The following is a 132,161-nucleotide window of genomic DNA, read 5'->3' as shown; positions in this document are numbered from 1 at the left end:
TACATCAGAACTAAAGAATGCATTAGAAAAAAAAATCCAAAAGCACCAACAACAATAAAATAAATAACCAAAACAACATTTTATTCCAGATAATTTTCTTCTATAGTAGGAAGAAAACACCATAAAAAAATAAAAATTCCCATTAGAGAATAACAACTAGAAAAATTGTAAAATATTTCTCAGAGATAGTTTCATTTTAATTCAAAATTTAGAAAACCTGACCAAAATTTCACTGTTGCAAGGCCCAAATGAACAAAAGAGAACATCTGGGTCCAAACACTTCTTTTAGACAATTGTTTTTTGTTTCTTATGATTTATTTTTCATCTCTACGAATTGTTGAAAAAGTTTAAAATGTTAAATGTCTTAGCTTTCTAAATTGAAGAATTTTGAATGATTATAATTTAAAATATATTCTAAATTATATAATTCATAACACATTTTTTAATATGTAAATGTATTGTAATCCAAAAATTATTATAAACTAAAATAAATTTTTAGATTATGTAATAAAAGATATATTTTTAAATTTAAAAATATATTATGAATTGTACCATCTAAATTTATTTTTATATTGTGCTATTTAAAATACGTCTTTAAAATTCAAATGTTACAATCTAAAATAGATTTTCAAATTATATACTATAATATTTTCGATTTATGAACAATTTAGACATTTTTTATTTGATATATGTAGATAAATGAAACCATACTCAATATATTTCGTTATCCCTATTGTTACAATTGGACCATTCTATTTCTTGTAAATTGATGTTCTGTTTTGTGCCATCTAATTATAGCATGTTCTTTAGATGCCTCCATGTTTATGTTTTGATTATGAAAACTTGTTCAACAAAAGATGTTTCGTTGCAGTAACCTGCACTGCAAAATATTAGGATAACAGATATAAAAACTATATTCAGTGAAAGGAATTCATAAAATGATATCCGAGTTTAGAGGAAAACCAAATACTTTCTTAGAGGATTTCCATCCATATTTGGTATTCACTTTCAATTTTAAACCCTTTGTGATGAACTAATTTGATATTCAAAGTTTAACCTTAAATATTTTACTTTCAAGACTGAAATTGTTATTTATTATCATCTAGATCTGAGGTATTTGTGAGCTTCACTTTTATTAATCAGATGAGTCTCCTGTGGCAACAAGATTTGTAAATATTATATTCTCAACTATTGTTAGTCCTTTGAATGTTTATCTATAAATCAAATATTTTTTTTATATAAAAATGTTTTTATGTTAGGCATTATTATTCAACTTGACATCTTAGTTAGGCTGACACCTCAAGAAACAAAAATCATCTGCCATCATATGAAAAAAGTATTATTAAAAAAAAGATAAAAAATACAAAAATATGGGGAGACTAGGTCAAAACACATATGTTAACAAAAAAGATACATAGGTAGACTATATCTATTTATAAAGAATTTAACAGACTAGATGAAAGCTTATTATACCAATAAAATGATTCTCTATGAATAAATCCTAAATTAGCCAACTTATCAGCACACACATTCCCTTCACGAAAAATATGAGTAACCTTAAACCTGATTTTCCCACAGTAATTAACACAAGTATTTCATCTATTATGAAGCATTCCACGGAATATTGGTCCTAGCAATAAACGCTGCACAAACCAAGACAAAATCACATTCGACCCAGACATTAGTAAGCCCCACCTTTTGAGCTTCCTCCATGGCATGTATAACTCCATAAAACTCAACAATCATAATAGTCTGCACTTCAAGAAACGCAAAGAAAACACCAATAAATTACCACATACTTGTTGGGTATGAAGCCAGGACCAATTGGGTTGGGCTGACTAGACACATGTTTAGTGAGTGGGCATAATTATTGTGTCCCTTTATTATCTCTATTTAAAGACATCATTGTGCTTGTAATTTTGTACGCAACAGGAAAGAAATAAAACCTAATAGTTGCTCATGTGGATGTAGGTTGCAGTTGGCGACCGAATCACGTTAAATCTTGTGTTGTTTATTTTCTGCAGTTGATTCGTGATTGTGTGTGTTGTTTCCGCGTGCGTTTTTACTATCAAGTGGTATCAAGAGCTTTGGTTCGTTCACATACTAGAGATCCGATCAGCAGAAATTAATCGACGAGACGTGAAAATTGCGACTGCAGTAGTGTTCCAAAGCTAGGGTTTCGCAGAGGCGGCATCAACATCCCAAAGCTAGGGTTTTGCAGGGGTTGCAGCAGTATCCCAAGGCTTAGGGGTTTCACAACGGTGCAAGGAGAGGCTCCCAGATCTGCTTCACAACAGCGGTGACCAGCGACGGTGGTGGTGCGGAGCGCCAGTGCAGTGGGGACTGCGACCAGGTCTGTTGGTGAGTGATTTTGGGTGGTGCAATTTTTGTGTTTTTGATTTAAAAAAAAAAAAAGATTGCCAAGATCTGAAATCAGTTGTACCGAGTATCTCGTCTAGTCATTTGAGATGACAGAAGAAGGGAGGTTCCGAATTGAAAAATTCGATGGTATAGATTTCAGTTGGTGGAAAATGCAAATTGAGGATTTGCTAGTTCAAAAAGATTTGGACGTGGCTTTGGATGACAAGCCAGAAAAGATGTCTGATGCAGAATGGGCAGGTTTGGATCGGAAAGCTATGTCTATTATCCGACTCTCTTTGAGCAAGAATGTTGCGTTCAACATTTTGAAGGAGAAGACAGCGAAAGGTATCATGGAAGCATTGTCTAACATGTACGAGAAGCCATCTGCTGCAAACAAGGTGTTTATGATGAGAGAATTGGTAAACACAAGGATGAAGGAAGACAGTTCAGTTACTGAGCACATCAATAAAACGAATTCGATCTTAGCCAGACTTATGTCAGTGGGCATTAAGTTCGATGATGAAGTTCAAGCTTTACTACTGTTATCGTCTTTGCCTGACAGTTGGTCCGGAACGGTTACAGCAGTTACCAGTTCAGCGGGATCCGATGGATTCATTTTTGAGAAGATTCGTGATCTCATTCTTGGCGAGGATGTCCGAAGAAGGATTTCTGGGGAATTATCTAGTGAATCGCTATATGTCATGAGAGGTAAGAGAAATATCAGAGATAGTAGGAGCAAGAACAAAGGAAGGAGTCAGTCAAAGACTTGAGATTGCTCAAGTGTAACATGTTGGAACTGCAAGGAGGTGGGGCATTTCAGGAATCAATGCCCAAATGATAAACGAGTCAGCATTGCAGAAGAATCCGCGGACGAGGACCTCTTAGTCTGTTGCGTGGAGAGCAGTGTGGATTCTTGGGTCATGGATTCTGGTGCTTCATTTCATGCTACCCACAACAGTGAAGCATTGCAGAATCTAGTTATTGAGAACTTTGGAAAGGTAAGACTAGCGGACAATAGAACTCTTAAGGTAACAGGCATGGGTGACATAGTGTTGAAGACACCAGTTGGTTTTTGGACTTTGAAAAATGTCAGAGTTGTTCCAAGCTTAACGAAAAGTGTGATTTCTGTTAGGCAGTTGGATGAACAGGGACATGAAGTGAAGTTCGAAAATCAGCAGTGGAAGGTTGTCAAGGGAAATCTTGTCATGGCCTGCGAAAGAAAGAAAGGTTTGTTGTATATGGTCGGATTACCGTCTAAGGGAGTGACCATCCCAGTTCAAAAGATAAACAAAGTCCGGTTCACAAAATCTCGTTGGCAGAAGAAGGTTGTCTTTACAAGAGAGAAACCCAGAGCCACAGGTCGGATTTAGGATGAACGAGCATGGAAAGGTTCAGGTAGACCAGTCAGAGGTACTTGTGGCAGTGGGAGCACGGGTCGTGCTTCAGCTAAAGTTCCTAGACGACAGTGGGTTAGGAGAACCAGTATTCCAGCGGTTGAAACTTCTCCAGAAAATTTCTTGTTGAATATGGAAAGTGTTTGTTCTCAGGTTGTTCCAGGATCTGACAGTTCCTGTAAGTGGGAGTCAGTAGGAACAGAGAATGAGAATATGAAAAGTGTTTGTTCTCAGGTTGTTCCAGGATCCGGCAGTTCCTGTAAGTGGGAGTCGGTAGGAACAGAGAACAGGTCAGTGACTGACGTGTTGAAACTCAGGGGAGTTTTAACGAAGTCTTCAAAATGATTAAGAAGGCTGGTGGCAACTAGAGGTAGAACATTGAGTTTTGTCAACAAATTACAGAAGTACATGTACACAGTTGAAGCGTAGGTGAACATTGTTCCGTGACTTCAAGTGGGGGATTGTTGGGTATGAAGCCAGGACCAATTGGGTTGGGCTGACTACACACATGTTTAGTGAGTGGGCTTAATTATTGTATCCCTTTATTATCTCTATTTAAAGACATCATTGTGCTTGTAATTTTGTACGCAACAGGAAAGAAATAAAACCTAATAGTTGCTCATGTGGATGTAGGTTCCAGTTGGCGACCGAACCACGTTAAATCTTGTGTTGTTTATTTCCTGCAGTTGATTCGTGATTGTGTGTGTTGTTTCCGCATGCGTTTTTACTATCAATACTCCCACGAAAAATACCTCCGCAAGTAGCAAGACCAAGATACCCCTAGGAACCCCATCAGTGTTAATTTTAACTTAGCCTGGTGAAGGAAACTCACATCTAACAGGAGAGGACGAAGAATTTTACCACTATGAATATTAATACCAAAAAACTTAATCACGTTGAAATCCAACATATCATTCTTCATTAAAGCTTTAGACGATTTTCCCACTAGACATGTTAAATCTTTAATTACCGAAATAGCCTTAGAAACCTCAATCTTATCGTGAAATCTAACATAATTCTTCATACGCCATATGATTTAAATAGAAAAAGTTACCACAACAAGTTTAATCAATTTAACCAAAGGACTACCATCACTCTTAATAAAAGAAAGAAGATCATAACTTTCAAAAATTTATTTTAAAAACTCAGCAAAATAACCTTGGATAATAAGTATTTTAACAACTAATCTTGGATAATAAGTATTTCAACAGTATTTGTATATTTTTTATGATTAATGGTAATTGGTTTATATATTTCCTAGTTTTTTTGTTACGAGCTCAAACTTAAAAAAACCTTAAAAAAACCTGACTTATTTTGTTTTACCTTTTGATGTACGTATATTTAATGTGCAATTTTATTTTAAGTTATAATTGTTAATATTTAATTCTCATAATTTTGAAATATTTTAAATTAAGGCCTTTATTTTAAAATGTATCTAATAATTATTTCACTGTGAAAGTGAGATGTAATAAAGTTAATTTGTCATTACAATATGTTCTTGTAATCTTTAGTTAAGAACACGTGGCTTTGAAGCTTACATATGATAGATAATACAATTATTTAGGATATATAAAAGCAGTGATAAACACCAGTTGTTGCTGAGTTTGGTAATAGTGGCTAGTGACCCAAGTTGGGGCAGTAAAGTGGTGGAAGAAGCAATATTGGAGTAAGAAGAAAATAATGTCTTATTTAGTGTTTCTTCTCCTTAGATATAATAGGCATAAGTGTGGTTGAATTGTGATTCCTTGCTAAGACTGTTGACGACGACCATTAAGCTAGTGCCGAAGAGCAGTGTATACAGTGGAAGAGAGAAGTTAGAGATGATGAAAAATGAGGTTGAAGGTTATTTCAAACGGTAAGTCATTTTACAAAAATTTTGAAAATAATGGATTTTACGGATGTTCTTAAACCCATGGTATTTAATAGGGGTTCTGAAAGACTTTTCCTAAGGTTTAGAAAAAAACCCAAGGAACACGCTCCCCATAGATGGTTTACCGAAAGAAATTACAACCGTAGATAAATAACCTTGGGTAAATAACTTAATGGAGGTTTTAAACCTGGATAATATAAAATAAATCTCGTTAAAACCGTTTTTTTATTGTAGTTCATCTAGCACCCTAAAAGGTTTATGCCTCAAATCTACGTGTGTAGTTTGTAGAAGCGAACCACAATGATATGATACACTATATCTAATGTTAGTTGTTTACTATTAGGTCATTGTTTTATCCAACAAGGGAAACTACTATCCTATCTATCCTACTTTTTGATGAATAATTGTCTCTATACCAAGTGAATTTTCTTTCAATCAAAGGTATGTCAAACAACTCTACATTTTCCAAAAATTTAAAATTCAACTATTTCTTTTAGTTTCACTTACTGTTGGCTCTTACCCTTTTTCTCTGCTAGTTTTCTTATAATATTAAAACCTCCTTTACCGGTTCCTCCCATAGTAATTTCTTTTCAAAAAAAATTCATGGGGGATTACATGCTGACTATAGATATTAGCATTTTTTTTCACTGCATTGCTCTTTTAACTACATATATCCTTTCCCATATTTAGTTTGTGAACGTTGAAACATTTTTTTCTACCATATGTTTAGACTTTCCCTTACCCATCTATTGCAAGGTTATGTATCCATTTGAAATCCAGGTCTCCTCATATGTTTAAACATAATTGATTAGTTATTGTATTTGTTTCTTAGAACACTAGACGTTTTAGTCTCTGCTAGACAATCTAATACTCGCTAGATAGTCTCATGATAAGATAGTCTATGAATTTTGATGATAAAAAATATTATAAGATATATTAAAGATATAACAAAGGTAATTGATGAGCAGGTAGTAGTTTAACCTACTAGACAATCTACAATAGTAACATGTTAGACAGTCTCACATTGTTAAACCTATTAGACAGTCTTATAGCACAACATGATGGACGTTCTCACGAAGTTAAACTTGTTAAACGTTACAGGTGGGTTGAGACATTCTAGAAACTTCAAATGTGTTAAACGATATGATCATCTTCATCATGTTAGACAATGCAGAGAGTTTTTGAACTCAATGCTAAACAATCTATCACGTCAGAGAGTTTTTGAACTCAATGCTTATGTTCTTAAACTATTTTCTAATCATATTTAAATGTTTTCAAACCTTTTCTTGATAGTATTTAACCATTCGAATAAAAGATTTCACCTAAACATGTCAACTAGATTGATATGAAAAGTTTTCACATCATAAACGTAAAATAGAGCATTTCAAAAATTTCATATCTTAATTCTCTTGATGATACTTGAATGAAATATATCCTCTAAGAGAAATATAATTTATTTTGCATACTGATATGCTTCAACAAACAAAAGTTACACGGGTATTGAAAAGTTTTCAAAATAGAGTAGTTAACGAGACAATTTAAAAAAACAAAGACATAATTGATTATAGATTTAATCTAATTTTGAAATTAAATCTTGATGCATTAAAATTGAGTTAAAGTTTGATTCACTTCAATGTTTATAATTTATACCTACTTGAATAATTTTTTAATTTAAATTACAAGTAAGGCCTTTTGGTATAAAAGGTATTTTGAAATGAGATTTTAAAATTAAATGAATATATTCAGTGTTACCAATTTGATTTAATGATAATTATTACTGATTATGAATTTTAAATTGTTTCCAGACAAAATGTCTACACTAAAGACACACATTAACATCAAATTAGTCTAATGCAAAAACGAAGGTGCTATAATACAAGAACGGAACATTAGAAGAATCAAGCTTCAACGTATAAGATATATAGAATGACTTCGAAGATCAACATCAACAGATAAATACTCAAACTACAATGTTCAAATAATATAAAATACTTCAAATAATAACAATCTTTTATTTTTGGAAATAATGTTTAACTTTGTAAATTAAAAGAATTTTAATTAAATTTAAAAAATCCAGTTTTAATTTATTTTTTATTTAAAAGTTTTAATTTATTTTTTGCAGTGTAAATTATTTATATAATATGTACACATGTAAAAAAAATAGTATTCACAATATTTTTCTAATAAATACTAATGATATTTTATTGTATTTATTATTTTTTAGTGTATCATTGCGAGATTGAGACTATCATAAATTAATCTATCTTCATTTCAATCCCTAATATCTTGGTACTAGTCACCATTACAAATAATTAACTATTTTCATTATTTCAAAATTTTGAAATGTTATCAATTATTTAGTGAAAAAAGAGAAAAAAATGCAGTAAAATTTGGAGAACAACAAAGCATAAGAGAAATATAAATTTTTCTTTCCATTCATGAAAAACATAATAAATAAAAGAAGATTGACTCCGACATTGATAACTGAGATAAAAAAAATGAAAAAACAGCAACAATTTATGGTATATAGTAATTAAAGTGTAAGTTAATTATTTTACGAATTCTTATTATAATCCAAAAAAGATTTAAAGATGTTTGTGATAAGGAGTTCAGACCTAGAAAATTATTAAAGGGCTTCGTCTTCTTTCTTCTTTCACGCAGATTGTTGGAGTTTTGTTGTGATCCTTCTCGCCTCGATGTTACTCCCTCGGGCCTCGGTCTCTCAGTCTCATGTAGGTGCCGGATGGGAGGTTACATACATAAGGCACTCTGACGCTCAAGTCAGCAAAAAGAATATTCGGCACTCGAGATGTACAGTGATACTGACGTACTTTTCTTCTTAAAATGTGTACTATTTATATTATTTTAATGAACTTATCTTATTAGACCAGATTAGTGGAGTGTATCTATTTCTTAATAGTGGTTTAACTTTATTCACCTTTTAATGAATTAAATGTATCGATCGATCTGCATATTCATGCAAGTCTCGGTCAACTCAAACAGAAGTAATTACAGGTCGGAGGAAAGAAAAATTAGAAAGAAAAATCACCTTAAATCTGTGTAAAACTGGATTAAAACTAGATAACACTAGTCCTCTTCATCATTTTGTGATAAGATAACAATAAATTACCCACACACTCATGTGTTAGAACACAGAATCTGAGAATGAAAAGTTTTGCAGAAAAAGCTGCAACAGTGGAAGCAGAAATAGAGTTATTGGTTGAGAATGTTACCATTTTCTAGGTGCTGCAACTATAATAAATAATAAGCAAAGTCTCTCTCATGTGTTTGAATTTTGGATTTATCCAGAAAAAAAGATGAGAAGGATAAGGTGGATCTACGCAAGCAATTGCACCGACCGATGCATCCAACTCATATCTACGTGGAGAGTTTAACGTTACAAACTTTACAAGTTTTCTCTTTTAGGTCCAACATTAATTTTATTTATTTCACACTAAATAATATTATAATATAATATTTTATTTTAAAAAATAGTTTTTTATTAATGTATCAATCAAAGAAACTTTATTCTATTTTTTTTAGCAACGGTTGTGATTAGTGTTACTAACTCGAGTTACAAACTTTATTCTATATTTTTAGCAACGGTTGTAAAAGTTATATTACTCATAATTGTAATTTTAGATTTGTCTTGACTAACTAAATTTTTGTTAAACATTTTAGTACTTTTATTTTATTAAACCAATATAAAATCATAAAATTAGCACTATTAGAAAATCTTGAAATAGAAACTAATTTGTAGAGACCAAAATAATTAGTTACAATAGTAATTAAATTAGAAATCATTTTAAAAACTAAAACAAAATTTGATTTCTAAATTAGTTTGTATTATTGTTAAATAGTTTCTAAATTGGTATCTAATTAGCGACCAATATTTTTGCTACTACCAAATTTAAAACCTTCGTTGTTAATTAGATACCAATTTAGAAACTATTTAACAATAATAGAAACTAATTTAGAAACTAAATTTTGTTTTAGTTTCTAAAATAGTCTCTAATTTAATTACTATTGCAACTAATTATTTTGGTATCTAAAAATTGGTTTCGATTTCATGATTTTCTTGTAGTGTAGGATATGTTATTCAAATATTTTATTTATTTATTTATTAGAAATTTAATTTTTTTCATTTCTTAATTTAAATTACTCTTATATTGAATTTATTTTTTATAATTTTGATTGCGTGTCATCTTCACATGGCATGGCGTAAGGAAACATATATTACTTGAATTTTTACCCTGTAAAAATTATAAAGTAACCCATAAAAATCCTAAAAATAGTGCAATAATTAATTGCTGATAAAAAAAAAGTGCAATAATTAATTCTATCCACAAGATTGAAATATGTAATAATAGATACAACATAATTAAGAATATAAGAAGAAGAAAATAAATGAAAATATAAAAGATACTAATAAAAAACATTATAAGTTCATAGCTAAAAGTAGCTTTAAGTAACTTCACTTATCATTTAGAAACGTTTAAAACAGCATTTTAAAGTGCTTGCCAAATACGTTAATAAACAATAATTAACACACTAATGAATCAAAACTTTATATTACCCTTGATTTTTTTTAATTACAGGAATTGAATTATTATAGCAAGGAGAAAACAATTAATTATATTTATATTTCCCATGATTAAGATAAATTTACTTATATTATTAGATTGAAATTGTTGTTTTAAATTTAATTATTGACAAGAAATAAAGTGTGTATAAAATATGTTGTATTGGTCCCATTCCACATATGCAACTTGAAGGCATTACAGTGAATGAGGTTGGAAGAATTAGAGAGAAAAAATTAGAAAGGTTTGATTAATAAAAATAAAAAATAACCTAAGTTGACTTCTCTAAACTTATTTCACACGCTTCTACCATGCAACTTACCCAACTAGGCATTGAAGTGTTGTATTTTCCTTTCTTAACTCCACCCATTTTCTCACCATTTTGCCTATAAAACACACCTGAGAGCAACAAGAACCAGAGACAAAACACAACACAACACAACACAACACCTTAATCTCTTCAAAAAACAACATCATTGTAAAAATGGCTACCCGCGTGATTCCTCCCAGGATTCTCAAGAAATTCCGCTACAACACCGCCACGAAGCCCCTCAACGCGGTGCATCCCTCCCTCACGCCGGCCATCGCGCCGCCGGCGTTCTTCGAGAAGCCGCCAAGCGTGGCGGCTGAGGTGGCGCTGGGGATGGACGACGCGGAGCGGCTTTTCGCGTCGGTGTCCACCGGGCGGCTGCTCCGATCGGCCTCCGTGCTGCATGCGACGGCGGTGGGGCCCATGGTGGACCTGGGAATGTGGGTCATGAAGTCGCCGCTGCTCCAGAGTGGGCTGCCGCGGGATCTCGTCATGTCCGTCACGCGCGAGACGTTCTTCTCGCACTTCTGCGCCGGCGAGGACGCCGCCGGCGCCAGCAAGAGCATAGGGGTGCTGAACGACGCCGGCTTGCGCAGCATGCTCGTGTACGGCGTGGAGGATGCGCACGATAACGAGGGGTGTGACCAGAACCTCAATGGGTTCCTTCACACTGTTACTGTCAGCAAATCGCTTCCACCATCTTCTGTAAGTGCTTCTTCTTTCTCTTTGGTTTTTCGTTTTTTGCTCTCACATGCACATCGGAGAAAGCCACTGATAGTCGGTGAAGTGGGTCCCACTTCAATTCAGTGTCTTTTTTTCCTCTCCTATAAATTAGTTATTTTTAATTGATAATAAAAGAAAAAAAATAGTTAGTAAAAAAATGGGTGCATGAAGTTTCGATGGTGAAAATTTTACTCGAACTGAAAACCTCAGTTGATAATTTTTTTTTTTTACCCTTTTCTGATATCGATTTGGTGGAATCGTGTGCCTTTTTGTTTTCCCAGAGAAAAAAAAAATTATTTTGAAATGTTTTAATTTTGTAACTCTTAAATTAAAAAAAGAATAAATGTGCATGGAAAGATTTTGTTCCTTGTAATTTACTGTGATTTAATTTGAGACTTTTGTTCAGATAAAACCGGGTGTCATTCTTTTTCTTTAATTATGCGTATTGATTATATTTTTCAGAAGTTATGATGTTTCAATGCTCTTTATTTGTCTCATTTATTTGGTACAGTAACCAAAGAAAAAAAAGTGCGTGACCACTTGTTGTGAATCGCTCTTTTTTTTTTTATTACCAGTTAATTTTGCATATTAAAAAATACTGATTCTGACAGAAGAGAATGAGTGAAAATAGAACAACTTTTTGATCAATTCTTTTTTAATTAAATTAAAAATTCCTTTTCTTGAATCAGATGATTTAAAGATTCCTACTGGTGTTAGTATTTTGTATAATTGTGTGGAACCTTGAAATGGAACACGTACTGTGCAGCGTGTTTGATTTTTGTGTGATTGAATCTTCAAGTGGGTACCATGCACGAATCATTGTCAGAAAATCAACGTTTTGATGTGGGATGTGTTGTTTTGGTCCCTCTCAGAAAGAGGACAATGGGGTTGGCAATTTGGTATTGCTTCTGCACACATGAGCTGTGATTCACTCTCATGCCATGAAAAAATTGCAGAGTGTACGAATTGAGATAAATAGTTCATGACAGACACGGAACTTACATCAATTTCTAGCAAAGTTTTCAATGATTTCACTGTCAATTTTCTTGCATTGTGTTTGGTAGGCCATGGGGTTGACGTGTTTGTTGTATTGCTCATCTGTTTTTCTGTGTTTTCTGGTGTTAACTCGTGCAACCTTTTGATGTGACAGGTGAGCTTTGTCATTGTGAAAATCACTGCAATATGCCCCATGGCATTGCTTGAAAGACTCAGTGACCTTCTAAGATGGCAACAGAAAGACCCTTCATTTGTTTTGCCATGGAAGCAAGATTCCCTCCCAATTTTCGCAGAAACTAGCCCTTTGTACCACACACAGAAGAGACCAGAGCCTCTAACCCCAGAAGAAGAGAGCGATCTGCAACTTGCCAACCAGAGACTCCTTCAACTTTGCCAAAAGTGTGAGGAGGCCAATATTCCTTTGTTGGTTGATGCTGAACACACCACTGTTCAGCCAGCTATTGATTACTTCACATACGCTGCTTCCATCAAGCACAACAAAGCTAGCAACCCCATTGTGTTTGGGACCATCCAAACTTACCTGAAAGATGCCAAGGACAGGTTATTGCTCACAACAAATGCAGCAGAGAAAATGGGAGTTCCAATGGGGTTCAAATTGGTGAGGGGTGCTTACATGTCCACAGAGAGAAAATTGGCTCAGTCTTTTGGACATGCATCCCCAATTCACAATACCATTCAGGACACACACAATTGCTTCAATGACTGTGCATCATTTATGCTGGAGAAGGTTGCCAATGGACCTGATTCAGTTGTTCTTGCAACTCACAATATTGAATCAGGTACAATTAGTGTTTAATTTCTAACATTTACAATGTTGGTGCATGTACTATTTCCATGTTATGATATAAGAAGACTCAGCATCCCAATTTAAAGTGTTTGTTATGGTGTGAATGTTGTGTAGGGAAATTGGCTGTGGCAAAAGCTCATGAACTGGGAGTTGGAAAGGTGAAGCAGAAGCTAGAATTTGCACAGCTATATGGAATGTCAGAGGCACTTTCCTATGGATTAAGCAATGCAGGGTTTCAGGTTAGCAAGTATATGCCATTTGGACCTGTAGAAATGGTCATGCCTTACCTCTTAAGAAGGGCTGAAGAGAATAGAGGGCTCTTGGCTGCTTCAGGCTTTGATAGGCAACTGATGAGGTATGCTAAATTAAATTTCTTGTTCATTATAGGAAATACTTGTTTTGATGCTAACAGCATGATCATTTTTCTCTGAACAGAAAGGAGTTGGGAAGGAGACTTAAAGCTGCAGTCTTCTAATTAGCTAGGAAGCATGGTTTCATTCACTTTTGTAAATGTAGAGAGTTCTGTGATCAGATGGAATTGTGCTTTAAATAAAATGAAAATCTGCTTTATTTTGGTGCTTCTGTTGGAAATGCAAGTGCAATGAGGATAAAATGGAATGTGTTCAAGTCAAGTTGGTTCCTTTCATTTAACCATCATACAAACTTCCCATTCTTAAAAGACTTCAAATTGATTAGTAATGTTATGTGCAATGGATGCAAGTGGGTTTGTCACTAACAAGTTCTTGCACACTACAAAGTTTCTTTGTTATTAAAAATTACAATATTACTATTATAGTAATTACAGTGAGAGGCATTATTGATAATGCTTTCCTACAATATTTTGTTATTTCTATCATTTCTTAAATAATGTTGACATTCCTCTAATGTTCTAAAATACTTGTTGACATTTCTCTAATGTTAAAGGTTTAATTTCTCAAACACTTCTAATATTTGGATAAACTTCTTTATAAAACTTTAAAAGAGAAAAAAAAATGGTAAGTTAAAATTAATTTACACAAACTAAAATACAAAAAGTTCTAAAAATCATGAGAGATTTCTGCAATTTATTGATGTATAAACTAAATTTGTAAAAAAGACTACATTAATTGTGTAGTTTATTTCAATTTAAAGAAAGCTTTGACTGGCTCAAAGTTTTAAAAGTTATTGAACTCGTCACATTTTAATTTAAACTTGAGTTATACTTCATATTGTTTTGACTGGATTTAGTATTTTATATATATTTTTTTTCATTTTGTGTAAAAAAATGATAAAACGGATAGAACCTCACAGAATAACAATATATATCCTATATTTTTTTTAAAAAATTTATAGCTTTAACAATATATTGATACAAGACATTTTTAGTTAATTAATGTTGTATCTCCATATCATGATATTATTTGTTTTAAAATATATACAGTGAAATATACTTTAATTTTAGATTAATATTTCTATAAATCTATATAGTTTATATATGGATAGTTTTGATTGTGGAATTTGAAAAATATTGTGAATCACCAATTAGCCATTGATCATGCTCTTAGTGATAACAACACATTGAAATGAAAAGGGATTAATTAATATTAACATCTAAATCATGATATCACGATCTCTAATTTGCATGAACTTATTTTGATCTGAATAATATATTTTTTCATAAATTTAATGATCATGAGCTTTCTCCCTTAACAAAAAATATAGGTTTTTAACCATGGTCGGTGTGAAAAAACGAATCTCAATCCAAATGCTTGTAGATTCCATTGAAAGGTTGGGTTTGAAAAGAATGAGTTTTGAATAATCAATGATTATGCAAGCTTATCTTGGAAGAACTTTGAACATTTTTTTCCATAAAAAAGATAAGAATTGATTCAATATGATAAGAATTGATTCAACATATCATGATCATTACAATTATAATACAGCATCACGTAATCACTTATAATAAGTGATTGTGTAATATTTTATCGTTACTTTATACTTAATTCAAAAATTCTCAATCATTTATGATATACAAGAATTATATGACATAAGACTTGCGTTGTGTTCATCTATTATTTTTTGCCTTTCCTTTGTTTGATTCCATGGAAGAACTTTCACGTCAATCTCATCGATTTCACTTTCATGGTTTTATTTTCTACGTTTCTACTATTTGGTTGATAGATGGGGAGCATGAAAGTTAACTTTTTCAGAGATATTATTGTTTCCCACTTGAATGCATGAACCAATAAGAACACTTCTAAGGAAATAGAGAAAATATACTTATAGATATAACTTTTTGGTATAATAAGTAAGATGAAACGAAAGATAATTATATGTACACTATCAAAAAAATCATGATAATTAATTTTATGATAATTAGTTAAATATTAATTTAAAAATTATTTTGATATTAATTATTATTTTAGTCTTTATTATATATATATATATAATTTAATCAATATAATATTAATTATTATTTTTTCTCTAAAATTAATTTCTATATAATAGAAAGATATCCACATGATAAAAGTTAATATTGTAAAAAATATTATCAAAATTTATTATGTAATTAATATAATTAAAAATAATTAATGTTACTCAAATTAGTCCTTCGAAGTGTAAGAAAAATAGAAATACAAAAATTTAATGTTTATATTATTGTGGATATAAATTTCTTTTATATCCTCTTACCAAGAAATTCACCATTTTATATATGGTTTTTTGGAGAATCATTATAAAAAAAATGTTAATTCTAATATACATAATTTATATTAAATCAATTAAACTTAAAATAATTATAATAATACTTTATTTTTTCCAACACATACCCCAATATTTAATATTGAAGATAAGAGGGGAAGAGGAGGTGATGCCTCACCAATCAGTTTAGTTGCTGTGCTTAGTGAGTGGCTCCATTATGCAAAATATCACTTCTTTATTATTTATATTTATTTGTCTCCTTTTAATTATTACTTTTTATTTTATTTTAAGTATATACCACATCTTGCACCACGAAAACCTTATCTATTTAATTTATGATTAGAATGAATTTAAGTTAAACTGATTATACATTAGTTTTTTTTTAAATTATGATTATACTAAAACATTTTAAAATAATAATATTTTAATAAAATATATACACACGTTATAATTTATATATCAAATTACTATGTTTAAAAAATGAAATTAATTTTATCAATCTGACTTAAATTTAAAAAAAAAAATACTTTTTACACTTTTGATTCAACTTTTTAAAACAAATCAAAACGAACAATTAGTTGGATATAAATCTAAAATTACAATTAATTTTAAAATGTTAACCAGCTTCGTTCTTTACATATGGATTGCTTAACCTATCTGATAGAATAAAGTTTATATATATATATATATATATATATATATATATCAATTTTAACTTATCATATATCTCCAGTATTATACTATTAAAAGTATATTCTAACTTTACTATTTTTAATATTTAATTATTTACACGTATGGATGGAATGTGTCCTTAACATCTCATATTAATGAATTCAATAACTTATTAAAGAAATGAATCAATTCCTAACTCTTATAGTTAAAAACTTAAATAAGATTATTTATTTGTAAGTAGATCAGAAAATAAAGTGAATATCATGCATCATACCACTAATTTTAAAACCTAATTGAAAACACGATTACTTTATAACTTCATACACATAGAAACTTGTTGACTATCAATAATATAAATAAGTGAAATTTTCAAAATATTAATTGTTTATTATTATATATTTATTATGGAGCTAAGTTTAATGTGGGAATATCTTTATATACATCATTCTCTTTCTAGATGATAAATAATATATTTAAATAAATAATAATAATATAGAAATTAGACACTTCAAACACTTTATTGTAGAATTCATCTCAACCTTTTATAAGAATATTTGTTAATAAAACCTCAATTAAAAAAATTATTTCTTTAATTAGGTGTTCCGTACAATGGCTATAATAGTTTTTTTGGGGTAAAATAGAAGTGTTTTGAATCATGATCACGAATCTTCAATCTTGGTTATAGAAGACAAAATCAACCCAAAGTGTGTATCAAAATTATTATTATTTTTTTCACAAAAACGATGGTTTGATTTGAAAGAAAGTATATTTTCTGAAGTATATATTCACGAAATTTCGTCAAAATTAATAGTAAACTTTCAAAACAGAATATCAACGAAGAACGTTAACTCTTAAGCATCCAACTTTGAATAAAGAAATATTCCTTTCGAAAATTAAGCACTAAATTTTCAGGATGTAATAATCTAAAATAATAATTTAATAATAGTGGAATTGGTCGTAATTGAGTTTATATTTTTTAATACTAAGTAATATCTTAAGAAATAAAATTAAGAATAATTAGGATGAAGAAATTAGAAAATATAAAAGTGACCAAATTATTACACAATGAAAATGAATAATTATTGAAGAGATAATATCGAGTATTTAGATTTAAATATGTACTTTATTCTTCTTAAAAGTATCTTTAAAGTTAAAGTAAAAATAAAAAATTGAAAAAGACATATTGAATTGGTTTTTTTATACCAATTTTGGACTTTTCGATTTGTTCTTTATTAATTTCATGTTTATTTTAAAAAGTTATTTGATCTGTCCCATGATTCGACCTAATTTTAAAACAATAAATATATTATACAGTGATCGAATTTTCATTTTATATATCACTATTTATTAGTCACTCTTTCTTAAATTGTTGCTTAAAAATCATGAATAGTGATTAAATAACATTTATCTGGAGTTTTAATATAAATAAAAAATGCTGGGTAATATCATCTATTATTTATTATTTTTATGTGTATTTTTCTTCTAACTTTGTACTTTCTAAAGATAATTGCGTCATCAATTAATACATTTTATTTCTGTATATATTGTTTTCCTCCGACATATACAGAAATAATATTGTCTTTTTTAAATTTAAATTTTTATTATATATAGCTTTAATTATAGGAGGATAATATACCCTTTTACCATTTAATTGAAATTATATATTTATATTATTAAGATAATTATTTTATAATCAAAGTTGGTGAAGTGATTTTTTTCTTTGCAAATTTTCCATAGCTGGATAACTGAAAAGTAAATAAATCACAGCCTCAAGGAATTGGATTCCATAGTTCAAATTCAAAGGACAAAATTTGAAGTCCAAGTTGCAGATTCCATCGCCCACCATTGCTGAATTGGATTTCCTAGATTCCATTATTTCATGCAGAAAAAAAAAAAAAAAAAAATCTCCACTACTAATTAACAACTGTAACATGTGGTGTTTTTCCATGATAATCCAACATGTTTGGAAGATCTTCATCGGTGTCAGAGCATTCAGAATATCTTAATTCAACGGTCAAAATCTACTCAATGTTTTTATTTAATTTTCATATGGAAATGGAAATGGAACTAAATAAATAAATGGCTGATATCTTATATTTTTTATATATAATATTGTATGATTTGGTTATTAGAATTATTATGTGATATACAATAATGAGTTGTTTGTAAAATAAGGATGAAAAAGCTGTCCATGTTGGAAGAGATAATATAAACAAATATGGAAAACATAAAATATATTATCTTATTTTGCGCGACAAGAAGGTCCAAAGGCACATGCATTTCCAGATCCAATTTTTTGGCATCACATTAAAAGTGGAGACAACTGCCATTGATTATGGTTGAATATATGTAACTGTGTATATTACTTATGAGATAAATCTTTTAATATTTTGCCATGCTTTTATTTATTTTTTCTAACAAGGTTTACACATTTTTCCTTTAAAAATAATCTATTATAAAAAAATACACACTAATATAAAAATATTTTTATATATCTCCTTTTACAATCCTTAATTAGGTCTTAGTTTTAGAATCATAAAGAACTTCATCTATAGTTTTTTAATTATAATTTTTAATTATAGAAAATATCAACATTCATAGTTTATTTATATTATTATAGACACATGCACACGTTAATGCACACGCGCACACACATATAGAGATTAAACTTATAATATTCATCTATGTTATAAAACGAAATGAATTATGTGGCAAGACATTCTTCACATATTCCATTTATTTCGAATTTAGTGGTTGATCATCCATAAAATACTACGACACAGAATAAGTAAAAATTAGTGTTTAAAGTACACATAGTTTATCATAAACAATAATACATAATAGTCACACTAATACCCTCCTAATTGTTTATTACACTACAATTCAATATTAATGAAAAGTTAATATTAATATTTTGAACAAACAAGAAGGACAAAAAGACAGAAAATTAATTAATGAAAATTACAAACATTTAGGTTCAACCATATGATCTTTTGGGACCTTGCACTTGGCCCACCTTTAAATATGTTATATCTAGTGTATGAGCTAATTAATAAAAAAACTTATTTGAAGACTTTTAAGTAATATACATAGGTAAGTTGATAATGTAATTACTTGTCCACTAGTTGCTTGAGATATCAGTGACTTCTTGTGCAATGAACAGAATCACACAACCGTTATCAATTACGGATATTAAAAGTAATTGTCAGTGATGCATGCATCATCCATGAAAATAATTAGTAAAACTTTAAAGGATGAAATACTAATAATTAATGACTTAAAAACTATACTTATTCATTAATATAAGGGACAAAATATTTATGTTTCCCCTGTAACCAAACAGTTCGTGATGGCTTACATCATCCAAAACTAAATGACGAATCTATTCAGGTACTCGTTATCAGTTGCAACCTCTAACACATCAGACATGTGTATGTATAAAGAGATTTTACCGTTTCTTCCAAAATCAGTACCATCCCCAGAACCTCCGTTAGGTTTGTACCAATAGCCACAACAATCTATAATAATGCAGCTATAGGATCGTCAATGGAAATTAGTTGCTTCTTCCTTTGCAGTCTTGGTTTTCAATGCAGTTGCTACAAAATAAAGAATATTTTCATTAAATTAAATATAATATAAATATAAATTAATAATTACAAATTAATTTCTTACTGGGGTTTAGTAATAAGTCGGAACGAGGTGTTTATTCCAGGCTATGAATGTCTGAAATGCCTTAACCACATTAGTTACCTCATTTGAAGGCAGATGAATAGGAGCATCAACAACTTGTACGTTCTCCAGTTCTCCATCTTGACCTTTACTACACCAGGGGGAGAGCCACATTATGTAAGGTAGTGGCCCCTTCAAAGACTTTCCCTCTAACCACCATCCGATGAGTGAAATCATCCTTTACAAGTAACTCACATTGACTTATCTCGCCAATGCATCCCCTATTCAGCAGGAGCTACACAACTCCCTTTTGAGCCCTTGAGAGTGGGAGTCACATGCTGTTGGAATGGAGTTGTGATATACATAAGATATGGAGTTGTTCCTGAAACTCATGTCTCATTTGTAGAGTAACTTGATGAGTTACCATCTGAATAACCTTGTCGGTAACATTCTCTATCACTTGTTCGGTGATATGCTACTATAATTGATTCATCACTTCTTGACTAATAACCATAATCTATATGGAACACATAGCTATAGGCGATGGTTGCCTAATAAACTGTAGTCTATAATGTCCATCATAAGCAACAATTTCTCACCAAACCATAGTCTAGAAAATAGATTATAATTAGAACCGTCGCCTATATGTTTTTCTTATTTACAAAATTGTCACCGTATTTTTTTAAACGATGTTATCACTTAAATCGTTGTCTATAGACGTTGTCAAACTCTCTTTTTCCACTGGTGCTAGTTCATAGCTACTAGCTATAAGAATCCATGACTCATCATTAAAATTCAAAAGCACCTAATATTATAATAAATTGAAAATGAAACATTGAGAGCTTCATTAAGTCCTATCCCTCGAACAAAATTATGGCGAATATTAAATCCTCTACACATAACACAGTAATATAATAGAAAAAATTTAAACAAAATGCTAAACAATAAAAAGAGTATATCTAAAAGAAAAGTGATAAACAATTTTTAACAACATACTCTGCAACTTCTATTTTAGCAAAAACTCAACGTAATCACATTAACAATAAATGTTATGAAACTTTAACTCCAATTGCAATTTAAAATTTGAAGACAAGGGAACTCCTCTACCATGTTAGAAAATGAGAAGGTGCCCAAAATTCCTTTTCCACACAAACATAAGGTCCAATTTAGATATGAGTGCAAAGCTGTACTTTTATTATAGTCTTCGTGAATCTCATTAGCTCATGCCTCCTTTTGAAAAAATGAATTTAGTTTCATGTAAAAACCAAAACAATGGTGATTTGAGTGAGGGATCTGTGGTTTTCTCTGTTAGCAAAACATGATGTGTTGATTTGATAATGTCTACACCTTTTGTTGACGTTCCTATCTCTATTGATTATCTTAATATGATAAAAACGTAAAACATGAATCAATCTCTAAGATGATCTTGAGAAAATTTACTTTGAAAAACTTATTATTTATCTTTCTAAACATAATAATCAATTATGTTAAGTTCATAATATAAAGTAATAAGCGATTATCCTTATCAAAATTAGTTTTTATATGTTTAAGAAATAATTGATTATTTTAGGCAATAATTAATTATGGTAAGCAATTTTAAAAACCTTACATTAGTAAATAATTATTTATGATTAAAAATAATAAATTATGTTGAGACAAAATTGTTTTTGAATTACGTGAATAACATAATAATCGATTATATCAGTTAGTAACCATATAACTCTTTGAAACTACTTTAAAAAGAAAAAACCTTGAAGTTTTCTTAGAAGAATACCTTTCAATATTTTCAAAAAGAACTCAATTGTTTTCTAAACATGGGTTTTCTTTCAGTATTATGCATTACATCTTGTTTGAAAAAGAAGAGGTTGAGATTCATAATAAATAATGATCATGTTATATATTTTTCGTTTTAAACCTGTCATATTTTAGGTGATATATATTTTGCCTTTTCTTTTATATCTTGTATTGGTAATTTTGCACACTACAAGAAAATCATGAAATAAAAACCAATTTTTAGAGACCAAAATAATTAGTTGCAATAGTAATTAAATTAGAAACCATTTTAGAAACTAAATAAAAAATTGATTTCTAAATTAGTTTCTATTATTGTTAAATAGTTTCTAAATTGGTATCTAATTAGCAACCAAGGTTTTAACTACCAATTAAATTTGGTCTCTAAAACCTTGGTTGCTAATTAGATATCAATTTAGAAACTATTTAACAATAATAGAAACTAATTTAGAAACCAATTTTTTATTTAGTTTCTAAAATGGTTTCTAATTTAGTTACTATTGCAACTAATTAATTGGTAGTTAAAACCTTGGTTGCTAATTAAATATCAATTTAGAAACTATTTAACAATAATAGAAACTAATTTAGAAACCAATTTTTTATTTAGTTTCTAAAATGGTTTCTAATTTAGTTACTATTGCAACTAATTATTTTGGTCTCTAAAAATTAGTTTCTATTTTATGATTTTATTGCAGTGGCACAAATGTTTGGTGTCTTGTAGGTAATTAAGTATTTTTGTTAATTTTTCAAAGGATGTTTAAAGGAGTAATTTGTATTTTTTTTGTTCTATTTACATAAAAGTTCTTGTAACTAGATAATTGAAGATTTTTAAGTGTAAGATTGACCTTGTTTGAATTAACTAGATAATTCAGAAAGAATTTGAATATAAAATATTGTGTGCCTTTTGTTCATATTGTTTTAAATATTTTTAGTTATTGGTAATCATTAATTACTACATTGAATTACCCTCTTTAATATAGTTTTAAGAATATTTTCTTTTGAAAAAAATGAAGAGATTTTTTAAAAATCGAATCTCCACTCTTGATTATTGGTCATGATTTTTACTTATTGTTTTTTTTTTATATTTTCTCTTGCGCGAATTCGAGATTTCAGTTTTACTAAGGCTCGTGCAATAAGAATTAAGAAACAGAGAGCGCAATATGCAAAGGACAAACCTTAATCGTGATGAGAGAGAAGAACAGAGAAAATAGAGGGTGCGAAGGGTAAAAGGGCGCAAAAGAAAGAAGCTCTTTGTAAGCGTAAAAGTATATTGGGTATTAGAAAGTAAAAGGCAGGAGTGTACATATAAGAAAAGCAATGCCTAAACATGTGGCAAAGACAGAAAATAAAATGGGCCCAATAAAAGGCCATAAACTAATAAAGTTATCTTTAACACCCCTCAAGCGGGGAGTAGATGTTGCGCATGACCAACTTGGGACTGTTTCTTCCTGCACCTCTATACCTTCTTCTCTCACCTCCATAAATTTTGAATTTCTAAATATGCCCCTCTATAATATTCCAGATTACATAATTCGGAAGTCATTTTTTAAATTTGTAATTAGCTTTCGGATTACATAATCCATAAGTCTTTTTTCAGATGCATGATTACTTTTCATATTACATAATCTGGAAGTCTTATTTAGCTTTCAGATTATGTATTCCGGAAGTCTTTTTTCAAATGAGTTTCTGGATTACATAATCCAGAAACTACTCTATGGGGGTGACACAAAAATGATAAAAATGTATTTTCATGTTGTGTATGGAGGTGGCTGAAGAAGATATGAAGGTGCAGGAAGAAACAGTCCCAACTTGGATTTAAGAATGTTGAATTGTGGAGGAGCAAGCTACTTTGTGAGGATGTCTGCAATTTTCATGACAGACGTGATTGGTAGTAATTTAAGGAGGACAACATTTAATTTTTCATTAACTAAATGACAATCTATTTCGATATGTTTGGTGCGTTCGTGAAAGGCTTGGTTTGACACAATCTAGATGAAAAACAAGTTGTCACGGTATAGAGTCCTAGGTTTGATGAAGGTAATATAGAGTTTGTTAAGGTGGTAAGTTAATAATTGCAATTCACAAAGTGAAGTTGTGGTGGACACTACTCTATATTTGGCTTGAAAAGGAGTTTTGGAAGACAATTTTTTGGTTTCTTTGACTTTCAAGAAATAAGGGAGTTTCATATTGTTTCACTCACTCAATTAAATTACATGCTGTTAAATTAAACCACTAAAATTTGCAATGGAACATCGAATAGTTGCATAGGACAAAATAGGAGGGAGATGAAAAAATTAGGGACAAATGAAATGAAAATAAAAATAATAGACAATATGAGTTGAAAATTTTGAGTTTAATTATTAAAATATATTGTTTTATAAATTTAAATATAATCTTATTTTAATTTATTTTATTTTACAGAAATTAGTAATAAAATTTTAAAAATAAAATATAAAAAACTAGAAAAGTATAAAAGATTAAAACTATTACAATATCAATACTTAAGTAATTTTATATAATAGCATAATTCATTAATTAACATTAAATGCTTAAATTACGTATAAGTACGTGAAAATTAAATATGATAGAATTTAATATAGATCATAATTTTTTATTTTAAAAACAAATTAAAATATATAAAGATTATAAAAAGTAAGAAAAATAAGAATTAATTATATAAATTTTAAACTTTATCTTATTTATAAATACACACATTGATATGAATCCAATAGCAAAGAAGAGATGATTCTTTGACATTCTATAAACTCAACTTGAGTTGGAAATAGCTTAGGCACTTATAATATAATTGGATCAAGGTTCTATGTTTCAAGAACTCACCAAGACTTGCACCAAACACCAAACTCATATGGAGGAGCCATCTATTGTCAATTGAACCGAACAAATTGTGTAAAAATGCAATTGCACCGATTGAAACTCTTAAGAAAGCATAAGAACCGAACAAAATATGAATTGGAACTATAGAACCGAATCAAAACATAAACAAATGCAAACAGCCGAACATAAGTGCAAGAGAAGGAAGATGAACCGAACAAAGAAGCTAAGACATGTTTATGCTTTGTATGATAATGGAGATGAAAGGAAAGAAGAACTTATGGAGATGGATGCTTTGGTTTGATGATCACGCCACTTAGAGGATGGTGACTCCAAGATGAGTGTGCAAGCCGCCACTTGAGGTAACCTTAGAACTCTCAAGATAAGACTAAGTGAGGAAGGCACAAAGCTCTTCCATTCTCTCAAAAATTGAGTATAGTTTCTCTAATCAAAATTCATATCTGAAAAATACAAAGGCAGCACCTTAATTTATAGCCTAGAGGTGCTGAAATGCAAAGCTAATTAAATTCAAAATTTCCCCCAAATACAAATGAAAGTGGCGCCAACTATAGTCATGAGGAAGGTGTGACTTTCTCTCTTACTTTGGCACCTCCCTATTATGTCTACACCACTCTACTAAGCTCACACCCCCTAAGCTTCCTATTATTTTCCTAAACTAAAGACCTAAAGATGCTTTCACAAAAGAGGTATCTTATGTTTCTCTCTAAGCACCTTTCTAAACAATATTCTTTATTATTTAAAACTTGGCCTTGCCCTTCATGGGATGGACTTGGGCTCTTTGGGCTTTGGCCTTCTTGGGCTTGGGCGTGGGCTTTGGGCTTGGGCCTCATCTTTATTTTATGTCTTCTTTTAATTTTGAGAAGACTAGAAGGAAGAACTTTAGATGTGAAGGCGAATGACCTCTTCCTTCATCAATAAAAGCCTCCTTTACTTGATTCTCATCACACATTCTATATTCCAATTTGTCCTTAAACTTTACCTTTTTGAAAAATACACACCTAAACTTTTATTTATGTGATTAAGCTTATTAATTTTTTATAAGATATTTTTTCTATAATTTTCAACTTAAATATTTTCACTAAATATTAACATGGAAGTTGTTAATAAGTTTATTACATAAGTTACATAATTAATACGTTAATATTTATTCATTAAAGAATCATTCATTAATATATTATTAATTAAATAATTTATATAAATATTTATTAATTGAATAGTTAATAGATTAATAGTTATTAATTTAGTAACTATTAGATTATTATCCATTCATTAAATAATTAACATATTATTAATTAAATAATATATATTAGATATCTTTATTTAAATAAGTATCACATTGATAATTATTAATTAAAAAAGTAGATTATTATTTATTAATTAAGTAATAAATAGGTTAGAATTTATTAATTAAATAATTAATAGATTATTATTATAAAATCAATACATTATTATTTATTCGTTAAATAATTTATATATTAATATATTATTAATTAAATAATTTATATTAATATTTTTAACTAAATAATTGCAAGTACCTAGTTAATTGTTTAAAAGTAGAAGTGGTATAAACGATATAAAATATGAATATTTTATTATTTAAGTATAAAGTTTATAAATAAAAAAATATTAGTTATTCAAATTTCATTTTAGAAAAATCACGTCTATAAAAAATTTTAATGAAAAATAAAAGAAATCTCTTCAATCTAGTTTACACATACAACATTTAATCACTACACCAACAAAATTTTGTAATATATTATAATTATTATTATTTTTGTAATGATTATAATTATCATTAATATGTTTATTAATTATTATTATTATAAATATTATTATTATTATTATTAATAGTAATAATAATATTAACAATAACATGAATACCAATATTATCATTCGTATTATATATTACTACTAATGATAACATTTATAATATCATTAGTATTAATAATATTAATAACATTAATAATATTTTAATAATAATAATAATAATATTATTATTATTATTATTATATTGGTTTAATTACTTTTTTGTCCATATATTTATAGCCAATAGTCAATTTGGTATAGTGGTTTTTAAAAAATTCAATTTGGTCCCTAAGTTTTTTAAAATGTATTCAAAATGGTCCTTTCTGTTAAATATCACCAAACGACGTTAAGTGATGCTTATGTGGCAGACACGTGTAAGTTACGTGGATTAACATTACTTTGGTGAATACTGAATTAGGATTTAGGTTATTCAAATTGGGGATTTCGAATTTCTGATTTAGGGTTTCTGATACAAGGATTGCTCCCCTGGTTGGATTCTGTGGTGCGCTTCCCTGCTTCGATTCCATTCGGAGGTGTGCTCCCCTCATTCGATTCTGTGGTGCGATCGTGAGTTACGATGGTGAGTTGCCATGGTCGATTTGGAGGAGCGATTATGTGGTGCGGTTCAGAGGTGGTGAAGGGGCAGCGATTGCGATCCAGACCGTGGTGTCGTTTTGTGGTTGCTCCTTTTAGTAATTTTTGACTTAGTTTCAGAGTGGTTATGTGTTTTTATTACTTTTAGATAACATATACAGAAATTCGAAATCCCCAATTTGAATAACCTAAACCCTAATTCAGTATTCACTAAAGTAATGTAAGCATCATCCACTTAACTTACACGTGTCTACCACATAAGCACCACTTAACGCCGTTTGGTTATATTTAACAGAAAAGACAATTTTGAATACATTTTAAAAAACTTATGGACCAAATTGAATTTTTTAAAAACCACTAGACCAAATTGACTATTGACTATAAATATAGGGACGAAAAAGGTAATTAAACCTATTATATTATTTGTATTACTTCAATCTGTTAATCTGTTAAAATTATGTACGGATTTTATTTACGATTCTTTTGTCAAATTACTTCATTGTTATATAAGAAAAAATTTATCGCAAAAATCTGTAGTTAACTCGATTTTACATACAAATAATGATATGTATTAACGTCCTATTTTATCCTATTTTGTGTATTTGTGAAGTAGATGATGTTGAGCAAAGCTATGCTGAGGAAATAGAAAAAGATTTTATGTGTATGCTTTGTATATTTTTTTTAATATATATATATATATATAGTTTATTTTGAAAAATTTAATAAAAATAAAATATATACGTATGTATGCCATACTAAAAAATAATTAAATTAAAAATTATTTACATCTAAATTAGTTTTTCTTCACAAAAAATTATTTAAACTTAAAAAAAATCATTTTATATTTATATTCCAAACTTTCAAGTGATATCTTTTGTGCCTCCCATATCTTAATTTGAATTTTCTTCTATTCTTCTTTGTTTAAGTTTCATTTTTTAATTCTAAAAGAATTATTATGTTAATTGTTATTTTTTCATATGACAAACTATAATCATAGATTGTTTTGTTATGGTCTAATCCTATACATGATGAAGACTTTTAGTTCTTGTATACAAATTGGAATATTCCTAGAATATCCATTTTTTATTTTTATTTATTTATTTTTGATAAAAAACTATAATCATAAAGGTGAAAAAAATAATTAATGTATTAAATACAATGTTTAATTTAAAACACTCATAGACTGAAATGAATGTCAAAAAAACATTAAGATTTTGATATTAACCAATAATTAATTGCTTTCAAATATTCCTTTTACAACAGATTTTTTTTCCAACTAAAACTTCCTTTAATATTAATATTTCAGGTGTTCAATTCTTGGTTTAATAATTTTTTTCTATATTAAATTTTATTTTTTACTATTTACATTTTAAAAATATTTATTTTCAGTTTTTTTTCAAAGTAACCTTTCCTTCTTAATTTAATATACTTATATTACTCTATTAATATTAAAAATATATGGTCAGTTCACATTTATTAATTAATTTGTTTCTTTTATTTTTTTCTATATTAATTTTTTAATCTCAATTTTGTCTATTTATATTTAAAAACATTTGTTTTCAGTTTTCTCTGATTGCGTTTTTCTTCTTAGATTTAAGATATTTATAATACTCTATTAATATTAAACCATATTCAGTCAATATATCAATTAATTTTTTATTTAATTATAATTATAGCTGTTATATTTTATTTCCATTCAAAGTAAACTTTCTATATAAAATTGAGTCGATAAGAATAGAATGAAAATATAAAATAGTTAATATGAATAATGAAAATTTTAAAACTGTACAACATTATTATTTTTTTCATCTTCGTTTATGAGATTTCATATTTATCTTGGTCTCAATACCTAAAGAGGTATTGAATTTTTATCATCTTCATCCCCATCGAATACGTATATATCTCTTACTATTTAAAATATTAACTAAATAAATTTAAAAAAATAAAAATTACAAAAAATAAAATATGATATTATTAAAGATTTAATAACAAAATGATGTACATTTCTTTTATGTAATATTAAATATAAAAAAATTATAATTACATAAACCTTAAATCAAAGTATAAATAACAAAACATAAAGTTGAAATAATTATAAAAAAGAGTAAAAATAATTAAGTGAATGTTCTATAAATAGGTTAGGAAATTAAGAAAAAAAAATCAATATAAATTTTAAAGACTACCTAACAAACTAAAGATGTTTTAATAATTTATTACTCCATTTTTATACTAAATTTAAAAATAAAACAAGTATTATCTATACAAATTTGTATCTATTCTACAAGAATTTCTTATCAAAATTATCCAATTTTGACAATATTTACAAAACGGATTCATTTGTCCTCATTATCATGAGTGAGTTTTGTATTTGATATTCCCTATATATATGCCTATATTTTAACTTTTGTAGAAGAAAAACTTGAATCTGCTATGTCCCATACCATGAAGCAGTGTCTACACCTTAGAAATGCTCATGTAATTCTTTTTCTCTTTACATTTTCTCACTCACAACACATATTTTGTCGTGAATAACCATCAAATTGAGTTTTTGGGATGCAATTATATATGCACTTCCATTTGGATTTTGATAATTTTCATAGCAAACTTTTGATTTTGTCGTGAATAACTGTCAAATTGAGTGTTTGGGATGCAATTATCCACTTCCACTTGGATTTTGATAGTTTTCATAGCAAACTTTTGATAGTTTTTATGTATTCTTCTTCATGCTTATTTTTAGGCAATCTGAGATCAAATTCACACTTAAAACCCTAATATCTGTTGATATATTTTTCAGACGTATTGTTCATACAGATAGATGCTTATGAAGACAAAAAAGATGTCTTTTGAAGTGATTATTTTTTTCATATGGGTCTGAGGCTGATGAGTTTGGTGTTGTATGTGTAGGTACTTGGTGTGATCTCTTTGATTATAATATTGGGATCACTAAATGTGAAGGTAGCAGAGTCTAGGGTTTATAGTTCATTGGCCAACATTGAATATCCTGCAATCAATTGCAGAAAGCACAGTGCAAGTTTGACAGATTTTGGTGGAGTTGGTGATGGGAAAACATCCAACACAAAGGCCTTTCAATCTGCCATAACCAAACTCAGCCAACATGCTTCTGATGGAGGTGCAACCCTTATTGTGCCACCTGGGAAATGGCTAACAGGACCCTTCAATCTCACCAGCCATTTCACTCTTTTTCTTCAAAAGGGTGCTGTTATTCTTGCTTCTCAGGTACACCCTATACCCTCTATTTTCACCCTTCTTTTGCAATGAAATTTTCAGAGTCTATAGAAAAATCAAATACAATCCTATATTATAACAACAATACATACTAGACAATGAAGCATTCACTTAATTACACATTTTTTTTCAATATTTGTATATAATATTTGATCTTCTTAATTGTCTAAATCTCTTTTAATCACCTCTTATTTATTTATTTCAATACCATATATACTTCTCTAAATTATTTCATGTTATCTAATTCAAATTGTCATAGTTTTTGTTTTATTACTTAAATTATATACAATGTTTTATTACTTAAATTATATACAACATCTTTTGCTTGTGCTGTTTTGAATTTTGAATGTTCTTTTTATTTATGTTGTGATCTTTTTGTATAAGAGTTGAGACACTTCTCAACTCTCTGAAGTGTCTCGCTTAATTTAAATTTATTTTTTATTGACAAAAAAGATATACAAAATCTTTTATATTTGATAATAATAATAATTAAATTACATTCTTAAAATATATTTATATATTTTGAATTGATTATATGCAAAATAGTTGTCCAATTTTATGCATTCACTGTTACATAGACTTAAATAGTCATTATGTAAATATGACTTTCCTCTATATATATTATTTTTATTTTTATACTGAATATTATTTTTCCTTTTATTTATTTTTTGTTAATTTCCTTTTCAATATAGATAAGGGTAATCCATAGTTCAACAAACAACACACATGATATCTACATTTTCTTATATTTTTGTTTTTGCTAAAGTATGATTAGCAAAATGTTCACTTACATTTATCACATTAACAGAATGAATTAGAATGGCCTCATCTTGCTATACTACCTTCTTATGGAAGAGGAAGAGATGCTCCTGGTGGAAGGTTTAGCAGTCTAATTTTTGGGACTAATCTCACTGATGTTGTAATTACTGGTAATTATTTAACACAAACAAACAGTATTCTATTATTAAAGATGGTTAAGTTATTTTTATAGTGGCTAAGTCATTTTGAATTGGATTTGCTTAAACTTGGTGATTAGGTCAAAATGGTACAATTGATGGACAAGGATCTTATTGGTGGGACAAGTTCCACAAGAAACAATTGACTCTCACTAGGCCCTACATGATTGAGATCATGTACTCAGATCAAATCCAAATATCAAATCTCACTTTGGTCAATTCCCCAACTTGGTTTGTCCATCCAATTTACAGCAGGTCTGATAAGATTTTCTTTTTCTCTAATCAAATTTCTTAAAACTGCATACTCTTTTTCCTTGATGTATAGTGTGCTTCATTATTCTGATCAACCTTTACATCTTCAGTAACATAATTGTAAGTGGCCTTACCATTCTTGCCCCAGTAGACTCTCCTAATACAGATGGTGTAAACCCAGGTAAAAAATTGTTTGTTTTCTGTTATATACTTATTTTCACTTACATATTTGACATTTATGCAGTAAAAAATAAGAGCATTCATATTGAGAAGTTTTTATTACTTGAATTGGCTAGATTATGTAACAACCATTGTCTAATTGTTCCAAACTTTTGTCTTCTCCATAGATTCATGTACAAACATTAGGATTGAAGACTGCTTCATTGTTTCTGGGGATGATTGCATTGCAGTAAAAAGTGGTTGGGATGAGTATGGAATTAAATTTGGAAGGCCAACCCAACACTTAGTGATTAGAAGGGTGACTTGCATCTCCCCAGACAGTGCCATGGTTGCATTAGGCAGTGAAATGTCTGGTGGAATTGAAGATGTTAGGGTTGATGATCTCACTGCTATCAACACTGAATCAGCTATTAGAATCAAAACAGCAGTTGGTAGAGGTGGATTTGTGAAGAACATATTTGTTAGAGGATTGAATCTGAACACCATGAAATATGTGTTTTGGATGACTGGCTCTTATGGAGAACACCCTGACCCTAACTTTGATCCCAAAGCACTTCCTACTATTACTGGAATAAATTATAAAGATATTGTTGCCAAGAACGTTACGTATTCTGCAAAACTTGAAGGAATCTCAAATGACCCTTTCACTGGAATCTGCATTTCTAATGTGTCAGTCCAAGTGAGTGCACAACAAAAGAAGCTTCAGTGGAATTGCACTAATGTTGCTGGAGTTACCAATAATGTCACTCCTACCCCTTGTGCATTGCTGCCACAAAAAGAGAAAACTGATTGTGCTTTTCCAACTGACAAACTACCCATTGAAAATGTTCAATTCAAGACATGTTCCTTATGAAACAGTCTTGTCGAGTGTATTTGAATCTTGGACTTATATATAGTAGAAATAAAGATCTTGTTTAAGGGACAGTATTCCTTTTAATGTAACACATACCATTAATATATCTTTAATAAAAAGTTTCTAGTGGTTTTTTTTATCAACAACGAATTAAATGGGTATCTCAACTCTTAAATAAAACTAAACAATTAAGATACAAACCAAAGGATAAACAGGCCAAGCCATCGTTGGTTCAAACATACACATACCGTTTGTATCTTCAACTAAGAGTTACTCCTACAAAAGATAAGAATCTGCACCATATGCAACCAAAGCAAACCCAGACAGCCACTGTACCAAACCCTCTGCTCCACAAAGATAGCTCAGTTAAAGCATGCAGCTGCAGCCTAAAAGCACCATTCTAGCATCACAGTCCACTATGGCTACGACAGGCATTCTCCTGATCAACGCGCAAATTCGTCCTTGCACACCATATCAGTACTAAACCAGCATTATTACCTCTAACAACAGACCATGGCTGCAGCAAAAACAAATAATTCCAGCACTTGACTAAGAATACAAAATTCTTGGTTGTGGGATATGACTCACTTTTGCCGTTTTCTTGACATAATGAATGAGCATATCCAAAGAAATCAAAAAGAGGTTATTACCGTTCACAATTAATTGTAATCAAAGACAGATTACTTAGAGTTCACAATTAATTGTTATCAAATGAAAGTTACTTACTATTCTCAAGTAATTGTTTTTTATTATTGTTGTCTTCTATAACCATTATTTATAGTAACTTTCTTCAAGCAATGTAACACAACAAAAACAACAACATACACTTGTTTCCTCTCTCCTTTCATATACTTTCTATCTCTTTGGGTGCACGTGTTTAATCCATATAGTTTAGTTTGTTTTGAGACTATTTATCTATTAACCTGAGAGGAATTCATTGTATTCTCAGTACTATTGTAGTGAAAGTTTTGACTTTCTCGCCGGTGATTTTTTACCTCTATTTAAAGGAATTTTTCACTTAAAATTTCTAATACCATTCTATTTTTTCTTATTAATTATTTTAATTTTTCATAATCTTTAGTTGAAATTATGCCCCAAAATTAAAATGTAACAACAACATAATACCAGCATTTCATTGGCTGGAGAGCCCTCCAAATCCTGCACTTTCTGCAAAAGCAAACCAAAACAAAACTCCTATAAAACACACGACTGCCTGCTGTGCCTAGGAATACAAGTCCAGAACATACATTTCCTTTGGTTTACAACAAAGCTTAGTTCCATATGATTGCATCCATAAAGTGCTAAAGATGCATAGAATCTGATATGGCACAACTATGTAGCATAAGAGTCACTACTTCCACAGCCCCGCACACAAGCTCTTTACCAGCACCACTACTCAGCTTTAGACTCATCACCTCCACTCAAACACCACCCAACTTACAGCTTCACACAAACTTCCCATTCTACATCCCTTTTGCCTTGCACCCCACTCTGGATATCCCTGTTAAATACCTTCAGGCACCTTATGGCATAGATGTCCACCCATCACTGTTGCCTCCACCTATTACATCTGATCTCCACCTCATACACCTTGACAGCCCCCGTGCCACACCCATCCATAGATTTTTTTTTTTTTTTTTTTTTTTTTTATCGGCAAAAAATAAAATAAATTAAAGAGATACTTTAGGGGTATCCCAACCCGTATACAAGAAAAATCACTTTTGAACTTAGAACAAATCACAAGCATTCTAAAACCCCTCCAACCAGTTTAAGCTTTACATAGTAATTCCCTTAAACCACAAAGAGAAGACCAAAAAAGTGAAGGAACACTTAAATCCAAACTCCACTTCATAAAAAGCTTCCCCGTACCTCCACCTGCACACTTATCCTACAAGAATTCAGCACATCCCTAAGATATCTTTCTAAACGAGATTAAAACCCCTTGAACTAGTATCCACTGTACCACACCACATTGAGAATTTTCATTCCAACACCATTGGGAGATGAATTTGAGTGTGGTGCAGACCTCAACAATCCAGCAGCTTATGCTCCCTGCAGTCTCAGCAGCTTGACAATGATATTGAGTGAAGCTTGAACTAGAAAGCTTTGTGTAATGTGCTTTCCTAGCCACAACTTCATGAGGATTTGGCACTGCAGTCCCATTCTCCGCCCTCACAAAACTGCACCCAAGGATGCACTCTTGAAAGAACCAACACCACCTATACCAGCACCTACATGGTTCTACTGTACTGTTCCCATGTTCACATCTTCAACTTGGTTGTCTTTCAATGCTTCACCCTTCACTTGCTCTTCTAGTGCACTGGAGTGGCAATTACTACCACCTAGAGAGGCGTTTACTGCTAACAAAATCCACCAAAGTCCATAATTGGCACAACATTTACAGCACCGCTAAGCCCTTAGATGTGCAAGGAGACTTGTTGATGCTCCTTCTTTGTAGCTCCATAACACAGACCATTCCATATTTCAACCCATTTCAAGGCAAGATTACCAAGTTGTTACCTTCTGCTGTTTCCTGCTTAAGACCAGAAAAAAGCCACTAGCAGGTTCACCTTGAGCAGCCGTAAGGTTTGCTTCAGAGTCCTCTCTCAATTGACTCCAGATAACATAATTGGCAAGAAAACCAATACTCCTACACCCTTTCTAATAAGACAAATATGCTCTACTAAGAATTCCTTCAGAGTTCCTGCCACACCAGCACACGTGTTCCTGCCACACCAGCACACCAGACACGGAGAAAGAGAATTCATCTGCAGACCAAACCTCCCCTATACTTAGGTTCTCAAGAACATCCGAATCAGTATACTTCATTGATCCAACACCCCTGTCACCCTCTCTTGATAAAAGCAGTCCACCCCTCAACCTTTGCTGATAGCAGAGCACCCCTGTACTCATTCTTTGTACATACTACACCTTCCTTTGCTTCTATTAAGCCTTGCAACATCATAACGTCTCCCCCTACTGAAGCTTAATCCCAACTCAGAATTTGGTGCTCAGATTAAAGATTGAATGCAGTTGAGAGGATATAACACCCAATCAGAGAAAGAAAAATCAAAGCTTTTTATTTTTCTCCTCATCCAAGTCCATGCTTGAAGTTGTGCCAAACTAAAGATTTCCTCAGCATCCACCTTTCTTTCTTTAAAAACCACACCATTTCGATGATTCCAAATGCTCCATAAGACCGCAATCCACATCCCTTTCCAGACCCTATTCCTTTTCGCGTTGAACTGACACAAAGTAAAATGCAACAGGTGCTGCTTCAAGTCTTTATGGTATACTGTCTTCAGCCCTACCCAAGTAGAAATCATCGACCAAACCTTGAAGGCAATCATACATTCCCCAAAGAGATGAGTGACCGATTCCTCAGATTGGTTGCATAACGGGCATAAAAGGGAAGGTAAAATGATCCCTCTTCTATGGAGATTGACTCGTGTTGGCATTTTACCTTTCACTATCCTCCATGCCAACATTAAAGCATTGGGAGTAACCTTGATATCCCATAGTAACTCTGTTGCCTGACATCTTTCAGAGGGTGCTAAAGAAACCAAGGCACAGTACGCTGATTTAACAGAAAACACACCTCCTTCTTCACCATTCCAAACAACCCTATCTTGACCTCCTTGCTGCAAAACTCCTTCAGACAGGTCTGTTTCCAGCTGTAGAAGTTGATCTTTTTCCCATTCAAAAAAAACTCTCCTCCACCTTAAATTCCATTTCCATGTGGAATCTTCCTACAACCCTACCTGGTGGATTCTTTTCTCTTTATCTTCTGATATGAGGTGTAGCCTAGGATATTTCTGTTTCAGAGAAACTCCTCCTAACCAAGGATCATCCCAGAAACGAACATCTTTCCCATTCCCCACCTTCCAAGATACCTGTTTGTTGAACCAACTTCTGTTTGACCTTCTTCACATATAATACATAGATCACGCCACCACCATGATTGACACCTTCTCTGACCATACTCTATATATTTGGACACGACTACCTCTCTCCATTTACCTGCAGACTCCACTTTCCCTTTCCACATTCATTTCGCAATCAAGGCTTTGTTAAAGCTGCTAACATCCTTGATGCCCAAGCCTCCTTCCTTCTTCGATTTACAACAAGTTTCCCATTTTATCCAAGCAATTTTTCTTCCTTCACTCCCCCAACCCCAAAGAAACCTTCTTTGTAGACTAGTAATTTCTTTGCACACTGATACCGGGGCCCGAAAAATTGAGAAATAGTACAGGGGAATTGCAGTAAAAACTGCTTTAATCAAACAAACTCTTCCTGCTAAGGTAAGTTTTTTCCCTTTCCAAGTGGAAAGTTTCCTCTTAACTTTATCAATAACCTCCTTCCAAAACTCTACCTTCCTTAGATTTCCCCCAACTAGCACCCCTAGGTATTTGAATGGGATCGACATTTGAGCACAATTAAGCATCTTAGCATAAACCAGGATTTGCTGGGCTTGAACTCCAATTGCTCCTATCTTAGTCTTGTGGAAATTCACCCTTAATCCTGCTGCTAATTCAAAGCATCTGAGAATCGTCTTCACTGTGAACACATTTTGGATTGTGTCCTGACATACCACTAAGGTATCGTCTGCAAACTGTAGCAAAGAAACTTCTATCTGATTAACACCCACTGTTACTCCTTCCAACTTCTTTAGTCTCACAGCTTTTCTAACCAAACCTGCCAAACCCTCCACTACTACCAAGAAAAGAAAAGGGGCGATCGGATCCCCTTGTCTGAGTCCCCTAGATGGAGTAAATTCCCTAGATGGGCTACCATTGACCAAAAAAGACACCGAAGAAGATTCCAAGCACCCTTTAATCCAACTCACCCATTTCTCACCAAATCCAAGTCTGCTTAGCATATAGTACAGGAACTCCCAACGCACAGAATCGTAAGCCTTTTCATAGTCAACCTTTATAACAATTCCAGACTTCTTCCCCTTCCTAAGATCCTCCACCACTTCATTAGCTAGTACAATACTTTCTAACAAACCCCTATCCTTGAGAAAAGCAGATTGGGAGCTATCAATAATCCTATGAAGGACACTCTTCATTCTGTTAGCTAAAACTTTAGAGATAATCTTGTAAATTGCGCCAACAAGAGAGATAGGCCTGTATTCTTCCAAACTCATTGGGTCCTTAACCTTTGGCACTAGAATGATGAAAGAGCAATTACAACCCCTTGGGATATTCCCCGAATCCATAGATAACTCCTACTGCTCTTATAAATTCTTTTGACAGCAACATCCCGTTAGGATTTACAATGACAGTGCACCCACCTACTTCTCAGCACGATAGAAGTAAAGGGCTTACAAACCTTGCTTAATCCTCTTCCAGATAGTACAATGTTTCCCTTCACATACTCTCTTCCTCCCCTTCTATGCAGGTATCCAAACTTCTAAGCCTGTCGTACAGTTCTGCAGAATTGATAAGTTAGCATTTTATACATTGAATTGAACTGGGTTTAAGTGCCACTTCAGAGAGTAGTTAAAGGACCGGAGTCTATGTTTCATCCACAATCAAGTTTTGATTTGGGCCAAATGGAAGATTTCATCATCATCCACTACCACTGTTTGAAGATTATAAGATTCCTTTGCTCCCATATACACCTTACAACTGTCACGCACATACCTTTCCACACCATATCTTGTTTATGGTTGAAAAGGGAAGAGTAGAATTGCACTAAGTGACATTTCAATTCCCTATGGACAAAAAAACTATTCTGACCCATCTAAAACATCGATTCCATACACGACTATACATTCCAAAAATAGGTGTTGTGTTGTTTCATTCACACTGCCGCACAACGCACATGAAGGGTAATTAATCACCATCCCTTTTCTCATTAAGTTTTTTTTATTTAGTAGTCTATCTAGAAGGACCCTCCATTGTTATCAACACAATAGGGAAAGCTTTTACCTGCCAATGTTGCTTAAATACACTATTTGGAGAGCCTCTGGCATAGTTAGAAAGACACTCATACGCTGCTTTCACCGAAAACACACCAGACATATTCCCTTCCTAAATCTGAGTATCCTTGACATCCCTACTCAATTTGATCCTGGCTATCATTCTTAGCAGCTCATATATTAGTTCGGAGTCCCACTTGAACCTGGGCCTTCTCCATCCCAACATCCAAGTCCATCCAATATCCTCCCCAATGCCTACCTCGGCCACCTTTAAACCCTTGTTCAGTGATAACGAAAACAACCTAGGATAAATATCTCGTAGTGGACTACTACCAGCCCATGCATCCTCCCAAAATCTCACCTTATCCCCACTTCCCACCTTCCATCCGATTGCACTATGAAACTAACTTACTTCTTCTCCCTCACCACAACTCTTACATAGATCTCTCCACCACCAAGAGAGGACTTCTTCTCATTGCTTTGATTTTGGTATAAGTCCATACCATACTTAGATAACATAACATCTTTCCACAATCCCTTTTCTTCACTCAAAAGCCTTCACTTTCATTTCGCTAGAATAGCACAATTGAAGTTCCTGACATCTTTAATTCCCAACCCTCCCTCCTCTAAAGATATCGACTTGTTCTCCCTTCCCCAACCCCACAAAAATCTTCTTTGAATATTGATAATTCTATCGCATACCGTTTTAGGTGCCATAAAGAAAGAGAGATAATATAACGAAAGAGATGTGAATACCAATTTAACTAAGCATATTCTGCCGGCCATAGACAATAAACTCCCCTTTCAAGCATTAAGTTTTGCGTTCAGCTTCTCTATAATCGGTATCCAACACATTTTCTTCCTGGGATTTCCTCCTACTTCCAGTCCCAAGTATTTAAAAGGTACCCTCATTAATGTACAATGTTGGCTCTTTGCATAAACATCAAAGGCCTTTTTTCCGACATTGATTCCTGCAAGCTTTGACTTATGGAAATTGATCTTTATCCTGAAGCCAATTCATAACACCTGAGTATTGATTTTATAGTGAAGACATTAGAGTATTCCTATGTATCTCACTCTAATCTTATTCATCTTCACGCAGTTGACTAAAGTTAAGGGGACATATGGCCTACCACACTACTTTCCATCCATGGAAGAACAAGATGCTTGGTCTCGACAATGGGACCTTTCTATTTCTCTTGTGAAGATCTCCTCACTAAATATGCAAAGGACTACTACCATTTACTTGCCCTCCGATCCTCGACCCCTTTCTTTATCCTCCATACCTCCTTACTCTTATACTTGAATGATCATAACCTTGCTGTTTTTTTGCCTCTAACAACCTCCCTCGTGTTCGTACTCAAGTCTTCTATATCTTGAAATGTTAACGAAAAGTTTCATGTTGCCAATATAGATATGGTCCAACTCCTTATCCAATCTATTCACATTATCTACCTCAAAAAACTTCACAAATCCAAATCTTCTTCCCCACCTGTTGAGTTTACGCGAAATGAACACCTCTTTCACCCTTACCTACCACTAAAAGATCTTGATCATATCATTCCCCATAACTTGCTAGAAAGTTTGAATTTTTTTTTTATAAAATTGCATGAAAATTGTTGAGACTTACGTTCCTCGTTTCCTCGAGCGCTCTTCGAGGGCTCCTTCTTCATTCTTCATGAGTGGGGTTCCAACATCTTACATACATACATATATTTAAACAATAATTTTTTTTTATAAAAAGCTTTCATGTTATGCATAATAATTTTGTTTGTTTTAATATTGTATGTCTTTATCTTGTTATATCCACACTCTTTTATTTTTTTCTATCACATCCACCATCTTTTATTTTTTTTTCCATGCAGACCAATAAGCATTAGTCATACCCACTTCATAAAAATAATATTATTTTTACGTCGATCAAACCTTCATCATAATATTATGAATTTACATTAAAATATATTTTATATCATCTTTTACGTCCGTCAAACCTATGTTCAAATTACTTTTTTTTTCATCTTATAAATTTAGTATCACATTTCGTGTTATTTTAATTCTTATAAATAAATTATTAATACTTTCTTATTTTTTAAAATTATTGGCTTAAGCTTTTTCTTTGCTTGGGAGACGCTATATTTTTTATTTATCTTCTTATCCAGTTTGCGTAGACTTGCCCACAAAAATAATGTTCAAATTCATGACCCACAGATACTCACGAGCACTAACTTAATATTCTTGTAATGTTTATATAATACATATGTTTATTCATGATATGAAATTAATTTTGAAATAAAAATTATGTGAAAAAAAATCACGTGTAATGATAAAAGAGGTCATTGTATAAGTATAGCGATATGAAAAAAAATTAAAGGAAAAAGATTAAAAAAAGCTTAACAATCCATTAAATGTTTAAGTCTCAATTCCTCGTAGACCAAAAAATAAGTCGTACCACTTTTATTCTTAATTCGAAGCAAAAAAATAATTTGTATAAAACTAAGATTTTGTCCAATAATTTTAATATGTTTCATTAAAATAAAAATATTAGATCTTATATCCTAAATCTAGACTCAGGATAATTCTCAAACAAAATTAAAGGTCAAACATTCAGAAGTTCATTAAAACCTAAACTGAAGGGATAAAACAGATCAAAATCATTGTAAATTAAATTATTTAATTAATCTAGTTAATGTTTGGAAAATATATTTTTCCTTTTTCTCTAAATTTTATTATTTTTTCTTTAATTAAGTTAAAATACTATTTAATTATCGTGATTGTAATAGTTTACTTTTCTTTTCTCTTAATTCACCATTTATCATTTTTGTTTTAATAGTTTAAAATAGAAACGAGTACCACGAAAATGAGTATTGAACAAGGACAAACCAAATATGTACGTAGTCATCTTAATTCTCATATCTAATTTTAAAAATTTGCTATTATCCATAAAATACTCATACTCATCCAAATGTGACGAGTCTCCATCAAAATCGAGATAAATATTAACAATATTTGTGGGGTGAATTCATTTATTATCCCTTTCTATCACTATATATGCCTATGTTTGTGTCTTTTGTACAAGAAAAGTGAAAAAAGTAAAACTTGAATGTTCCATGTCTCGTACCATGAAGCAGTGTCTACACCTTGGAAATACCAATGTAATTCTCTTTAGATTTTCTTACTCATTACACATATTTTGACATGAATAACCATCAAATTGAGTTTTTGGGAAGCAATTATGCAGTTCCATTTGGATTTTGATAATTTTCATAGCAAGTTTTTGGTTAGTAAACTGCTGGTATATTTTTCAGACGTATTGTTCATGTAGATGCTTTATGAAGACAACAAAACATGTCTTTGGAAACTGCTTATTTTTTTCATATGGGTCTGAGGCTGATGAGTTTGGTGCTGTATGTGTAGGTACTTGGTGTGATCTCTTTAATTATAACATTGGGATCACTAAATGTGAAAGTAGCAGAATGTAGGGCCATTGGATTGGGCAACAGTGAATATTCTGCAATCAATTGTCGAAAGCACAGTGCAACTTTGACAGATTTTGGTGGAGTTGGTGATGGGAAAACATCCAACACAAAGATCTTTGCAACTGCCATAGCCAACCTCACCCAACATGCTTCTGATGGAGGTGCAACTCTTATTGTGCCATCTGGGAAATGGCTAACTGGACCCTTTAATCTCACCAGCCATTTCACTCTTTTTCTTCAAAAGGATGCTGTTATTCTTGCTTCCCAGGTATACCCTAGACCCACTATTTTTTCCCTTCTTTTAGAGTCTATAGAAAAATCCAATATAATCCTATATTATAACCACAATATACATATTAGTGTTCTTGACCTTCATCTTACCAGAAACAAAACAATTTATGATAGACATAATACTACTTTTCCATCCAGTTTTCGCCTTATACTGCACTACTTCATAGACTTAAATAGTCATTATATAAGTATGATTTTCCTCTATGTTATTTTTATTCTGAATATTGTTTCCTTTTATTTCTTTATTCTTAATTTCCTGTTATATCTACATTTTCTTATCTGTTGTTTATGATAAAGTATAATTAGCAAAAAAAATGGTGACTTACATTTATCACATTAACAGGATGAAAAAGAATGGCCTAGTGTTGCTCTACTACCTTCTTATGGAAAAGGAAGAGATGCTCCTGATGGAAGGTTTAGCAGTCTAATTTTTGGTTATAATCTCACTGATGTTGTAATTACTGGTAATTATTTAACACAAACAGTGTTCTATTATTAAAGATTGTTAAGTTATTTTGTTAGTGACTAAGCCATTTTGAATTGGATTTTCTTAAACTTGGTGATTAGGTCAAAATGGTACACTTGATGGACAAGGATCTTACTGGTGGGTCAAGTTCAAAAAGAAGGAATTTACTCTCACTAGGCCCTACATGATTGAGATCATGTTCTCAGATCAAATCCAAATATCAAATATCACTTTGATCAATTCCCCAAGTTGGTTTGTCCATCCAATTTACAGCAGGTTTGATAAGATTTTCTTTTTTCTCTAATCAAATTTCTTAAAACTGCATACTCTTTTATGTATAGTGTGCTTCATTATTCTGATCAACCTTTACATCTTCAGTAACATAATTGTAAGTGGCCTTACCATTCTTGCCCCAATAGACTCTCCTAATACAGATGGCGTAAACCCAGGTAAAAAATTGTTTGTTTTCTGTTATATACTTATTTTCACTTGGATTTTTGAAATTTATGCAGTAAAAAATAAGGGCATTCATATGAATAAGTTTTTATTACTTGAATTGGCTAGGTTAGGTAACAAGAACCATTGTCTAATTATTCCAAACTTTTGTCTTCTCCATAGATTCATGTACAAACACTAGGATTGAAGACTGCTACATTGTTTCTGGTGATGATTGCATTTCACCAAAAAGTGGTTGGGATAATTATGGAGTTAAATTTGGAAAGCCAACAAAAAACATAATCATTAGAAGGATCACTTGTATATCCCCAGACAGTGCCATGGTTGCATTAGGCAGTGAAATGTCTGGTGGAATTGAAGATATTAGGGTTGAAGATCTCACTGCCATTGACACTCAATCAGCTGTTAGAATCAAAACAGCAGTTGGTAGAGGTGCATATGTGAAGAACATATATGTTAGAAATTTGAATCTGAACACCATGAAATATGTGTTTTGGATGACTGGCTCTTATGGATCACACCCTGACCCTGAATTTGATCCCAAAGCACTTCCTGTTATTTCTGGAATAAATTATAAAGATATTGTTGCCAAGAACGTTACATATGCTGCAAGACTTGAAGGAATCCCTAATGACCCTTTCACTGGAATCTGCATTTCTAATGTCACAATGGAACTGAGTAAAGAACAACACAAGCTTCAATGGAATTGCACTGATATTTCTGGAGTTTCCAATAATGTCACTCCTACCCCTTGTGAAGAGCTGCAACAAAAAGGTAAATCTGATTGTGTTTTTCCAACTGACAAACTACCCATTGAAGATGTTCAATTGAAGTCATGTTCCTTGTAGAACAGTCTTCACAAGTGTATTTGAATGTTGGACTTACCTATAGTAGAAATAATAGAAAATAATGTGCTAGAAGGGAAAAGGTTTAGTTCATTAAAAGAAATATTAAGTAAAAATTATTTTTTAGACCAAAATAATTAATTACTAATTAACTAAATTAGAAATTATTTTATAAATTAAAATTATTATTGATATTTAAAGTAATTTTTATTATTAATAGAAATTTATAAAGTAATTTCTGAATTGGTATCTAACCATTATTGACCAAAATTCTAGTTACTAACTACTTTATATTCTAAACTAGTTTTTTAAAAGACTAATTTAGAATCTAAAATATTAGTAGTTAAAATCTTGGTAACCAATTTACATATCAATGTAGAAACTATTTTATAATTTTTTATTAATAATAAAAATCATTTTAAATATTAATAATTATTTAGTCTTTAAAATAATATCTAAGTGACTAATTATTTTTTGTCTTTAAATTTAATTGTTATTTAATATTTTTTTAAGTAGTTTTTATGAACTAAAGATCACTCTTTTTGTTTAAGGGACATTGTTCCTTTTTAATGTATATATTTAATACACATCCTTAATAAAAAGTTATTTAGTGGTGATATAGAGGAGAACAACATAACTCATATTTGTGAGTAAAAGTGGTTATAAATTAAAATACATAATTAAATTAAATGAATATATCCTTTTATTTAGTAAGACGAGATAGTGCATAATAAAATATATAAGTACTTGCATTTTGATCTTATTTAAATACTTAGTTATATATAAAATAAATCATTTTATTCTTTAAATATAAAATTATTTGTTTCAATATAAATATATATGTAACAATACTTTTAACATACATATGCTTTCAAATAATTATTTTCCTATTTTATTTTTTTCAAAAATTTTATATATTAGCAAATATATAATCATACTCACTTAATTGAAATCATACATAAGTAGTTACAAGAATTATTTATACTTATTCAACCCTAATACAATTTCTACCTTTTGGGTAATTTCAATTGTTAATATATGAAACATGAGAGTAATTTTAATTTTTAATCAACCTTGTGTTCAATTAAAAAGGGATTTAAATCGATCTCGAAGAAACATTAAAGTTGATGACGGAATTTTATGATGCAAAACAATCCTTTTAATTTGTGGTGAATTATGTGACAATTATAAAAAATACGTGATAGACATTCATTCAAACTACTTTTGTGATGTGTAATTTATAATCCGTAATAAAGAAGTAACATGCTTTTTATTGATAAATTTTGCAATGGAAATATTTTGTTGTTAATTGTACCGATTAATTACATATAGTGTTACAATTAATATGAAATATTTCGCGATGTATTTTTCTATGGATTTTATTTGGTCGCATAGATTCCATCAACAAATCTATTAGAAAAAAAAATATTTAAGTGATGTCTTTTCTGAAATTTTTATTTAATTTTATGACTATATATATATATATAAACATTTTATTATTATGTATAATATTATTTCTTTTATATTATGTTATTTATCTATCTATAATGAACACAAAACCTACATTCAAGGTAATTTCTTACACGTTAACACAACAATTTTTCATACAAAATAATTTAAAAACATTTTAATCAAAAGTAGAAAAAAAGGCAACGTGGCTCATCCTATGGTGGACACGTGGAACGTTTTATGGCGGACACGTGGTACGTTTTATTTCTCACACACTGAAGCACTTTTCATTTCTCTCACACGGTCACATACTTCTCTCTCACCCTCACTCTCTGTCTTTGTCTTTCGCTCTTTTCGAATTTTTCTCTCAAAGCCAGAAATCTTTTAGGTTTTATCTTATAATTTATGCTAATGTTTTTTCTACAAATGTTTTTAGGTTTTATCTTATAATTTATGTTAATGTTTTTTCTACAAATGTCTCCACGATATCTTCAACCACGTCAAGGAAAAATCTTGCTTTGGAAAAGTAACATTGCATCTTTTGAGGCGTCTTTTATAGAAAGTGTTATTATATAGTTTATAAGTTTTTCTTCATGATAAGATCTTTCCTTAATATTGTATAGAAATGTTTTAGTTAAATATGATGTTTTTAGGGTTTTTAACTTCTTTTTAATTCCATGAACTTTTATTTTTCTATTTGTTTTTGGGTCTTGACATGTTTTGTAATAACTTAATTTGCCTTTTAATCATACTTCGAAGTGATTAACTTCCTTTGTATGTTTTGTTGACATCAGATTTTGTATTAAGGTTTTTAACTCCATTTGTGTATGATCTAGGTTCAGGACATGGTTACAGGTTTTTAATATTCATATTTCTATTCCTAATTCCTACTACATACATTCTTAATTATTCTTAATTAGCCTTTTCGTATTAGGGTTTAGGATTTTATTAAAGCTTTTTTTTTCTAATTCTATATAGGTTATGGTTGTATTGGTGGATACTTTTTTAATTTGAATTTTGAAATACCAAAGATATATATTCACTACTTTTTTTAATACTTATTTTTCAGTATATATATAGTTACTTCTTTTGTTTTGTATTAAGTCATATCATTTTCCATTTTTGCATTTGATTTTATTTTCTAAAAATTGTAAGTGATAATGTGGTACTTGCACAAATATACTAATTCCATCAAGGAAGTGATGTCTTAAGATAGTGATTTGGTTTCAAGTTCAATGCCTCACTACACCCCAATATTTGTAGTGACTACAATAGGGTTTGAGACTGATTACGTAGTTGATAAGCACAATTATTATGCTTTAAGCCCAATATAATTGTATTTTTCGTGTGCTAAAGTCATCCATTTGCGTAGATGTTATTAGAGTTTTCACATGTGTGGGCACAAGAGAGCTTCATGAGCTAACTTACAAAACTCTCCTCTATTCTTATATATGAAATGCGTAGGCTCCAATATGAATAATCATTGGACTTTTGATGGTGTTTCTACTTTGTTGTGTAAATTTTCTATACTTTGTTGTTGGTCATGGTTCTTATCATTGACATACTTTATTGGGTCTAGTTGAGGAGTTAGGGTACATTTCTACCCGATTAGATTTTCAAACAGAGTAAGTTCATTTTACCTTAAAGATCTCTTATTCTCTGTTTTTCTCTATGATTTAGTCATCAAGACAGTTGAGAAAAGTGTTTCTCTTAACTTGTTTTATCATATACTAAAATTTGGTGATATTTGGATAACTTGCTCTAGGTTCCTAAATTTTTTGTGGTTCTCCTATTTGAGGTGGAATTTCCACAAGTGGAATTTCAGGTAAAGGAAACTAACTTTAACTTTTAATAGTATTGTAGGCTAGAAGATCGAATGTGGAAGGAACGTGGTTCCAAGTTTCAATTTCTCTTATAGGGATGTTAGTTGATAAAATTGTTTGGTTTTATGTTGTGTGAGTATAAATATTATATTTTGATAGTTTGAAAGTTAAATAATGTTTTTGATGTTGGAAAAGTTCTTGAATGGTATGACTTTTTAAATGTTATATGTGATTGAATGATATGTATTATATATGAATGATGAAAATTGTATGAAATTGATATCATACATTTGGGATAATGTATGAGTTGTTTGATGGCATTAAGTATGAAAAGTCTATGTTTAATAGAGATCATCTAGCTTCATTGATGATCTAAGTCATATAGACTAAGATTTCACATGCTGAGAAGTTGAGAGGGAGTTCATACACACCGGATCCCGCAGTATACACTCAGTATTGGATGTTTGAACTTACCATAATCCTTTCTCTTAGATTCGTTGGCAATCTTTGGATCAAGTGTTAGTCTCTGGTAGAAGCATACTTAGTGAGTCTTCTGAAAGACGAAGTGGGATTGAAATGAAATCCAATTATTGTGATTGAAAATAGATCCATATGTGGTCTATATGAATGACGAAATTAATATTCAAATTTTATATGACAACATTTAAAGAAATGTTTATAAATGATTAGTTTGATTGGTTCTTTTTGCAATGGATTAGATATGTTATGAAATTTCTCTTCATTAGCTTACCCTTACTTTTTTTTGTTGTGTTTGAATTGCAATGACCGTACTATGTACACGAGCATGATCATACAGATGTTGGAGGGTTTTAGGATGTAGTTTATAATACTTAGATGTACTACGTACACGAGCATGATCATACAGGTGTTGGAGGGTTTTAGGATGTAGTTTATAATACTTAAATGTATTTCAAGGTGTTACAATCAACACAAATTCTAAATTATTTTATATCCAACTTAAATAAAAATCTAAAATAAATAAAATTTTAAATGTTTTCAAAATCCTAAGTTATTTAAAATCTTTCTTAAATAAAAATATGAAATATACAAAATTCTTAAATTATTCAACATCTAAAATAAATACAAATCCTAAATTACTTAATATCTTAAATAAAATTTCTAAATTATTCAAACTTCTAAATAAATACAAAATCCTATATTATTTAATCTTCTACTTAAATAAAAATCTGAAATAAAAAAAAAATTATTCAAAATTTTAAATAAACAAAGTTCTTAAATGATTCAAAATCTTAAATAAATACAAATCTTAAATTATTTAATCTCCTACTTAAATAAAAATATAAAATAAATAAAATTTCTAAATTATTCAAAATTTTAAATAAATACAAAAATTAATTTATTTAATTTCATATTAAATAAAAATTTGAAATAAATAAAATTTCTAAATTATTAAAAAAATCGTAAATAAATACAATTAATGACTATTTGATCCCAATTTTTTTTTTAAAAATGTATTTTCTCTGTTTTTAAAAATTCAATTTGGTCAGAATTACTTCAATATATAATGACAACAAAAGTTGAGGTGAATTTATTATAATGATGATGACAATCTAACAAGAGGAAAATTGCACTCAATTTTTAAGAAACTTTGAGATCATACCGAATTTTTTTAAAAAGTAAGGAAGAAATTGCTTTCTTTTAATTATTGAAATCAAAATGGTCATGAATCCTAAATACACATCATAAATTTAATGTACTATTTCAATAAAAATATGAATTAAATAAAATTCCAAATTATTCAAAAATCCAAAAATATATATAAGGTTTAGTGACTATTTTGATCCCAAAATGTTTTGAGAAAGTGTAATTTCATCTCACTTTTTTAAAAAATTCAATTTCATCTCAAATTATTTTAACATATTCAATTTGATGACAAAACATTATTCTTCAATATGCATTTACAAGAAACTCTCAGGTAAATCTATTATAATAACAACAATCTAACAAAAGTGAACTTGTACTTAAACTTTTTTTAAAAAAATAGGATGAAATTACATTTTTCTAAAACATGGTGAGATCAAAATGATCATTAAAACTAAATATAAATCCTAAATTATTTAATGTACTCTTTAAATAAAAATTCATTTCATCTTATTCAATGCAAATAATTCTGGTCAAAGAAAAAAGCCATGCCATCTAGCTAAACAAATGGCACAATATGCTAAATGAAATTATTTTCCCCAGTCTGTCAGAAATTGTTCTACTAAGCATGATCCCAAAACCAATACTCTCAGAATGAATAAAAAAATCTTAGATTATTTGCCTCTAATTTTTTTTTTTCTATACACTGAATGATGACAATGTAATCTCTAAAACCTACCCTTCTTATATTTACATTCCAAGCCACAAACTTAGATTATTTGGCTCCAATTATTTTTTCTATACAGTGAATGACAGTATAATCTCTTAAACCTACCCTCCTTTCATACTTACACATTCCAAGCCACAAAGTCTATTTTGTTGATGAGATGAGTGATGAGAAAACACATCAGAATGAATTTTGTCTCCCAAATTTTTTTCTGGGTTTGCGCATCACCTCAACTGGAATGATGGTCTCCATCAGCTACATCAAATCAAATTCAAGGGATACACATTAGATCTGCAAAACATCACATCAAAAACTAACAATCTATCGGAGGTTTCACACCATCATTTATCACTTATCACTTTTTGAAGTCATTCTGCTACAGAAATTGTAATTCTTAAGGAGAAGTAAATAAAAAAGTAACAATCTATCTGAGGTTTCACACTGGTTACATCATTTATCACCTATTACTTTTTGGGGTCATTCTGCTACATAAATTGCAATTCTTGAGAGAAGTAAATAAGTTCAATTTACTGCAAAAAGAGAGTACAGACTCTTGTTAACACAATTTTTATAAAAAGTTTTGATTTAGGTATACTGACACCTCAACTAACAACAATCATCTGTCTTTACATAAAAAAGTATTATTAAAAAAATAAAAAAAATACAAAAATATGGAAGATTAGACCAAAACTCATATGTTAACAAAAACGATACATAAGTAGACTATACATATTCATAAAAAAATTATAAGAATAGACTAGATGGAAGTCTATTGTACTCAAGGTTATCAAACTCTAGGGTTAACTCGTAAACCCTTAAGAGTTTAAGAGTTAGGTGAAGGTTTGCAAGTCAACTCGGGAGTAAACTCGTTTTTTATTAAACCCGAAGTTGACTCGGTCAAACTCGGTTAAACTCGGTCAAACTCGCGAGTTTAAGTCCGAGTCACCAAGTTACGTAAAATGGACCCAAAATGGTACGTTTCCTTGTGATTAGGTCATCGCGGCAGCATCTCGTCGAGCCGCTCGTCACACCGCACCGCACCGCGCCGCTTGTCGCACCACGCCGCTCGTCGCATCGTATCGTTGGTCGTCGCATCTCGTCTCGCTGCGATCCTTGTCGCACTGCACCGTTCGCGACTGCTGCTGCAGTGAGAACAGATTGGGTTAGGGTGGTGACGACAGGTTGGGACATATTAGGTTAGGGTTTTTAAAATTAGGTTTGAGCTTTTAAAAATGGATTGAGGCTTTTTTGTTCATTGGGTTTGGGATAGATTTTTGGGCATCCTGTAGTTTTTTTACTTTTTTTACTGCTTTGGACAAATTGGATTTTTGTTTAGGGTAGATTGACTAATTGAATTTTTTTTAATTTTTGGGATATAATAAGAAGTCTGGAACTAGTTTAAATTTAACATTTTCACTGCCACTTACAAGTAAGAATGCCATCTAGAAGTTATTTTATTGGTGTATGAACTTATTTATTTTAATATTATGCAATTGGTATCATGAATTTATTTTATTTTATTTTTAAATTATGTGAAGTAGACTCTTACAAGTCTACGAGTCGGATTTACGAGTCGAGTTTACTGGACTTCCACGAGTCATCGTAAACTCTTGAGTATGATAACCTTAATTGTATTAATGAAATGATTATCTACTAACACAACTTACTAACATTTTTATAGATGAATCCACACTTATCAAAAGAAAAAATGTAAATAGAATTTGGGTTCTTCAATAAACACATGTCATCACAAGACAGTATAGCAGCTAAAATACACAAGAACATGCAAATGAAGACAAGAACATGCAAATGAAGATGTAGAAAGGAGAGCAGATATATTACAGACCTGCTTTCTCCTCTGCCTTCTATTCTCAGCCTGCATTCGAAACCCAAGAAGATTTAATAGAACAAGTCAGTAGATTCACAACAAAAGATGAGACTCAAATTCACAGAGGGAAGTTTTTAAAGAATGCTAAATCATGCAATGCATTCAAACAATACTCATTTAATAGAATATCCATCAAAACCACAAACCAATTATTTGGTTTTAACTTGAAAATTGGTAACAGTTAGGAACCTCACCTCTTCATTGACTAAGTGGGTATTCTCTTGCTCCAGCTGTTGAACCTTATACTCCAGCTCCATTGTGTAAGCCTGTGCAGCAAAGGAACAAAACCACAAAAACAAAAATCCTAAATTAATCAAACGTAAGGTTATAGGGTTCCCACAAGTACCAGGTTCAATAATCCCAACACTGATACACAACATTAGCCATTTTTTCACATCAAACAAAGTCAGAGTAAATACGTACCTGCTTGCGTTCCCGCGACCTAGCTGCAGACTCACGATTCTTGATCATCCTCCTCTGCTTCTGAATCGTGGCCTTATCCATGGGTTCCTCCACCACCCTTCTCCTACCTCTGTGAACCAAATTGGAGGACGCAGTGCCCATTCCAAAGGGTTCTACGGAGGAAGGGCCTTGGGCGTGGAAAGGGAGAGGAAGAGAGAAAGAAACAGGGAGAGACGAAGAAGAAGATAAATTCTCCATGGAGCTGCCCTCGTAGAACTCCAGGGCGCTAGCGCCACGGTAGTCTCCGGCACCGCCACTGTAGTCTCCGGCACCGCCATTGTAGTCTCCGGCAGCGGCGGGGTGGTGTGGATGAGCACCGGCGACGATCTTATTCCAGATGTTATCGACGGTTGTGGCGGCGGTGGCGGCGGCGGTGGGCATGGAAATGATGGACTTGAAATCATCCATGGAGGAACTTACATATATTTAAGCCATAAAAAATCATATTTATGAAACAAGAAATGCGAAAATTGAAAGTTTAATTACTTTTTTTTAAAATAAATGCGATTTTATCTCTTGAATTTTTTTACACTCAGTCTAAAATTGATTGTTAGTTTTGATTAGTAACAATATCACTAAAAACACTCTTATTTGTGTATTACCGTTTTAAATAGAAATTGGTTATTAATATCTCAAGGATATTGAACAAATAAATAGTAACACTAAAATGTAATTAAGCCAATTGAAAATTGTACTTTAATCTAATCTTCTATTATTAATATAACTCATCTAAAGTCATTATTAACTTCTTAATATCATTATTTGTTATTAATACTTTTATTATTATTATTTATTATTATTATTATTATAATAACTTATCTAAATAAGTTATAGAATTTATGATTTTTAATAAAAAGATAGAATAAAACTACCTAAAATTTTAGTAAAAAGTAAAGGATTATTTGTAATACTCGAAAAAAAAATTAGAGAATAACATATAACTCACTAAAACTTATTAAATATATTTCTTACCAGGAACAAAGAGCTCAACTTAAATGTTCTGATTTAAAATGATTTAAACTATCATACTTAACTTTTGTTGCAATTGGTGCACTACATTGGTTTACTTGTGGGGATAGGGAGGAATGAAAGTGGTTGATTCCTTGGAAAGGACCATGTTTATCTTTGCAAGAATAATTGTTAGATCAATTCAATTTGCAAAATAATCATACATTTTCTGTCCAGAATAGGAGTGATATGCATTTAAGGATGCATATGTGCTGCTGCTAAATTGAAGTTCAAATTTACTGTCAAACTGTCCTCTGCTTTGGTGGTTTTGTTATCTGTAATCTAAACTTTGTTGCTGAACAGGAATGAATTTGTTTTCAGGAATAGTTAGCCTTGAAATTTTGATTTGAAACAAAAGATTATGAAACTTGGATTCTGGAAATCGACAAAGACCTTTCCAAATAAGCAATCCATAAGCATTTGTGTGTATTTTGTTTCCCAGAAATGGAAATCCATAAGTGATTTTGAAATAGAAAACAAATTCTAGAAAGCAAAATCCAGAATGTTAGTTATGAACTGAGGAATACGAATTTTAAAAGAGAAAATTTGGTTTACTGATTTGGATTTCCAGAAGACCTTTTAAAAAACTTATGAGTATTTCTGTCATTTTAGTTGGGAAATAGTGTAAGTTGCAAAATGAAATGATTCAGTGCAGGAAACAAAAACATAAATATAAATGTTGCATCCTCAAATTGCAGACAGAATGAAGTGCTTAGTGGCCATAAACTTGGCTTTTACCAGCTATATTATATTTTCTCTTTCTGATGTGACACTGTATATTCTGAAGCTTATGTAAAGGGTAACAATGAAATGAAGAAATATTGAGGAAAAAATATAAGGAAATTTAAGAAGAAAAATCATGAACTCAGTGATTGATAACCTAATGGTCCTTGCTGGTCATCCTGTCTCCTTTCATTTTTTCCCATCAATGATGGCATCCATGGGAATAGCTTGGTAAGCTCCTTGCTTAGTTTACTAGACCTCAATTGTTTATCATTGATTCCAAATTTTGCTCTTTCTATTGCTTCCATTATATCTTCCCTTGCCACAGTTTCACTACCTGCAAAATCCAAGTACATGGTCACTCCTAAACTCTTCATCACACTTCAAACTCTACACACATAATTTTTTTGCAAAAACAAGAAAGAAGGCAAAGTGAAGTAGAAGGAATTGTAGTGGGAAGAAAATAGGTGGCAAAACAAATCAGGTCAGCTGGACTAGGCCAAACCTACCCAATGAAATATAACACTTGAGCTTTAAATTTGAGCTCAAATTAGGCTCTTTCTTCCCGCACCTCCATATATTCTTCTCTCACCTCTATAAATTTTCATATTTCCAAAAATGTCCCTATGTAATATTACAGATTACGTACTCTGGAAGTCTATTTTCAAATTTGTAATTAGCTTCCGGATTACATCATCTGTAAGTCTTTTCAGATGCATGATTAGTTTCCAAATTACATAATTTGGAAGTCTTTTTTAGCTTCCGGATTATATAATCCGGAAGTCTTTTTTCAAATGCATGTCTGAATTACATAATCCGGAAGCTACTCTATGGGGTGACACAAAAATGATAAAAAGATATTTTCATGTTTTGTATGGGGGTGGCAGAAGAACATGGAGGTGCAGGAAGAAACAGTCCTCAAATTAAACACAAACCTTTTACTCCAACCTCATCTAAGCCTGATCCAAGCTTAGCCCACAAAACCCGTCAAAAGCCCAGAAAAAGCTTTAACCAAGGGCCATTTCTTCCTGCACCCCTCTGATTTCAACCTCCAACCCCATAAATTTGAATATTCTAACCCTAAACCCTAAACTGTGCAATTCAGAAACCTTCACAATATTTAAATATTTTTTTAAGGTCTAGAACATACAATCCAGAATACAATTTATTTTAGAATGTAAAATTCAAAATACAAATTTGTATTCTAGAATGTATAATCGGAAGACAAATCCTAAACATATTCATCTCAAAATATTTTTAGTTGACACAATGTACTCTTTCCAAAACCTTCACATGCACATACCGGAATAAACATACCCCATGGGCAAACATGCACATGCACAACAACAACAATAACTAAGGGCAACTTGGTTATTTCACCACCCCATGGGGTGTGCAAGAAGAAAAGGCCTTTACCAAGCTCGGGTTTTGTTTTACCGGCCCAAATTGAATCTATACTTTTTGGCCTGGCTTGTTATAGTCCACAACCTACATTTGGACCAGGCAACTCATTTTGCCATATCTTTTTAAGGCAACTAAAACTAATATATCTAGGACTAAGTTTCACAATGCTTCATCTATGATCAAATAGGTAAACATTAGTTGAGAAACAATCTACTGAGAAATGCTAATTTGTGAATGCAACAGCTCAGTGACCAGTGAGCTAGTGCATGTTTGGTTAGAATTAATGTTTAGGAAATAATTGCTTTTTTTAAGTTCTCTAAGAAAACTAACAATAATAAGTAATTATTTCTCTAAAATATGTTGAACCAATCACACATTAAATATAAAAATGTAAGCTGGTTTTACCTCTACGAGCAGCAAGCAAAGCGGATTCATTGACAATATTTGCCAAATCAGCACCTACAAAACCAGTAGTAAGAGAAGCAATTAAATGGCAAATGATGTTAGTGTCCTCCTCCAAAGGAACTCCTCTCAGATGCACAGCCAATATTTTTCTCCTTCCTTCTTCATCAGGTTCGCCTACATATACTTTTCTTGAGAAACGACCAGGGCGACATAGAGCCGGATCCAAGGCTTCTGGCCGGTTAGTTGCTGCAATGACTACCACTCTCATCTCTGATTCAAATCCATCCATTTCTGTCAGCAACTACATACACACAGCATACTTTGAAATTCAGCTTAGAGCATATAACTATTAAAAGAATATGATTTGTTTCTCACTTTCATACTTAATTCCAATTTAACATATGAAGTGTTTATCTTTCACCTAGAAAGCATCTACTAATACTGTGAAATAACTGAAGAAACTGGACTGTTGCACATTATTTTCCCACCACACTTTACTCTATAGTCAGCACTGACTAGTGAGCCATAAACATAACCAATTGTTGATAATTTGTATCTGATAAAGAAATACAGCATATTATGTAAAAACTTGCCTGGTTTAATGTCTGGTCACGCTCGTCGTTGAAACTTCTTCCACGCTTGCCTCCTACTGCATCAAGTTCATCAATGAATATGATTGATGGTGCAAATTTTCTTGCCGAGTTGAAAAGGTCTCTGATTCTAGCCGCCCCTCTTCCAACAAACAACTCCACAAACTCACTTGCAGATACAGTGAAAAAGGGTACACCTGCTTCCCCTGCCACTGCCCGTGCAAGTAGTGTCTTCCCAGTTCCAGGAGGACCCACCAGCAGCACGCCTCTAGGTAGCTTTGCCCCTAGCTTGCGGTAATTTATATCCCCTTGAAGACATGAAACTATCTACAAAAAGAGAATGTTTATCAATAACAATAACACAAAGAAGTTGTTTGCTTAACCATTGACACTGCTAAAATTATAAATCACCAATATATCAAGGCATTTGGTTAAATCCACAATAGCATAATTAGAAATTCATTTTCCAGTTGTTACAATTTAGTTCTTCATATTAAATTATTAGATGGGGCCAATTAATTAACAGAATATCATGTAATATTTTTCCATGCTTCATCTTAAACTTTTCATGTGTGAAATTTTCCTATCTCTGAGTAATCTTTTTAGCAAAATGGTTACATATCTCAAATTGGATATTAATAATTGAAGATGTTATTTATGAACCAAGAGAGAAGAAAAGGAAAATAGATAGAAACAAATTAAAAAATGAACAGTTTTATTAAATTTTTGAGACTAAGAGGGGTCTCTTATCCAACGATTCCTTTTGCCGTTTACTAAGGATTCTCCTTTCACAGAACAAATCCCTCTAATCCAATTTCCCCCTTTTATCTAATCAACCCTTTTAAATGAACTAACCAAAAGGACAACTGTCTAATATCTTTCCTTATTCAGCTCATAGTTCATAAAAATGTTAGTTTTCAATCTACAATATTTTGATGCATTCGTGACTACTTTCAAGATAATGCACCCAATTGCCACAGGCTATACTTATAAGAGGCATAACTTTAAATGACTACCTTTAAGTTAAGCATATCTAATTGGCAGGGAAACCTTGTTTCAATGTCTTAATTGTCCAACCCTGCATCAGTATGCTCATACAGCAGCAGCGAGGAGTATGAGCCATTCCAAAAATATTTAAATAGTGAAGCCGAGAATAATAATGAACAGAACTACATGCTATTTATGATTGAGGAGATCTAAAATAAGAGCATAACAGAACCTTAGGAATAAATGAATTTGCTTTTGACACAAAACAATTGCCTGACCAAAGTATTCTTTATCTTAAAACAGTCAAATGGATTTGAACATAATGATTCTGAGATAATAAATTCAGAATTTATTTAAACGAAAGCCAGAATGTTATCTATGAAATACTGTCACGTCACGTCTCACAAATTACAAGTCATGAAGTTAATTAGTTGCACTTTCTTAGCTCATTATACTAAAGCTTTTATGCCCCTTCTCATGTAATAAGCTAAATATTGTACCATTGATCACTAATTCCAACTTCAAAGTGATAAATAAGTAGAAATCCAAAAAGTAATAAAAGAAACAAAAGATGTCAAACTACTACAAACTACGTACCAACATTTTTATTTAGTTTTATAATACGACCATACCAGTTAGCCTTACTGATCTTCTCCAACAAAATGTTCCCGTATTTCTTCTTGCTATTTTATTACATAATTATTTATAAGCATTCTAGCATGAGATAATTACCTCCATGAGCTCTACTTTTGCAGAATCAACACCTTCCACATCATCAAATCCAACTGTCTGACTATTAGGCCTCTGTTTCCTTGCAGGACTATTAGCAGTAGAAAGTTGACGATATAGAATCCACATCAATGGAATTAAAGGTATCCACAGTGTTATCACAGTGATCAAAGTACTCCTCATTGACATCAACGCAGATTGAGGGGCAGAGCTATATGTAACCCCATTTTCTCTCATCAAACTAACAAGGAATTTTCCATCATGATCTATTTTTCTTGTGGAATACTGCCATTCAGGAGTTGAAGCTCGGGTCTTAGAGAATTTCTTTAGTACATTCACCACTGGTGTTTGGCCAGCCCTAGAAGCACTCTCACTCCCCATCTTATCAACATCCGCATCAATGGAAACATCTACAACTTGAGATTCTTCACCAGAAACATGATCATTTTCAACAATTTGGGACTTCATGTTGTAATATATACGCCGGGACCCCTCTTCAACTAAAACTTTTTCAACATATCCATTCTGAAGGCTGGTAATCAAGTCAGAATATGGAACAGATTTCGGAGGGGGGAGTGCTGTCAGTTTTAGAAACATGAAACAAAGGCTGAACACAACAGAAACTGAGGCAGAAAACGCCACTGCTCTAATGTTCTTACGAATAAGTACCTCCAACTCATTCAAAATGGACTTAATGGAAGCCCTTTTCATTCTCATAGCCAATAACCGTAACCTTGGCCGCAATCTCAATGAAAACCTCTTCTTCAACCTATTACCTTCACCCTTACCATAGTGAGTCTTCCTCTCACCCTTGCTTCTACTCGCAAATGGCTCAATTTTGTTGTTACTTGAAACACCAAGCGGGGTCTTGCAACAATAAGGAACCCTCAATGAGGGAACTCTACTTCTACCACCACAATACCCTACCTTCTTGTCCCAAACAAACCCATGTGGAAACTTGTAGCATTGGTTAAACCCTAGAGAAGTAAAAACAAATGACCTAGTGCCCAAACCTCCACACACCCCAAAATATGTTCTTTGGGCCATGGAAGGGGTAACAACAACAAATGACCCAGTATTACAAGGTAAAGAAAAACAAGCCATACCTCTTCCACAATCAAACTACACACCCATAGTACCTGCAAGTGCCACATAAACAGCATTATCCCCACAAAAAAAGGGTGAAGCTTGAAAACATAAAAGGATGGGGAGATACATCATTGCACAGAAACATCTATAGAGTAACACAAACATGAAAAAGAACGTTAACAAGAAGACATTTGTTACCTGATCTCATATTATTATGTCATGCAACACGAACACAGGAATTGTGCATAGAGTGGAAGCCTAAGCTGAAGAGATTGCTTCTTCAATGTTGATATGTCTCTTTTAAAGATTATTTATTTTGGGTATATCTAGTGTCAGCGTTTACATATTTTTTTTCTACATAATATCAATTTTAACCTACAACCTATCATCTTTTAAATTTTCTAAAATTATCTTTTATCCTGAATTTAAAAATCTAAAATTCAGAAAATATAATTTAAAAATCAAATTTCCATTCTAAAAACAAAATTCTAAATAAATAAAAACATTCTAGAAAAGAAAATTCGGAACACTAGATCTGAAAATGCCTTCTAAAAAAGAATTTTTAGAATTCAAAAATATATTTCAAACATCCAAATCCAACTGAAAAAGAAGATTTGGAACACAAAATCTGAAAATACAGAAAAAAAAAAATCGAAATTTAAAAATATATTATGAAAATCCAAATCCAAAAATGCTTTCTAGAAAAAAAGTTTTAAAAGTATTTATTTATCCACACTCTTCTTTCATTCAAGGTCTTTCGCATAAACATTTTAATAATTTTTAATGACAAATTGGATGTAAGTTGAAATTGATATAGTGCAAGGAGAATTTGCCTACATATTCAAACCATAACATACATATGGAACTAACAAGATTGACATTTAAAAGATCGTCCATATAATATTTTTCTTCCACTGTCTTAGGAGATTATTCATCACTCAACTTATAGTAGGAAACAAGAGGTGTGGAAACAAGTTTTAAGTTTGTCATACCAAACTTATCAAGGATATTTTTGAGATAGGTGATGCAATCCAAGCTTGTGGTTGATGGAATGAATGTTGTGGCAACGAATTTAGAGTGAAATAGGTGCACCAAAATAGATAGAAGGTGCAAGGATTCGATGAAGTTGAAGGTGCAATGAAGGGAAAGAGGTTTGGCCAACTTTCATTAGGTTCACCAGGTCATTTAGGCTCACTAGCAAGAGAGATTTGGGAGAGAATAAGGTTTCAAGTTCTGAACTCTTCATTCAATATTTGCAAATCAGAATACATGAGTGAGATTTAGGGTATTTATAGATGAAGGTAGTTTGCTCCTTAAGCTACTATAACCCTAGTTAAGTGAACTTAACTAAGGTGAGGTGTGGTGGCTTAAGGAGGCCAGGTATGCTCCTTTGAGATGCTCTAGGAACCCTTACTTGTGCGACAAGTTAGGATTTCTAGAGTGTCTTTGTTTCATCTATAAAGTACTCTTAAAAAGAAACCAAAATGGAGTTCTTATACATGTTTATTTTAGTATTTATACAAACAGTTCGTCTATCTTTTATTCTTGTGTATGGTGGGTTTGATGGTCCTCAGTCAATAGGTCTGAAACAAGTACAAACACTCCAAGTCACATTGTCTGGTGATCTTAATCTCTAATATTTTCCTAACAACTCCCCAATTCTTCATTTCAAACTCGTTGTTCAGCTTATTTTAACCTTTTTTTACCTCATATTTACTATTTCTTACTATCATAATATAGTCTACATACAACAATAATACAATAAACAAATTGTCTCCTATAGACTTAAAGTAGACATAAGTATCATGCTTATTACATTCAAAACCAATTCTAGCACTGAATTCATCAAATCGTTTATTTTATTCCCTTGGGGATGGTTTCAAACCATATAAGGATTTGTTTAACTTACAAACATAATCCTGCTTACCTCCTTGATGACTTTTCTACGGCAAGTGCACTGTGTTTTCATAAGTAATAATTTGTCCCGAAGGACAAATATCGAACCCACAAGGAATAGTTGAATAATCAAGTAAAAGACTCACTAAATAGAAAACAGAATAATAAAGTTTGTTGGAATTTGTTATGATTGCAATGATTAAAAAGAAAAAAGTCAAAGAGTTTGTTGCTTCAATTGGGAAAATAGGGATTGGGGTTCATCTTTCTCATTCTTTTGTATTTTGATTAGCATGACAATATTGTATCTTTTGATTGATATTGATGCATGTATACATTTATATCGATTCCACGCATATAAAATTATTAAGATGCCTCCTAAATATTGATTTCTCGCATATTTATAAAAAATTCTTATCAGTAAGATCAAACGTTGATAATAATTAACATTTCAAATTTATTCCTCGCATTAAAATATGTTAAGCATTATCATTTGGGTCAGAAACTTAGGAGTACTTTCCAGTCAAATCTAAATTTCAAAATCATGGCGAACAAGCATTACTAACAAAATGATAATACCAATCATCAATCAAGAACATAATATTATGTTTAGATACCACCTCAATACATAAGAGTTTGAACAAATTACTCTCAATCCCAAAGGGTAGAATTAGTCACACATGTTGGTTGTTACAAACAGGGAGAGCAAGAAAAGAAGATTTCATATGTTTCTCCTTGACAGTTGCCTCCTCTAGGGTTTTAACACCTCATATTCTTCCAACTGGATTACAATTCACTCAATGGCATTTCCTTTCAATCATGTGTGTCTATGGTTGTGCCTCATGCCTCCTATTTAACCTAATTGGCTTAGGTTAAGTGACTTATTACTTGGGCCTTATTGGACTCCCTTGGGCGAGTTGCTCAAAAAAAGATTCAACGTCACTAAAGTAATCTCGCCTGGGCGAGATTGTTTTCGCTTGGGCGAGATCCTCTGGGGTGTCTGACTTAGGCGAGTTTGGGCGAGCTTTGATGAGTGTTGGTGCATTATACCTTTCCCTTTTTAGCTTTGTGTATTCTTCTTTTGTCCAATCATCTCCCTTCTTCCCTATAATCCTAAAATTAACACAAATTTGGGAATAAATTGTTCTTATTCAAATTAAAATCACAAAATATATAAAAAAATGTATAAATTCATAAATTCAAGGTTATCTTATGTTTATTTTATCAATTAATATCCATAAGTGCATGTATTTTAATATGAAATATTACTGAAATCTAACATGTATCACTCCTTCCTTAAATCCTTTTTGATTCATGTATATGTTTTCATATAAGTCTCCATATAAAGAAGTAGTCTTAACATTCATTTGTTCCAACTTAGGTTAAGTTCAACAACTATGGCTAACAACATCCATATGGATATGTGTTTCACTACAGAAGAAAACATCATTGTAATCAATTTCTCCCCTTTATGAAAAACCTCTAGCAACGAGTCTCGCCGTGAATATTTATTGATTAGTTCCTGGAGCGTTATCTTTTTTTTAAAAACCATTTGCAAGTAATCAACATAGAACCCTCAGGTCTACGAACTAGAGTCCAAGTATTTTTTCAGACGAAGCAACTTTATCTCTTCATTCATGGCTTCTATTCATTGAGTACTCTTCTTACTTATTAAGGCAAAAGATACACTAGAATGTTCATCTTCTAATGCCCAACAATCATTAAGGAGAATGGAATTAGCTCTCCATAACCATTCCTTTCCAAAGTTCTCCTTATTCTATCTTTGGGAAGTTTGTAATCATCTACATGTTGGTCTTCATCAAATGTAACAGGATATCTATCATCTTCAAACGACCAAACCTTTTATCTTCTTTAGACGTATCAATCAATCTAATGACTTCAAACTCGTCTTGTATACTAGATTTCACCTCAACGTCAGTCTTTTCAACATCACTACTACTTCCAACCTTACATTAAAAAACTTTTAGCTTGTAAGCCATTTTAGTTTTATTAAAGACAATGTCTATGCTAATGATACACTTCTTGAATTCTAACTAAAGACACCACATAAAATATCCCTTCACACTTTTTGAATACCTAAAAAACATGCTTTTAACATCCAATTTACCCTGCCTAATGTGAGCATAAGCAATATAACCAAAGATTCTTAGATGATCAAATTTGGGAGAGTATCTTGACCAGATTTCTTCAAAAGTCTTCATATCCAATGCATTTGAAGGACATTTGTTGATCAAATAGGCAACATTAGGAATAAATTTAGCCCAAAAACTCTTTGGAACTCAAACTCCTTCCACAATGCTCTTATTGAACCTTTCTGCTAGACCATTTTGTTGAGGAGTGCATGCAATTGTCTAGTGCTTACCTATGCCATGCTCTCTACATAATGGGTTAAGTAGTTTCGAACAAAACTCAAAACCATTATAATTTTTGAACCTTTACACCGTCTTTCTGGTTTGGTTCTCCACTAGACGCTTCCAACTTCTGAAGTTCTCAAATGCTTCATCTTTGGTCTTTTAAGGGTAGACATATAACTTCTTTGAATAATCATCAAAAATCAAAATGAAGTATCTAACTACGAAGTGAGATGGAGACCATATATCAACATGAATGTAATCAAGGGTCCCCTTCATCCTCTATTGACTCTTGTTAAAACAAAATTTACAGGTTTTTCCTTGGACAATGTTCACAAAATGTTAGATGATCGGTTATGTCACTTCCAAACAAGCCTTGGTTGTCCAAATCCATTAAACTTTCTCGCTTATGTGACTTAACCTTTTATGTCATAACTTTATCTTGGAGTAGACGATTTTCTCAGCAGTAGATGTTGACCTAGTGTCTACAACACTTTTCAAGGCATACATGTCATTCTTCCTTACACCCTTCATAACTACCATGGAGCCCTTCAACACTCTCCTTTTACCTTTGAATACATATCCATTCTTTTAAAGTTCACCAAGGGATATATGATCCCATTTCAAGTTAGGTACATACCTAACTTCTTCAAGAAGCCTCTTAGTTCCATCATGCAAATGAAACTTAACTGTTGCAATACCAATTATCTTATAAGACTTGTTATCATTAAGAAAACACAAACCCTCCTTTAAGTTATGTAAATTGTTGGAACCACATACAATTAGGTGTAATGTGAAACGAACATCCAGAGTCTTAAATCCATTCGCAATCATCGACATATGATGTGACTTGATTTTAAGATTTCACATTTTATGGGTTACTCTTTTGTTTAGGATTTTTTTGAATTAGCAATTAAGGTGAGAACCCAAAGAAGATCCCCACTAGACACGAACTTAACCAAGTGATTAAATAAGTGTGAAGATTCACTTCTAGAGGGTAAATAGTAAAACACAAATATATGGTGTGGTGATGCAATAGTGCGAAAATAAAGAACAAATGAAGCAAGGAATGAATGAAGATGACCGAAAGTAAAGGAGGAATTAAAGAACATGAAGAAAAGGAAGGAACAAATGCATGTAAAGAAAAGAGAAAGAGTGAAGGAAGCTTATGGAATGAAAGGGATGATTTCCGCCACTTGGGGGGTGGGAGACTCTAAGATAAGTGGTGCAGAGCCGCCACTTGAAGTGCACTTCACTCAAGATAAGACCTAGATAAATTGATTACTCAGACTCACAAAACACTCACACATAGTTTCTTTACTTAATTCAATTTCAATGTCCCCATACATGGAGGGAGATATCCTTTATATAGGAAGGAGTGACTTGGAGGAAAAAATGAGTGAAGGGTAGAAAAGGAAGGGGAGAGGGGCAACTTAGGGTGTTGAAACTGCCCGTTAGGCATAACTTCTAGAAGTTAGGTTAAAAACCCTAATTCTAGGTGCATGTGTCATGAAAAATGGGCTTGGCGCAAGCACAATTTGCTAAATACACTCTTATTTATGCTATGTTAACCTACTCGAGCTTATTTTTCTATTTGGACCCCCAAATTGGGTCCAATTTATTTACATAACTTCTCTTGTGGAAAGACAAGAAGGAACAACTTATGATATTCTGGTTTATATCTGGTTCTTCTTTTGTTGATGCTCTCTCAAGGTTTGGTGGGGCTTGACTTTGTATACTGAGATGACTGACCTATTTGTGAAGTGCTTGTTGTGTCCTTAGTCATCTGCTGGTTGATGTGGTTTGTATCACACCATGAGGACCTCTGCTGATTCATAAATGTCTCCCACTATATTTACTTCGCCAGATGTAGGCAGTTCATTAGACCGTTTACAAAACCCAAACAGTCTATCAGGATTGCTAGCCTTCTTCTACCTCTAAGGACGATACTTCCTTGTGTGACCTTCCTTATTGCATAATAACAAGTGAGAACACTTGTAGACGTTTACTATTTTTCCATCACGAGTCTTCGACTTCGACCTCCATCTAAATCCTCCCTCGTTATATCTAGTAGACAATTTCACCTTACTATAAGGCCTTCCCCAATATTAAATGCCTTAAAGTTAAACTTCTTGTTCAACTCTTTTAAGTTCAGAGCATCTTGAACCTCCCCATAAGAGAAAGTATTTCTTCCATACAACAAGATCTCCTTGAAATGATCACGTGTCTAGGGAAATGACAAAAAAAATCATGCTTGATCTTCATCATCAATCTAAACATCAAAATTTTCAAGATCAAGAATCAATTTATTAAATTCGTCCAAGTGTTCACTGACTGCCTTTTCACTACTCATTTTGTACGAGTATAATGCTTACTTCAGGTACAACTAGGAACTTAGTCATATACAAGTATTCAAGCTTCATCCATAACTTTATTGCAATATTCTTTTTCCTCACTTACCTTAACACCTTGTCCTTAAGACTCATAACAATTGTGCTATGAGCGCCTTCTCCAACAACACAGTCATGTCCTTCTCAACCATGGTTCTATCAAGCTTGGATTCACTTTCCAAAAATCTCAAAGAGGTGATGTTGAACCAGAAGAATGCACATCTTAAACCGTTATAACCCAAGATCATTTTGGCCAGTAAATCAACCTCATACTTTGTGGAAGTTATGATAATTCAGTTTCCTTTACTCCACACTCACCATATTAGTTTGTAAGGAAATAACTCACAATTCACTAGATTGTTTACCACACAAACACACTAGGCGATAACAAAAGAACAAATAAAAGGTAAGCAAAAAGAATAAACGAAGAATCACATAGAGAATTAACGTGGCTCTATTAAAGTGTTAACTAATTCCAACCTACATACACAGTCAAAAATTCATTAAGTAGAAAATCGAGATTACAACATAAAGTTTATCTCATAGTGAACTCTCAACTCATAGTTTTTTTCAAATGTTCATTACAAGGTCATATTTATACAATTAAAATTGTATGACAAACTTCCATAAGACGCACCAAAACAGTTGTTGAAGTCACGTGCATATTGCTTCACATGTGAGCTCAAAATGTTAACCAATGTTGGGAAGTTATAATTGTTGCAACAGACAGTCTGATTCCTTCTGGTACTTTGAAAAAAGATGCCCTAAGAAGATGATAGAAGCTTTGATCAAGATAGACGATCTTATGCCACCAAATACTTTAAAACTAACAAATAATCTACTGCACCATATGGTTTAGGAACCTTTGAACACGACCTTGTAATAAACCAATTCTTCACAATACTTGATGATCCTGCCGGTTGACCTGAGTGCAAGAGCCTTGCCACGTCAAAGGTTTCTCCTTCTGGATCAGCTTCGCACCACGTTAGCTTCTGTCCTTCACGCCTCAATTCCTCGCAAAAACCTGAAGAAAACAGAGTGGCGTCGCTGCGGCCGATCGCGCTCCGACGCTCAAGTTAGTGACGGAATCACCAAATACTAAGAGAGAAAATCTAAACTCAAGGAACCGTGCGCAGTGAATCTCTGTGTACTCGAAAGTATTCTCAAAGCGTACTCAAGTGTTCTGAAAAGCGTACCTCAAAGTCTGTTAAGAGTTTCTTATATACCTGAGCACTTAAAGACGGTTATACCTCTGGACACGTGGCTCGCATCCAGCTGTACATGTGTCGCCATCTGGAGCCCCCTTCTACTTGAGCGTCACCTCTACTCTTCAAGCTATTCGACTAAGTTAGGAGTAACTTGGTGCACAGCTTCCTTTGGAGCGCGATCCTTTAAGTGGCGAGTATGGGGTGTCTCCATGCACACCTTCTCTGTGTTCTCGCCTGCCGCTATCACGATCTGCTTCACTTGCACATCGTGCATGTTCTGGGAAACTGTTCCCTTGCCTCGACCTCTGGCTAGGGAATGATCATCTGATAACCTCGTCCTTCGTACTTGTACCCCTTGAAAGCCTTAAGCAAGCCTTCCTGATCTTTCGGCGATGTGTCCCTTTAGGCGGTCTCTAACCACTTGATCGCCTAAAACTCACATACGGCGACTATGACGCAAGCCTGGTGACCGCCGGTTATACATACTAGAGATCGGAGAACGCCAAGCCAACAATTGGCGACTACACAGACTTTCCGATGTACTTCCCTTCTGTCAGCCAGGTGTCCCGTTCAACACGCCTATATTATCGCTGCTTGCTGCCACGTCCACTTCCGATTACCTGATCGGTACACTTGTGATTATATTTTGTAGTATTAATAACAAAACTCCTTGCGAAAATGAGATATCTTAACTTCATACATAATTTAATCACACGGATAAGATATTAGGTGGTGAAAAATTATAAAAAAATTAATGCTTATTATAACATATGCAATTATTTATCTTAAGATAAGATTCTAAGGTTGATTTTTATATCAATGATGACTTTAATGAGTAAGTGTTAATTTCTTGAAATACATGATTAATATGGATTTTTATGAAATATGTTAAGTGTAAAAAATTACTTTTAAATCATTGAGATGCAATTTAAGTTTCTTATATCTTGAATATAAATGATTCAATAATAATTTAAGGTGTTTGTTTTCTAGTGTGATACTCCAGTATGAGATATGAATGATATTGATGTAACAATTAGATTTTTATTTAATACAAAAATTAAATTGCTTCGAGATTATAATATTTAAATTAGTTTAGCGTATGTGTAATGTAAATTAGTATAATCATACTTGATAATATGTAACAGACAAACAAGTTAAACAAAATTAGAAAAGTTATTAATTATAAGAATAATATTTAAATTATATATATATATATATATTTTTTTTTTCTTTCACCAGTTTAATTAGTTGGTTAGAAGTTTTTAGAACTTTAAAATTTCATGTTTTAAAATTTATTTAAATTGAATTTTAATTATAGATGTGTTTGAGATCCCACATTGACTAGAGATTAGAGCTTTTCATTGTATATAAGTGGGTGCAAACCTCAACCCTATGGAATTGAATTAGGCTTAAAGTCCATTTCGTAATAAGATGTAACCTAATTTTTATATAAAAAGCAATTATACTCAATTGATAAACCTTTGCGGAATCTCTTTGTATAATTGCATTTTTCTTATCTATGAAATTTTGTTTAAACACCTAATTAATATTATAATTTAATAATATAGTTAAATAATAAAAATTATTTAAAGATATGAAAAATGAGACCTTAAATAATTGAGTGTCCTAAACCTAATGTTTGAGTGACCTAATGGTCTTCATGGCCTACATTTGCCATCTATGATTACTATGTGTATATGAATCTCATCCACTTATTTTTTTTTTGTTTTTTTTCTTATGACTTTACTTATTATAAACTTCTTTCTTCACTCCAATTATTCCATAATTACTATAGTTTTAGTTGTATAAACTTTTGAAATTGATTAATATTTTTACATTTCAGTGAAGTATTATTTTTTTCTAAGTTGTCCTCAAATCAATGTTTTTTTCTTTCTAAATTGTCCTCATATTAATTGATGAACACCACATAATGGATTGATTTATATCTTGAATTTTGAAACACACCAAGAAATATTGTCTCATTCTATCTATGTTCTTGCTTTTGTATAAATTTTACTTTTGTCATCTTTTTTTTTTGTATTCTTTTTAATTTACTCATATGAGACAAAATAACACAACATTCTCTTTTAATTAATATGATGCATATTAATCTTTATTATAATTTGATAAATATTTTTTATGATAGTGTAATTGGTTATAAACAATGTCATATTTTTTTTTTCATTAATTAATGTCATGATTTTTTTCTATCCTTATCCTTAGACAGTAGTTCACTTGAGATAGGTGTTTGTTTTCTCTTTCAGCTTCTTTTGACACTTTTATTATAATAATAATAAAAAAAAATTGTTGAAAACTGAAAAAAAGAAAATATCAAAATAATAATTACTCCTTGCCTTCTTTTTCTTCTTCTTGTTAAAAACGCCAATTTTTCTATCATTTCCCACTTCCGAGGTTGTTGCCGGCCACCCCAATTCCTCTTTCTTGTTTCTCTGTTCCTTCAAAATTCCACAATTCCCAATTTTCACCAATTCAACCTTTGATCTTTGATCTCTTCACCCACTTTCTTCTTTGTTTGGGCGATTCTCAATTTGGGTGCCCCTGCTGTTTCTTGTCTAACCATTGGGTCCAATAATTTGTGGTTTCTTCAAATTGAAAGCAATGGGCATAGGGTTCGACCGGAGTGATGGTACGGATGATGAAAAATGAAAATTTATGCTTTTTGGTTGTGTTGTGTGTGTTGGGCATAGTAATGCTGTTTAAATTCTTAAATTACATCATCATTTCTAGCTACTTCTCCACTGTATAAGTTAAATTTCCACATTTGGCACAGTAACTGTTCTCTTGCTACTGAGTTTTGTGATTAATGTTGAATGAAAAATATAATGAAATTTACAGATAATATGCCTTTGGGTGCACATCGTTTACATATTCTTTTGTGTAGAACAGGTATTCACTTATATGTAACTGAATGAAGAATAAATAAGTGCGTTTTGCATTTATTATCTTAATGAATTTGCAATATCCTCTTGCTCCTCCTGAGTTTTTTTTTGGTTTGTGTGCACGTGAGTTGGGGTATTTACTTTATTGTATTCAGTAGTTAATTTATGAGTTTAGTAGACATACATTGTCATTGTAAAAGATTTTTTACTTTTGACCCATTAGAAATCATTATTTGTATGTCCTGGAAGATAGTTGTTATAAAAGTCATCAAATTTACATGCATGTCAGCTTGTGATTGTCACTTTGATTGGACGACAGTGTGAAACTTCTTTACATTGTTAGTGTATAGACTGTTTACTCAATCTGTTTGACACCTTAATTAATGATTCTGTTGGTAATTAGGATTAGGATATAAAGATATTTGATTAGGTTCTCGGTTGCTTTGTTTTCTATATGCTTATGTTGTGGGTTATGGTACAGCTTACTGAATATTCTAGTTATTATATACTTGCAGTGTATGCTTTAAAATTAAATGAGCAAATACTGCAACTATGTGTATGAGAAACTTATTTATTTATTTTCCAATAAAAGTTGTAAATTGATAGTGACACATCAATATTTGTATGCGTCTATTTTTCAGGTTTTCCTCATTGTGGTGTTTAGGGAAGCCATTTGTCTTTTGGTTTGAGAGAGCTTTCTGAGTTTTGAATGGAAAAGAAAAGATTAGATGACTATGAACCAGGTCCAGTTCCATCACCAAGAGCATTAGATAGATTTGGATTTGTAAAACAGGATGTTAGTACTTCTGATGGCTTAGGCAGAAGTAGATCAGCCTACGAGTATGCAAGGTATTTTGTTTTTCTCCTATTGATTTGTGTTTCTACTGTGTTATGATCATAAAATAAATTGCCAGTGATTTTTACCTATATTACCTTTATCTTTCATCAGATATAGGGAGGAGAGAAGGGTTAGAAAATGGAGGAAGATGATTGGGGTTGGTGGCAGTGATTGGAAGCATTATCTAAGGAGAAAACCTCATGTTGTTAAAAGGCGTATAAGGAAAGGAATTCCGGATTGTTTAAGGGGCCTTGTTTGGCAGTTGATTTCTGGAAGTCGAGATCTATTGCTGATGAACCCTGGAGTTTATGAGGTAATCAAGTTAAATTATACTGATGAAAATTGATGATATATTTTGTAGAATATTGTGTAACCTGTGATCAGTGGTTGTTTCACTTTTGCTTGTTATAGTTCTCCAATAAATATGAACTAAAGAATATTCTCCATTTTTATTTGCACATCTTTTTGTTATGACTTTGTATATTTGGGCTTGTTGTCTGGTAGATATATTTGAGTTGAACAATATTTTTCTTGGTAATATAGATTACAAACTATTTTGAATATGGATTTGTAGATATTTGAAGTTGTTGGAGATTCTACATCAACTAGATATATAACCAAATTATTGTATATAAGTGAGTGCAAACCTCACTTTATAAGTCAGTTTTACGAGATTAAGTTAGACTTAAAGCTTACTTTTTAATATGGTTTTAGAGTCTATCTTAGCAAAATTTGTTGGACCTATTATGCATCATGCTATCGGACCACCTCAAAATATCTAGTCCTATGCTCGAAATGTTCAGTCCTTGACGTGAGGCGGTGTATTGGAGATCTCACATCGACTATAAATATGATCAAATTATATTATAGAAATGGGTGCAAATCTCATCTTACAAGTTAGTTTTATGAGGTTGCATTAGATTTAAAGTCCACTTTCTAAGAGAAGTTATTTGATTAATTTTTATTTGACTGCCACAAGGGAATCCTACTTTGGAGTTGTCTTCCCAAACGAATCATTTTTATTATTATTGGAGTACTATTTTAAATATGGATGTGTAGATATATTTTAAATATGGATGTGTAGATATTTGAAGTTATTTGATCAATTTTTATTTGACTGCTACAATGGAAATCCTACTTTGGAGTTGTCTTCCTAAAGAATCATTTTTTATTATTATTAGAGTAGTATTTTACTATGAAAATGGTTAGTATTATATGTTCTGTAATAATTGAACTGTTGTATATTTAGTTAAAGTCTGTTACAATCTGTTATGTTTTTCGTTCTTAGTTAGTTATTGGTTACCCTCTGTTAAATGTTACACAGCTATATATATTGCTGATCCCTTATCTTTTGTATTTTGTCGAGTGCAATTTTACTCAAATTCAAATATTCTTCTTTCTTTTCTCTAATCTTTAACAATTTTGTATGAAATTGAAGAGATAGTTTGAATTGTGTGGTTTTTTATACTGAGGTTTCCTCCTTTTTTTATGAAATTATCTTGAATTTTATTACACAACCGTTCCATTTTTTGGAGTTTGCATTGACAAGACATTGCATCTATTGCAGCAACTTGTCATATATGAGACATCAGCCTCTGAACTGGATATAATTCGAGACATTTCTCGCACCTTTCCTTCACATGTATTCTTCCAACAGAGACATGGACCTGGGCAGCGGTCTCTCTACAATGTTCTAAAAGCTTACTCTGTCTTTGACAGAGATGTTGGATATGTTCAGGTTTTACTCAGGAATTCATCACCTTTTTATGCTTGTTGTGAAGTAATTCATAATATTGATCATTTTAAAACTCCAGGGAATGGGGTTTTTAGCAGGGCTTTTGCTTCTTTATATGAGTGAGGAGGATGCATTTTGGTTGTTGGTGGCATTGTTGAAAGGAGCTGTTCATGCCCCAATGGAAGGCTTGTATCTGGTAACTGCTTTCCTTGAATTTATTTGTTTGGATTATTGATGGTGTCAGTGTATTATCCCTGTCTTATATAAGATACATGATATTCTATGAGGAGAGGACAGGATATCTAGAAAACTGCATGTTTATTTTTTAAATTTTATTTTGATGATAATAATTCTTTTCTAAGCAAAACTGATGTTATATTGATTGCAGGCAGGATTGCCTCTGGTACAACAATACCTCTCTCAATTTGAATGCTTGGTGAGGGAGCTTCTACCGAAGTTGGGTGAACATTTTTCCAACGAAATGATAAATCCTAGCATGTATGCTAGCCAGTGGTTCATAACTGTATTTTCATATTCCTTTCCATTTCATTTGGCTCTTCGAATTTGGGATGTCTTTCTCTATGAGGTTAGCAGTGCTTTCCATCTGAAGAACCATATGTGGGTTAGAAATATGAGCCTATAATGATAACTTTCTTCTCCTTCAGGGTGTTAAAATTGTCTTTAAAGTTGGCTTGGCCCTATTAAAGTACTGCCATGATGACTTGGTTAGTATCATGTGACCTGTGTCTGTTATAAATCAAAGCAAATTTCTACTCACTGTTTGTGTTTGTTTATCAGGTTAAACTACCTTTTGAAAAACTCATACATGCTTTGAAAAACTTCCCTGAGGATGCAATGAATCCAGACACGTTGTTACCACTTGCTTATTCCATCAAGGTTCTCTCCTTTCTGTGCTTTTTTATTTTCTTTAAGTTCTACTGACCCAAAAACACATGTTCTCCTCTTTGTCATAGACTATGAATGATATGCCTCCTTGTTATGTTTCCTTCACTTCATTACTTTAACATGCATTTTATTTAAATGTTCTAATGTCTGTTACTCTTAGATCTCTGATTTCTTGATTTGGTTGATAAAGTGATGATAATCTTAGTATTGATACAATCTCTGAAGTTGGTCTTGTCTTGTTCCAAAATATCAAATTACATCAAATCAGGGTGTAGAAAAAATCTGTCTACATATGGTTTTCAGCAATGTCTGAAGAAAAAAGGTTTTACTAGATCAAATTTCTTGACCAGTGTCTCTACCCTTTTATCTTTGCCAAATAGTTGTGGAACTTGGGATTGGCATTTATTATTTTGCACATAAAGCTCAATTGCAGAGCATGGTCTAAATACCTTTTTAAATTGGCAGTTTCCATGTCATCATATCATAATTGTTAATTGATAAATTTATGGTTCTCGACTGACACCATAATGCATATTATTCAGGTTTCTAGCATTTTTCATAAATTGACTATCAAATAAAATTGATATTAGCCTTTCTGATGACAGAAACACCAGTGAGGAATAGAGACAAAAGGTTTGAGGACTGTAAAGTCATGACTCATACCAAAGAGAGATCCTAAGTAACTGGCATGGGGTTCTGGGCCATGAGTAGGAAAGGAGAAATGAAACTAACTTCAAAATCTAGGATGAAATGAAGGATAGTGATTGTTATTTCAGACAAAAATACTAGAAAGGATTCTGGCAACACCAGAGATTGAAAGTCTAGTGTATGAAGTGGTGTTATTGATATGTATAACGGAAAATATTGTGAATTCCAAAAATCCTTTATAAAAATATATTGAGAGTAGTGTTATTGAAAAGTGGCCATGGCGGATTTCGGTGGTGGATCCGGCAGCCACAACATGATGGTGGCGAATCGGGTTTCGTATGGAGGCTCATGGCGGTTGCATTGGGTCATGGAGTGGTGGCTTGGATGCTCTGTGCTACTTTGCAAAATGAAGGAGAAGCCTTTATATTCTCTCCTTTCTTTTTCCTTGGCGGACTACAATACAAGTCAGACCAAGTGTTTTTTTTTTCTTAAAAAAAGGAGTTCGGGCATACAACACGGCCCCAAACCAAACATTTAGAACAGAATTTTAACCTAGGAACCCTACCCAACTTGAAGGTATCCCACCCAGCAGCCAACTTAATTTTTTGTGAAGTGTTCCGCGGCTGCGGCTATCAAATGCAGGTCCTCTTTTTTTTTTTTTCTTTCAATTTCCTTTTTATTCAACACCACTCTACTCACCCTCCCTAATTATTTTTGTCTTTTTCACTTATTAGTTATTTTCTAAAAAAAATTATCCCCTATTTCCCCACAACTACTATAGTTACTAAATAGGGCAACCCTAAACCATAAACCCTAAACCCTAACCCTAGGCACGAGTTCAGGACGAAAGTTACTTCCTTTTAATTTGTTTATCTGCTGTTCAAACCTTATACTCTGCCAATATAGGCAAATTTATGTTAAATTAGGCATCGATGGTAAATCATTGTAATAAAACTTGTCAGAATTCCTATAAAAAAATCGGCTGTATGGTAGCTTTTTGGGATGTAAAAGGAAAATAGAAGATTTAGATAGAGTGAAAATGCATTGAGAACCCTAAACCTTAGGTGATTCTGATTCATAAGATTTGCTTAACTCTAGGACTTGGATAGTATACTTGGGTTGTTGGATTAGCCTTATATTAACTTATTTGTTGGCCCATATGCTCTCTCTTTCTGGATCACCGTGGGAATGGCCTGGAGGATGGAGAGGATGCAAGGGACTTTCTTTGATCGGTTATAGGTGACTAAAACAAAATCTACATTGTCTTTGTCACTTGGGGATTTTTCGTAGGCTTCTTGAAAATTTGGTGTCTGAAAACAATGCTTTAGTGACTAAAGGATTATTACATTTTCTTTTAAAACCAAAATCATTGTGTCACCTAATAATTTAGAGCAGTCATAGCTATAAACCAGAATGAATGGATGACAATATGATTCGTGCTGTTTAACAATGTTAAATTTTTTACTCTGTTCTTCAATCATATGATGATGCATAATTGAATGAGGCATGACACATAGTTTACTCCCCTAAGAGCAAGTCTTTTGTTTGGTCAAAGCCATATAACTCTGTTTCCACACCCGTTTATAATTCTGGTTCTCAAATACCAGTAAAAAGTAACTAATTATTGCACACTAAATAATGGCCATTACAATATTACATGGCTGTGATGCTATTAGACTGTATAGTTTTTGTGTATAAAAATCTGCATTATGGTTCTCATGATCAGATATCAAAGCGTTTGAAGGAATTGAAACAAGAGTATGAGAAGAAGAATGGAAAGATTAGACGATCTGGAGAGCTTTCTGAAAATCCAACACTTCCTAGTGAGAGCAACTGAAGTGAGAGGATATGCAGACAACATTTGTTAGACATGTAGAACTATTGGTAAACCTGAGAGCAGGACCTCCTAGTAAAGGTCTCTCACTCTGCCCTCAAATTCTATGCTGTGATTTGTGACCATATATGTTGCATAATATGTACAGTTGTATTAGTTGCTTTCAGTGTTAAAAGAGGTTTCAATGATGATGAAAATCTATTGCATATGTAAGACATTGTGTCTGTTTGAGTGAAACTGAGAAAGGAGTCAGTTTTCAAGTGTCTGTGTAGAGGAGTATTTGCTCACCAAAAAAGCCACGAATAGAGATAATGGGGAATTACTATTTGTTATTGAGTAAATTATGTTGTAAAATTGGAGGTGTGTTAAAGAACTGTCAAATTCCAAATCTTTTAATAAATTAATTATCAATGAAATCCACTGTTAATAATTGAACTATTGTTGTTCTGTCATAACTTTTAATGTTGTTTTGAAAAACTTCATGTTTTGCTTGTTGAATCAAAATTGTGAGGAATTTAATTTGTCTTTTTTGTTCTAACAATAGTGGTAGTAATTAGTTTATTTAATATTAACTAACACAAAATGTATTAGTAAACTTTTTAAAAGTAATTTATGTTGTAAGTCATAGACAACTCCAATTACCTTTTTTTTATAAAAGCTTTCATGGTATCACTATTCAACTTCACATTTCAGTTAGGTGTCAATTCTTTTTTATAAAAACTTTCATGTTAGATATTATTGTGCAATTTGATATCTCAGCTAGACTGACACTTCAAATAACAATTCCAATTAGTTTATAACTTAAGTTATTTAATTTTCTTTTATTATTATTTTATATTTTAATGTATTTTTTTATCTTTTTATTTATTTGACCTATTATTTTTTTTTATCATTAATGCTTCATTACAAGGTGTCATGTGAAAATTATAAATAATAAAATAATTAAAAATTCAATTTAAGTTAGTTTAACTTAAAAATAATTTTTTAATTTTTTAAAAATAAATAAAAATCAAATTTAGTTATATTTAATTGATCAATTACTTTAAATAAAATACTTGTTCAAGTGAAAAGATATACAACTTATAAAAATATAGAAATAGAGTTTGGAACATATAAGAGTTTATGTGTAAGTGACTAGCTTAATAAACATAAACTAATTTATTAATTATTAGTTAGTTTATAACTTAGTTTTAACAACTACATCCTTATTATTCAAAATCATGGCTAAATAATAAAGTAGAAAATGCAACACGACGAGGAATGTAAGAGATAATTTATTTTTTCCAAAATTTAAAAAGTTTTACTATGAATATATGTCTTGCTAAAGGATTTAAGAAGAATTTGACATTTATTAGAATCTATGAGATTCAGACACGCCTCTTAAATGGTGTGTCCTATATTGCACATAGACACTTAAAGGATATTCGTAGGACACGTTTTGGTGAAGTGTTCAATACAAAAAATATTTATTGAATTTCTGGGAATTCTAGCACGGTTCTACACACAATTTTAAAAAGAAGAAATACATTAATTTTTTTAAAATCTAACTTATTGTATAAATTTTTATTATGATTATAAAAATAAAGAACAAATCTTTTTGAACCAACCACGAGAAACATCTTTTTGCTACAAAAGAAAATTAAAACACATAAATCTTTATTGTCAATTTATATAATTCATAATTATATAGTATAAAGATCCGTGTTCTCGTGTCCTATATTTTAGAGATGATACGTATCTCTGTATCCATGTCAGTGTCTATGCTACATAGATTAGAACACATTAAAGTTTGATTATTTTTTAAACCCTGAATATGAAATAAATTAAATTTTAGTTCTCTCAAATTAAAAAAATATTTTTATTTATCAATTTTTGTAAATATATTGTTCATGTCTCTAAAAATAAATTTGAGAAATTAAAAAGTTAAAAAAATAATTAATTTAGTCTCTCAAATTTAGTGTTAAGGGATTAAAATTAATTTTTTTAACTTTGAAAGACATTTTTTTAAAATATTAGTAAGTAAAATCAGAATTATTCTAAATATAAGCACTAAAGATATAATTAAATCAAAATTTAGTTACTTAAAATTGAAAAAAAATTCAAATTACATAAACAAATAAAAATTTACTTTTCTGGTATCCTCTATTTTTTTTTTCTGAATTTTCATTCTCTTTCTTCTTTCTTTTCTCGTCTTTCTATTTTTTTTTTCTTTCTCTCTTTTCTTTCTCCCCATTCCTTTAATCTCTTCTTTCTCCTTTCTCTTCTCTATTCACATATTATTTCTCTCTTATTTAGTAATATTAATATAAAAATATCAATATTTGTATTTTTGAATATTGAATATTATCTAATAAATTTTTAATTATCAAATATTGGAAAATTGATTCATTTTTATTTTCATAAAATTTAATATTGACTTTTTTTCAGTTTTTAAATATACATTTAAAAAATATATTTTGCACATTAAATAAATTCAATTGTCGCATCAAAACTAAGAATATGAAATTTTAAAAAAAAAATTGCATTCATTTATTGAAATAAAATATTTGATTTTTTTAAAGCAATTAAAAGTTTTTGGTATTTTAAAATTCCTTTCCAAACTTAACATAGAATATTACTCAATATCTATTTAAATTTTTTCTTCCTATTTTTTTTTCTCGAGTTACCAAAACAAACACACTGTTAATAAAGTAATATAAATGTTATAAATTTTCTGACATGCTTAAAAGGAAAAAAAGAGAGTTTAAGGAATTGAGATAGTAACTTGTGTGAAAGATTATGGACATAATATGGTTGATAAAATACATCTCTAAGTCACATTACACTTTATATTTTATTTTTTTATTTGATATATATATATATATATATATATATATATATATCCCATCAATTATTAAATTTGATACCAAACTCAACATTGAAATTTATTAAGAAAATGCTTTTAAAAAGGTCTAGAACATACATGTCCACTCATATTTGTGGCTCATATTAGACACAAAATAGATACACTAAAATTTAAAATTAGGTTTAAACTTAATGAGACACATGTATTGAGTGGCTTGATCTTTGTTCCACCATTAACAAAGTTTGTATTGTTCTGGTTATAGTAGCTGTTATTGATTGATATTTTAACTTTTTAATGAAATTTTATTTTTTTATTCTGAATTTTCTTTCAAATAAATATTTCAAAGTCATTAACATATAAAAATGATTTGATCTTTATTGAAAAAACTACTTTAAGCATGGAGAGAAGATTACAACCATAGAAATGTGAAACATCACTAATATTTGATATAGCTGAACTTACAAAATAGAAAATAAAAAAAATAATTACATTTGAAAAAGAATGAAACAATGTTCCTGCATAATACATGAATCAGCAGAGCAGGGTTTATTGGAAGGGAAACCAAGTCCAGCATAGTTAAAGATCCATTCATCTTCATTTGTTGCTGTTGCTGTTGTTCATCCCTGTTGCATTCTTCACAGCCTCAGAAGCTTCTTGTGCTTTAGCCTGCATTTGGTTTCCAACCTATGCATAACAAATACACTTTCTTTTAGGGTTTCCAATTTAACAATTGCATGTAAATTATTATAAATTTATTTGATTAGGATAAATGCTGGAAAATAGAGACCTCTTGCAAGGATTCTTGAGCAGAATGAGCAGCATTGGTAGCCTTCTCCATTATGGTGTTGGCCTTTTCCTGCAATGCCACCAAAAACCTTGTGTCAGTGTAAGAAAATCAAAGCTAAAACAACTATTTAAAAATGAGCAAGAAAACATGAACATGTCTCAAACCAAACCATGTAGTAATGATGTTTCATATGTTAAAGAAAGTTCTAGATGATTTTGAAATGAAAAGAAAGTTAAAGAGAGACCTCAGTTTGGCCCTTGGCTTGTCCAGCTTGGTAGTTGAGGTTCTGGGAGTCCATCTTGATTCTTGAAACTAAACTGTTTGTTTGTGAAAATGAAGTGTTGTTTTAGGGTTTGATCAAATGCTGATATATTTTTTTTCCATTCTCTGTTGTAACTTATATAGTTTCTGAATCCACTGCATAATTTGTTATCATGTTTTGTTGCAGAAATTGAGATTCACATTTTCTTCCTTCAAATGCGTTTTCAAGGGCACATGTCATCCAATTCTTGTTGATAAACATGTATGTGGATGAAGTTCATTCGTTATTTTAATCTCCTACATTAGCTTGGACTAGTTCTTATCTTATTTACTAATATTAGTGAAATTTAGTTCTATCTTATGGCTAAAATATTGGAGTAGAAAAGTATATATATATATATATATATATATATATATATAATAAAAAATGAATAAGTGATAGTATTTAAAGGATACTAAATAGTAAAATATTGAATTAGAAAAGTCTATACATATACTTTTATGTAATAAAAATAAATAAATAAAGGAAAGTATTTAAAGGATACCAAATATTTTATATGACAAAGTGAGAAATACCAAATGATGTTTAGGTACTTAGCATTATTAATTTATAAAATATTCTTCCACCCCATTTTTATACTATGTTTTTAGGGAAATAGTTTATTCTATTTTATATGGCGTGTTAAAGATAATTTATTCTATTTTTTTATAATTTTATAAAATTAGAGACGCATTTAACATTTTCAAGACTGAACAATTAGTTAATCAGAGAGATAAAAGGTTTATCATGAAATTTATATAATTTTTTTTGTTGTAAAATTTCAAATATTAATTACTTTCCTAAACTCCTATAACAAAATCTTAGAGGTTGTATTCCTAGTAGAAAATAATGGTCGTAAAGCATTGGCATAAGGAGGTAGTCCATTAATTTTGAACAACTCGATAAACTAAAAAATATCAAACTAAACTAATACAGTTAATGAATTTGGTTTATTTATTTAAGTTTAACCATATCAAATTAATAATTTAGAACCAACATATACTGATACTGAAATTTACTTTTGTGGATTCTGTGTAATTGTTACTTGGATTCAAAATCTTGGTCGATTTCCTATTTGATTCTAAATATTATTGTTATCATCATTTTTTAATAGAAGTGAGGCTGATACATCAGAAGTGTGTGCAATGGTGCAAACAAATGTTTGGTCTTAAATTTATGCAAAATCTTGTTCTGCCTCGTTTTTCTTCTCCAGTTGGTGTTTGGAACCTTTGAAATGTATGATAATGGTTTCTTGATGTATTTTAGGTTTTTTTAGTACGGTTAGTGCTTTTGTTTGTTAATTTGGTGACTTTAGTTTATTATTACAGTAAATGAAGATGAATATTCCTTGTCTGATGTGATGCTTTAATGTAACGTACGTAATCGCACGTAATCGTAATGAAGAAAGAGAGGTTTTGATGAACCCTAATTGTAGAGAAAAATAAATATAAAAGAAACTTTTATTCACTTGTATATTAGAGAGTAAAATACATGGTGTATATATAAGAAAAAGATTAAGACCTAGCTGAAACAGAAAAGGAAAGTTGGGCCAAACAAACAAAGCCCAATAATTTAAAATATAAAATTAAATATATTAACACCCCTCAAACTGGGGAGTAGATATTTGTCAGGCCCAGCTTGGATTTGAAAGTAGAGAATTGTGTGGAAGCAAGGGGCTTGGTGAATATGTCAGCAACTTGCATTGCAAAAGTAATGGGCAGTAGTTTGAGGAGACCAGAGTTAAGTTTTTCACGAACTAGGTGGCAATCAATTTCGATGTGCTTGGTTCGTTCATGAAAAACTTGATTGGAAGCTATTTGAAGGGCAGATTTGTTGTCACAGTACAGGGTTGCAGGCTGGGAGAGAGGAAGATGTAAATCCTGAAGGAGGTAAGACAACCATTGTAACTCACATGTGGTGGTGGCAAGGGCTCTATACTCGGCTTCAGAGGAGCTGCGGGAGATAGTTGGCTGTTTCTTTGATTTCCATGATATTAGGGAGTCTCCTAAGTAGATGGAATATCCAGTGACAGATTTGCGTGTGGTAGGACATGTTGCCCAGTCATAGTCACTAAAACCATAAAGGTGAAGTGAACTAGTGTGAGAAAAATATAGTCCTTCATGCCCTTGAGGTAACGCAAAAGACGTGAGACAACTTGCTGATGATGAGTTGTGGGTGCAGATATGAATTGGCTTAAATTGTGGACAGCGAAGGCGATGCCTGGTCGCGTGTTGGTTAAGTAAATTAGACGTCCAAGGAGTCTTCTGTATTGGGAAGTGGCATCGACATCGAGAGGTGAGCCTTGGTCGGGAGAGAGACGGGAGGTGTGAGTCATAGGAGTGGCCACAGGTGCAGAGTCAAGCATGCCAGTGTCTGGAAGGAGATCAAGAGTATACTTGCGTTGACTTAAATGAAGACCAGTACTGTTGCGAGCAATTTCCAGTCCCAAAAAGTAAGTGAGATTACCTAAATTTTTTTTATCTTGAAGTGATGGTGAAGGGATGCAGTAATTGTATTGATTTCCTCCGTGTTATCACCAGTTAAGACCAAGTCATCAACATAAACAAAAATAACAGTGAGTTTATCATTATTATATTTAAGAAAAAGAGAGTGATCAGCAACAGAAATAGAGTAATTATTTGATAAAAGAAAAGTAGAAAGTTTGGCGTACCATTGGCGACCAGCTTAACGAAGGCCATACAAAGACCGTTGAAGCTTGCAAACATGTTGGGGAGAAGGAAGAGAGAGGCCAGGTGGGAGGGTCATGTATACCTCTTCATGGAAATCACCATGAAGAAATGCATTATTGACATCAAGTTGTTTTAAAATCCAATTTTTGGTAGTGGCAATAGCAAGGAGAAGGCGGAGGGTAGTGAGTTTAGCAACAGGTGCAAAAGTGTCTAAGAAATCAAGTCCTTCAAGTTAGGTGAACCTTTGGCAACAACTCTAGCTTTGTGGCGCTCAACAGTGCCATTAGAATGGTATTTGATTTTAAATACCCATTTACAACCAATAGTTTTCTTTCCTGGAGGGAGAGGGGTAAGTTGCCAAGTATTGTTAGCAGTAAGAGCTTGAAGCTCATCTTGCATGGCAGATTGCCAAGAAGTATGTTTGGAGGTTTCGTTATATGTTTGAGGTTCAGGATGAGAATTGATAGAGGAAATAACATTTCTAAAATTGGAAGATAAGGAATTGTAAGACAAGTAATTATGAATAAAATATCTACTACTTACAGTGTTGGTTGCAGTGTGGAAATTTGCAAGATAGGCAGGTTGTCAGTGAGGACGAGCTGATCTTCTTGGAAATTGGGGTGAGATGCTTCCTGGAGATGCAGGCGGTGATAATTCTGATGGAGGTGCAATGTTGGATGCAGGAGCAGAGGCACTATTTGTTGGAAGATCATAGAATAATGAGGCTGGTGGAGGGACAGTATTGGGTGCAGGAGTAGAGGCACAACTGGCTCGACAGGAGGTGCAGTATCAGAAAAAAAATCAAAAGCAGAATTATATGCGTTAGAAATAGGGAGAGATAAAGTGTTAGGGTCTTTAGGTAAGCCACTGTCCAATTTATATGGAAAGTGGTTTTCATGAAACAATTTATAAGTTGTTTTTTGTAACTTTTATATAAGGGTTGAACCAGTGGTTCACATTTATTTATTTGTTATTGGTGATAAAAAAATCATTATTAATTATTTAGAATCAAACTTTCCTTGATTTTGATAAATTAGTTATGTTTAACTTTCATATGAGTGTGGTTGAATTGAATGTAGTGGTATGAAATGTAGAATTCATTGACTCTTAAAAATTTATAATATTTAAATTTTATAAAAGTTTGAATTTCAAACGTTTATTGCTGAAATTTCAAAAGGTGTGTGGCATTGTATTGTTTGTGTCAACCTTAACACTTTGTTTAAGATTTAATATGAAGATTAAGTATTTCAATTTTAATTTTTCTTATGATATCTTTTATAGGAAACTAGAGGAAAGAATGTTGATATTTATTATTTGAATCTGAATGGTCTATCTAGACAATTTGAGAATATTAATAAGTGGGTATTTTTTTTTATCACTGTTATATATATATATATATCATGAATTTATTGGTGAATTTATATTGTATTAATCTTTCTATGCATATTTTATTGTGGTTAGTTAATGTCATTATTTTTATTTTATATAATAACCAATGCAAAATACTTCTCTGAAATTTTGTAAAATGTAAGAAAATGTTGATTAAAATATATGTACTTATAAAGTAAAGAAGATAATCTTCCTCAATAAGATAGAGTCATAAAAAAAAAGTGAGATATTAATTTATAAATAAAGTTCTTTCGTTACATAGTAACATAAATGAATTGTGACAAATTATTAATAGAAGATATTATTATGCATATGTTAATTGTTTGAATGGGAGAAATAGGTATGCTAAATTTGTTAAGCATTCCAATGGTGTTCGAATGTCTAACATTTTAATTTGGTTATTGAAAATCGATCGAAGAAATGATTAATGAGGTTGGACAAGAATGTTTTCAAGTAACATGTTGTATATGGATTGTATAAATTTATGCGTTTAATATTAAAATTAGTTAATATTAAGGCAAACAAATTAGTAGACTATTAAAAGTTTCACTAAATTGTTAAAGTTCTTTAATGAAATGCTTTTAGAAGAAGGTAATACATTGTCCATTCATCACTGTGAGACAAAGAAGAAATTATGTAAAATATTTATGGAATAAAAGAATTTTTTTTCCTAGTGTCATTGTATAAAAAGTACAAACACATGAATCAATAAACCAAATCCATACAAAAACAAACAATATTTTTAAGAAATAAAAACCAAATCTAACTTTTGAAACCCAAATTAAGTTTATTATAATTTTTAATTTTAAAATAATAAAACAAATGGGTGATCTCACCTATTTCGGTCTCAATTGGAAATTTTTTTTATCACATTAAAGTTCTAAAATATAAGAAATTAATTTGAGTTTTTTTTATTAAAAGATGAATGATACTGAAGAACATAAATACAAAACATTTTATATATATTAAGTTAAAAATGTTTCAATTCACCCAAGAACAAAAAGAAAACAAATGCTTTGTACCCAGATTGTTTTTGTAATAGGATTTTAAGAAAATTGTAGGATTGAAGTTTTAACTTGTTTACAAGTTATTCAACTTATGGGTAAACTTGTTCATTTAATAAAAAGAATTCAAAGTGATTTTTTTTTTCTAAATACCAAATATTTCATAATCAAATTCAGATAACCATAAAAAATAATCATATTCTTGTGAAGAAATAAAACAAAAGTTAAAAAAAAGCACACACACCATCATCAAAAGTTGTATATACAAAATTTACTCATATAAAAGTTTAGTTGATTAACTGAAATTTAGGTACTAAATGACACTACATATTTTTCTTGACAGTAACTATTTTATCCTACGTAAATCATTTAGTTCGTTATCATTTAGACATAAATATCTTCTTATCAGGATTGAAATTATTTTATAACTACTTTCTCTTTTGCACTCAACTTGCTACTAACAACACCAAATTTAACATACATTCTTAAAAAAAGTTTGGTTTGTTGTGTCAAAATGTACATTGAAATTCGTGAATCCTTTTATAAATTAATATCTTAGTTAAGCTGGCACCTCAAAATCATCAATCATATGTCATCTTGTGTAAAAACCATAAAAAAAGTACAAACATATAAGTGACTAAACCAAATCCATACAAAATAAACAACATTTTGAAGAATTAAATAAATCAGATCTAACTTCTAAAACCCAAATTAAATTTATTATAATTTTTAAATTTGAAATAATAAAACAAATGGATGACCTCATCTATTTCGATCTCAATTGAAAACAAATTTATTACATTAAATTTCTAAACTATAGGAAACTAAATTGAGTTTTTTTTATTAAAAGATAAAGGAAACTGAAGTAAATAAATAAAATACCATTTTTTATATTTCAGGGTAAAATTTTAATTTGATTGAGTTAAAAATGTTTCAATTCACCAAAAAAAACAAAACAAATGCTTTGTACCTGAATTGTTTGTGTAATAGAATTATAAGCAAATTGTAGGATTGAGGTTTTAACTTGTTTACAAGTCATTCAATTGATAAATAAACTTGTTTTTTTAGTAAAAGGAGCTCAAAGTGAATTTTAATTCTTTGTTTAAATACCAAATATTTTAGAATCAAATTCAGATAACTATAAAAAAATGAATCATATTCTTGTAGAAAAACTAAGCAAAAGTTAAAAACACACACGCACTATATAGATAGAAGATTGTTTATACAAAATTTACTAATACGAAAAATTTAGTTAATTAAGAGAAATTTAAGTAATAAATGAAACTATTTTTTTTTTCTCGTCGGTCATCATATTATTCGATGTGAATCACCTTGTTGGTTATCATTTTAGCATTCCTAAATCGTAGACATAGATATCTTCTTTTACTAATAAACACAAACTTGTATATATTATCAATTATGAATAGCTAGATATATAGGCTCCAATGTTATCTCATGAAAATTAGTTAATATTATTGAAATGGATTTGGTTTTCTCTAACAATAAATATATGTTATACAATATGCAGATTTCTAAAATCAAGCTACAATAAAATAAAGGCACGAGATAAGCAAACAACAATAGTCTTCCTTATACACAATCACGCCCCCATAAACTTGATCATATTGCCACCTTTACTCCAACATGTTTTGGATCACAATTTTTATAATAACCTTTTGTTATTAATAGTGTGTTTCTGAAGTATTTTACAACCATTCAAATTTGAAACTTGAACCATGATCATTAATGAAGTTGGTTTCTCTAATCAAAAGGACAATGATTACATTTGAAATAAAATGGAATTATGCTTTTGAAAAATGAAAATAAGATGAATACATTTGAAATAATAAACAATTATATTTCAAGTTTATTTGAAGGGAAATCCAACATAATTAAGATTTAATTTGTTTCATTAGTTGTTCATCCCTGTTGCACTCTTTACAGAATCAGCAACACCTTGTGCTTTTTCTTTCATTTGTTGCCCAGCCTATACACAAAAAATAGACTCATTTTAATACATGTGTTTATATTATTGAACCAATAAGAAATTGTAGTAAATATGACTTTCAATTTAGCAAATGTAAGATTTAATAAACATATCATGCATATTAAATTGTAATTGAACAATCATGTAAAAAAATTTAAATTATAAGAGTTATTAATAAACATTGTAAATTAGGAGATCAAACATGAATGTTGCCACATGATTATTAATCTATTTGTTTTAGACAAAAAATAGAGAAATAAAACATATACAAACCTGTTGCATGGAGTCTTGAGCAGATTGAGCAGCATTGCTAGCCTTGTCCATCATGTTGCTAGCCTTTTCCTGCAACACCACACAAAAACTTTTCTTTGAGTTCTCAATATTGAGGATGCATGCACATGCAGAGACACCAAGTTAAAGGCAAACCTGAGTTTGGCCCTTGGCTTGTCCAGCATTGTAGCTCAAGTTTTGGGAGTCCATCTTGTATTTTAAAATGTTAATGAAAAATCAAGTGATGTTTGTTTTAATTTTTCTTGTGCTTATTTTCCCATTCTTTGTTCTAATTTATATAGTTACTCAATGCAATGCATCTTTCGACAAGTGTTTGTTCTTCTCACAGTTTCCCTACACAAATTCTTATTCACAGTTTCTCCTTCACTTACGTTTCCCAGGGCACTTGGCAAGCTAATTATGGAAAGTGGGTTTTGCACTTTTGATCAACATATATATGCATGTGGAGGAGAACCATTCCAATCTACCATACCTTCTCTTGGACAAGTTCTAATCTTATGTGCTAATAATACAAAAAATTTAATTTGATTTTACAATCTTTGATATTTTAATATATGTTCATTAGTCAACCTATTCAAGGTACGCATAATATAATGTTATACAACTGAGAAAGCTTAGCTATAATAGTAAAATACAAGTTTACTATAAGAATTCTGATATGTTGACACTAAGAAGTGTAGTACGTTAGTTAAAAATCGCTAATGTGACAAAAATAATAATATTTTAGAAATTAGTGGGTCCACACCAATTTCAAGTTTTGTTTAAAATAAATTGGAAAAACAACCTTCTCAATTCTCTATTTTAGAATTTGTGTTTGAAAAAAAATTGTTTGACACCCTAAATAGTAAAAAACATTCATTTGACAACCCTTATAATAATATAATAAATATTTTAATTTTTTTAAAAAAATAATATATTTAAAATATTAATTTATTGATTTGTTAAGTTAGTATATTTACTGTTTGGAGTGTCAAAATATCCAACACTATTTGCATTTTCCCTCTTTGGTGTTTGCTCTACTCTATAATTTTTTTTTGGCTTGCAAGATTGATTATGTTGGTTGTTTTGGGGTTAGTCGTTGTGGTGGTGGCAGTTTGGTGGGCCACGATCATTTTCTTTCGAGGCTGATAATGGTATTGTTTGTGGTGGCGGGAGAAGTTATGTTCCTCTCTCGGAGGTGAAGAGATAGTTGGGAGTGTCAAACAATCTTTTTCCAAACGCAAATTTTAAAATAGAGAATTGAGAAAGTCACTTTTCAAATTTAATTTGAACAAAACTTGAAATTGGCGTGTGGGACCATTAATTTCTAAAATATTATTAATTTTGGTCACATTAATGATTGTTAACTAGCGTACTACACTTTATATTATCAACATATCAAAATTTTATACTAAACTTGTATTTTACTATTACAACTAGTATACCAATATATTATATGTATCTTGGATAGGCTGACTAATGAACATATATAAAAATATCAAAGATCATAAAATTAAATTAAAATTTTCATATTATTAGCACATAAGATTAGAACTCATCCAAGCTAAGGTATGGGAGATTGTAATGATAGATGAATGACTCTCCTCCACATGCATATATATGATGATCAAAAGTGTAAAAGCCATTTTCCAAAATTAGCTTGACATGTGCCCTTGGAAACGCAAGTGTTGGAGAAGAGAATGAATAAGAATTTGTGTAAGAAAACATGAGAAGAACAAACACTTGTCGAAAGATGTAATGCATTGCGAAACTATATAAATCACATCACAGAGTGGGGAAATATGCATAAGAAAAATTAAAAGTAACATCACTTGATTTTTCATTAACATTTTAAAACAGAAATGGACTCCCAAAACTTAAGCTACAATGCTGGACAAGCCAAGGGCCAAACTCAGGTCTGCCTTAAACTTTTTTAAGTCTCTGCATCTGCATGCATGCTCAATATTGAGAACTCATAGATAAGTGTTTGTGTTGAATTTCAGGAAAAGGCAAGCAACATGATGGACAAGGCCAACAATGTTGCTCAATCCGCTCAAGACTCCATGCAACAGGTTCTTATATGTTTTATTTCTCAATCTTTTTGTCCAAATCAAATAGGTTAATAACCATGTGATAACATTCATGTTCAATCCATATTTACAATATACATTAATAACTCTTACAAAGTAAAGAGTTTTACAAGATTGTTCAATTACAAATTAATATAAGATTGTTCAATTACAAATTAATATGCACAATATGTTTATTAAATATTATAGTAGGTAAATTGAAAGCCATATTTACTACGGTTTCTAATTGGTTCAATAATATAAACACATATATTAAAATGAGTCCATTTTTTGTGTATAGGCTGGGCAACAAATGAAAGAAAAAGCACAAGGTGTTGCTGATTCTGTGAAGAGTGCAACAGGGATGAACAACTAATGAAGCAAACTGAATCTTAGTTATGTTGGACTTGGTTTCCCTTCAAATAAATATGAAACATCATTGTTTGTTATTTCAAATGTATTAATCTTATTTTCATTTTTCAAAGCATGATTCCATTTTATTTCAAATGTAATAATTTGATTAGAGAAACCAATTTCATTAATGATCACGATTCAAGTTTCAAATTTGAATGGTTGTAAAATATTTTAGAAACACAATATTAATAACAAAAAGTTACTATAAAAATTGCGATCCAAAACATGTTGGAGTAAAGGTGGAAATACGATCAAGCTTATGGAACATGATTGCATATAAGGAAGACTATTGTTGTTTGCTTATGTCATGCCTTTATTTTATTGTAGCTTGATTTTAGAAATCTGCATATTGCATAACATATATTTATTGTTAGAGAAAACCAAATTCATGTCAATAATATTTAACTAATTTTCATGAGATAACATTGGAGCCTATATATCTAACTATTCATAATTGATAATATATACAAGTTCTTGTTTATTAGTAAAAGAAAATATCTACGTCTACGATTTAGGTATGCTAAAATGATAACCAACGAGATGATTCACATAAGATAAAATGACGACCAATGAGAAAAATAGACATTTAGTACTTCAATTTATTTTAATCAACTAAATTTTTCACACGAGTAAATTTTGTAGTTTGATCTCTCTAGTGCTTGTGTGTTTTTAACTTTTGTTTTATTTTCCACAAAAGTATGATTAATTTTTTTATGGTTATCTGAATTTGATTATAAAATATTTGGTATTTAGACAAAGAATTAAAATTCATTTTAATAATTAAAAAGTTTATCCATCAGTTGAATGACTTATAAACAACTTAAAACCTCAATCCTACAATTTGTTTAAAATCCTATTACGCAAACAATGATTTGAATTAAAATGATTGTTGTTACTTGAGGTGTCAGCCTAACTGAGATGTCAAGTTGCATAGTGATGCCTAACATGAAAACTTTTATATATAAAACAAAAACAATTTGGGTACAAAGCATTTGTTTTCATTTTGTTCTTGGGTGAATTAAACGTTTTTAACTTAATACCCTGTAATATAAAAAAATGGTATTTTATTTATGTTCTTCACTTTTATTTATCTTTTAATAAAAAAAAAACTCAATTTAGTTTCTTATATTTTAGAGCTTTAATGTGATAATGTTTTTTTTTTCAATTGAGACAAAAATAGGTGAGGTCACCCATTTGTTTTTTTATTTTAAAATTAAAAATGACAATAAACATAATTTGGGTTTCAAAAGTTAGATTTGGTTTATTTGTTTCTTATAATCTTGATTATTTTTGTATGGATTTGGTTTAATCACTCATGTGTACTTTTTTATGGTTTTTACACAAAATGTCATATGATTGATAATTTTAAAGTGTCAGCTTAACTAAGATGTCAACTAAAGTGCACAAAAGTTGACTCACAAATTTTAATAAACATTGTGAAACAACAAACCAAAGTTTTAATGAGAAAGTATGTCAAATTTCTTGTTGTCACTTCGAGAAATGAATGTTCATAACATAAGGTACTTTATACATCGCAAGTCGAGTGCAAAAGAGAAAGTTATAAAATGCTTTCAACCCGTGATAAAGCTCTAACACATGAACAAAATATCAAAAAAAAAAACTATCAATGATTTTATAAAAGATGTATATAAATAAAAGTTTTTATCATACAAAACAACTAGTAATCTTACGTATACTCACATAACATCATTAGAATGTTGTATTTGATTTCTTTTATTTCTAAGTGTTACATTTTTTTTTCTCAGCAAAAAATAAATAAAATAAAATGAAACACTTCATGGGTGTTTCAACCCTTATACGTAAAGCTCAAAGCCTCTTACCTAGAATGCCATAAGCGAAAAACAAAAAACTGCAACACTATAATTATAAAATTGTCTTATAAATGTAAATAGATAGTAGGATGTATTTGTAAATCCTTTCACCTTTTTTAAATTCCCTTAAGGAAATGAGTGTTTAGATTTCATAATGTCCCTTAAAATAACATTCTTTCCTTATTACAATAAAAAGTGACCTTTATTATTTATAGAATACTAAAAAAAGTCAAAAGTAGTTTAGTTAAAAATTATACTTGTATGTTTTATCTCATGTGGAGATTAGAGTGATATCCATAAGTAGTTTTTTGTACTCATGTAAGTCAGAAGTAGTATTAAAACAACTCTTGTAATCTTCTTGTTATAGTGGAACATTTTAGATGTTTCTTAAAGAAGAAATATGCATAACTCAAGTGAATCAACATAAAAATAACAAATTTTCATTGCTTTTGTCCATTACATGCTTTGCTTTGATGACCATTTTATTCTTATATATTATAAGTTTTGCGTAAAATATTTTAAATTTTAAATTTTGAACTATTAGAGGATCACATCAAATATCAACCCATAGTGTCTTTTGAATTTTTTTATAAAAAGTTTTAAGCTCTAATGAAACCCCCTCCCTTCCCTTCTCACTCTAGAGCTAACATATTCTTTTCACCTTTTTTTTTAAACATTTTACATTTTATATCTTCTTCATTAGATTGATGGTCCGTACCAAAACTTGATTAAAGTATTATTTGAAAAAAAAAATATTAGCATTTCCATATGAAAAAAATGTAATTCGTCATAAGTTAAAATTAGTTTATATACAATTTAAAATTTCAAAGAAGTTACATGTGATATCTTTTGCAAATTACATTGTTCATAAGTTAATTTTTATTTTATTTTTCTTATCATTTCTTCTCCTAAAAGTCCTTATAGAGAAACTTGTTCAAATAGACCTCACATAAATGATAAAGAATCTAAATCAATCTCAATTCTTTCTCTTATCAAACTAAATATTGGCCTCTACGTTATGAGGATCAAGTTTCTATATTTAAAAAAAAAAATTTAAATAATAATAAACTTAGTGATGATTTAAAACTAATGTTAAAATTTATATTTTAAAATAGAAAAAAAAGGTAAAAGCACAAGTAAAATGTTACCTACAATAATGAAAAAGAGAGGTTTTATGTTACATTTATTATATTAGTTGTCCAAAAATCCTAGTTAGTAAATTAGCAATGACATTTTTCTAATTTAGAGTAAACTTTCAACATCAATTAAGCTAGATCCAATGTGGAAAGTCTTCACTCTCCCAACCTCATGTAGTTTTGACGATATGTGGTTGGAGTTGTCAATTAAGGAAAAATAGATGGGGGAAGCCAATTGAGAAGATTGTGGAGCAGAATCCAATTGTTAAGACAATACTAGAACTATGTCCTCTGGATATTGAGAAGAAGGAAACATAATAAAAAATAAAACTCATGTTAAAGACACCCTATACCGTAAATCCTAAACCCTGAATTCTAAATTTAAATAAAACTCATATAACAATATAGTGGATCAAGTATCAACCCTCAGTCACAAAAAGATAAATGTTAAATTTACAGTGAAAAAACCCTAATACAACCATGGTAATCCTACTAGTTTTAAACTACATCCATAAACAAATAAATAATAAAGAAATTTAATACCAAAAAAAGGCAACATAGAACCTAAATTTCATTTGCAAATACTCAATTTTGTCTAATCGAACTACAACTACTTGCATCTACCTTAATTATATGTAACCCCATCTAATCAAACACTACAAGAAAATCATAGATAAAAACCAATTTTAGACACAAAAAATAATTAGTTGCTATAGTGACCAAATTAGAGACTATTTTGGAGACTAAAAATATTTTTGGTTTCTAAATTAGTTTCTATTATTGTTAAATGGTTTCTAAATTGGTATCTAATTAGCTACTAAGATTTTTGTTACCAAATTTATAATTTAAATAATTGGAAGTTAAAACCTTGGTAGCTAATTAGATATCAATTTAGAAACTATTTAACAATAATAGAAACTAATTTAGAAACCAATTTTTTTTAATCTTTAAAATGGTATATAATTTGGTCACTATAACAACTAATTATTTTTTGTCTCTAAAATTAGTTTCTATTTAATGATTTTCTTGTAGTGAAAACAATTACGCGCAAACAACACAAACAAATTGGCCATGCAAATCCACCCACAATGGAGGTACTTTTCCAAACACAACACAAAATGCAACTAAACAAAAACAAACCACTCCTGAACATAAAAATGACACCTTTCTTTGAGCCAATATTAGGGTTTTAAGGATTATGTTGACGAAAACGACTCTGACAATGGAAACACTTCAACATCCACCACCCAACTACCTTTTCATCGTTGAGACAAAGGAACAAAACTCCTCATCCACACAATGACCAACCTTGGAAGAATACAACCACGACCCACTGTACCACGACCCACCACGTCGAGAATCCTAACATACCTACCATGATCAATAGTGTTAGGTAGAGAAGAAATTATATAACAGAGTATAACGAAAAGGGAAAACGCAAATTCTAAAATGGAGAAAAAAGAAAGTCGTTTTACCAATTTATTTTAAACAAAACTTTGAAATCAGAGTGGGACTATTAATTTCTAAAATTTTATTACTTTTTGTCACATCAACAATTGTCAAGTCCTACTACACTTTCTAGTACCAACATATCAGAAATTTTATACTAAACTTGTATTTTATTATTATAGCTAAGCTTTCCAATAATATACCAATATATTATAAATACCTTGGATAGATTGACTAATGAACATATATTAAAATATCAAAGATTATAAAATCAAATTAAGATTTTCGTATTATTAGCACATAAGATTATAACTCGTCCAAGAAAATGTATGAGAGATTGAATGATAAATGAATGACTCTCCTCCACATGCATGTAGATCAAACGTGCAAAATCAACTTTCCAACATTAGCTTGACATGTGCCCTTCGAAACACAAGTGAAGGAGAAAATTATGAATCATAATTTGTGTTAGAAAACGTGAGAAGAACAAACACTTGTCAAAAAATGCAATGGATTGAGAAACTATATAAGTTACAACAAAGAGTGAGAAAATATGCATAACAAAAATTAAAAGTAATATCACTTGATTTTTCATTAACATTTTAAAACACAAGATGGACTCCCAAAACATGAGCTACAATGCTGGACAAGCCAAGGGCCAAGCTCAGGTCTGCCTTTAATTTTATGTTTTTAGTCTCTGCATCTGCATGCATGCTCAATATTGAGAATTCATAAACAAGTGTTTGTGTGGTATGGTAGGAAAAGGCTAGCAACATGATGGACAAGGCTAGCAATGTTGCACAATCTGCTCAAGACTCCATGCAACAGGTTCTTATATGTTTTATTTCTCAAAAAATTTGTCTAAATCAAATAGATTAAGAATCATGTGATAATATTCATGATCAATATATATTTACATATTCATTAATAATTCTTACAACGTAAAGATTTTTACATGATTTTTCAATTACAAATTAATATGCACGATATGTTTATCATATCTTACAGTAGGTAAACTGAAAGTTATATTTACTTCGATTTCTTATTGGTTCAATAATATAAACACATTTTATATTAAAAGTGAGTCTATTTTTTTGTGTATAGGCTGGACAACAAATGCAGCAAAAAGCACAAGGAGCTGCTGATTCTGTGAAGAGTGCAACAGGGCTGAACAATTAATGAAGCAAATTGAATCTTAATTATGTTGGACTTGGTCTCCTTTCAAATAAACCTGAAAGATTGTAAAATAAATGCGACAATACGATCAAGCATATGAGATGTGATTGCTTATAATAAAGACTATTGTTGTTTGCGTATCTAATGTCTTTATTTTATTGTAGCTTGATTTTACAAATATGCATATTTCATAACATATACTTATTGTTAGATAAAACCAAATCCATTTCAATATTCTTAACTATTTTTCATGAGATTGCATTGGATCTTATGTATCTAGCTATTCACAATTGATATTATATACACTTTCGTTTTACTAGTGAAAAAAAGAAATATATGTCAACATCTTCTAAAATGATAATTAGCGAGATGATTAATGTTGGATAAAATGATGATCAACAAGAAAAATATACAATTTCACTTAGCTCTTAAATTTCTCTTAATCAACTATATTTTTCATATATACTTTTCATATGAGTAAATTTTGTACAAACAATCTTTGATCTATCTAATTCGGGTGTGTTTTTAACTTTTGTTTTGTTTCGCCACAATAATATGATTCATTATTTTATGGTTATCTGAACTTGATTCTAAAATATTTTGTATTTAGACAAAAAATTAAAATTCACTTTGAGTTTCTTTTACTAAAAAAAGTTTATCTAATTGTTGAATGACTTGTAAACAAGTTAAAATCCCAATCCTACAATTTGCTTAAAATCCTATTACGCAAGCAATTTGGGTACAAAACATTATTTGTTTTCTTTTTGTTATTTAGTGAATTGAAACATTTTTAACTTAATCAGGTTACCATTTTACCCTAAAGTATAAAAAATGGTATTTTATCATCAATTTCATTTATCTTTTAATAAATAAAAACTCAATTTAGTTTTTTATATTAACGTGATAAATTTGTTTTCATTCGAGATCGAAATAGGTGAGGTCACCCATTTCTTTTATTATTTTAAAATTAAAAGTTATAATACACTTAATCTAGGTTTCATAAGTTAGATTTGGTTTATTTGTTTCTTACAAATGTTTTTAGCTTTTGTATGAATTTGGTTTAGTGAGTCATGTGTTTGTATTTTTTTTTTATGATTTTTACACAATATGACTTATAATTGATGATTTTGAGGTGAGTTTAACTAAGATGTCAATTAAAGTGCACAAAAGTTGATTCACGAATTCTAATTAACATTTTGACACAACAAACCAAACATTTTCTAAGAATATATGTTAGATTTAGTGTTGTGAGTGCAAGAAAGGGGTATTCATAACGTAAGTTACTTTATACATGTGAATTTTAGTGCAAAAAGACAATTTTTATAAGGAGCTTCCAACGCTTGACAAAGCTTTGACATGCACACAATATATCAGTAAAAAACTATTAATGGTCTTATGAAACACATTTATAAATAAAAGTTTTTGTCATCAACTAATAGTATTATATATATAGACTCACAACTTGATTAACATGTTGTATTTTATTTTTTTCTTATTTCTAAGTGTCATAAGACTCTCTTATAAATGAAAATAGATAGTACGATGTATTTGTAAATCCTTTCACTTTTCTGATATTCCCTCGAGAAAATGAGTGTTTAAATTTCATAACATCTTAAAAAAAATTTCTTTGCTTCTTAAAAATAACATTCTTTCCTTGTTACACTCAGAAGTCAAATATATAGAGTACTAGAGAAAAGCCAAAAGTAGCTTAGTGAAAAATTAACACTTGTATTTTATCTCATGTGGAGATTAAAGACATATACAGAAGTAGCTTTCTGAGCTTATGCAAGTTAAAAGTAGTAGTAAAAACTACTTCTACAATCTTCTTATTTTAGTGGACCATTTAAGAAGTTTCTTATTGGAGAAATAGGCAAAACCAAGTGAGCCAACATAAAAAAAAAAAAAGCTAATTTTCATTGTTTTTTCTATTACATGCTTACATGGCCATCTCAGAAAAACAAGAAAAAATGTAATTCATCGTAAGTTAAAATTTGTTTATAAAAAAGTTCAAAGGAGTTACATAAGATATCTTTTACAAATCACTTTGTTCATAAGTTTATTTTTATTTTTATTTTTCTTACCATTTTTTCTCCTAAAAATCTTTACTGAGAAACTCATTCAAACATAGCTAAATAAAAATAAAGAATCCAAACCATTCTCAACTCTTTCTTTAATCAAACTAAATGTTGGCCTATAAGATCTAAGGATCAAGTTTCTATATTTTTTAAAAATTATAAAATCATAATAAACTTAGTGATGATTTAGAACTACTACCTTTTTAAAAATAATGTGAAAATTTATATTTTAAAATTAAAATAGAAAATAAAAGCACAAGTAAAATGTTATCTACAATAGTACAAAAGAGTGGTTCTATGTCATATTTAATATGTTAGTTATCCAAAAATCCTATATAGAAAATTCACAGTGGAATTTTTCTGATTTAGAGTAGACTTTCAACATCAATTGACCTAGGTCCAATGTGGAAAGTCTTTTGTCTCCCAACCTCATGTAGATCTTAAGGATATGTGTTGCTTTCTATATGCATACTTTTTCTCGTAGCAATAAAGTTCTACATCCTCTTTGATGGGAAAAACGCATGCGAAAGCAACACACACAATCACGAATCAACTGTAGAAAATAAACAACACATGATTTAGCGTGGTTCGGTCGCCAACTGCAACCTATATCCACACGGACAACTATTAGGTTTTCATTATGTCCTGTTGCACACCAATTATCTCTTTAAATATAAATTATAAAGAGGACACAATGATTAAGCCCACTCACTAAACATGGTGTCTAGTCAGCCCAACCCAATTGGTCTTTGCTCATACCCAACACTCTTCTTGTTAGATGAGAGTTTCCTTTACTAGGTTGGATTAAAATTAACACTTGATTTTAACTTTGTTAAATGTCTTCTTTTATTTCAAATATTATGTCCATAACAAAATTTGAACTAAAAGAATTTGTTTAAGCAGTTACGGTTGAAGTTCTTAGTTGAGGTTAAATAGATGAAGAAGTCAATTAAGAAGAGTATGAAGGAGAATCCAGTTTTTAAGCCAATAGTAGAACTTCGTCCACCTACTACTGAGAATAAGGAAACATAATAAGAAAGAAAATCCATGCTGAAGACACCAACCACTGTCACATAGATTACAAAAATGGAAATAATTTACTATTGGTGTTGACTTAAGCACCACGATGTCTCTACTAGTAGCAAAAACTTTGGTAGCTAATTAGATACCAATTTAGAAACTATTTAACAATAATATAAAATAATTTAGAAACCAATTTTTTTTTAGCCTCTAAAATGATCTTTAATTTAGTCAATATAACAACTACTTATTTTTTTTATCTCTAAATTGATTTTTATTTAATAATTTTCTTGTAGTGCAAAGAAGTTTTGAATAGATGCTACCTTACTTTCATTTAGAGAAAACCGCATTACTATGAAAAGTTGTAATTTTTAGTGAGGGATCATACAAGGTAAATTGTCAATGACCGAGAGTTATATTTATTGTAAATTAATTAGGATTGATAGATGTAAACATATAGATAGGACATTGTGGAATCAATTTTTCTGTAATTTCCTATTAAAACTTTCTCAACCAAAATTCTCTATAGGAAAACAAGATTGAGGTAAAAAGAATACATTTAAAACATCAAATCAAATGACTAATTATTTTATATCTCTAAATTAATTGTTATTTCATGATTTTTTTAGTGCATCATTCAACTATCTTTTCACCTCTGAGACGAAGGAACACAATGTTGGAGATCCCACATCGACTAGAGATTAGAGCCTTTCATTGTATATAAGTGGGTGCAAACCTCACTCCATTGAGCCGGTTTTATGGGGTTGAGTTAGGCTTAAAGTCCACTTCGTAACATGGTATCAGAGTCATTTCGAGCCTATCCTAGCGAGTATTTGTTGGGCCTATCGTGCCACCCGTTATCGGGCCGCTATCGGACCACCCATAATATATAGTCCCACGCACGAGTTGGCAGTCTCGGCATGAGGGGGGGTGTTGGAGATCCCACATCGACTAGAGATTAGAGCCTTTCATTGTATATAAGTGGGTGCAAACCTCACTCCATTGAGCCGGTTTTATGGGGTTGAGTTAGGCTTAAAGTCCACTTCGTAACACATAACTCTGCCCACCATAGTAAACACCATTATCAGTGTTGGAAGAAAATGATCGTACCACACAAAACTGCCACCCATCACACAATACCACCACCATGATGATTAACCTCAACACATCTACCATGATCAATCGCACCAACTATAGAAGATATCAAATAGTAGAGCAGACACTAAAGTGGGAAAATTCAAATAGTGCTAATACTTTGACACTCCAAATAGTAAATATACTCATTTAACATACCAATAAAATAATATTTTAATTATATTCACTTTATTTTTTAATTTAAAATATTATTATAAAGGGTTTTGAAATGAATGTTTTCTACTATTTAGGGCGTTAAACAATCTTTTCCCAAACAGAATTGAGAAAGACAATTTTTCAAATTAATTTGAACTAAACTTGAAATTGGTGTGGGCCCACTAATTTCTAAAATATTATTATTTTTTATCACATTAGCGATAACTTGTATTGTTTACCATTATAGCTAAGTTTTATCAGTTGTATACCAATATATCATATGTACCTTGGATAAGTTGACTAATGAACATATATCTTAAAATATCAAAGATCGTAAAATGAAATTAAAATATCCGTATTATTAGCACAAGATTAGAACTCGTCCAAGAAAAGGTATGAGAGATAGGAATTATAAATGAATGACTCTCCTCCACATGCATACCTATGCTGATAAAAAATGCAAAAGCTACTTTCCAAAATTAGCTTGACATGTGTCCTTGGAAACGCAAGTGAAGGAGAAAAGTGTGAATAAGAATTTGTCTAAGAAAACATGAAAAAAAAACAAACACTTGTCGAAAGATGCAATGGACTAAGAAACTATATAAATTACAACAAAGAGTAGGAAAATATGCATTAAAAAATTAAAACTAACATCACTTGATTTTTCATTAACATTTTAAAACATAAGATGGATTCCCAAAACATGAGCTACAATGCTGGACAAGCCAAGGGCCAAGCTCAGGTCTGCCTTTAACTTTGTTTTTCTAGTCTCTCATTGTGCATGCATGCTCAATATTGAGAACTCATAGACAAGTGTTTGTGTGGCAGGAAAAGGCTAGCAACATATTGGATAAGGCTAGCAATGTTGCTCAATCCGCTCAAGACTCCATGCAACAAGTTTGTATATGTTTTATTTCTCAATTTTTTTGTCTAAATCAAATAGATTAATAATCATTTGATAACATTCATATTCAATCCATATTTATAATATTCATTAATAACTCTTACAATGTAAAGAGTTTTACAAGATTAATGTAAAGAGTTTTACAAGATTGTTCAATTACAAATTAATATACACGATATGTTTATTAAATATTATAGTAGGTAAATTGAAAGGCATATTTATTATGATTTATGATTGGTTCAATAATATAAACACATCTTATACTAAAAGTGACTCTATTTTGTTATGTATAGGGTGGGCAGCAAATGCAACAAAAAGCACAAGGAGCTGTTGATTCTGTGAAGAGTGCAACAGGGATGAACAACTAATGATGAAAACTGAATCTTAATTATAATGTGCTTGGTTTCCCTTCAAATAAACTTGAAACATCATTCTTTTTTTTTTTTCAAATGTATTCATCTTAATTTCATTTTTTCATAAGCATGATTCCATTTTATTTAAAATGTAATAATTTTCCTTTGATTAGAGAAACCAGTCTCATAAATAATCACGATTCAAGTTTTACATTTGAATGATTGTAAAATATTTCAGAAACACACTATTAATAGCAAAAAGTTACAATAAAAATTGTGATCCAAAACATTTTAGAATAAATGTTGCAATACGATCAAGCTTATGGGACATGGTTGTGTATAATGAAGAATAAATGTTTGCTTATCTCGTTCTTTTATTTTATTGTAGCTTGATTTTATAAATCTGCATATTGCATATATTGTTAGAGAAAACCAGATTCATTTCAATAATATTAACTATTTTCATAAGATAACATTGGAGTATATATATCTAGCTATTCAAAATTAATAATATATATAAGTTCATGTTTATTATTGGAAAAAATATATTTTCGTCTACGATTTATGTATGCTAAAATGATAACCAACAAGATGATTCACGACGGATAAAATGATGACCGACAAGAAAAATACAGAGTCACTTAATACTTAAATTTATCTTAATCAACTAAATGTTTCATATGAGAAAATTTTGTATAAATAATCTTTTATCTATCACAATCTTTTATCTATCTAGTGTATGTGTGTTTTTAAATTTTGTTTTGTTTCTCTACAAGAATGGGATTTATTTTTTATGGTTATATGAATATGATTCTAAAATATTTGGTATTAAGAAAAAGAATGAAAATTCACTTTGAGTTCCTTTTACTACAAAAACAAGTTTATCCATTAGTTAAATAACTTGAACAAGTTAAAACCTTAATCCAACAATTTCCTTAAAACACAAAGAATTTTTTTTAATTTTGTTCTTCGGTGAATGGAAACATTTTTAACATAATCAAATTACAATTGTACCATGAAATACAAAAAATAGTCTTTTATTTATTTTCTTCAGTTTACTTTATCTTTTAATAAAAAACTTAATTTAGTTTCTTATACTTTAGAACTTTATTGTGATAATTTTTTTTCCAATTGAAACCGAAAAAGGTGAGGTCGCGTATTTTTTTATCATTTTAAAATTGAGATGTTAGATTTGGGTTATTTATTTCTTAGAAATGTTGTTTTATTTTTTATACAATTGTTGCAGTCACTCATGTGTTTGTACATTTTTATGGTTTTTACACAAGATGACATATAATTGTTGATTTTGAGCTATCAACTTAATTATTGAGAAGGAACTAGCTTATTCTATCAATGCCCTAAAAGAGGGCTTGGATCAAGTAAAGAAACTTGAAGTTTGGTTGCATATGTGAACATTGATCCTACCTTACTCTCATTTAGAGAAACACGCATTAGTAATAAAATTTGTATTTTTTGGACTGATAATGTATTAACTTTATAATCTTTTATAATGAAAAAGTTATTTTTGTGGTATCATGGTGTTTTTTTTATTTTACATGTTTTCTTTTCTAAGCATTGTACATGTTGTGATAAGGAGAGATCATACAGGATAAAATGTCATTGACCGACCAAGGTGTTACATTTATTGTAAATTACAAAGGATTTTATATGTAGACATATAGATAGGACAATGCTGAATTGGTTTCATTGAAGTGCCTTATTAAAACATTGTCGACCAAAATTCTCATTAAGGAAAAAATAATTTGGGTACAAAAGAATACATTTAAATTGTTTACATTTAGTTCAAATAAAACATCAAATGTGTATTGATAACTCTCAATTTTCTTATGTTTTTATAGAGTAATTGCATTTTATTTGGGTTTCTTTTATATTTATTTCTTATTTTTTAGATTAGATTTTTACTTTCTTTGAAATAAAAGAGTTTCTAAAAAATGACTTAAAAATGACTTTTGTAGCTTATATTTGGTTCAATTCATCTAATACAATGTTTTAACCTTTTGAAAATCAAATTTGAAGATGGAATTGACCCAAGAATTGTGGAAGAAGCTGCTGAAGCAATGGAACTTCAAAATCGAGAGCTAAAATGTTGAAATGGTGTAGAAACATGCACCAGACGGTCAACGCTTTGCTAAAATGGGCAAAAGACAGTCAACATCAACAATAATTGGATCTAGAAGATCAACAATGTTTGTAAAGAGAAAGCACATAAGTCAATTAGGATGTAATTGGGAATTGGGGATCATTAACTGTCAAAGTTGAAACTCATTTCAATTTAGAAACTCTATGAATAAGATTTAAAAAAAACAAAGGGAGAGAGGGGGGTTGACAAAAAAAGTACAAAGTAGTTTTAGTTTAGTTTCCTGTTATTAGTTTTCTATTTTGAAAAGTGATTTCTAATAAAAGTTCTTTGTTTTCTTATATATTTTTTTCCGTAGTTTCTTTTTCTCTTCGTGTTTTATCCTCAACCCCACCTCCTTAATTAATAATTGTGGTGAAAGTGTGGAACAAAGACAAACTATAGATAGAAAAGTTATCAAAATAATCGATACGAGTCATCTACCAGCACATCCTCAACCCACCTCCTTAATTAATAATTGTGGTGAAAGTGTGGAACAAAGACAAACTATAGATAGAAAAGTTGTCAAAATAATCGATACGAGTCATCTACCAGCACACAAATCCAAGTAGTTCACTTGAGCTTTACTCAACCCACAAGGAGACTTTGGTTAAGGAAAGAAACCTTTTCTTGGAGTGCTTCTTTCTTTTTCTTTCATTTGGCCATGATCAATCTTTTATGCTAACTTGTTTTCTCTAATTGTTTGTTCATTGTGTTTTTGTGTTTGTTTGATAATATGGATCATCTTTCTAGTGGTGAATCATCTAAACAACATTCTCCTAAAAAAGGTTTCCTAATTGGAGAATTGAAGGAAGCTAAAAGAACCATTGCACAAAAAGAGGAGGCATTAAGACAAATGGAGGAAAGAATTCAAAGATTGGAAATGCAACATGAAAGACCTCTAAGACATAGAAGACAACATCATAGATATGAATCAAGAAGTTCTCACAGTTATGGTAGCTATGATGAAGAAACTGAATGGAGGAGACATCCATATGAAGAGAGGCGCCAAAATGTGGCTAAGCCTTATTTTCCATTTGTAAAATTACCTAGTTTTAAGGGAGATGGCGATCCTAATGTGTATTTAGGATGGGAAGCTAAATGTGAACAAATTTTTAATGTACATGAGGTCCAAGATGACCAAAAGGTAAAGTTAGCCTCCCTAGAATTTTTAGACTATGCCATGCAATGGTGGCATAAACTTGTAATGGACATTGGGCTAAACAAGAAACCACCCGTGGTTTCTTGGAATGATTTAAAAGAATGCATACGCGCTAAATTTGTGCCTCCATATTATAGGAAAGACATTTCGTTGAAACTCCAAAGGTTTCATCAAGGCACGCTTAGTCTGGATGCTTATTTTAAAGAACTTAAAATGCTTTTAACTAATATAAACATGCATGAAAGTGAGGAGTCCAAAATGGATCGCTTTGTAAGTTGTCTTAAAAGGGAAATCTAAGATGTGGTAAAATTGCATGAATATTCTTCTTTAGAAAATTTGGTTCACCTTGCCATCAAGGTAGAATCCCAACTTTCAAAGAAAAACTCTTTTAAAATATCTCACAGTGATGGCTTTTACCACACATCTTGGACAAATAAACAAAATTCTACTTCAACTTTTCCCTCCAATTTTAAAAAGGAGTCCACTTACAAACCCAAAGATCCAAAATCTTCACCTTCAACTCCTATATCACCTACCAAAACCTCGAGTAAAAAATGTTTTAAATGTTTAGGTTTTGGTCATATAGTCGCAAATTGTCCAACAAAGAGAACCATGATGGTTAAGGAGGGCCAAGTAGTTAGTGAACATAGTGATAACTCATCTAGATCTAACTCCCCTTCCTCTTCAAAAATCCTTAGTGAATATGAGTGTGAAATACCTTGTGAAGGTGACTTATTGATGATAACGCGAATGTTGGGCACAATTCCAAAACCTTTGGATGATACCCAAAGAGAAAATATTTTTCACACCCGCTGTCTTATCACCAACAAGTTATGTTCCTTGATTATTGATTGGGGTAGTTGTACTAATGTGGCTAGTACAAGAGTTGTGGAGAAGTTAGCCTTACCCACTATCTCTTATACCAAGCCCTATAAATTACAATGGCTTAGTGCCGAAGGTGAAATCATGGTTAACAAACAAGTCCTCATAAACTTTTCAATAGGAAAGTGTAAAGATGAGGTTTTATGTGATGTTGTGCCCATGGAAGCAACTCATGTTCTTTTAGGAAGGCCTTGGCAATATGATAGACATGTTTTACGTGATGGCCTATCCAACACAATGTCTTTTTCCTTCCAAGGGCGCAAGGTTACCTTAAAACTCCTCTCTCTCCACAAGGTCAATGAGGACCAAATAAAAATGAAAACTAAAAGAGATAATGAGAAAGCAAAAGAAAGAAATGATAAACTGAGTCACACTATTTTATCAACTAAATCACTAATGTTGACTCGTGCTATGCCTCAAGTTGAACCTCCAAGGTATTCTTCTTCTTTGTCTTATTCATTACCCAAAGTTCCTACTGCCACACCATATTGGATAAATAATGTTAAGGATGATTTTTACTTACCTCTTAATGGTTTTCACCTTTTAAGAGGATTTTTTCCAAAGAATATCATCATTCCCAAACAATCTTTTCCAACATGGTCTGTTTATAGGACATCTTTTTCTGAACTCCCAACGTTTCAAGATGCTAAGTCAAGTTTGCCTATCTCTTCTTGCGTTCTCTTATCTAATTGCAATCTGACTTTGTCTTATGCAGGAGTACTAAATTCGTGGTCGAATTTTCTTCAACTTGGAGGGCATGATGTGATCCAAAAATACATAAAGATGACCAAGGATGCTACACTCACTAGTACAAAAATAAGAAAAGAACGCTCCTTATTTAATGCGGTTCAGCGCTTAAACGCATTCGTAAAAAATACAGTGGCATTTTTAAAATTATTTTGATTTACAAATGCGGTTATTTAAATAACCGCATTTGTAAATACCGCATTTGTAAATCAAGAGCTTCCATTTACAAATGCGGTTATTTGAATAACCGCATTTGTAAATCAAAACGCTTGATTTACAAATGCGGTTATTTAAATAACCGCATTTGTAAATGATTTTTACCCTAAAAATTTTAGGCGCTCAACAGTTTCGTTCATTCTTCGTTTGCGCTCATATCTGTTCTTCGTTTTCTCTGGTTGCGAAGTTCTTCATTTTCGAAGGTACGTAACTGCATTGCCCCTTATTCTCTTGTTTCCATTGCTCCTAACAACTGCATTGAACTCCAATGGCTTTCGCTTTCCATATTGCTTTCGTTTTTAATGGGTTTCGCTTTGCATTTTGAAGGTGTACTCTTCCATTGCTTCCGCCGCTGTCGCATTTCGCTCTCGCCGCTCCGCCACCGCTTCCGCCGCCGCACTCGCCGCAGCTGCCGTGTTTCCTCTTCTCCCCTTCCACTCTTCACCAACAACGTGCCCCTAAAACCCCAGCTCATTCAGAAGAATATACAAATGCGAGCTCATTCAAAAGAATATACAAATGCGGTTATTTCAAATAACCGCATTCGTAAATCGCATTTACAAATGCGGCTCTATAGCCGCATTTGTATTTCTCTGATTTACAACTGCATGCTGATCAAATGCGGCTCTATAACCGCATTTGTAAATGTAAAATAGCCGCATTTGATTAGCATTTCTGCGCTAGTGACTTGAAGGGTCATCTCAACAAGCAAATAAAGACCTCGTTAATAGGAGAAATGGAGAAAGCCCAAAGCATTTGAAGTTCTTCTTATTAGTCTTCTCAAAAGATGAGGTCCAAGCCAATTAATATCTTTTGTAATATTTTTAGAATAGTTTCAAGACAGAACATTAAAAGGGTAGTAGGAAAAGTCACTTTTCTAGAATAAGAAAGTGACTTGAAAAGGGGTGGCATTTACCTTGTCTTTTCATATGCCTTGCCTTTTCATTTACAAGTGACTCTTCATGTATTTTTACCTTTTCATGACCGGTCCTCTATGCCTATATAAAGAGGAGCCTTGCTTTTGTAAACATAAGTTGAATATTGAAATTGAAAGTGAAGTTACTCTCTTGAATTTGAGTGGTTTCTTTGTGAGACTTGCTCTCCTTCTCTTTGTCTTATCTTGTGGGTCTTGGGAATCCTCAAGTGGCGACACTCTCACTCATCTTGGAGCCTTCCACCATCCAAGTGGCGTGATCACTCCCATTGTCTTCAACCACATAAGTTTCTTCAACTCTTTATCTTCTTCTTCCATACCCATTCTATATCAAAAACTCTAAAACATGTTTTGTTTCTTGTTCTTGATTTTCAATCGGTCAAATGTTGCTATTGAATGTTTCTAATCAATAGTTTGTCATTGGTTCTTGTTTTAATCGGTTGAAATTACTTGTTGATGTTCTATTCGGTTCATGTTCTTGAAATGGGTTTCCCATGGGTTTCTTGATTTGTGTTCTTGAAATGGGTTTCTTGATTTGTGTTCTTGAAATGAGTTTCTAATGGGTTTCTTGATTTGTGTTCTTAAATTTCTTGTAGAATCTTGATCCAATTCTTGAAAGTGTCATATGATGTTCCATCTTCTAATCAACTCACATCAGCAACTAAACAAAAACAAACTACTCTAGGCACAAAAATAATACCTTTCTTTGAGCCAAATTTAGGGTTTCGAGGATTATGGTGACGACAACGAATCTAGAAATATCAACACTCAAACAACCACCACTAAAAGAAAATCATTAAATAACAACTAATTTTGAAACCAAAAACAATTATTCATTATATTAATTAAGTTAGATATTATTTTGTAAACTAAAAAACTATTCGTATATAAAGTAGTTTCTAATATTAATAAAAAATTTTAAAAATAGTTTCTAAAATGGTATATAATATTAACTATCAATGTTTTAGCTACTAATTAGTTTAGATTCTAAATTAGTCTTTAGTTAAATTAGTGACTCTTATTCTTAACATATCGTAACTCTTATACTAAACTTGTATTTTACTATTATAGCTAAGTTTTATCGGTAGTGTACTAATATATTATACATATCTTTGATAAGTTGACTGAACATATATTAAAATATCAAATATTGTAAATTCAAATTAAAATTTGTGTATTATTAGCACATGAGATTAAAACTCGTCCAATCTAAGGTATGGGAGATTTGAATGATAGATGAATGATTCTCCTCCACATTCATATATATGTAAATAAAATGTGCAAAAGACTTTTTCCAAATTTAGCTTGACATGTGTCCTTAGAAACTCAAGCGAAGGAGAAAACTATGAATAAGAATTTGTGGAAAAAACGTGAAAAGAACGAACACTTGTCGAAAGATGCAATGCATTGAAAAACTATATAAATTACAACAAAGAGTGGGAAAAATAATGCATAAGATAAATTAAAACCAACATCACTTGATTTTTATTAACGTTTTAAAACACAAGATGGACTCCCAAAACATGAGCTACAATGCTGGACAAGCTAAGGGTCAAGCTCAGGTATGCCTTTAAATTTGTTTTTCTAGTCTCTTATTGTGCATGCATGCTCAATATTGAGAACTCATATACAAGTGTTTGTGTGGTATTGCAGGAAAAGGCTAGCAATGTGATGGACAAGGCTAGTAATGCTGCTCAATCTGCTCAAGACTCCATGCAACAGGTTCTTATATATGATTTATTCCCAACTTTTTGTCTAAATCAAATAGATTAATAATCATGTGATAAAATTCATGTTCAATCCATATTACAATATTCATTAATAACTCTCACAATGTAAAGAGATTTGCATGATTGTTCAATTACAAATTAATATACACGATATGTTTACTAAATCTTATAGTAGATAAATTGAAAGCCATATTTACTATAATTTATTATTGGTTCAATAACATAAACACATTTTATACTAAAAGTGTATTTTTTTGTGTATAGGCTGGGCAACAAATGCAACAAAAAGCACAAGGAGCTGTTGATTCTGTGAAGAGTGCAACTGGAATGAACCGCTAATGAAGCAAATTGAATCTTTATTATGTTGCACTTGGTTTCTCTTCAAATAAACTTGAAAGATCATTCTTTGTTTTTCAAATGTATTCATCTTATTTTCATTTTTCAGAAGCATGATTCCATTTTATTTCAAAATGTAATAATTTTCCTTTGATTAAAGAAACCAATTTCATTAATGATCACAATTCATGTTTCACATTTGAATGTTTGCAAATTACTTTAGAAAAACACTATTAATAATGAAAAGTTGCAATAAAAATTGTGATCCAAAACATGTTAGAGTAAAGGTGGCAATACGATCAAGCTTATGGGATGTGATTGTGAATAATGAAGACTATTTGATGTTTTCTTATCTCGTACCTTTATTTTATTGTATATTCATTTGATAAATTTGCATATTGCATGAAATATATTTATTGTTAGAGAAAACCAAATCCATTTCAACTATATTAACTATTTTTCATGAGATAACATTCGAACATATATGTATAACTATTCATAATTGATAATATATACAAGTTTGTGTTTATTGGTGAAAAAATATGTCGACAATTTAAGTATGCTAAAATGATAAACAACGTGATGATTCACGTCAGATAAAATGATGACCGATGAGAAAAATACACATGTAATTTAGTACTTAAATTTCTCTTAATCAACAAAATTTTTCATGAGTATATTTTCTATAAATAATCTTTGATCTATCTAGTGCATGTGTATTTGTAACTTTTGTTTTGTTTCTCCACAAGAGTATGATTCTTTTTTATGGTTATCTTAATTTGATTCTAAAATATTTGGTATTTAGAAAAAGAATTAAAATTAACTGATGTTGAATGACTTGTAAACAAGTTAAAACCTATATCCTATTACGCAAACAACTTGGCTACAAAACATTTGTTTTCTTTTTTTCTTGGGTGAATTGAAACATTTTTAACATAATCAAATTACAATTTTACCTTGAAATATAAAAAATACTCTTTTATTTATTTTCTTCGGTTTCATTTATCTTTGAATAAAATTTAGTTTATTATATTGTAGAACTTTAATGCGATAAATTTGTTTCCAATTGAGACCGAAATAGGTGAGATCACCCATTTTTTCTATTATTTTAAAATTAAAAATTATAATAAACTTAATTTGGGTTTCGAGAGTTAGATTTGGTTTATTTGTTTCTTAGAAATGTTGTTTGTTTTTATATGAATTTGGTTTAGTCACTAATGTGTTTCTACTTTTTTTTATGGTTTAAACACAAGATGACATATGATTGATGATTTTCATGTGTCAACTTAACTACAATGTCCACTAAAGTGTACAAAAGTTGACTCCAAATTTCAAATGAACATTTTGACACAATAAATCAAACATTTTCTAAGAATGTGTGTTAAAATTAGTGTTATCGCCGCAAGAAAATGGTGTTAAAAAATAAAATACTTCATATATAACAAGTTGAGTGCAAAAAGATAAAGTTGTTATAAAAGGTTTCTGACCCATGATAAAGCTCTGACATGTGAACAATATATCAGTAGAAAACTATCAATGGTATTATGAAAGACGTTTATAAAAAAATAAATAAATAAAATCATACAAAAATAACTTACAATCTTACATAGATTCACACAACTTGATTAACATGTTGTATTTGCTTTTTTTTTCTTATTTCTAACTGTCATATAAATGAAAATAAATAACAAGATGTATTTGTAAATCTTTTCAATTTTTTGAACTTCCATCGAGAAAATGAGTGTTTAGATTTTGTGTTTAGATTATAGAAGTAGTTTTTACTACTAATTCTAACTTACACGAGTACAAAAAAATACTTTTGGATATCCCCTTCATCTACACATGAGATAAAACACAAGTGTTGATTGAAATTGGTTTGGATTAATGACATTAAACAATTATTTATTTCAAAATCATGAAAATGTTATTCTTTTAAAGATGCACTTCTTCTTTTTTTTATCAGCTTTTAAATTCATCACTACAAGAAAATCATGAAATAGAAACCAATTTTAGATACCAAAAATAATTAGTTGCTATAGTGATTAAATTAGAGATCATTTTAGGGACTAAATAAATTTTTGGTTTCTAAATTAGTTTCTATTATTGTTAAATGGTTTTTAAATTGGTATCTAATTAGCAACCAAGGTTTTTCTACCAAATTTAGAAACTAAATAATTGATAGTTAAAACCTTGGTAGCTAATTAGATACCAATTTAGAAACTATTTAACAATAATATTAACTAATTTAGAAACCAATTTTTTTTTAGTTTCTAAAATGGTCTCTAATTTAATTACTATTGCAACTAATTATTTTAGTCTCTAAAAATTAATTTCTATTTGATGATTATTAGTGCATCTTAAACTGCATGTTAATTTTAATTATAGGTTATGAAATGTTAATTTTAATTATAGGTTATGAAATGGAAACTTAAATATATGATTGAAGATGGGATTAGCATCAAATGGAAAGTTGGGCCTGCTGCAGTGTGGAAAAATATGGGCATTTTCTTCATGCACCCCCTATTTACTAACTGCACGCTCCTACTACAAGCAAAAATACTAAAATAACCTTCACCATGTCGCTGTCCTACTGCACTCTATGTAGCTTGTAGCTTTGCAATTTTATTGAGTATTTCTTCTTTTTAATCGGTCAATTCATGTTAAAAGTGTTTAATTTTCAGTTTCTAATATGTTCTTTGTCATGTGACATTTCATTAATATCCTATAATCGTCATAAAACTCAAAAGTGTGCTAGTTTAGAAAGTGTTTGTAAAAATGCCTAACTGTGTTTAATGGTTGTTTGATAAAATGCCTGAACTAAAAACATGTGGTGCTTTGAGTGCTTTTTATTTTTATTTTTGAGTTCATAACTTGATATTAGTTCATTAGTAAGTTTCTTAGAGTTAAGATTCTTTTGTGTCTTTAATTGTTTGTTCAAATTTGGTCACTCCTGTCAAGATTCATTCTTGCTAAAAGTTTGAGTGATAATAGCACTGGTAAAAATTATTGTGAACAATTTACACTATATTTTTTAGTGAAATTTTATATTTGAGCACTTCAATGTATCATAGAAGCATAAAGCATTGAAGAAGAAAATGAGAAATTGGAGTTTTACAAGTCTAATGATTAATTTTGTTGAAAAAAAAAAAAAAAGTCAATTCAATCTCCAAATTATCTTCTTTTCTAAATTTGATTCTTCATGGAGGGGACCAACATATATGGATTTTGTTCATAAAAGAACACTGAAGAGAGGTTCTCCATGGAGGGAAGAAAATTCTAAAGTGATGCCTTTTTTCAAGAGGCATGCGTGTGATCTTTGCCTTTTGAATCCTATTTGGCTCATCATTTTTTTCTAGTTCATTAACTCATTACAAATTTTCTGTGCTCTTGTGGTCACTCTACTTAACTTTACCTTTTTTCTTTGCAGACCAAGAGACCTTATAATCGATTAAAACAGATGGCAAAGCAATTGAGATGTTCTTTTGCACCCTCCATTGTACAAAATCTTCTGTCATGACTCATTCATAAGCTTCATAATTTGTCAACCTTCATTTTTCTGTTCTAAAAAGCTCATTTCTGACATCTCAGTAGACATGTCCTACATGATCACATCATCTGGTTTATTTCGTTTTGAGCTGCATATTTTGAAAATGATACATCAACATGACATACCCTTTTAATTTCTCTCAAAAAATTGTACATGAACACATTTTCTAACACTTTTCATTCACACCTCTTGTTAAAAACTACAAAATCAGTATAAGATAATGATTAAACCAGAAGTGAATCTCACATTCCTTTATGTAACTTTCAATAAAGCTTAACCAGTTATAAAATGTGTCTAAGAAAACTATATTCTTAACATGTTTTCTGTTTTCTGTTTATATAACTACAATTTGGTTGCCATGTGTGTGGCCAAAAGGGAGAGAGTGAAAACTTAATCAATGAACAAAATGTGTTGAGATTGACCAATGAAGCCCTTCTGTTCCCTTGTTATCATTGTTATTTTAATCTTCAAATTCTTGCCATTTTGTCAACATTATTTGCTTTTATTTCAAGAATATTTTTGTTCAAAATTGAAGAGTTTATGGTCTGTGAATTTTCCAAGAGGAAGTGAATTGGAGCTTTCTGAATAGTGGCTTCAGACAATTATGAGACAGCTTACAGAAGTGCAGAGAAGAAGCAAAGAAACAAAGAAAAAGTTATATAATATGACAAAATCTCCATAATGATGATTAATAGCTATAGCATATACCAGTACTTCACTTCACATTAAATGAAAAAGGAGATGGGGCCAAAACAGAGGAGAAAAGAATGTTAATATCATAAATTTAACTGAGATAATGATCTTTAGTCACAGCTTTTTTTTTTTAAATGTAATATTTCTATCAGTTTGTAATCTATATTGTATCGTTTAAAAAAATGTACTATATGCTCTATGGTATATTTTTTTATTAGAAAAATATATATTACAGAATATATTTTTGATACCAATAATTAGTTTTTATTTAAACATTGGTTGATTAGTTTAAGTTTTTTCTTTATTCATGTTTTCTGTTTATAAAACTTATATTACAAGAAAAAATAATTTTACCAATTGTCAAAATATGTCGTTAATGTTAGAATTTTGTCGATAATTAATAATAATATTATTTTTTATTAACAATTTTAATATTTTTTTTTTGTTATGTCATTATTATTATTAAGATTATTATTATTATTATTACTACTATTTTTATTATTATTAATTATTATTAATAATACTATTATTATTATTAACATTATTATTAATATTATTAACATTAATATTATTATTAAAATTAATTATTAGTATTATTAATATTATTATTATAATTACTATTATTATTATTGCTATAATTATTTTTATTATCATTTTAAATAGTATTACTTTATAACATTAATTAATAATAATATTATTATCATTATTAATATTTTTATTCTTAATATGTTTATTTTATTATATTATTATTATAAATATTAATATTGTTATTACTTTAATTATTATTATTATTATTATTATTATTATTATTATTATATTAATATTATAAGATTTAGCGATAGACGGATAATATTAACAAACATTTACCAACAGATATTATTGACAGATTCACTACTTTCTGATAAATATTGATTCTGATAAATATTGATTCGTGTTTGAAAAAAATAATTTATAAATGAATAAATTATTATTGATAAATTTACTTTTGTCCATAAAATTTGTCAATAATAATTTAATTATCGATAAATACAAATTTCTCATAATATTATGTCAATTGATTAAATGAAATTTTATTGAAATAAAACAAATTTGTTATAACTTATATCTTAAAGTATTATTTTAAATGTTAAAATATCAGTAGTATGATGTGATATTTAAATTACAAATAGTGCAATTTGCCCATGATCTTACTATATGGTTAATTTGAAGTTTTTGGATTATCATTTTAGTGATTAGCCTTTGATAATTGACATGACAGATGGTCTTTGTGATTTCATAGTAACTACGAAATTTGTTATCTAATGTCATGAAAAAAGTGGCCATCAACAATAATATTGGGGAAAAGTAGGTGTAATCATATTTATGCCAATGTCTACAAATAGCTACCTATAAATACCCACAAAACAAAACTTAAACCCACCTATAATATTTCTCTAGTGCTGTGATTGGAATTTTAATTATGATATCAATCATATACTAAATTTTTGGGTTGCATACATATTATTATAATATAAACTTTGTTGCTTAAAAACAAAGTTTTCTAGTTTGTTTGGTGGATGGAAAGCACCAGAAGAAGTGGTTCGCCACAATATAATGAAGATATGTGAGTTGAATCTATGGCATGGTGCATAAAGTACTTAGTTTAACTAGTTTCACTTTTAAATTCACGGTAAGAAAATCATGAAATAAAAATTAATTTTAAATAAAAAATAATTAATTGTTATAGTGATTAAATTAGATACTATTTTAAAGACTAAAAAATCTTTAATTTCTAAATTAGTTTCTATTATTATTAAATGGTTTTTAAATTGGTATTTAATTAGCAACTAAATTTTTTGTTACCAAATTTAGAATCTAAATAATTGGTAGTTAAAACATTGGTTGTTAATTAGATATCAATTTAAAAATTATTTAATAATAATATAAATTAATTTAGAAACTATTTTTTTTTAGTTTCTAAAACAATCTCTAATTTAGTTACTATAACAACTAATTATTTTTTGTCTCTAAAATTAATTTCTATTTCATGATTTTTTTTTAAATTCTATTTCATTATTTTTTTTAAGTGTATTTGGTGAGAGATTGGTTAGGTGTCAAATAGAAGTTAGGAAATAAAGACATATATGATTCCCAGATGGTGAAAAATCATGGACCATGAAAAGAGGGAAATATGCATAAAAATGGGAGACAGTGAATGAGTTCAATGGAGGAAAATAAGTTCTAAGTCAAATTATAATTGAAATTATTTCTAATTTAGTTACTATATTTTTTATAAAAAAAATTGAATAGATACATAATAAGTAATTGAAGTAAAGGTGTAAGTACAAGATTATCTTACAAACATCTGTCTACCTAAATATGTATATTGATCAAGAAAAAAACCATGAAACATTAGACATGAAAGTTGGGTAAAAAGCTATGGGAAAAAATTAACCTATTTTAAAATGATGGGTATAATAGCTTTTAAGTCTAAGTAAGAAAAAATTCATTTTTTATATTAAGTGAATGCTCAAAAAGAAGTTTGACAACCAAGATAAGATGGAAAGAAAGAAAATTAGGTTAATAACCAGTTCATAAAAAAAATATAAATTATAATGTAACTTATACTTCAATTATTAGACTGAAGATGGTTTAAATTTTGTTATCATTTTGCTACTTTTACTCAAATGTGACTTCGTCAAATGAATGTAAAATTGTATTTTTAGTGGTTAATAAAAGAGTTAAAATAAAATAATCTTTAGATTTTAAAATGATTATGTAAAACTTTTTTCTTGTTGAAAATGGTTTTGGAAAAGAAAAAGTAGGTATACTACACGTCGGAGAGATTATCAAAGCAACAAATAAAATAATTACAATTAACATTAATTAATAAGTTTAATCACTTCATATTATCATGTTAAAATAAAATTAATCTAAAAAGTCATGATAACATAAATTCATTATGAAAAATATTCTCTTATAAATGAATCTCACTTGATAAAAAAATATATATGTTCTAATATGAGGATTGGAGAAATATTCTCTTATAAATGAATGTCACTTGATAAAAATATATATGTTCTAATATGAGAATTGGAGCCTAGAGAACTATTGAGAGGATTTTGTTATCTTCTTCGGTCGGTCATCTGTCCTTTAACTTCCTTCCTATTCTTGGCTCTTGGTCTTCTCGCAATCCAGATTCGGAGAGTACCTGCAAAAGACACTCTAACACTCAAGTCAACAAAGACACTCGGTACTCGGTTTTTAGAGCACTGTAAATGATGACCTATCTAATTCTTGGAATATGAGCTAGCTATTTATTACCTTTGGTGAATTTTCCTTATTGGGCTAGGTTAAGGAGTTGAACCATGTTTAGGACTGCATTACCTAACTTTTAATTGCGGATTAGTTTCGCTGACCTTGATTGAGAGTAATTGGACTTGTACTGTCGATTGACCCTATGAACATGGGTCTTTACCTCGATCGGTCAAGTGACAGAGATCGAGACATAACATCATTCGTACGACCCTCACCGATACCATATTATATTTCTAACAATATTTAGTATTCATACTACTGAATTGACTTCATAATACTTTGCAAATCCCTCTATTTCGACCGAGATCCAGAAAATGACTGAAGATCCCACAAATACAGAAATGTCCAATCAGCAAGATAGAAAAGAATACATCATCTCCATCCATACCAGAACCATAGGTATTACTTATTTGTGGATATTATTGTTTTGATTTTGAATATCATTGAAAGTTATGTTTTGCACAGAGAGAGAAGGGGCATATGAAAGTTGAAAGAAGGGGAAAAAGGTGAATTTGGGAGATGGGGATAAAATGATTTGTTGTAGCGGTAGGTGAGCCCATGCAAGTGACTCTTTGGACCAAACTGAATCATAATGTGGGAAGTGCACAGCTAGCACAGGTATAAAGTGAGTGGATCACTCTCTCCAAAATCTTTCCAACATCTTAAAAAGCTCTCACAAAAGTAAGAACAAAATGGGACAACATGTTCCCTCACTTAACATTTTCCCTAATCCATCTTTCCTCCATATCACTCTCTTTCACCTTTCACCTTCTCTCTTTGTGCCATAAAAGCCCTATTAATTTCTCACATTTTCACCACATTTGAACACACAAATGGTATACATATAGACACCCTTGTACCTTCTTTGTAGTTATGTTATTGTTTGTGTCTCTCTATGGATCATCAATTATCTATTACCATGTCACATCTAACAAAATTATAATTCCAAGCTTTTTTAGTGCCTTCATGATTTTATTTTATTCTTAGTTTTGTCTTCTATATCTATTCTTGATGTGCTGCATATTGTAGATACACCTTGAGATGTAAACATTGTTGAGAGATCTCATTTCAGAGTAATTTTAGTATGGCACCATTTATTGAAAAAAAAAAGGATATTTAAGTGGTCTTAATTGGAAAAAAAAATCTTAAGGGAAATTTTGGATAAAATATTCTAAGATTTGTTAAAAAAAATAGTAACTTGGCTTTATAGAAAGAAAGAAAAAAGAGTATAATTCCATTATGTGTACTCATTTTTTATCTTTTCATTCTCTTTTCTCAAATATCTTTTAAGTTGATATATACTTCAGTCTTGAAATTTGGAGGGAATTTAATTTTGATTTTTTAAATTTAAAAAATATTTTAATTTCTTAAATACTAAACATATTATTTCGCTTCCCCAAATTTACTCTTAAGAATAAAAAGGATTTTCAAAAAATTATTTTAGTCTCCAAAATTATATTTGGAGATTGTAATTGTATATTCGATTTTTTTATATAAAACTTTCATATTAGTATCATTATACAACTTGACATCTCAGTATGATGATACCCCAATCAACAACAATCATCTATCATCACACGAAAAATATATTATTAAAAATAAAATAAAATACAAAAAAAATATGGAAAAATTATATCAAAACTCATATATTAACAAAAACGGTAGATAGGTAAACTAATAATATTAAAAACACATATATATTTTCTCAAAAATTAGGTGATAAATTTTTTGTTACGAAATGGACTTTAAGCCTAACTCAACCCCATAAAACCGACTCATAGGGTTGAGGTTTGCACCCACTTATATACAATGAAAGGCTCTAATCTCTAGTCAATGTGGGATCTCTAACAATTTTCAAAAGACTTTATTTTACTTTTAAAGTCTTGTTATGATATTTGGTTTCGCTATAACTTTTTTTTAAAAGTAGTTTTAATAATTTTAAAAAAATCTCTAATGAAAACAGTTATTTATCTATAAAAAAATATTATTTTAATCTCCATTTTATAAATATGTTTAATTTAAAGTGATTAATGTTTAGAATCCATTTTAAAATAGTGTTTTTATTGATAAACAATTAAGTATTTCAATGGATTTTTTTTTCTAAAAGATAAAAACAATACTCTTATTTATACTACATCTATCTCTAAAATAATTTGGGATATTTATGTTAGGCACTTTCTTTCTTTTCTCGTGTAAGGGTTGGAGCCTAAATAACTATTGAGAGGATTCGTCTTTTTTTTTTTCTGTCGGTCACGTTGCTCTCCAACCTCCTCTGCTCGTTACTCACCTTTCTTTCGTGGCCTTGGTCCTCGGTCTTCTCGCAAATACCGAATGGAGGGTACCTACAGAAGGCACTTTGATGCTCAAGTCAGCAAAAGGGTTCGACACTCAACTGCCAGAGTACTGTAGATCATGACGTACCTGTTTCTTGTAATGTGTGTTATTTATATTACTTGTGGTGGGCTTTCCTTATTGGGCCAGGTTAAGGGGTTGGACCGTGTTTAGGGCTGAATTACCAAGCTTCTAATCACAAATTAGTTTTGCTGACCTTGATTGTGCGTAATTGGACTTGAGTTGTCGGTCAGCCTGACGGACGTGTATCTCGACTACCTTCAGTCAGCCCAACGTCAGGGTCCAAGATGTTACATCGGTCGTGCGGCCCTTACCGGTACTCTTTCCTTCCTTTTACTTCTATAAACAAAAAAAAAAAGAAAAAAATATGTTTCTTTATTTTTATTTATTTCCCTACTAAATAGTAAAAAAAATCTATTTTTTCTTATATTAATTCACATTGAAGGGAAAGAATGACCAGTTTTCAATGAGAAAATGGGATATTTTGATTTTATTTATCTCAATATTAAAAAAATAAACATTTAAATAATTATTCACAAAACAATAATAATTTTGACATGTGCTTATATATATATTCTGACATCTTATATATAGCCATCATGAGGATCTCTATACAACCTTGTAAAAACAACATTCAAATTTTGAAGAATTGTATCTTGAGTTTTAGGGAAATTAAAGGCACACACAACGTTAAACATATTTCTATTTTTCTCTTTATTACTTTATCCTTTATAAATGCACTTCATCCTCTTTTGTGAATCTTCTGTACATTTACCCATTTTATTTATAGTAGTACAACTTTATTGATTTGTACATATTTTCATTTTAGAATATATTTTTCTCATTTTAAAAGAGTTAAATTCCTTCATTTATATCACATGCCCTTTTCAATTCAAACATAGGTAGAAATTAATTTTTAATTTTTTTCCTCAATATTTGTTTTGATAGAATTTTTTGTCTATAGTTTGACAAACTTATTCATAAGAAATTTTAGGAAAGAAAAATGAAAAAGTAAAATAAAATAATATTATCCATAAGTTAATATTAATTTATATTTAAATTAATTTGTAATTTTTTTATATAATTTATCTAAACGAGAGGTACATAAATTAATTTTAACTTATGAAATTTTTTATCTATTTATTTTTTTATGGATATATGCTCTTATGAAAAAGTTTATCAAAATAACATGAATCTTTGTTAAATATAATAATTTCAATGGAAGGATTGTTAAATATAATAAAAGAAAAATTTCTTAATTTAAGTGATTATTTTATTAAGTAATTGTTGACCTTAACTAAAATAGTAAAAAGAAATTAATTCTTAGAGGCATATTATTTTTCAACTTTACAATACTTAAAAAAATTGTGATGAAGTTACAAATAGGTTCTAAAATAAGGATTAAGCGGAGTTTAAGACTTTATTGCAAAAAGAATACTAAAGTATCTAATAGGAGTATTATAGGGAGTAAGAAGAATACAATGGGATAATATTAGTTCACACTTAATTTTTACATCTAATTTTATTTTAAGAAATCTTCACTTAAAAAAAATTGTGTACGTAGTGGTGGTTGCATCATTTCTCATTTAAAATATTACATTTAGAAGTGACATTTTTTTCTGGGTTTTTAATTCCCTTCATCACACTGATGAATTGTGAAAAGAAAAAAAATATTTTTTTCCAAAAAAACTTACTTACCCAACTTTCATCAATTTCACTTACTCACAACAAAATTTGTCAAACTTTTGGTCCTCACTTTGAACCTTTGAACCATATTCTTAAAAATTAGTAGTTATAGTTGTCTCAACTAAATATAATTTACATTAGCTAAATATCAATCTAGAAAACCAAGGGTAAATATATTAGGCATATCACAACATATGCCATTAACTTTCAAGAACATTTGAGTCCACTAACAAAAAAACACCCTCCAAAAGTGACACTATACAAAGTACTCAAATGGAGGGTGGACGGGGTTAAAAAGTATGTCATAAATAATAAGGATTCTCTTTGGTGGAGAGATATAAAGAGTATCTGGAATTCAGATAGGTGGGGGAGGCGAGTTTGAAGAGAAAGTAGATTGGGGATGAGAAGGAAACTAGGTTTTGGGAGGATAAGTTGATTATGAAGCATTAATGTTTTAATACCCAAGACTATACTTGGTTGTTGCAGATAGTGGTAGTTCTTTGTCACATGCAGGCAGGTGGAGCAATGGTAGGTGGGAGTGGAAGTTGGGGTGGAGGAGAAATCTATTTGTGTGATAAAAGAATCAGGCCACTCAGTTGTTGCTTCTGATAAAAAATAAAAAAATAGTTGAGGAGGGAGAAAGTGTAGCGGACAGTTGGATTTGGAGGGATGATAAGTTATTGGGTTTTTTAGTGAAATATGCTTATAAGTCTTTAAAGCTAGTGGTGGGAGGTGATGATAGGGATCTATTCGAAAGGTTCTGGAAGGTAAAGGCTCTTCCCTCTGCACAAATCACTGCTTTGAGGGTGTTGAATAATAGCATAGCAACAAAGGATAATCTGTTGAGACGAGGAGTCTTAATGGTAAGTTGTTTGTGTGGTGAGGAAGAGGAAACTATTTGTCACTTTTTTTAAGTGTAAAATTGTGTGGAAAATTTGGAGTTTGTGTTTGTCTTGGTTGGGTTGTTTGTCGGTGAACCACTATGATGCAAATGTACACTTTATGATGTTCAACCCTCCGAATGTTAATGGCCAGACTCTCAGAATCTGAGGAGTGGTGTGGATTGCAATTATAGGTGAAATCTGGAAACATCGAAATATGTGTGTTTTTAATAATGGGAGAGTTGACCGCATAGAGGTGTTTACGGTGGTTCAAAGAAAAACTTGGGCTTGGTTAACTAGTAAAGAAAAAGATGAAGAATTCTCTTATTCTGGTGTTTGGAACCCCTGATATGTATGAAAACTATGAATTAAATTTGTTTTTATTTCTTTGGTATGTTTCTCTAACTCCTTTGTAAGAAGGAAAACGTTGTGTGTTTTTCATAATGGTCTTAAGCATCGTTTTGAGGTTTTGTCTTGGTTTTTGGATTAAGTGATTCTATGGAGGAGCTTTTGTGAACTTAAAAAGGATTATCTTTGGTTTTTTGTTGAGGTAGTGGGTTCATTGGTTGTTGTGTTAGATGTAAAGAGGGGTCTTTTAAGTTTTTCTATTTGTTGGAGGTTTGTGCTTGGTGGTTTGTTTATGTTTTATGTTCTTTTAGATTTTGATGTGTTGGTATACTCTAGTTGTTTCCCAGGGTGAGTTCTTGTGTAGGTTTCTTGGGTTTTTGGTTAGTCAACAACCTTTTTTGGGAGATTGGTTTAGGTTGGGGTGTATGGTTTTATCTTTTTTTTTTTGTTATCTTTGTATAAGGGTTGAGTCACCCCTAAAGTGATCCATATTTATTTATTATTTCTTGTTGATAAAAAAATACAAAAGACTCGAAATCAATCAATAATGATTGGTGGGATCCCTTCTTGAGCTACTTATCTTCTGAGTTTCCATACTATATCTATATATAGTTAGGAAAAAGTCTTTTGCCTAAGGCTTTGTGCCCATAATTGTCTCCAACCAGAGTCATTCACACCACATACAAATTATAGCTAAAAATTTATGTCATGTACATTGTTATGTCTTAAGTTTGGATGTCAATGGAATGACCATATTTAAATAAAAGAAAAGAAGATAAAATATGAGAGGAAATTGGATTCTACCACAATCATTTTCAAAGCTTTTGAATACAATTTATGACCACCATCTACCTAAGCAGTTAACATACTACAAACTTTTCTCCACCAAGAACAAATCCATGAGAAATGCGAGAATTCTAGTATAAAATAAAAACAAAAATAGATATTTTGAGAATTTTCAAATTAAGGTTATAATATGGAAATAAAGACAGAATAAAAACACTCCAACGATGCAGAGACATTAAGAAGAAGAAGGTCGTGCAATACATAGCACAACAACACAAGATAGCGACGGTGGCAAAGTCCTCAAAAAGGGCATTTTCTCTTCACAACAACACTTCAGTTATGCAACCACACGAAGAAGAAGAAGCTGGAAAATCTAATATCTTGTAGCACACAATAACACAATGGCACAAGATGGCGATGGTGGCAAAGTCCTCGGAAGGCACTCTCTCTTTACAATAACACGAACAATTTTTTGTGTGAAAATAGATACATAAACACAAACAATACTCCTCCCTCCATTAATTTAATCTTCAATATTATAATAATATCCTTCATGGTCGAATAAAACTGCGTCTCTAAAAATTCCCTCACCTTAATCGGAAATTCAGTCTCCAAATTCAACTATTTAACATAGCAATTGAAACAAAAATTGGTCACTAAAATAAATTGTGTTTCGGTCACTAACAATACAACTTGTTTTTTTTCTTCATATAGCCACCAATTTAGTGACTAAACTTTCTCTACCATCATTTTCAGTGACTATTTCAGTCGCTATACAATACCACTAAAAACTTATTTTTTCACTGTTTCGATTGCAGATTTGTGATAGAAGTCAGTCGGTCGCTAATTGAATCATAATTTGCGACCAAACGATTTCTATCGCTATACTCAATCACTAAATGGATTTTTTTTTTTTTTTGGTGCCTACTACTAACCTAATGACATTTTTCTTTCTTATATAACTGAACTTGCAACACCGCCTTGTTAAACTCAATTAATTGTTTATAAGTTACTCGTTTCAAAAATGAGGTCTTGATGAGAATGTAGGAATACTCTAACTCCTCCAAGGACTTTGTTTGTTCTACTATTGAAATCATAGGCCCACAATAAGTGTTCTAAGTTTTAGAGGGAGAGATATAATCTTTCTATTATTCACTTCATGAAATTATCCTAGGAGCTTTAAATCATTCTCTTTTCAAGAGTTTCTCTATTCATTTGTTTTGAGGTTTTAATCTTAACGGAGATTCAGATGGATAACCATAAGTAATTTGTGTACTTATTGCAATCACAATTGATTTGTATACTCAGTTGTAATATTTTTATTATTATTAAAATTTCATAAGAAGTCATCTTAAATAGTTTGTGAGTTTATGTGAATCAATATAAAATTGTTTTATTATTTTTTATTTGCTTATTCGTTAGATGTTCTAAACTATTGTTCTCAAGAAAAAATTTAGAGCTATAATAAACCTCTCCTTTCAAAATCTATCATTCTAACACATTATTTTCTCTCCACGTCTCTATTTATGATACCACCCATCTTACAATTTTTCCATTATCTCTTCACTATTTACCTTCATTCCCCATCTATCTTCCCTAATATAAAATTGAGTATTGACTATCTTTCCTAACATTAATTGGATTATTAACACTTAAGGAACTTTAGTTATATCTCAAATGCAAAGATTACCTAAAGCAGGTTCAAATTTTAACAGTTATTTTGTATGTAGTCTAACTTGCAGGTTTGAACTTAAATAACATTTTTTTTAAAAGGGTTGAAACATACTAAATGTTTTATTTTAATTTTTAATTCTTTATTACTGATAAAAAAATATGTTATAATTATTTCTTTTTCACTTTTTGACCCTTCTAAATCTAACAAAATCAAACATTTGATCTTCCTTATTATTTTTTTTTAATGAAGAACTTCCCACTTCCTCACCAACAAAATATTTTCCATAAAAAATTTCTTTTAATACTCATAATAAACCTAGAGAAGAAATGCATACGCACACCTATGCATGCCTTCGGTATGGTAAACCCTCTTATCCATTCACTCGTAATTTTTTTATATAATTAAGATAAGTAGGCACACAAAAACATTCGTCAAGAGAATAACACATAGATTTTCATAAAAATATATTCATATTTTTAATTAATATTTGTTTTAAAATAATTGACATTCTACCACGTCATATAATACATTTCTTGCATATATACAAAATTACTCTCATTTTAATGGGTATTTTTTTTTATTTCCTTTAAACAATTCAAGTTAGAAACAAGTGCAAGAAGCATAGAAGCAATTCCTTCATGTGTTTGAAATTATCATCTAAAATATTATACCCTCGTGTAACAAAATTCTTATTCAAACCCTAAAGTGTAGGTCCCAAAGATGGTGGCCAAGGAAATTATTCACATGTTAGCACAAAGCTTCTCCCCCTTACTAATTTTGCTGTTTGTTCAATTGAGACCTAATCATTTACATTCATAATGTGGAACAAAACAACCATATTCAAAATTATCATGGCCATGTCAATATAGTCAAACAACTACATTGTGTCCATGTTTGTAACATCATTAGTATGATGCATTTCATGGAGGAAAACATCAACCCAATTATACAATATCTACATATGAATAGTGGAAAAATGTACTTTAAAAAATTTGAAGAAAATTTGAAATAATTATAGAAAAAGAAAAAAAGTGTTTAATTGTGTCAAGTTTATGAAATGTGGTAGATGGGGTCCAATGTATCTGAACTCATGCTGAGATGTTTTGTTTTGTCCTCTCACTGAAGAAACACAGTCAAATTGGTTTCACGTGGAGTACTTCAAAATTTTCAGAAACAAGAAGATATATACTACTAGCTTTTTGCTAAAATCCAATAAATTCAAGTACTAAAAAAAATATTTTTTTTTTAATGGACATGCATTATTCATTCAAGTGATACACATTTGAATCCCTTGAGCATGTGTTTTTTTATCCAAAGGATATAAAAAAATATTCACTCAATTTTTTTAGATATTATGATTAGCTTTCTTTTATTATTTGCAATATTATTTTATAATTATTGCAATTTTATTTGAAGTTTACTTTTTATGCTTTTAAATTTTCAATTATTCTGATCACATTTATTAATATTATTTTATCAATTAATAAAGTTAATATATTCAATTTATTTAATTTTTTAAGTAATTCTTTATTAATTTTAGTTTTGAAAAACTTATTCATGTTAAAAAAATATAACTTGTTAACCATATCTCATGAGCAATACTTATAGACTTTATTTTATATGTATGGGTGGTAAAAAAATTATGTGGATTGTTTATATATATATATATATATAAATGAAATTAATCATTTTTCTACGTACGTAATGTTATGAATGAATGATATGTTATAATATATTTTAACAAAATTACATATAAGTTTATACTATTTTGGGTTTAATTAATATTCACATTTTATTGATATAATTTTTGTATGGTTTTAATTTTTTAGAAATCATTTTTTTAACATCCCATTAATCGTTACATTAATACTAATCATCATAAGATAATAAATATCTACATAATATTTATATTATATTTTAAAATAAACTTTTCCCTCTAACAAAATAATATATATATATATATATTATGTTTGTGCGCGCTAAGATTTTCATCCTATAATATCACATGTTTTTTATAACACATTATCATTATAGTTTATAAACTAACCACAAACCACAAACATACAAAATATGATAAGTTAGTGTTCTAAAATCTAACATATATGTATATATTAAATTATATTCTTACAATTACATAATTTATATAAGATATTCAAATCTCATCCACACATTCTCAAAGATACATATTTCATAAATTCATTAATCATATATCAGAATCAATTTTCTAACTTTCAACCTTACTTAGTACCTCTCATGTCATAAATCAGAGACATCAATGTCAGAATGTCTAAAACATTGAACTAAGTAGTCACCTAACACAAAGGTACATGATAGGAACATAGTCCACACACATGACAAGGTAAATCTCCATGACCTACCAGACACAGTTCCTTCTCACATCGTAGACTAAGTTATAGGAATCTTCTTCGACTCTCACCACCTAATATTTCCTCTTTGTGAGTCCAATATCAGCAAAATCGAGATATCTCATATAGAATCTCAAATTCAATATACAACCTAAACATCTCAACAAAGTATTCCCTCTTTAGAAATAATTATGTTTACAATTGATCACACATACACACATTTATAATCAATATTCTATTTACATTTATATTTAACATTCACATTCAATCAATTAAAGCGACAAAAAAAAATAACTAGAAAAAAAAAAAACTTGAGAAAAAATCTAACCATGAACAAGGTTAAATTTATGCTTTATTTTTTCTTAAGTGGAAATCTTTCTCATAGCGAAAAAGGAGTAGAAAATAAATGTTGATTTCATAATATATTTTTATTTGAGCAAAAAATCATCGTTTGCGTGAAAATACCAAACTTTTTTTCAAAACTTATCCAAAATCAATATAATAATTTGCAACTTTTATACAAACTTAAAAGCCAACATGAGTATAATATGCTCAAATATAATTTTCACTATCATTGAGTTCATAAATCAATTTGTAGAATTATTTATTAACCAAAAACTCAAATAAAATTCTACTTCATTTCAAACATTTTCATATTTAAAAGAAAAAACACAAATCTTACTTTAAAATAATTTTAACTAAGTCACCTTTACATCTAGTTCATAATCTCAGAGATATTATCAAAATATAAACAAATTTTTTCTTACTTTTTTTAACTTGCTTAAATCAAGTTTAAGTTCTCAACTCTACTATTCTAATTGAAAAGTTAATTTTGTACATAAAATACTTTGATCAACAAACTAAGCATACACATGCTCCTAAATTAATAGAAATAGCACTTGCAAAACCCTATTCTTGCAACTATTTCCATAAAACGAATTCAAGAAAAAAAGAAAAACTAGTTTTTGTAAAATAAAGTTTGAATAGTTATGTTTTCTATTGATACTCCATATCACTCCTATTCTTAAATAATTTTACTCATCCTCCACAATCATTATAATATTTTATTACTAAATAATCTTTTTAATTATTATTTTAAAAATTATAGTTTTTATCAACAAAGAATAGATAAAAATAAAAGTGTAACATTTTAGGAATATTCCAAATCTTACACAAAAATAAAACAAAAATAAAACAAAAATTTTCAACCTAAAACCAGAAGGAGATACAAGACATGTTTCTACCAAAAAAAAACAAGCAATTGTGCAAACTACCCAACCAAAACCTTTTGTGTACAAACTAATCTATCTTCTTATTTTATTTATTTTTTTGATAAAAAAAAACAACTCCAAAGTGCTGAACCATAGACAAGAATGAGAGATTCTTTTAAAAATTATAGTTAAGACAAGTTTTAAACTTATTGAGAATATAAACAAAATAACATTAAGAAAGTATACAATAAACTATTGGAAATATTCGTTTCAAGTTATTCTATCGTATTTCCAAAACTATATATTGGGTAGGGAATTTATATTTCCATATTTGTTATAAGATGAAACAAAATTTGTTTTCAAGGATAAAACATAGAAGAAGAAAAAATCGTCTCCCCTAAAATAGCAGAAGTTTAGTTTTCCTCTATCTAAAGTAGTTTGTCCATTTTAAAATTCAAAACATCTAAACAATTTTGTCCATTTTTATTAACTCAAAATTCCAAATATAGACCATCTTAAAAATTAAAGAAAATTTGGGCCGAAGTGGTAAAAAAAATAAGTTAAAGACAATTTTCTTTGAAAACCAAATTTATGTTTATTATAATGTTATTTTGGTAATTTTATAAAAGTGTAGATAATTATAGAAAATTCTAAAAAAAGAACTCATTTTGATATCACAGTTAACATTCTGAGTGTAATATAAGCTTTTTATAATTTTTTAATTATATTTTCTCAAAAAACAATTCATATTACTTTGACGACTCTAAGAGTATTATAGTAATTTTTGGACTCCAATTCGAAAAAAAATAAATCAAAATCATATTTAGATTGTGCATAATATAATATAAGTGTAATCATCAATACATTTTAGAATTATCAAACTTTCTTAATATCTATCGATATAATTTTTTAATAATTCAAAAATAAAAATTAGTGTGAAGATCGGGATGTTACCAGCGGTTAAATATTTATTTATTTTTATTTTTATCTCTATTTATTTGAATGACAGTGACAAGCTAAAAAGAACAGAGAAAAATGAAAATGAAATAATGAAAAAAACGAAAAAGATATTTTAAAAATTAATTTTTCATTTTTGTCCCTGATGTTTTATTTTGATAAGTTCATCACGTAGACACGAGAAGAAAAATATTAAAAACAAATCAACAAAACACAAATTCAATAACATTATTTTAATTTTCCTTCTTTTAAAAACTAACTTATTAGTGTTTCCCACTTTCTTTTACCAAATTTATAATTTACTTAATAGCTTTCAAATTAAAGATATTTGTTTTTATATCTTGACCATATTTTTCATTTAATCTATGTCGAACGACTGCTTATTCTAATAGCCCACATTAAACCACAATAAAATGATTAAGTTCTAATTTTAATTTTTTTTAAACAATATTTTTAATACTTTTTTAAGATTAAAAAAAATTATTCTTTATATTATATGATATTAATCAAATTTTTTATATATTACATAAAAGATTAATTGAACTTTGAGAGAAAAACTCTTTAAGATTCCATAAAATAAATGTTCATTATCTATCCAAAGTGTTAAAGATAATTAATATAAGAATTTTGAAATATTTGATAAATAAATAAAAATTACAGGAACTTAAATCAAAATTCACAATATTATAAGAACAATTATTTCTAATTTTACAGGAATGGAAAAAAATTATAAAAACTGAAATAAAAACTCATTAGTTTTACATGGACTAAAAATATATTAAGTGTTATTATATATTATATAATAAAAGGGATGCACACAAATAATGATTTATAAGTTGTTTGATGAATTATTACATGCATCACATCTCTTCAAAGAAAATATTTAACTTAAATATTCTTACTTTAACTAGTTTACAAAAGAATAGTTTGATATTATTTGTTATATAACTAGTTTTATATATATATATATATATATATATTAAAAAAAACCATAAATGTTTAAGTTTTTTTCATAAACATTTTTAAAAAATAAAATATAAAAAATATCTATAAATTAAAATTAATTTACATATAAATTTAAAAAATTATGAAAAGAGTCTAGTACTGGTCGAAGTCGGATGATCCAGAATACAGACTACCCGACCAGCCAGTGCAAAAATCTCAAGCATACACGACAAATTAGATAATTTTATTTTTATAATTATACATATTAAATACACTTCATCAATTATATAGTTCATTATTAACGACATAAATAAGTATATTAGACATAACAAAGATACGTCTTTATTACAACATTAATAACACTCAAATATTGAATACTCACTCGAGTGTCAAAAAAACCTTTTATAGTTACACTCCCAACTGAAAGCCAAATAACTTAAACACGAAAAAGAAAAAAAAAACATGAGTAAGAAAAAAGAATAATTTTCTAGTCAGTCACTAACCTAAAGTATGTCACCCTCTTACTAAAAGTCTATAAATTTACTTTATTCAACATATAAGAATATTGATTATTTTTTCTCATTTAAAAATTCCTATGATGAATAAATACACCTTAACCAAAATTCATTCTCCTACTTAGCTAGCTTTTGAAAAAGAAAGTGAGATATGGATTGTTCATAAGGTAATTTTCATACAACAAGCACATTCCTTGTTCAGTCCCACACGTTGATAATAAACATAGCAACCTACGCATGGGGCATGCTCCACTCTCTCTCTCTCCCTCCTTCTGATGTTGATACTACTTCTAATAACTGGGTACAATGACCTAGCAACTTAGTTTTAAGCTATCTGTATCCAATGAAAGAAGGCCACGTGTAAAGTTCAATAACACTCTCACACGTGGCAGCTTCTGAATGCTTGTCTTGTGTGGTTTCCATCACTCACCATAAAGTGACCTATGTAGCCAAAGAAAAGAAAAGACACAGAAAAAAAAGACAGAAGAGGGTTTTAACTTCGAAGTTCATCAAAGGTTATGGTCCTTTACTTGTGGTCGAGTTGGTGCAAGGAAGGGACATTATCATCTACCTGTTATCTCATCAGATTCCTTCTTACTTTCTGTGTCTTTTTTATCACTCTATATTATTTGTTATCATTCAAATTTAGTTTATTTAATTTATAAATTCAAACTAAACTCATAATAACTTTAAATTACTAATATAATTTTATCTGATATTAGTTTAAACTTTTCTTATAACAGGTTTCAGTTCTCCTTGTTTTTGTTGTTCTAATTCTTTACTTGAAGTTTGTTTTATATGTTTTTCTATGGGTTTGTTATGATCCCTTCATGTTTTTATATTTATATTTTTCTTTTAATAGATTTGTCAATTTTAAGATATTAATGTAACTGATATCTCAAAGTTTAATATGATATTATCATAAATTTTAAAGAAAAAACTATATTTAAAGAATTCAATTTGTTCTAAGAAAATCAACCTATTATTATCTACTGAATAAGTTTCGTTTGCAATGTGCAAACATATCTGAAAACTTTAAAGTAATGAAAATTTATTAATTCGGATTTAATTTTCTTTTAAACATGAACTAAGTCAATACTTAGGAATACTATATACAGCTAGGTTATTTAAGAAAATGGAGAGATGTTTAATTCTCTAATATTAACATACAAAAAAAAATAAGTTGTTGTGAAAAATAAAACTCAACTTATCTCTATAATTCTAATAATCAATAATCTCATCACTAAAAAAAAATTAGTATTATCAACAAACTTTTATATACGAATTAATAATATTTAATAAGATTAATATAGTAATATTTAATAATAATAGTAATATTTATAATATTTAATAATATTAGTAACATTTAATAATATTATTAATTTAAATAATATTAAATATATAAATAATATAAATAATATTTATATTATTAATTATATTAATATTGATAATCATATTAATAAATATAATAATAATTATAAAATAAATAAAAAATTAACTGGTGTAATAATTAAAAAAAATAGTAGATAAATTACTTATGTTCATATTAAATACGAATTTTGTTTCATTGATAATCCATAAATAATGTTGATTTATCAACAAATTTTATTATTATCTATGCAATTTTTCGTAGATAAATTAATTTTTTTTTGTGATAGATATATATTAACTTATGAACAAATGTATATCTAAAATTTACAAGATTAACGTGTAGACCAAATTCTAAACAATATATAATGCAAGTGATGACAAGGTAGCAAGGTGAATGGTTATAGAACTCCTACAAATGGGTGGAGGATGATGTTTACAAATATGTGTAATAATGATATATATATATATATATATATATATATATATATGAAAAAGATGGCAACCTTTTTTTTCTTAAAGAAAAACTAAACTAAATATAATGGGTAGAGATTTCGTTAAATAGGAACCTAAAATAATCAAGCCATAGATTAATCATGTACTAAATTTTATTTGTCCCTTAAAATATAACACAAAAATATGTCTAACACCGAACATATCACTCATCTTTTATAAAAAAATCAAATCATTTAAACACGACCCCTCAAAACAACAT

The 132,161-nt window shown here is 30.1% G+C and overlaps 12 protein-coding genes across 15 annotated transcripts; 8 read left to right on the top strand and 4 right to left on the bottom strand.

Annotated features, from left to right (window-relative positions):
• The first annotated feature begins 10,525 nt into the window (after window positions 1-10,525).
• LOC137837073 (proline dehydrogenase 2, mitochondrial) lies at window positions 10,526-13,674 on the top strand. Its single transcript, XM_068645929.1, has 4 exons — window positions 10,526-11,220; window positions 12,389-13,034; window positions 13,157-13,397; window positions 13,478-13,674. The coding sequence occupies exons 1-4, from the start codon at window positions 10,690-10,692 to the stop codon at window positions 13,515-13,517; spliced, it is 1,458 nt and encodes a 485-aa protein (XP_068502030.1). The 5' UTR covers window positions 10,526-10,689; the 3' UTR covers window positions 13,518-13,674.
• A 15,850-nt stretch (window positions 13,675-29,524) lies between these two features.
• LOC137836396 (putative polygalacturonase) lies at window positions 29,525-32,704 on the top strand. The gene is made up of 6 exons (XM_068645122.2): window positions 29,525-29,581; window positions 30,011-30,343; window positions 31,161-31,281; window positions 31,389-31,563; window positions 31,671-31,741; window positions 31,908-32,704. Exons 1-6 carry the CDS (start codon window positions 29,537-29,539, stop codon window positions 32,591-32,593), a joined length of 1,431 nt encoding a protein of 476 aa, XP_068501223.1. The 5' UTR covers window positions 29,525-29,536; the 3' UTR covers window positions 32,594-32,704.
• Window positions 32,705-41,609: 8,905 nt separating this feature from the next.
• LOC137837069 (putative polygalacturonase) lies at window positions 41,610-44,180 on the top strand. Its single transcript, XM_068645925.2, has 6 exons — window positions 41,610-41,671; window positions 41,934-42,263; window positions 42,630-42,750; window positions 42,854-43,028; window positions 43,131-43,201; window positions 43,371-44,180. The coding sequence occupies exons 1-6, from the start codon at window positions 41,627-41,629 to the stop codon at window positions 44,054-44,056; spliced, it is 1,428 nt and encodes a 475-aa protein (XP_068502026.2). The 5' UTR covers window positions 41,610-41,626; the 3' UTR covers window positions 44,057-44,180.
• Window positions 44,181-49,606: 5,426 nt separating this feature from the next.
• Window positions 49,607-52,471, bottom strand: LOC137837070 (uncharacterized). The gene is made up of 4 exons (XM_068645927.2): window positions 51,987-52,471; window positions 51,758-51,829; window positions 51,522-51,551; window positions 49,607-49,930 (listed from the first exon to the last, which is right to left on the bottom strand). The coding sequence occupies exons 1-4, from the start codon at window positions 52,431-52,433 to the stop codon at window positions 49,856-49,858; spliced, it is 624 nt and encodes a 207-aa protein (XP_068502028.2). The 5' UTR covers window positions 52,434-52,471; the 3' UTR covers window positions 49,607-49,855.
• Window positions 52,472-53,745: 1,274 nt separating this feature from the next.
• On the bottom strand, window positions 53,746-59,347 carry LOC137837068 (cell division protein ftsH). Of its 4 annotated transcripts, none has more exons than XR_016520589.1 (5): window positions 59,159-59,292; window positions 57,875-59,010; window positions 56,159-56,478; window positions 55,566-55,866; window positions 53,746-54,093 (listed from the first exon to the last, which is right to left on the bottom strand). XR_016520589.1 is itself a non-coding variant. In XM_068645924.1 (5 exons), exons 2-5 carry the CDS (start codon window positions 58,973-58,975, stop codon window positions 53,891-53,893), a joined length of 1,929 nt encoding a protein of 642 aa, XP_068502025.1. In that variant the 5' UTR covers window positions 58,976-59,010; window positions 59,159-59,347; the 3' UTR covers window positions 53,746-53,890. The 4 variants fall into 4 exon arrangements, 3 of the variants coding, with proteins under 3 accessions (XP_068502025.1, XP_090157852.1, XP_090157851.1); XM_068645924.1 differs by having other exon boundaries at window positions 56,159-56,482; window positions 59,159-59,347; XM_090301726.1 differs by lacking the exons at window positions 53,746-54,093; window positions 55,566-55,866 and adding an exon at window positions 57,172-57,233 and having other exon boundaries at window positions 56,341-56,478.
• A 9,691-nt stretch (window positions 59,348-69,038) lies between these two features.
• On the top strand, window positions 69,039-76,119 carry LOC137837067 (uncharacterized). Its single transcript, XM_068645923.1, has 9 exons — window positions 69,039-69,470; window positions 70,365-70,572; window positions 70,673-70,874; window positions 72,129-72,299; window positions 72,376-72,492; window positions 72,685-72,882; window positions 72,962-73,021; window positions 73,095-73,193; window positions 75,577-76,119. Exons 2-9 carry the CDS (start codon window positions 70,433-70,435, stop codon window positions 75,685-75,687), a joined length of 1,098 nt encoding a protein of 365 aa, XP_068502024.1. The 5' UTR covers window positions 69,039-69,470; window positions 70,365-70,432; the 3' UTR covers window positions 75,688-76,119.
• Window positions 76,120-78,949: 2,830 nt separating this feature from the next.
• On the bottom strand, window positions 78,950-79,687 carry LOC150027857 (uncharacterized). Its single transcript, XM_090301680.1, has 3 exons — window positions 79,561-79,687; window positions 79,317-79,385; window positions 78,950-79,213 (listed from the first exon to the last, which is right to left on the bottom strand). Exons 1-3 carry the CDS (start codon window positions 79,612-79,614, stop codon window positions 79,124-79,126), a joined length of 213 nt encoding a protein of 70 aa, XP_090157806.1. The 5' UTR covers window positions 79,615-79,687; the 3' UTR covers window positions 78,950-79,123.
• Window positions 79,688-86,413: 6,726 nt separating this feature from the next.
• Window positions 86,414-87,186, bottom strand: LOC137836395 (uncharacterized). The gene is made up of 3 exons (XM_090301681.1): window positions 87,114-87,186; window positions 86,961-87,029; window positions 86,414-86,687 (listed from the first exon to the last, which is right to left on the bottom strand). Exons 1-3 carry the CDS (start codon window positions 87,165-87,167, stop codon window positions 86,613-86,615), a joined length of 198 nt encoding a protein of 65 aa, XP_090157807.1. The 5' UTR covers window positions 87,168-87,186; the 3' UTR covers window positions 86,414-86,612.
• Window positions 87,187-88,761: 1,575 nt separating this feature from the next.
• On the top strand, window positions 88,762-89,501 carry LOC137836394 (uncharacterized). The gene is made up of 3 exons (XM_068645121.2): window positions 88,762-88,873; window positions 88,961-89,029; window positions 89,328-89,501. The coding sequence occupies exons 1-3, from the start codon at window positions 88,820-88,822 to the stop codon at window positions 89,400-89,402; spliced, it is 198 nt and encodes a 65-aa protein (XP_068501222.1). The 5' UTR covers window positions 88,762-88,819; the 3' UTR covers window positions 89,403-89,501.
• Window positions 89,502-94,412: 4,911 nt separating this feature from the next.
• On the top strand, window positions 94,413-95,173 carry LOC137836393 (uncharacterized). The gene is made up of 3 exons (XM_068645119.2): window positions 94,413-94,525; window positions 94,617-94,685; window positions 94,962-95,173. Exons 1-3 carry the CDS (start codon window positions 94,472-94,474, stop codon window positions 95,034-95,036), a joined length of 198 nt encoding a protein of 65 aa, XP_068501220.1. The 5' UTR covers window positions 94,413-94,471; the 3' UTR covers window positions 95,037-95,173.
• A 4,891-nt stretch (window positions 95,174-100,064) lies between these two features.
• LOC137836392 (uncharacterized) lies at window positions 100,065-100,968 on the top strand. The gene is made up of 3 exons (XM_068645118.2): window positions 100,065-100,160; window positions 100,247-100,315; window positions 100,616-100,968. Exons 1-3 carry the CDS (start codon window positions 100,107-100,109, stop codon window positions 100,688-100,690), a joined length of 198 nt encoding a protein of 65 aa, XP_068501219.1. The 5' UTR covers window positions 100,065-100,106; the 3' UTR covers window positions 100,691-100,968.
• Window positions 100,969-108,177: 7,209 nt separating this feature from the next.
• LOC137836391 (uncharacterized) lies at window positions 108,178-109,017 on the top strand. The gene is made up of 3 exons (XM_068645117.2): window positions 108,178-108,315; window positions 108,407-108,475; window positions 108,748-109,017. The coding sequence occupies exons 1-3, from the start codon at window positions 108,262-108,264 to the stop codon at window positions 108,820-108,822; spliced, it is 198 nt and encodes a 65-aa protein (XP_068501218.1). The 5' UTR covers window positions 108,178-108,261; the 3' UTR covers window positions 108,823-109,017.
• Window positions 109,018-132,161: the final 23,144 nt, after the last annotated feature.

This window comes from Phaseolus vulgaris, chromosome 4 (genome assembly GCF_051622355.1).
Source record: "Phaseolus vulgaris cultivar YP4 chromosome 4, ASM5162235v1, whole genome shotgun sequence".
In the NCBI taxonomy this organism is placed as follows: Eukaryota; Viridiplantae; Streptophyta; class Magnoliopsida; order Fabales; family Fabaceae; genus Phaseolus; species Phaseolus vulgaris.
This window is presented reverse-complemented; position numbering and strand designations above follow the sequence as displayed.

What these genes read in the sequence shown, in the direction of transcription:
- LOC137837070 (XM_068645927.2), bottom strand. Translation starts at nt 52,433, where the DNA reads ATGGATGATTTCAAGTCCATCATTTCCATGCCCACCGCCGCCGCCACC. An exon ending in CCCACTTAGTCAATGAAGAG is followed by an intron (nt 51,552 to 51,757) that starts GTGAGGTTCCTA and finishes TTTCGAATGCAG; the next exon opens with GCTGAGAATAGAAGGCAGAG. An exon ending in GAAGGCAGAGGAGAAAGCAG is followed by an intron (nt 49,931 to 51,521) that starts GTCTGTAATATA and finishes GATTTGATGTAG; the next exon opens with CTGATGGAGACCATCATTCC.
- LOC137836395 (XM_090301681.1), bottom strand. Translation starts at nt 87,167, where the DNA reads ATGGACTCCCAAAACTTGAGCTACAATGCTGGACAAGCCAAGGGCCAA. An exon ending in AAGCCAAGGGCCAAACTCAG is followed by an intron (nt 87,030 to 87,113) that starts GTTTGCCTTTAA and finishes GTGGTGTTGCAG; the next exon opens with GAAAAGGCTAGCAACATGAT. An exon ending in CTCAAGACTCCATGCAACAG is followed by an intron (nt 86,688 to 86,960) that starts GTTTGTATATGT and finishes TTTTGTGTATAG; the next exon opens with GCTGGGCAACAAATGAAAGA.
- LOC137836396 (XM_068645122.2), top strand. Translation starts at nt 29,537, where the DNA reads ATGTCCCATACCATGAAGCAGTGTCTACACCTTAGAAATGCTCAT. An exon ending in GTCCATCCAATTTACAGCAG is followed by an intron (nt 31,564 to 31,670) that starts GTCTGATAAGAT and finishes TTACATCTTCAG; the next exon opens with TAACATAATTGTAAGTGGCC. An exon ending in TACAGATGGTGTAAACCCAG is followed by an intron (nt 31,742 to 31,907) that starts GTAAAAAATTGT and finishes TCTTCTCCATAG; the next exon opens with ATTCATGTACAAACATTAGG.
- LOC137836392 (XM_068645118.2), top strand. Translation starts at nt 100,107, where the DNA reads ATGGATTCCCAAAACATGAGCTACAATGCTGGACAAGCCAAGGGCCAA. An exon ending in AAGCCAAGGGCCAAGCTCAG is followed by an intron (nt 100,161 to 100,246) that starts GTCTGCCTTTAA and finishes TTTGTGTGGCAG; the next exon opens with GAAAAGGCTAGCAACATATT. An exon ending in CTCAAGACTCCATGCAACAA is followed by an intron (nt 100,316 to 100,615) that starts GTTTGTATATGT and finishes TGTTATGTATAG; the next exon opens with GGTGGGCAGCAAATGCAACA.
- LOC137836391 (XM_068645117.2), top strand. Translation starts at nt 108,262, where the DNA reads ATGGACTCCCAAAACATGAGCTACAATGCTGGACAAGCTAAGGGTCAA. An exon ending in AAGCTAAGGGTCAAGCTCAG is followed by an intron (nt 108,316 to 108,406) that starts GTATGCCTTTAA and finishes GTGGTATTGCAG; the next exon opens with GAAAAGGCTAGCAATGTGAT. An exon ending in CTCAAGACTCCATGCAACAG is followed by an intron (nt 108,476 to 108,747) that starts GTTCTTATATAT and finishes TTTTGTGTATAG; the next exon opens with GCTGGGCAACAAATGCAACA.
- LOC137836393 (XM_068645119.2), top strand. Translation starts at nt 94,472, where the DNA reads ATGGACTCCCAAAACATGAGCTACAATGCTGGACAAGCCAAGGGCCAA. An exon ending in AAGCCAAGGGCCAAGCTCAG is followed by an intron (nt 94,526 to 94,616) that starts GTCTGCCTTTAA and finishes GTGGTATGGTAG; the next exon opens with GAAAAGGCTAGCAACATGAT. An exon ending in CTCAAGACTCCATGCAACAG is followed by an intron (nt 94,686 to 94,961) that starts GTTCTTATATGT and finishes TTTTGTGTATAG; the next exon opens with GCTGGACAACAAATGCAGCA.
- LOC137837073 (XM_068645929.1), top strand. Translation starts at nt 10,690, where the DNA reads ATGGCTACCCGCGTGATTCCTCCCAGGATTCTCAAGAAATTCCGCTAC. An exon ending in AATCGCTTCCACCATCTTCT is followed by an intron (nt 11,221 to 12,388) that starts GTAAGTGCTTCT and finishes TTGATGTGACAG; the next exon opens with GTGAGCTTTGTCATTGTGAA. An exon ending in AACTCACAATATTGAATCAG is followed by an intron (nt 13,035 to 13,156) that starts GTACAATTAGTG and finishes AATGTTGTGTAG; the next exon opens with GGAAATTGGCTGTGGCAAAA.
- LOC150027857 (XM_090301680.1), bottom strand. Translation starts at nt 79,614, where the DNA reads ATGGACTCCCAGAACCTCAACTACCAAGCTGGACAAGCCAAGGGCCAA. An exon ending in AAGCCAAGGGCCAAACTGAG is followed by an intron (nt 79,386 to 79,560) that starts GTCTCTCTTTAA and finishes GTGGCATTGCAG; the next exon opens with GAAAAGGCCAACACCATAAT. An exon ending in CTCAAGAATCCTTGCAAGAG is followed by an intron (nt 79,214 to 79,316) that starts GTCTCTATTTTC and finishes TGTTATGCATAG; the next exon opens with GTTGGAAACCAAATGCAGGC.
- LOC137836394 (XM_068645121.2), top strand. Translation starts at nt 88,820, where the DNA reads ATGGACTCCCAAAACTTAAGCTACAATGCTGGACAAGCCAAGGGCCAA. An exon ending in AAGCCAAGGGCCAAACTCAG is followed by an intron (nt 88,874 to 88,960) that starts GTCTGCCTTAAA and finishes GTTGAATTTCAG; the next exon opens with GAAAAGGCAAGCAACATGAT. An exon ending in CTCAAGACTCCATGCAACAG is followed by an intron (nt 89,030 to 89,327) that starts GTTCTTATATGT and finishes TTTTGTGTATAG; the next exon opens with GCTGGGCAACAAATGAAAGA.
- LOC137837069 (XM_068645925.2), top strand. Translation starts at nt 41,627, where the DNA reads ATGTCTCGTACCATGAAGCAGTGTCTACACCTTGGAAATACCAAT. An exon ending in TACACCTTGGAAATACCAAT is followed by an intron (nt 41,672 to 41,933) that starts GTAATTCTCTTT and finishes CTGTATGTGTAG; the next exon opens with GTACTTGGTGTGATCTCTTT. An exon ending in TACAGATGGCGTAAACCCAG is followed by an intron (nt 43,202 to 43,370) that starts GTAAAAAATTGT and finishes TCTTCTCCATAG; the next exon opens with ATTCATGTACAAACACTAGG.
- LOC137837068 (XM_068645924.1), bottom strand. Translation starts at nt 58,975, where the DNA reads ATGGCTTGTTTTTCTTTACCTTGTAATACTGGGTCATTTGTTGTTGTT. An exon ending in CAAAAGTAGAGCTCATGGAG is followed by an intron (nt 56,483 to 57,874) that starts GTAATTATCTCA and finishes CTCTTTTTGTAG; the next exon opens with ATAGTTTCATGTCTTCAAGG. An exon ending in GTGACCAGACATTAAACCAG is followed by an intron (nt 55,867 to 56,158) that starts GCAAGTTTTTAC and finishes GTGTGTATGTAG; the next exon opens with TTGCTGACAGAAATGGATGG.
- LOC137837067 (XM_068645923.1), top strand. Translation starts at nt 70,433, where the DNA reads ATGGAAAAGAAAAGATTAGATGACTATGAACCAGGTCCAGTTCCATCA. An exon ending in TCAGCCTACGAGTATGCAAG is followed by an intron (nt 70,573 to 70,672) that starts GTATTTTGTTTT and finishes ATCTTTCATCAG; the next exon opens with ATATAGGGAGGAGAGAAGGG. An exon ending in CAATGGAAGGCTTGTATCTG is followed by an intron (nt 72,493 to 72,684) that starts GTAACTGCTTTC and finishes TATTGATTGCAG; the next exon opens with GCAGGATTGCCTCTGGTACA.